Here is a 140822-nt window from a genome sequence, read left to right as displayed (position 1 = left end):
CTCAAGTACTGGTAAGTGGAGGGGGTGGGGAGTAGTTCTACCTCGTGGGCATCAGAATCACCTGGGAGGGGGGCAAAGATGAATACCCCTACCCCTGGCCGCCCTCTGCTTCAGCAGGTGTGGGGTGGGGTCTGGGAATCTGCGTCATTTGGAGCTACCAGCTTCCTTTCTCTCAGCCTAGGCTTCCCTCCCTCCAGCGCCCCCTCCCCACTGGCCCTCAGAAGAGGCTTTCCAGAGTGAGGTCCCTGACTGCAGTGTGGCGGCACCCGGGAACAAGTCAGAAAGGCCAGTTCTTGGGCCCCGGCCCAGACCTACCAAACCAGAAACTTTGGGGTGGGAAGCAGCCTTCTGCTTTAGCACATATCCCAAGGCAGGTCCCATTTGGTGGAGACCAAGACCTGGGATTTCCTGAAGACACATCCCCACTCATCCGCTGTGTGATCTTGGATAAGATGCTTACCATCTCTGACCCCATTTCTGCAAGAGAACATTGCGTTTTGATCTGTGTATAGCCCTTTAGAGTAGGATCACCTTCACCCACTTAGCCTAAGGTTTAAGAAGCTCCAATCCAGGGATGTGGCAGGGCGGGTTTTGTGGTCCCCACCAAGTTCAGATGAGGAAATTGGGAGACTCAAGATGCAGGAGCATGACTGGATAACGGCGGGGCCAGGTTCTAATCCTCTCCCACCCTGCAGGGTGAGCCTAGGTCATTCCCAAATCCACTGCAGGCTTTCCAGGACCTCCCAGGCTGCACGCCACACCCAAGGCCACAGGCAGTGGGTGGAGATGTTGGAGGTGCCCTAAGACCAGCACTGAGAACGCGCTCAGGGCCCCTGGCCTGCTCCTGGGGGTAGGGTGGTGGGATGGGTGGGGGGGCTTGCCTTCCGTGGTTTTCACTAAAATGTTCATGGCAGTGGGTCAGACAGGGGTCGCTTTGGGATGGGGCCAGGCTCTCCTGCAAGGGCTTTGTGCTCCCACCACACGCACCGTGGGCACGGGATTCCAAGCATAGTCGCCTTGTGGGGACCCTGACAGAGACGCCACCATCCTGTCCTGCTGGGGGATGGGGGTGGGAGCACACCATCCAAAACTACTCCCCTGGTCAGGGCTGCGGCCAGGTAAGGCGAGTGGGATGCTTGCCTCAGGCCCCAAATTTAAAGGGACACCCCAAAACTTGAAATAGTACCAAAAAACCCATGATGAACAAAACATCAAGTTTCTATAACAGCAGAATCTGATCCTGAACTTGCACAACCCTGCCTTACTTGCCACACCCTCATCTTGGCCCTGGTTCCAATAAAGCTTTATTTACAAAAGGGCCAGGTAGCAGGCAGTAGTACGCTAGTTTATTTTTGTTTTTAAATATTATATTAAAATATTAACTTCTCGATTGCCAAGATTTTTGGGGCATTCCCTTAAATTTTGCACCCAGTCCTGCCCCTGCCCCGCCCACTCTGACAACTCTGCCCTGGACTGAATCCTTCCACTGTCACGTGCTCCTGAGCCCGTGAACCAGAGTCCCGAGGTGCTGGGTGCCCCGGCAGCCCCAGGGCGTCCTGCTATCCCAGGCGGCTCCCCGTTCTCCCCTCACTCAGCAAGACGATGTACTTGCAGGGAACGTTCCCCAGCACATTGCTGTTGACGGGGCAGAGCCTTTGCCAGGGGTATTTGCATCAAAGTCTTTTCAACTTTAATGGTGTATGACATTTTTGAGACAAAATACAGTTCAGCTAATCATGTTTTAATAGCTCTACCTTTATAAGCAGCCTGACTTGGAGTGTATACAGTAATATTTTAATTTCTTAGCCCTGATGAGCATCACTTTAACCAGGTATTCAATTTCCCCATTTATACATTTTGCTCTCAGATGTTGGATGCCAAGGAACTTTACAGAACAACTATACAAATATAATATTTAATATTGGATGTCAGTTTGGGTGTTCCACTCAATTTCCTGGAAAGAGCTCGAAACTCCTCTTATTTTGGGCAGAATATCCAATCAGTTCCATACTCCAAGACCCGGCTCGGACTGCCATGTAATACCACGTAACTAAGTTCTCTAATTTCTGAAATGCAAATCTGGAGCAGATGTAGGAAAAGTGTGTCATTTATTTCCAAATGCAACAGTTATCAGGCCGAGCAACTAGGAGGGATAATTAGCAGGGGCCATGTTCATGAGCTGGGGACTTGGGGGTCAATGCACCCTGTCCCAGCAAAGGCACCCGAGGGCTGCAGGCTTGTGCTCGTGTCCGCCACTGATGGGGGAACCTAAATCGGACTGTGGCCTAGAGCAGGTCCTGCAATTGACTTTGAAGTAAAAAGTGAGTAACGGGATGCCACGGCGGGAAGGTGGGCAGCACGCAGCCTCACCCCTCATCTTAAACAGGAGTCCCTTGAAGCTCAGAGCATATCTGCAGTTGCCCACGAGGCCATCCTGGCGGGACCCCCGCCTCATTAACCCCATCAGTCCAGCTCGCTCAGCTTGGGGACCACTCGGTCCTTGGAGACTCAAGGGGTTTCCGTTTGGAGCGATGTCTTCTTAGTGACTCTGACGTATGCAGTCAGCTGAGAGAGCGCTCCCCAGGTGCAGAGGGCGTGCAGAAGCAATGCCACAGGCAGCCAGGGCCCCTGGGGACCCGATATAGCCTCGGTGGCAGCCAAGGGGGGGACATCTCTGGGTTGGAGAGCATCTTTTCTGGGATGTCACTCATTGACTCCTCCCTCCCTCGGTTCCCCCACCCAAAGAAGAAATGCACGATTCCCGCGAGGAGTTCCCTGCAATGATCTGAGTGGGGTGTAGGAAATAATGAAACAAGGTGCTTCGAGCCTCCCAGTGGGAAATTGGGGTAAATTCTTGACGTCTAAAATGCGTACTATTCCTGGTCCAGGCGTACCTGAGGCAAGATGACAGGCCCTTCTGAAGGACCTAGTAAGGACACCAGTGGCCTGGAAGGCAGGCAGCCTTGGGTCTAGTTCCAGCTATTCTGGGACCGTGGGTGACACGTGCCCCTCTCTGAGCCTCAGTTTCCCCTTCTGTCAGAGGAGGCCGTTGGACACTGTAGGTGCAAGGTCTTCCCAGCCCTCAGGAGTTCTCTCTTGGCTACCCGCACCAAGGATGGAGGATGCAGACAAGGCTGAGGGGGTGGGGGGGACCGGAGCATGGGTCCTTTGCGTGTTTGGGCCCCAAGTAGAGGTTAAGGAGCCACAGCTGTGATGCCACATGGGGAGTGTGTGGGTGGTTCCAGCCTTTCCTGCCTCTTCCATTCCTGGTCTGGCCAAGGGCAGGAGCATCCTCCCTCTCCCCCTGCGGGAGGGTCCGGTCCCCTCCCTCTGCTCTCCTCTGTCCTTCCTTCTTTTCAAACATCCAGCAACCTGACCTCCACTACAAGGAGCCTTGCTGTGGGAAGCAGACCGCCCCAAGTCTCCCTGCCATCTGGGGGGTCTCCTGCTAATTGGGTCATAAAAGATGATCCCACAGCACAGCTGTCTGCAAAGCTGGGCCCCAGTGACGTGGGATAAATGAAGTGCAGACAGTCAGGCAGGGTTACCTGCTAAATCTCTGCCAGCCCAGACCCAGGAGTGGGAGAGGGCATCGGGCACTTGGGTGGGGCAGAGCAGAAGAGAGGCAATTGGGGAACTCCCCCAGAGACCCTGCGGCGCGGGGGCTGCTGAGACGCTCCATCCCCCGCAGCCCTCCTCATGCCCTGGCCCTTGTGCGGCTCTGAAGTCAAAGCTGCCAGACCCTCTTTGCCCCTCCGATCAGAAGAACACTGCTCCCTGGGCAGCTCAGCAGCAAAGCCAGGGGAGCCCTGAGCCTGCAATCCTGTGAAGCCCCATCAGAGTTCTGCCTCACATCCAGGTCCCACTGCCGGCCATGCATCCATTCACTCACTCATTCAAACGTCTCCTACTTACTGAGAATCTCTGACAGTCCTGGCTCTAAACTGGGCATTAGGAAAGCACAGACCTCCTCTTGTCCCCCATGTCTGTCATCCCCTTCCATGGGAATAGAGCCCGTGTTCAGTTGGGCATGTGACCACCCAGAATTCAAACTCCACCCTCCACCTTGCAGCTAGAGGTGGCCAGGTGATTACAATCTGACCAATCAGATAAGCAGAATGTCGTGGACCCTTCCATAAACAATGGCACAGCTGACCCGAGCCCTCTGCTCTTTCCTCCCACAGGTCTTCTTTCCTGCTGGCTGGAATGCAGATGTGATGGCTGGTGCTGAAGTGGCCATCTTGAGCAAAGGTGGCTTTGGGCAAAGAGGCAACACCTGGTGGATTAATTAGACAGAAGAAGCCACGTCCTGAGGATGTTAGGGAGGAGAGGCACTGTGACAGCCCTGATCTGCCTTCCTCCAGACTTTGTTGTGAAAAACAAAACAAAAAACCCCTGGGATTCTATTGTTTCTAGCTGAAGATAATCAAAACCCATACAACAGGTAACGACGCTACGCAGGGGCATGCAGTACTGGCTGTGCAGAGGGGCCCATGCCTGGTCTTGGGGATCAGACGAGGCCTTCCCAAGGAGGCTGCTGATGGCTGTGACCCGCAGGGTGTGTTGGCCTGGGGGAGGCAGGTAGCAGCAGCATTTCAGGGAGAAGGCAGGCCAGAGGGAGCGCGGCATGTGTGGGGAAGCACTGGGTCTTGCAGGGAGGTGGGGGACCTCCTGTGCTGGCTCTGCGAAATCTGAGTGGGCATCCTTGATTCAGAGGGAGAGACACTCATCGCTCATGGCACAGCGCAAGGCCATGTGGCTTCCAGGCCTGCAGTGCTGCCTTCTGATTCTGAAGACTAGTCGACACCTGCTAACAGGTTCACGGAGAAAGTCACCATTGTGGATCTCAGCCTCCAGGAGCAGCTTGGCAGGTCAGGTCATGCTGCCTCCTTAGCCCTGGGGTCCACAAGTTCCAGGACCAGATGTTCAGTGCCCTTCTCTGAGGTTCAGACAATCCCCTTCTCTCTGAATGCCAGCAAGCCCCAGTGTGTAGCGAGCAGGAGGGGCCAGAACGAAGCCACCCCACTGCCCGGCTCCGTGACACCGCCGGGAGCCCTCCCCAGGCACGGGATAGGCTGTCTAACGGGAGGGGTCCATCCTGCAGGGCCAGCACGCCCACACTTCCCGGTCCTGTGGTCACCCTGTGTCTGGTGACCACGCTGCCAACTTTCTGAGCAGAGAGCACTCCGTAAGGTTACCTGTATTCTCAAAGAACAGCCGGTGTGATCCACCTGTGTGGAAAGGCTCACTCTCCTCCTAGGTCTGCGGTGCGTGATCAATACGGAAATCTAGGCTGGGGCGCGGCCACCCCTGGGGGCTGAAGTAGAAACAGTTATCCCCAATTTACAGAGAAGAAGCTGTCCACAGCTACCAAATGCCAGAGGGGGACGCTGACTCTCGAGCCCATGCTGACAAGGAGGTGCCGCGTGGGCCCTCCAACACTCGCTGGTCTGGGAAACGCCTCTGGAGCCCAAGACCCGGGAGCAAGCAGAGAGCACACACAGCATGCCCTCCCCAAAGAAGAATGATGTGTGATTTGCTACCCCTCACCGGGTTCGATCACATATAGAGGGCTGCTCCCGCAGGGGAGGTGGCACCGAGGGAGCGAGCAGCAGAAGCACATAGAGGGCTGCTCCCGCAGGGGAGGCGGCACTGAGGGAGCGAGCAGCAGAAGCACATAGAGGGCTGCTCCCGCAGGGGAGGCGGCACCGAGGGAGTGAGCAGCAGAAGTCGGGACACAGCTGGCTGGCTGACACTGCCCAGCAGCCAGAACACATCAGTCCGGAGACATCGCTGGGGGCCGGCGGGCACCGTCACTCAGAACAGGAGCTCCCCTGCACGGAGAACTGCCCAGGTACCGTCTGTTTGCCCATCCCGTGTTCTTGTTACTGCCAGGTAGCAAAGCTCAGCACTTGCAGGACCCTCATAGTCACTCACCGGCAGATGCCAAAAGCCCCCAGCAGTCAACATCAACACCCCAGCCTGCGGCCTCCCGAGGCTCACCTCGTCCAGCAGACGGTGGCCAAGTGCATCTAGGCTCCCGCACTGGGGATGCCAAGAGGACTCGAGATGACCACTGCCCCCGAAGCCCTCCCTGGCCAGAGGCCAGCCAGCCATCTGAAGACACACTCAGTGCCATGTGGTGCGAGCGGTCTGCAGGACGCTCCGCGGGCAGCCACCCTGAGACCCTCTTTAGTGAAGACGCGATTTGACACTTCAAGAAGCAAGAATGCATGGCTGAGCTCAGGCCACTTCAGATGCATTTTCCTTTTGTGGATTATTAAATTACATGCATGTTTAACCAAAAACGATGATCTCCTCTGCTGGTTTTGGAGGACATATTTCGGAGAGGTATTTCAATTCTGTTGACGTTTAAAACTAAAAATCAAAACATCAGTTTTGATGTTCAGGCTGTTTCTTCTGCAGAAGTACACATTGTGGTGTGTTACAATCATTTCTCCACCATTTCTGCTTTAGATGTACGTGTAGGTATGTTTATTTGGTTTTCGACTACGTTTTTTTGCTGAAAAATGAGGATCACATGTCTAATCTCAAAGGGTGGGATAATCCCAGCTGGGATGTAAATTTGGCAAACGTTCCAACTGGTTTAACATCAACAAATGGCATCTATGGGGGGAGCAAAGGCAGTTGCCAATTTTATATTTTGCAAAAGATAGCTTTTTGTTGCGTCCCCCATATTGTTAGGAACAAACTACTTTCTTATTTGAAAAAAAAAAAAAAAAGAAGAAGCCCTGCCCTTTTATGGGAAAACCAGTTCGGCTCTGTATATATTATTCCACATGAAAGCACTTTGGCCTTCATTTGTGGCTGCCTGATTACAAAGACAAGATCTTTAATTAAAATTGGTTTGGTTATGTGTATTTCTTTCAAAGAAAACCATCGAAATAGCATTTGTGACTCATTACCTTCTTAACAGGGATGTTAGCCTATCTGCCTCATTACTGAGCCTGTTCTGATCAGGATGCTGACCTTGAATGACAAGGCAATGTACCTACAAGGAGACATGTCTGCACCCTGCAGTTGGCTTTCTGGTCCTACGACTCTTGACCTGGGGAGTGGGTTTTGATCATACCTCGAGGGCACAGAAACCGCGGGGTCTTAAGTGAGTTCAGGAGCACAGGGCTGAGGCTGGTGGTGCAGGGCAGCCGGCATCTTTTGGGTGGGCCCTGGGCTGCAGCACTAGGGGATGCCCCCACTCGGCTTGGCTGGAAGGCGAGGGAAGGCAGGAGCTGATTTCCTCATTATCCCCACATGCCCACGGTGGGTTTGGGAACACATGGCTTTCGGGAACCATTTCCAGCCGAGGAACAAGATTGCCTAGATCCGAAAGGCTGTCTAACATGTTAGCGAAATTAGTGCTTAGCAATATTCTTGAGAATTCTGTGGTTTGGGCATTTTGTGTTTCTTCCTCTGCCAAAACAAGCTTGCTAACTTCTCTGCTTCTCTGTTTGCTGCAAAGAAAAGCAAAGGAACTCCAAGTCATCCGCACATCTCATTCTGACAGCGTCCTGTGTTAGCAGCGTCGGAAGCCAGGCTCTAGAGCTCGGCTCCTATTACCGGGATGACCTAGGCTCTCCCACTGACCCGGCCTTTCCCACCTCATTCCAGCAGCAACTGCTCCCCCACTCGCCTCTGCCACGGACCTAGCGCATTCAGAAATTGTACAGCGTGAATTGGAATCTCTGCTCTAAGTGTGCACGGTAGTTTCCACCTAGACAAGACCAGCCGTATTCCAATTCCTCAGGCAGGTGATGATGAAAAGAGCTAATCTTTAGCGAGCGCATAGTAGGTACCTGGTCCCTGTCTGAATACGTAGTGTTCACTGATGTGTTTAATCCTCACCATAACCTGGAGCCAGAATGATTGCTGGGACTGAATGCTGGCTCTGCTGAGCTGTGTGACCCTGTGCAAGTTACTTAACCTCTCTGTGCCTCAGAAAGATTTACCACGGGGTAGATAATGTGACTGCTCTCATAATGTTGTCAAGTAATTGGGATTAAACACGCAACGCTCTTGAGAGTCATGCTGCGTCCATAATAAGCAGCCCCTTGACGTGTTGGCATCCCTGTCCCCAGGCCCTAGAGCAGGGTCATTGCCACAGGCACATGGTGAATGAGCAGTGGAGCTGGGCTAGACTACAGAGCCGAAGACAGAAGCAGTAGCTGCAAAATACCACCGCCGTGTTCAGGGTATTTGCGAGAAAGGACTCCTTACACAAACGCTGTTCGCGCCGCGGGGGGCGGCCGCGGGCAAGCGCCGTGAATCCTGACCCTCCTGGAGGGCAGGACCCACATCTGAGCCTGTGACAGGAGGAGAACGTTCAATGGCGAGTGCTCACGGTCTCCGCCTGTGAAGAGAGTGGTGGCAGCACCGTGCAACAGCCCGTGGGGTCGCCAGCTGAATGTCCCCAGCGGGGCTTGCCAGCCTCAGTGCAGGGGGGCGCCCCGAGGCCGCCGCCACAACAGCACGGGACAGTGTTCTGGGGAAAAGTTACACGCAAAAGAGCACACATCACGTGCTAACTTCTGTGCAGGGGGCATAAGAACGCAGAGATTTGCATTTTCTCTTATGTGTATAAAGAAAGTCTGGAGGAATAAAAGTGGGTCTCTGGGGGCGGGCGGGGGGTAAGGTGATAAAAACTGGACGGACGGGGCACAGAGATGGGAGTGAGCCGTGTAGACACACACTGTGCCAGTATTTACATGTGTAACACACGTGCCATGTGTATGATCACATACACAGCGCCCGGGTATCTAGTGCACACAGACATATTACACTTTGCGTATATGGTAATCAATAAATATATATTTTAGTCTTTGTGGATAGGTAAATGTGTAAACACCTGTGCTTCAAAATATCATGAAGCAAAATTTTTAAAAAAGGAGTAACAAAAAACTCCACAGTCATAGTCGGAGATTCAAAAATCCCGCTCTCAGTAATTGACAGAATGAGGAGGCAAGAGAAATAAGCAAAAATATAAAAGACTGGAACAAACCTGTCAACCACCTTGACCTAACTGACTTTACAGACCACTCAAGAGCCATGCCACGTTCCCTCCGGCTAAGCCCACGTGAAATACCCACCAAGACAGACCACGTGCGGGGCCACGAGACAAGCCACAGTAGCATGCCGTGGGGGAGCTGAACCTGCAGCCTGTGCTCCCCAACGGCAGTGGAATTAAATTAGAGACAAACCACAGGAAGATCCCTGGAAACAGCACAACCCACTTGGAACTTAAGGAACACACTTCCAAATTATCCACAGGTCAGGGGAGTCACAGGGGAAATTACAAAATACTTTGTGAAGAAGGCCGATGAAAGCAAAGCGTCATGTAATCTGCGGCGTGCAGCTAAAGCAACCCTGAGAGAGAAATTTATAGCTAGGATGCTACGTCAGTAACATGAAAGCAAAGTCTGCGGTTAATGGCCTCAGCATCCACGTTAGAAAGCTAGAAAAGGAGTAAGTTAAACACAAAGTGGAAGAATGAAAATAAAGAACAGAAATCAAGGGGAAAAAAACCAAATAACAGAGAAAAATTAAAAGCCAGAGGTCGTTTCTTTGAAAAGATTTATTAATTGAGAAGCCTCCAGCTCAATGATCAAGCAAGACACAGAGATGACTTGATATCAACTATTAGTAATAAACAATGATTATTAATTCAGTGGGGGAAAGGACGGAACAATGGGACGTCGTTAGGGAGAAACAAGTGAACCTTGACACGGACGTGACCCCACGCACAGACTGTACTTGACGTGGACCCTGCGCCTGAGTGGAGGCAAGCCGCCAGACGGAGCGCGATGTGTTAGCGAGGACCCAGAGAGCAGGAAGGAGGGAATTAAAGACTGCTAAACCGGGGGCACCTGGGTGGCTCAGGAGATTAAACAGCCGACGACTCTTGATCTCAGCCCAGGTCTTGATCTCAGGGTCGTGAGTTCAAGTCCCGCGTTGGGCTCCATGCCGGGAATGGAGCCTACTTTAAAAAAAAAAGACTGCTAACCTGTACTCCACCAAAACTTAGGACTTTTGCTCATCAAGAGACACCACTAAGAAAATGAAAAGGAACGTTCCGGGTTGTGAGAAACATATATCTAAGGAAGGACTCGTACCCGGGCTACAGGAACTCTGACAACTTAATTAAAAAGGCGAACTACTCCAGTTTCAAGATGGGCAAAGGATTTGAACAGACCTTTCATAAAGGATGATACGCAAGCGGCCATTTTATCCATGAAAATTATGCTCCACATAATTGGCCACCAAGGAAATGCAGACTGATAGCATGAGGAGAGAGGAAGGCACACGCCGGAAGAGCTCCGTTCCACAGCCCCGGCACCAGCAAGCAGTACCGAGGACGTGGCGGCCGCGACACTCGCACGCCGCTGTGACGCTCTGAATGGCACGACCGCTTTGGAAACCAGCTTACCGTCTTACCAAGTAAAGCGCGTGCTTCTTACCCTTCAGCCCAGCTGTTCCACTCCAGGCATTTACTCAAAAGAACAGAAAACAGATGTCCCTAAAAAGACTAGCACCGGGACGTTCATAGCGGCTCATTCGTAACAGCCAAGTGTCCTCGACAGGTGAAAGGACACACACATTATGTGTAAATAATGGAACGAGAGGCAATTTTTTAAAAAAGAGTATTGATGTACACCATTTGATGGATGACGTTCAAGAGCATGTTGACCAAAACCAGCCAGACACACAGCGCCTGCCCTGGGACCCTGTTACACGGAGCTCAAGGACGGGTCAACAAGCATGGAGGAAGGAGTCAGAATACTGCTTTGTGGGGATCCAGGGGCCCTGACCGCAAAGAGGCATGGATGAGCTTTCTGGGTGCGCAGGGAACCGCATGGCTGTATGATTCATCAAACTCACTGAACTGTACATTTAAAATCTGTATATTCCATTTTATGTAAAGAAGATCTCAATAGAAAAAAACGTGAGTATCAAAAAGACTCCTGGCCAAAACCCTTTACCCCACATTTCCAGAGGTTAGGGACCAGGGATGAGGGTGGGATGGGGGATAGGGAGGGGGGTGGTTACAAAAGCAACACCAGAGACCCACCCCTACGCCGCTGGAGCGGTTCTGTATTGTGACCACGTATGGATCCCCAGACCTACACAGGCGAGGAAATTGCACATAACAAAATGCACCCGTGTGGAGTGCAAGCAAAGCTGCAGAGATGTGAATGAGATTGGTGCATTATGACAATCTCAGCATCCTGGTGGTGAGATTGTACTGTTGTTTTTCAAAGTGTTGCCACTGGGGGAAGACGGGGCAACAGGTATAGCGGACCTCTCAACTGCATGTGAATCTATAAAAAGTTTAAATTAAAAAAACAACTACTTTGCCCCTCTTCGTCCCTTGCTCTCCTACTAACTGGAATGTAGATGAGATGGCTGGAATTGATGGCAGCCATTTGGGGAATGGAGGCTGCTCACAGTAGAGCAACAGGATGGGAGGGACCAGGCCCCTGAGGACTTCACGAAGTAAAGCACACCAGAACCAGACCATCTCCCAGGGCTTTCGTGGAAGAGACATTTTTCATGCATTTAAGCCCTTGCTGCTCAAAATGTGGTCCACAGACCAGCAGCTTTGACGTCACCTGGGAGCTAGTTAGAAATGCAAAATCTCAGGGGCGCCTGGGTGGCTCAGTTGTTAAGCGTCTGCCTTCGGCTCAGGTCATGATCCCAGGGTCCTGGGATCGAGCCCCGCATTGGGCTCCCTGCTCAACAGGGAGCCTGCTTCTCTCTCTTCTACTCCCCCTGCTTGTGTTCCCTCTCTCGCTGTGTCTCTCTGTCAAATAAATAAATAAAAAAAAATCTTTAAAAAAAAAAAAAGAAATGCAAAATCTCAGGCCCAACCCCAGACACACTGAATCAGAATCTGCATTTTCAACAAGATCCCTGACTGAGCCATGCAGATTAAAATTTGAGAAGCACAGATTCTAGCAATTGCTATTGTGCATCTGTTCATTTTCAGCCGATGCTAACTATTGCAGGTAACTTACTGCTAATTTTCATAATAACTGTCCTCAGAGATTCAGCAGTACTTGTGTTCCCTGAGAGCTACTTCTCAGAGTGAGAGAAGATTTGCAAAGAACCAGCATCTCTTATGCATGAACATATGAATAGATGGGGAGGTGCATGTTGACCCCTGCCCAAATCCCCTTGGCCACCTGAGTTTACCTGCAGCTGCAGACATACCTCCCAGCTTGCTGACAGCATCCCACCCCAAGCACCTGTGCCTCATCCTCCCCACCTGGAGGCTGCAGGGAACCAGTGAAGGATGAGAGCCTTGGATAACTGCCCAGTGCTCCTGCCTCCAGTGGGCTGACCCCCTCACATCTCTCAGAGGGTCTCCAGTGGGATTGTGCTCATAATGCATCCATGGGACCTTGTTCTTTGCCCCTCCCTGTCTTGCTCTCTCCCCACTCTCTCATTCCTACTTGCTGGGATCTCCTCCAGGTAGACCCCAATCTGCTTCTTGGGGGCCCAAACTTAGACATCTGCAGATGAAGAGTCATGTACCCCAGCTTACAACACTCAGGGGGCTGGCTCATTTCACCCAGTGCACCCACAAGGAGGAGTGACCGTGCCTGTCCTAACAATGTGTGAGTGGCTTCAGTTTGGGGGAGATTAGGCTGCCCTTTGGGGGCTGTCGCCGGGAAATCACACAAATTCCCGAGAAACCCTGGAGCACTGGCATGCCTCAGAGGTCAGTGTCTCCGTGAGGGTGGCAGCTGACCCTGGGCCCATGCGCCCAGTCTTAAGGGAACAGCCACTGCACCCTTCCCTGCCGAGCACCTGGGACGACCTCTTTCCAAAGGGGCCAAGAGTCAAGCCAGATGTGGGGAATGCAAGCCCTAAATCGAGACCGCTGATTTCCTGACAACCGGTCCTGGGCACAAAACAGCCTGTGCCACGCATGCCAATCTCATAAAGATGCCAAACAGACTCCAAGAACAGAGAAGTTGGACAAAGCCTGAGAAATCAAAGCATTTTCTTTCTTCAAAAACTGTTTATTCATCTTGAAAATGACAACTGGCAGCAGAATATCAAGATGTGCAATGACCAGTCTCCCCTTCCTGCCAATTTCCACCCCACTCCTGCTCCCGGGTCACCTGCCTTGACCGTGTGCCCTGGTGCTTCTCTCCCTGTTGACACAACCTGGCAGGCACACACGGAGTTTTCTTGGGGTTTGTATTTACAGAACGGAGTGGGGTAGCACCACAGTGTCAGGGTTTAGCGCACGGGTTCTAGAGCCAGGCTGCTTCAAACCCCTGCAGGCCCACTTGCAGCTGTGCGTCCTTGGCAAGTTCCTTGGCCTCTCTGTGCCTCTGTTTGCTCGTGTGTGAAATGGGACGGATAGCACTGCCTGCCGCGCGGTGCTGTGTGCAGGTTGCACACACAGTCGAGCGCACGCCGGGCCCGTGTTTTCCTTTCTCATCTAAGAACATCTTACGGCCGCTCCTTCCAGGTCAACAGGTGTTACCTCATGACATATGTCCCTTTCCAAGCTGGTGACGACTCTCCATGGGAGGGGGTGGTTTTACCCCTACTTTACACTTAAAAAATAAACTGGCTCTGAGGAGTTCATTCATTTGCCTGAGGGAACAAAGCTAGAGGCCACTATGGGACAAAAAAGGGAAACAGAATAATCCTTTGAAGACATTCTGAAGTAGGTCTTAGCCTCTTGTTTTTTAGGCTATGAAGGCACACATCCTGGTTCTTGCCGCACCCCTCCCCCCACCCCGAGTCCCCTTTCAGAGCCTCTCCTGGAGAGGGCCGTCCCGTCCGTCCCCTCTGTGGTGTTCATGGGCACAAGGGACAAAGCTCTGTCACTTCGGGAAGTCTCCCTCTCACCCAGCACTCCTGTCCTTACACTTCGGGTCATTTTTGTTGTTATTACGGGGATTGGGGTGGATCAAAGAGCCGGGACCCCTGTGTCACCAGCGATAAAATACTGGCCTCAGTAAGTGTGTCCTCAGCTGACGACCAGCACACTGGCCCGTTGGCCCAGATGCACAAGAGCTCATGTCATCAGCCTGGTGGGGACGGTGGCAGACGCTCCAGGGGCCTCTTCTCCTGCTCGGCCTCCCCCCGCTGGAGGCACAGCCAGGCGGGCAGGGGCTGCTGCCCCCTTGTCCTGCTCCGGGAACCATTTTGTTCAGTGAAAAGAGAAGCAGCACTTTTGTCCAAAGAGAGCGGCACGGTACCCAGTGACAGAAGGCCACCTAAACCCAGGGCACCCGCAGCCCCCTTGGCTTCCTGCACCTGGGGGCCACATCTACGGAGAGAGGCAACATGTGCGCCCTCCCCCGCCCGAGGGTCCCTGGCAGCGGCCCACCCGCCCAGATGCCTTTTGCAGGGTGAAGCCACTTCTGAATTAGCTATGTGCTTAGGTGGTTCCACGGCCCCCCGTCCAGAAGGGCAGTGTCAGAAGTCTTTCCCTGCCACCCTTTCTCCAAGCCGCTGAGCTCCCCATGTGCAACCAGGGCTGTCTGTCTGTCTCTCATATCCTTCCAAACCTGCTGACACCATAAGTCCGCCCATCCACAGGTAGCCTTTCTTCCAGAAGGAAACAGCTTTTCCGAGTGAGGGATATGAGAGCTTTCTGTATCACCTCTGTTCGCTGCTGTCAGGTCAGCTCCCCGTGGCAGTCCCATAAAGGGTTTGTCTCCGGCGAGGGCTGGTTCCAGGTGCAGCCCGGCTGACCGTGGCCACTGCGCCCAGAGCTGCCTCCTGAGAGGCCACCGGTCCCCCCCTCCCAGAGCAGGAGCCGTGAAAGGCCCCCTTTGTGACAGGGGAGTCACAATGCTCTCTTGTCAGAGGGTCTCCTGGAGCGGCCGTGAGGCAGGCAGCTGGTGGAGCAGAGCAGAAGGAAGGGAGCAATTTTGTGCTGGTTTCCGTGGCCCAGTGGCCCCAGTGGAGGCTCTCACGTTTCCAGGCCTGAGCTGGAGCACAGGCTCCTTCCTCAAGCAGACCCGGCCTTGGCCGAGGGGAGGCCGGGAGTGCTGGGCACAGGGACGCCACTCTCCCTGGGACATGCCAGCCCGGAGGAGGCCGGGGACACTAGGAGGCCAGGGTGGCCAGAGAGAGCAAGGCTGCCCGGGAAGGCGTGATGGCCAAGACAACATTCAAATCTACAGTTTCAGGCAATTCCCTTCTTCCGGTTTTTCTAAAACTAAGTGCTTCACACATTTGGGAAGTATTACTAAATACGGGTCTGCAGGATGGTCTGTGGGTGGAGCTAATTTCTTCCAGTTTGCGGAGCGTCTAGTTGCCCTCAAGAGCCCCCAGAAGGACCTGTCGGAAGGCTCGGACCACAATGCCGCCCGTGAACTTCTGGCTGGCCCCCCTGCCGCGTGCCGGTGCCAGGGAAACCTGCGGGCGCGTTCCTCCCGGGGCCCCCGTGCTCTCCTGCTGGCATCTGAACGGGAACTCCAAAGCACTGGCATGATCACTGAGAACCTAGCACAGATATTCTTTTTGTTCACTCCACTGGGAGGAAAGTTTGGGATTTTAGGTTGTCTCAGATTTACCCCAAAGGCAAATCTATAACTGACGAACAACAACAACAACAAACAAAAAAACCTGACATTTAAAAAATTCTTTTCATGTTTCTCTAAAGTGCCTGATAGACACAAATTCTCAAAACATTCCAGAGAAGACAGAGGGGGATTATGCCCTGTTTGGGATAAGGAGATACGCACTTTTTCAAGAGTGGAATGAAGTTCGAATTTGTCGAAAGACAATGCGGGTCAGGGCTAACTCTCAGGTGTGTGTCCTGCCCCCAAGAGTGACCTCCTAGGATGGCATGTGTTGCAGGCTCCGGAGAATGGGTTCTGGAACCAGGGGAGTGGGTTCGGATCCTGACTCTTCCATGTGCCAGCCACATGACCCTGAGCAAACTACTGAGCCTTTGGGGGCCTCAGTGTCTTCATCTGTAAATGGGTGCAATAATTGCATCTAGCTGCACAATTAAAGGAATTAACGCCTACAATGTGGTTAAAGGCTCCTGGTGCATAATAAGTGCTCAGTGAACATTGCTATGGTTACATTCCCTTCCGCACGTGTATGAGGCCCTGCTATCAGCCCCGGGGAAGGGCCCTGCTCTATTGAGGAGGCGGTCCACATGTCCATTTGCCTCGCGGCAGAAAGGATAGCAAACGGGCACAGCTCTGGTTTTTTCCTGCAAGTTGACAAACTCAGACAAGGAGAATGATAGGCTAAAACCTCATCAGCAAGTTTCTTAAGATCATTCTCAGGGGCTGGGCTGAGCACACGGACCCAAGAGAAGACACTGGCAGAGTGGCTCGCAGCCCTGCCTAGTCCCCAGATCCCAGGCCTGCAGGGCAGTGACCCAGCCAGGTGCAGAGTTAGCAGCTTCCTCAGGTTTGTGTGTGGACTCAGCCAGCCTGTAGTCCCCAGTCATTCAATCAAACACTCATCTAAGTGTTGCTCTGAAGGCATCTGATGGATGTGGTCAGCATCCAGAGTCCATTCGCTTTAGGTTAAGGAGATGAGCCTCAATAACCTGGGTGGGCCTCGTCCAATCAGGTGAAGGCCTGACAAAGCAAAACTGGTTTCCCAGAGAAGAAGAAATTCTGCCCCAAGACTGCAGCCTCAGCCCCTGCCTGAGTTTCCTGCGGGCTGTGCAGATTTCAGGCCTGCCAGCCCCAGGGATGGTGTAAGCCTATTCCCTGAAGTCTCTTTGTGTATATTGTATCTGTAATACGTGGATGTTATTACATAGATGCATATATATGTGTATCTCCTACACATCTCGCTCTGACATGTGTCATGTCTATATCATATCTGCACATATAACCTCCTATGCACTCGGCTTCTCTGGAGACCCCTGACTGCTGGGGGGGGCAGGAGGGGACCCTCTCATTACTGTCGTAGCAGTAGGATGACTAGCACTGCTGTTCCGTCAGTGCTCATGGGCGCTGAGCACAGTGCTAAGGGACTCCTGCGTCCCCTCATTTAAGCCAACCAGTACCCCTTCCTTTGTTTCCGAAAACCTCCAAAGAAGATTCTGCTGCATCAAGGATGCACGCATGTAAAGCTTCTGCTTTGATAAATGTGACTGCTCCAGGGGCCTCATACAGGTAGGATCATACAGCGTTTGTCCTTTTGTGACTGGCTTCTTTCATGGAGCATGATGTCCTCCAGGTTCATCCAGGTCATAGCAGGTGACAGTTTCCTCCTTTTAAGGCTGAATAATAACCCGTTGTGTGTTTATTCCACATTTTGTTTATCCATTTATCTGTCAATGAACACCTGGGTTGCTTCCACTTCTTGGCTATTGTGAATCATGTCGTTATGAACGTGGACTGTGCAAATATCTGTCCAAACCCTGCTCTCATTCCCTTGGAAATCTACCGAGAAGTGGGGCACGCTGAATTTCTTATTGGCATTTCCCCAAGAGTCCTCCTGAGGCCGGACCCAACCGCACGTCCTTGTAGGCCCCTCCCCATTGTCTTCAACATCACAGCCCCACAGTTCACAGCGCTGTCTGTCTGTCTATCTGGCCACAGGGATGATGCCGGGCCACCTGTGGCACCCAGCCTGGCCCCTCGGAGGGACTCGATACACAGCACTTATTCATCATTTGCTAAGTGAATTGAAGGGTGATCTGGAGTGGGGAGACAAAGGAACACCCCGAGCCCCACAAAGGGCAATTTCATTTCCCATGGCCACTGAGCCTCAAAGAGAGCAGGATGGGGAAGTGTTTGGTGTTGGGGTCTCGTGGAAGGCTCTGGAACAAATGACGCCTAAGGGAGACACTGCCATGGAGCACACGTGGTCCTGACTTCCCAGGAACATAACCTCACCGAGCCCTGCTGGGCCACAGAACGTCCCAGAGCAGCCTGCAGGCCCCCAGAGGCCCTGGGCCAGCTACCCTGGGGGACCGTTTGCATCCTCTCCTGCAGAGGGCTGTGGGCCAGACCACTCCGGCAGCTTCTCAGCAAGCAATACTGCAGGCGGGCTCCTGGGAGTGCCTGGCATCTACGTGTGCAGTCAGGGTGGCCCCTCCCCATGGAGGGCTGAGAGTGGGTCAGTGTCTCCACAGACAGAGCCAGACCCTTGCCATACTGGGGGTGTCAGCTGGTGCACAAAAGAGCAAAACTGTGGTCAGTGATGGCCCATACCTGCTGTGCGCAAGGACCCAGGAAAACAGGAAAAGCCAGGGCTTCTCTAGGCAAAGACTCATCAGGTTTCCTCCAGCAATTCCCAGGCAGCTAAAGAGTTGGGAAAAGCTGAACCTACTCTCAGAATGCCAGTCCCCTCTTTGCAGAGAAGGTCATTGTCAACGGTGCCCATTGCCCTCCTTCTGTGGGTCTAGTGTTCCCCAGGGCAAGTGGCCACCTCCAATAAAGAATACACTTCCCGGCTCCCCTGCAGCCAGCTGTGGTCACATGATCAAGTGCTGGCCAATGAGGTGTGAGTGGAAGTGACATGTATTATGCCCTCCAGGGGAGGGGGCCTGGGGAGAAGCCGAAACACCCAGCAAACAGTACAGAATACACACTGACCGCAAGGAGCCCACCGGGCACCTGGGAGGTCTTCATCTCCTCTCTGCTGAGTCGAGTGTAGCTCTGTGTAAAAGCATGGGGTGAGTGGCCCCACGTGCTCAGGCCCTGTGTCTCTGAATGCAGCCACCCGCCCCCATGGAAGGCCACACCTCCGGCAACCTCCCTTCGCTCTCGAGCTTCCCTTCTCTGCGCCCAGGTCCTGGGTGTGGGCAGGGAGTCCCTGTGCCCAGGGCTCCCTGGCCTGCCCAGGGGTCTTGCCTCGTGATGTGAAAAGGCGGGGTGGTAGAATGTAGAAAACACTCTTGTGTCCTTAAAGCCTCTGGACCGTCGGGAGGCCACAGACTCAGAGAGCCTGTCTTGGAAGTCAGAAGCTTTCTCTCTGCATTCCTACCATAACATCCTAATCCCCCTGTGGTGGACTGCTGCTTCTCAAGGAAACGGGAAAGGTCAGACATGGATGCATGCAGAGCTGCTATAGTAGAGACCCAAGCAAAGTGGCTTGGACAGACAGCCTCAGTGTCTCAGGCTCGCACACTCGGAGAAGTCCCCACGAGGCGGTTCCAGGATGGCGTGGGAGCGGTCGGTCCTTGACTCCTCCGCTCCACTCCCCTTTGCACACCAGTCTTCATGTCACAAGATGGCTGATGACGCTGGGGAAAAGCAGTGACCGCTTGCCATGTGCCAGACCCTTCCTTTACCCCAGCCATCTAATCCCCGTGAGCCTTCAGAGCTGGCCCCATTGTACAGAGGAGAAAACTGACACGACACACAAATTCTGTCCTTTTGCACAGCAAGAAACCTACAGGCAGGGTGGCTCCATGGTTTACGATAATATCATGAGGGACTTGTTCCCTTCACCATTCTGCTCAGCCAGGAGCTCTCTCCTCAAGCTCACAAAATGATTGCAGCAGTTCCGACCATCACATCAGATACAAGCATGCCAGCCAGGACAAGCAAATGTGTGGACGAGCGTGCGTGCACGTGCACGTGTGCACACACACACACACACACACACACACACTCTCTCTTCCCAGAAGCCCTTCAGAAGACTTCCATTTAGGATCTATTGATGAAAATCAGGTCACGTGTCCATGCTCTAGCTGCAAGGGGATCTGGGAAATGAGCACCTCCTGACATGGAAAGCTCTCAGCACCGTGCCCACCACACGGTGACAGCCCGACAGAAAGTGCTGGTTATTTCAGAGTGTGTGCTTGGGGCCTGAAGCACCCCTTCTGTCCAGAGCTAGGCTGTCCACACTGGCCATTAGAGCTATTGAGAGGATGAAGATTCACAGCACAGGAATGAGGCGAAGTCCCGAGATAGGCAGTTGGCTGCCATCAAAAGATGACGGAAACTGCCTGGCGGTGTATGTCTTTCTAAGGACCTCAGCCTTTCCAGAGCACCTGCCACTGGCCACGGGCAAAGAGAAGACAGCAGTTGTTTTCATAACTACCTGATTACAATGCCTAATTTAAAAAAAACGTTTGCCAAAGCCCAACCAAAACACAGCTCTGATGGACTATATATCAACCCTTACCTTCCATATACACATATATTCATGTTAGAAGTGATGCCTTAATGTAAAAATAAATCTGATACCTTAACCTAGATGGAATGATCGCAAAGCAAATTCACCATGATATGAAACTAATTTTTACAACATGTGTCTTAACGCAGGGTCCATCAGATACAGAGAGGGGAAAAAGCCACTAAGCGGCAGGTGTGCGGAGTACCCTCCGCCCCAAGGAGTCAGCCTTTCTGTTCCTCCTTCTGTGTTTGCTGAGAAGCTAAATGCTCTTTCTCTTTTGACATTAAGGTATTGTTGTGGGTCTCAACCTTCCAGAACCTCTGTCCTCGGTCTCCACCTCTCCTCCCACCACCTGTGAGAACACGTGGCAGAGAGGAGTGCAGGAGTCAGTGAGGGGCCATGGAGAGGCCGTGTGCCTCCGCACCCTTGGTGGTCCCTCCCTGGGTAACAAACCACCAGGAAAAGCAGTGACTTGAGATGACAGGTGTTTGTTTCGTTCGCAAACCGCCAGTTTGGCAGGGCTCGCTAGGCAGGGAAGGTTATTGGGAGCTGGTGGACCTGCTCCCCAGGTGGTGCCCCCACGCGGCTGTGGGCTCTGGCCCTGGGCAAGATCTGGTGGGAGAGAATGGCACACCCCATCTGCCCCTGCGTCAAGAGGCCTGGGTTCACAGCCCAACTCCTTTGTGTCTGAGCTGAGTGACCTTAGGCAAGCTCCTTAACTCTTCTGAGCTTCTGTTTCCCCAAATACAAAGTGGGGTCACTCTGCCTGATGCTGGGGGAATCAGAGGAGGTGAATGCCTGGCAGGCTCTGGATTCCATATATGTCAGCGTCCTTGCCTGTTTTCCCACTGAGATTTTCACAGTTCCAGAGAAAAACCACTTCAGGAATGGGTGAGTTCCTGTATCATCATTCGTTTTTATTGCAAGTCCCACTTCCTGAGCCAAACAGGACTCAGCAGAGAGCAAGCAGAAATGTTCTTCCCTTTTTCCTCCTAACCCCATCAAGCTCTGTCAAATACCTAGTTCTCTGCTCCTGGATGGGCCCTTGGTGTGTCTGCCGTTTCCAGACCGGTCTGGCCCCATATGCAGAGTCCCTCTGCGTGGCTCAATAAGTCCTGCTTGTGGGGTGTCCTACTCGGGTGGCCTTACCTTGTGGGGTGACCTGGCACTTCTCGCCTGGTTTCTGGAGCCCCTGTCCAAAACTCAAGACACACTGTCAGAAGACACACCGTCAGTGTCCTGGGAGCACCGTTCTGGACCCCTGACAACAGGAGCAAGCCTTCTGAGGCATTCTCTTAACACCTCCCCACCCTCCAGGCCAGACTGGGGGCTCAGTATTCAATTCACCTCTTACTGTGTGACCTGCCTCTCCACGCCCAACTTCCTCATTTTAAAGCGGCGTGACTATCATCTTCTCACCGAGGGTGAGAGCCACATGAAACGCGGCTAGGATGGAGGGGTGCCATACAAACATGAGCCGCTGTGGGGGCCACTCTGCACCTGTTATCTCCGGACTCCCGAGGTCAGGACCCAACTTGCTCCTGCGCCTCCATCAGGACCCAGGGCGAGGGGTGTTCCTTCCTGAGGACGCAGGACATCCAAGCAGGACTCTGTGTGGGTGCCAGGAGTGTGGGGGGGGGGCGGGGGGCGGTGAGACAGAACACTCCCTGCCCTCAGGACACGGCTGTCCCAGAGGGCGTGTCAGATGGAAAACAAAGCACACACCTAGATCACGAACAGCAGTGAAGATAATAAAACAACGCTATGTGCGGGTGAAGGCTGGTGCGGCCCCTCTGTGCAGCTCACATTGGGCTGATTTGGCCAGAAAGGAGCTGGGCCTGAGAACAGGTGCAGGCAGGGCCAAGGCTCACTCCCCTGGGGCTGCTCCAAGTCCCTCTCCGCCCCACCTCCCCACTCCCCAGGCTTCTGGGCACCGTGGGCGCTCTGGAACCCTGGTCCTGCGTGTGCCACTGGGGGACAGTGACTCAGCCTGTCCGTGCCCCGGCCCCCCCAGCTGCAGAGTGGGGGACTGCTGAGCGGACGGCATGAATGGGCCCTGGTGCTCGGCAAATACTGAGTGTTTGAGGACCCCAGCAGCGCTGGGGAGCCCTCCGGGACGCGGGTACCACTTGCTTCACGCAGGTGGGTCAGCAGCAGGAGGCCCCCTCTGGTAAGTGACGAGACTCAGGGACAGATGGGGTCGCCAGGGGTGGAATCCCGTCCTGGAGGGCGGGGGCTGGGACAGGCAGAACAGCCCTGCAAACTCCGCACCCGAGCCAGCGGCCCCGTGAGTGTTTCTCGGAAAGGGTTCCCACTCCCCTCCCTGGAGCGGGCGAAACCCCAAACGGCACCGTCCGTCGCTGCCCCCACACACAGCGCTCTGCCTGGAGCCCCAGCCTGTTTCCACGCCGGCGGGATGGTTTACCCACTGAAATCACTGAACCCTTTCTGTTTGTTTCGTGAAAAAATGGTTCTGTTTGTTTTAGCCACATTGTTTGTTGTTTAAAGGAATGAAATAATTAAAACAAGAGGAACGCTCTGTGGGCTTGGATTTTTATCTTATGAGCATGTAAAAGTATAGATAGTGTTCTAGCTCTCTTTTCTCTACCGACACAACTCCATCAATTTTATTCATTGCCCTACTGATGTATAATGCACATCTTTTATTTAACAAATGCAAATATGAAAAATTAGATACCCAAGTCCGTAGTAGCTTCCCGGGGCTGCCATAACAAAGCACCACCAGCTGCGTGGCTGAAAACAACAGACTGCCTCTCAGCTCGGGTGGCTGGAAGTCCGAATCGGGGTGTGCGCAGGGTGGGCTCCTGTGGAGGCTCGGGGGAGAATCGCTCCAGGTTCCCTCTAGCATCTGGTGCTGGCAGCCATCCTTGGCATCCCTCGGCTTGTGGCTGCCTCTTTTGGTCCTCTCTGTATCGTCCTACCTTTTTAAGAACTTTCTTTGCCCATCCTTGTCCAAGTTGGATAAAAAACCCAGGACAACAGGCATGAACATGGTCTGCCCCCAGACACATGGACACCTTCGTTGTGCTGCTTCTGCTGGTCTAGCTAGTTGCCACTAAGCAGGGGCCCCCCACACTCAGGTGGCGCTCTGCACCCCGCCGCACCCCTCTCTCCCCAACCTGCTTCTGGGGCCGACGCGTGCGGAAGGTGAGTAGCAGGAATGCGTGCAGAGTCCACCCTCCTGTCTGCGTGATTTTGAGGATGCAAACACCCAGGGAGGATGAGTAGCTTGCCCAAGGTCACGGTCGGCGGGAGAGTGGGGACTCGGACCCTCACTCCTGGTGGGGCGCCGCCTCCACCCTGGTTCTGCGTGCCCTGTGTTCAGCACCTGATCTTGTTGCTGCGACAGATTTCACAGCCATGCAGCACCCCACCGCAGGCAAACACCGCACTGTCTATCCCGAGGGGAGCGCCAAAGCCACCCCCAGTTCCAGGCTCCCCAGGCCCCACGTGGATGAACATCCCCATGGCTCCTCGCTGGACACACGTGAGACTCAGTTCATGGCCACGTGGGTGTGTGTTTGAGGCTCACTGTGGACCCTCTGCCACCGTCAGTCAGGATGCAGGCCAGGGAAGGTGCTCACTCACCCGCTCAGGGCTCACTCCCGGGGGCCCTGAGCAGGCAGACCTTCAGTGCAGAGGTCGAGGTAAAGGTGGGAAGGGCCCTCAGGGGATTCTTGAGTCCTGGTGGACTCTGAGCACACAATCCGCTCCCCAGGGCAACTAGAGTGATCCCCACCGCTAGGCTCCAAAGACTGTCCCCAACGACATCATGCCTTCCCATCCAGACGGAGCCCTCCCCTGGAATCTGGGCTGACCCTCCTGCTGCTCTGGCCAATGGAACGGCATCTGCACATCTGAACCCAGGTGTTAAGGAAGGCAAGAGGCCTCTACTTCCTCCCTCCCAGAGTCCAGGCTCCCTGTCCTTAGGAGCCGGAGCCACATGGCAAGGCCACAGGGAGGAGGGCGAGGCACTCCCGTGCAGGCTCACCTGTGTTCCCAGCAACGGCCGGCACCAACTGCCAGCCGAGCCGGGCCGTCCACAGAAGCCTGAGAAAGAAGACACGGTCGCTGTTTTAAGCCACTAAATTTTAGGGTGCCGTCTTACGTGTTAAGAGGCACAGAGACAATGTCCAACAGAAATGCACACATATGTTTCCCCAAAAGACACGTACTAGAGCATCGATAAGAGCACCCCTGACGACTGTCTCAAACCAGAGCCAAGGTCACGTCCCTCAATAACAAGGAGCGAAGGGCTTGGGCCGGAGTGCGCGATGGGATGCTCCTCGGCAGTGCGATGGATGCCCTGTGGCTCCCGGCAGCGGCCTGCATGAGTCACATACGCGTGACACGGAGCGGAAGTCGTCACGTCACACTCTGTACGACAAGGCAGGACGCTCGGCTGCACCAAGTGAGGAGGATGGTCACCTCCTGTGCATCGTGGTTGGTTCGGGCAGCTGTGACAAAACACCACAGCCTGGGGGGCTTACACAACAGACGCTGCTGTCTCACAGCTCTGGAGGCCAGAAGTCCAAGACCAAGCAAGGTCCTGGCGACTCTGTCTGGTGAGGACCCACGTCCTGGATCAACGATGGTGCCTTCTGGCCATGTCCTCCGGTGGTGGCTCTCCGGGGCCTCTTACAAGGGCACTAATCCCATCCTGAGGCTCCATGCTCACACCCTCGTCACCCCTTGTAGGCTCAGCTCTGATACCATCACAGGGGGTTAGGATTTCACACACAAATGCTGGGGGACACAGACATCCAGTCACAGCAGGGGCACAGACGGAAGGGGGCACCTGGAGCTTCTGGGGGACGGGGATGACAGACCTTCATCTGCTGCTTATAGAGACCGTCGCCTTTGAGAAAACTCGTCAACCTAACTTGTGGCCTTATATGTTATATTTCTTATATATGCTTATATGTTATATTTCAATAAAGAGTGTACTTTTAAAACGTAAATCAGACATTTTCTCATCATCTATTGCTATGTAATAAATCATGGCCACGTGCAGTGACTTTATTATTTCTCACGGCTTCTACGGGTCAGGAATTGAAGAGGGGCTGGACTGGACGACTCTGATGCGGGGTCTCTCATGTGGTCCCACACACGGGGGCTGGGCTGGGCTCATCTGAAAGCCTTGTCACACACACTCCAGCCTCCTCCACCAGTGATCTCACTGCTGGGTTTACTTTCTTCAGGGCACTTCACTCTAGTGGATGAGCTTTCCTGCTGATCTGCCCTTCCTTGCTGCTAACCATCTGCCCCTCCCCACCAGGATGCACGCTCCTCAGGGCCGCGAGGGCAACGCCTGGTGCTTAGCAAGTATTCGTTGAATGAAGAGGTGGGGAGGTAGTGAATGCGGAATGAATGTGTCCTTCCAAGCACGTCCTTGGGGCTGTCTAGATGCTGGGGACCGGGACGGATGAGCTGCAGTGAGACCGCAAATCACAGGCAGCTGGACACGCGCTCACTAGCACCATGAACAGGGCCCTTCCTGTGTTGCGTGGTGCTGCATCGGATGGGCTCCCAGTATCCACTCCCCTCTTCCCATGTGTCTCCAGGTCTGAAAAGTAAAAGAACTACATTTCCCAGACTCCCAGCAGCCAGCGTGCAGGGGGAATGGGATCCTGCCAGCGAGGTGCAGCTGGCCAAGACCCGGAGGCAGAAGGGAGGCAGCCTGGAGCAGGTCCCAGCGCCTGGCCCACTCCGCAGGTGCATGGGCACGGAGACTCGGGGGTCTGTGCAGCAGCGGGCCAGCGTCCAGTCACGTGCCGTGGCGAGCCCAGAGGCAAGTGGGTGGTGACTTCCCGATCCTGGCTGGCAGGCACAGCTGTGGTGCTGACCTCGGCAGATCCGGGGCCACCTCCTGCCTCCTGCCCGAGGGAAACACGGAGCTGTCTGGGCAGGTCAATTCTGCATCGTGCGAGAGTCCGTTCCGGAGGCCCAGCTAGAACACACCCCTCCATCTGTCTGACCATTTGGGACGCCCCTGATCCCCTGTATAAAGTCCTATCCTATGGAATATACTTGGGGGGAGGGCATCATTGTGTCCCCTGCCACGGCTGGGAGGTCTGAAAAGAGGGTGTGAGTGTGCAGCGTCCAGGTATTTACAGATATTGTCCCAAGACGGCCTGAGAAGACAGGACTCCAGCCCGCCTCCTGGACACTCCGGCCACAGCGCACAAAGCTGCTCGGTATTTAGTACATCCAGGTGTCTCCCTGCCTCGCTCTCCTTTTTGTCCACATGTTTCGTGTAAGACTTGGCTGGCGGCTCGCTTGGGTGATTTTACAGAACAGCGAACACTGAATTCTTTTCTTCTGCTACATGACACAGTTAAAAACAAAAGTCTGCGTCTTCATGCGATCTAGTCCTGACGTTACCACTAACATCACTGTACCACACTGGATAAGCCCTTACCCCTCCTGGGCTTCACGTTTGTCACCACAGGAAGACAGAGGGGGCAAAACCACATCGAGCTTCCTTCCAGCTTTGAATGCCGAGAAGTCCTTTCTATTCTTCTGCGTGTGTTCTGCGTGTACGTGTCTATACGTGTGAGCGTGTGTCTGCGTGTGCATGTGTTTAATGCCTCCTTATGACCAGTGAACCCTGCACAGCTCCCTGTCCCGGTCCCCACCCTGCCGTCTTGGTCCCTATGAGCTCCAGAAATGTTATTTTAATCTTCTGAAGTATTTTCACTCTCGAAAGAAACGGACCACAGGAAAGTCAGGACAACACGAGGCCCCCGCCCAGTGCCCGGCTCCCCCAGCTTCTCAGCTCGCGCCTGCTCTCCTGCCATCTCTGCCCCTTCCGCAGGCCCCGTGCCCCCGGCTTCCTGTGCGGGAAAGCCCATCTCTACGTCTCTCACTGGGTATCTTTAAAAGGCAAGGACGGAGCTGGGTTTGCTGGCGACGCAGTTGTGGGTCAAATGAAGCATTCTGCATCCCAAAGTTGTCGAATCTGGGTCACCTCTTCCCAAATCCTGTTTGGAAAAGTGCCCTTATCAAGAACAGATGCTCCAGATGTCTCACAGATACTGGCACACAAGTAAGAATAAGCCCCCGACGCACACACACGTTTTTTTAGAAAGCAATTTTTAGAACATTAAGAGTGATTCCAGGGTGGTCTGAAGTCAGCTGTTCTCAGAGAACTATGAACTTGATATGGAAATTAGGCAATGTATTTTAACACCTACCCACACTGGGCCCCAAACTCCTGCGCTATCACCTACAGCCCCCCACCCCGCCCAGACGCACGGGCAGAATCCCGTGCCCCACGTCTCTGTTCAAGGTCTGGGGCGGCGATGAGAGCTCAGGCAGGTCCTCTAAGGCCTGAGACCCTGGAGTCGGATCTCGTGTCGGCCCCTGGCTCAACCACTCAGAAACGTGTGACTGTGGAACAGTCACGACTTCCCCTGGGCCTCCGTGACCTCATCAGCATGGGAATCAGACTCTCAAAGTCTCGCTCGTGCGCTGCTTTGGGGATTCACCAGGTAACAGAACGCTGTGCGTGGAGCCGGGCACAGAGGAGGGGTCCACAGCACTGCTGTCCTGCCTCCCAAACCGCAAGCAGGGCTCCCTCGGCACTGGGCTCGCCCCGGGTCGGCCGTAGGCGCGCGCGTGAAGCTGACACCACAGACCCAGATGTGATCCCAAAAGGGAAAAGCTGTGTTAGTTGCCTGATCCTTCTGGATCTTCTGCCATTTCCTCCACCGCTTGAGCAAGCCTGACACAAGAAAGGCATTCAATCTCATTTTCAAAGGAGAAGAAAGCACGGGAAAAAAAACATTTTTTAACAGAGAGAACTTAGTCTGTGCAAGAACCACGATTTTGAGGCCCCGAAGGACACAGTTGGAGCTTTGTTTTTGGGGCTCCTCGCTGGAACGGCCGGCTCGCCGGACAGTAAACACGCTTCTAATGAAATAAATGTTTTGGGCTGCGGATTCTCGCGCTCTGAGTAACAGGCAGTGTGCTTCCAAGAGCGTGTCAGGCTAAATGCATTTGTCATCTCAGATGGGAGACCCTCCCAGCAACGGAACAACCTGAACAGTGGCAAGGAAGCCAGCCCTGGGTGGGGAGTCCCTGCTTCTGAGCCCGTCCACGGTGTGTCCAAGCCGGTGCTTTGGATAAGCGGACTCATCCAGTGGCATGCTGATGCCCTGGCTGCTGGCGCCCTTTCCCCCTTCCACCTGGTGGAGTTCCTGCAAGCCAAAGAACCTCACGCCCTCGATGCCTGCTGGCTTCTAACAATAAACCACATGTACATTTATATTAATCAACCAACAAAAATCACATCTTGCAATACCACTTCATAGGAACTCCCTCTGATTAAATCTGTTGAATGTCTCCCTGTGCCCCCACCCCAGCCCTGAGCCATCACCCAGAGCCACATGGGGATTAAATGCCCATGAAGCACCTGGCATGTGCTTCTTGAAGGTGACGGGGCTGGCGATGCCCCAGAGAGACACAAGCCAGTCAAACCAAGCAGGGTCACACAATTGAAAGTCAGAGGTAGAAGGCCTGGCCTCTGCCATGCTAATGCAGAATGGCCATTTCCTGGAAGAAGAAATGGAGGCCTGGGGGTGGGACATGGCCCACCAGCACCAGCCCAGCATCAGCCAGCCATCCAGAGCTTCCCTCACAGCTGCAGACACCTCCCGAGACGCCCTGGTACACGGAGATAAAGAAAGGCTGTGGGCACCCTTCCCCCTTCCAGGACCTCAGTTCAGAGGGACCCCAGGACTCCCTGCTGTCTCTGGACAGTGTGGAATAAGGGGACGTGGGTTAGCTGAGAGGACAGCACCCCAGGGTGGTGGGGAGGCCCCCCTAAGAAGGCAGTGACAGGGATCTGATGTGTGTGTGTGTGTGTGTGTGTGTGTGAAGAGGGGATGTCCATGGGGAAGGATGGAGACTGGTGTCCTGCCCAGCCCAGAAGCCAGGGAAGTCGGGCCTTGGCCAATGGGGGTGGCGGCCATGGCCTCTTTCCTTTAGGACACACCTGCCCTGCCCCGACAGGGCTAAATAGCCCTGTGATTAGTTCACTCCTTCCCTCGGGGGCCTCCCTCTTCTCCTTTGCCCAAATATTTGTAGCTTGTGGGTCATATGGTCACTTTCTGAAAGCCTACATTTGGGGTGGTTCTGGCCCAAACAATTTCCATCCCCTCAGCACTGCCAGGACCAAGCTGAGCATCCCCAGCTTTTCTGGAAGCTCCTGGTGACATCCGGATGTTGGGGAGGAGAGGCAGAGAGTGAGACAGGCGTGAGCATCTCCTCTTAGTGGAGCTCTGCCCTGGGGACCCTGCTGCTGCTTCTCAGCTCCTCTGGGCCACCCTGGGGCAGTCAGCATTCAAAGATGACGACCCTGGGGCCTGAGCAAGGGAAATGTGACCCAAGCCAGTGGCAGAGCTGGTGACGGTCTGAGCCCCACCAACTGGGGTCTGTCTCCAACCTCCTCTTATAGGGCCTTCCTTCATCGTTCAGGTCAGCAGCTCAGAGAGTCATGTTCTATCAGCATCCTCATGAGGCTTCCTTTGGCCACCATTTACTGAACTCTTCCCCTGGTCAGGAGCTGGGCTACAGCCTTCACATTCCTATCTGATTTAATTCTCCTGAGTCTCCCAGGACAGGGTCTGACTGCTCCCCCATTGTACAGATGAGGCTACTGAGGCTGCACAGCAGAAGGAGAACAAAGCTGGAAGCCTAATGTGCTGAACCCGCCACCTTCCAGAAACTGTGTCTGTGCACCTCCCTATGAAGCTACCATGGGCTTTTGGGTGGCAAACCAGGCCACTGGGCTGGAGGGACTCCGAACATGGGCGCTGACACTGCACACGGTGGATGTTCAGCACCCCTCTTCGCTGAGAAGCAGTATTCCTCCCCAGTGGTGCCTTCTGGGCCTCGGGAAGTAGCACAGAGGCCGCGCGGTCCCAGGCCTGGGGTGGGGGGGGGCGCCGGCGAAGCCGGAAAGGGCCTGGAAGCGCGGCTCGTCCTGCCTGGGGTCGCCTGGAAGCCTGAGCCTGTACTTAGTTCTCCCTGCTAAATAACAGCTCTGGTTTCTGCTAAAAGGATTCATTCCCAGAGCACAGTAATTTTCATCTCCTCCTTGCTACAACCCATAGTTTATGGCTAAATATACGCCATAATGAGCCACTGGCCTGATAGCGTCGTTAAGGAGATATTTGACCTCGGGTTTAATTGCAGGACGGAATAAGTAGCTGGGGCCGCCAGCTCGCAGGCGAGTCCAGGGCTCCGCATCTGGCGTCCACTAGCCCCCGAGAAAAGCCCCAGAGAAAGTGATGCGGGCAGGGAAAGCAGCTCCGGAGGCTCCCAGGGCCGCTGCGGAGGGCCGAAGCTCAGGAGCCTCCTGGGCTGGGCTGCCCCTGGAGCCGACTGCTTGAGTGAACCAGGGCGACCGCTAATCCCTGAGAGCAGGCGGCAGGAGACTAGCCCCCTCTTTTCGCCTGATCCTCTACTTTCCAAAGCCTCCCCCCAGAAAAAAGCCGCCTCCACCTCCGCGGGCAGAACGCAAGGCCAGCTGGCTGGGCACTGGGCTCGAGATGCTGTGCCTTGCCACCAAGCTCAAAAGACTAAACACCGGTTTGAAGTGTCCCCAACATAAACCTCCCGCTTGCATCGGGGCTGGTGATGGGCGAGGGGAGCTGGGGATGAGGCCACCCGGGCACCTGCAGAAAACTCCCGGGACAGCGAGAGCGTGCTGGGGCAGCAAGGGCCGCAGAGCAGGGCCACAAGTAGGAGGGGCTCCGCACAGCAGCTGCGTCAGGTCTGCCGCCTCTGGGCCTGTAACCCCAGCCCTTCTGCGAGAAAAATGTGGCCCGGCTAGAGCCTGTGACCCCCACCCTCGGCCTGGAGGACAGGGGTGGACTGAGGCCTGCAGAAGCACGGCCCTCACCCTGGTCTCTCTTGGATTTTTCCCTCCGCTGCACAATATCAAGGCTACAGAACCCGTCAAGAGAATGTCAGCTGAGCGCACGGGTTTGACAAATGGCAACTCTTTGAAAGAGCAGGCGTACCAATAACTGTAAATGAGGTTCAGTTTGTTCGATCTGGCGGCTCTTACCTGGGACGGAGTGTGCTAGGGATTTTGGGCAGCGAGTGAGAGCTATGGGCTGCTACCTGCAAACGCACCCACAGTTCTGCGCCTCCCACCGCAAGGTCCTTTGATCCAGTTAAACCCACGCCTTGAGCGACTCCATTACCCAAGTCCCTGGAAACACACAGATCCAACCTCCCAGCCCCAGTTTCCAGGGGTCAGCATGGAGCCCTGAGGTGGCAGAGGAGAGAGGGGGGCACAGTGTCCTTAAACAGACGTTCCTTCCCCCGGAGTCAGTCACCCCCACGTGGGCACACTCTACCTAAAACTAGGAGGTAGAACGAACCATCCTAAGAGCAACTCTCCTGGAGAGGGGAGAGCTCATTCACAGAGCCTGAGCTCTGCCAGGTAATTACCCCTATTTTTCCTCTTCCTTCAGAAAGTTTTGTTTCTTTGGTTCCCTGGACTTCTTTACTGCTTGGGTGCTGGGTGGATAACCCAGTCTGGGTGAGCTGGGCCTTCAAAGCAAAATTCAACCCGGGGAACACGGTACTGGTAGATCCAGCTCGCCAGGATGGAAGCGCCAGGCCAGGGTGCTCCCTGGGCCGCCACCTTCCACCGGCAGCAGCCAGCACGGTGCGCACCGAGGGCCAATCCCGAGCTGCGCCAATGGAAGGGGCGGGGAGCAGCGTGCTCACAAGCACAGTGTGGTAAAAAGCCGAGGAAATGTGTGGGGAAAACCAAAATCTCCCCCCGTCCAATGTCCTCTAGGAAAGGATTAGACAAGGCCTGAAATTTTCCACTGTTTCACTTTACCTGTGGAGACACTGCCCGGTAGCGTTTGGAAGAGCCGGGTGCATTTCCACGAGGAAGTGTGGGGCATGGTGCCCGCCTCAGCCCCGCTGCCCTGGCCACATCCACCCGACCACAGCCACAGCCAGTCTCCCCTCAAGGTCAGATCGGCCGGGACCTGCCCAGCTGGGGCTCTCTCCTGCTGGGTCCTGCTCTTCCTACTCTCAGTTCTCACTGAGCTAAAGAAAAGGAGGCACCGAGGTTTTCCCAAACTGTAGAGGAACAGGCTGGGGGGGGTGGGGGGTGGGGGGTGGGAGGAAGTTCCCTTGGGATGGGGAACCTGGAGGTCTTCTGCAAAGCACGACTCCCCCTCCCCACAAGGACATCCTGGGCCAGGAAACAAACTGAAAAAGTCCCGGCTGGTTATATCATTTTTATAAAATAAAGCAGAAGCAAGGGAAAGCCAGGTGCTGAAGACAGAAGGAAGACTGAATTTATCCCCACCGCAGTGTCCCAAAAGAGTTATCTGGGTGCCCTTTAAAAAAGGCACCGAGGGACTCAAATTAGGGTTTTCCTTAACCCAAAAACCTGATTGTGCTAGTGCGGGTTTTTGGGGGCGCGATTGCAAACGGAGAGTTCCAGATCATGGGCGGGCGGCAGGGGAGGAGGCACGACAATTTCACCCCTGGGGAGGTGGTCCGCGGCTCTGGGGAAGGGGGCCCGCGCACGCCCTTTGATTGGGCCTGGGACTCCAGCACCGCAAGTGCCCCGCGGGCCGCAGCGTGATTGGCGGGCTGTTTGTAATTCCATCCTTTTTTCATTAACATAAACACCACTTGAACAAAAATATACACGGCCACCTACTTCGCCAGGAGAGACGGCCCAGCGCCCACCGGCCCGCGCTCGCCCACCCGCAGGGTACCCGCCGGAGCGGCGCGCGCGGGGCCACGCAGTCCACGCTGTGCGGGCTGGCTCAGGCCGCCTTTGGACGGCTTTGACGCCTCAGGCCTCCGGGCTCTCGAGCCGCCCCCCACAGTTCAGCTCTTCACCGGCCGGCCGCCGCCGGTGCCCCACAGAGGTGCTGAGTTGTCAACCTAAATTCCTAGTTAAGCCTCTTGTTGATAAAGCCTGGGGGCAAATTGGTTCCTCTTTACCTGCTCCCCCCTCCCCCCGCCCCCCCCCAGCCTCGCCCTCACCGGCGCGGCCCTAATTGCAGTAGGAGCTGGTCGCCGGCGACCCAGGCAGCAAGCTAATTGGGTGGGAAGCAGCGCGGTCTCCGCTCAGCTAGACCCCAGGCGAGGTGGGGGAAGGAACTGGGGGGCCGGGGGACACGCCGCCCGGGACCTCCGTCCTGGGGTTGAAGGCCCACTCTGGCTGGGGTGGGCTTCTGGTGGAGGAAGAACAGTAACGGGGGTGGGGTCTCCGCCGTCCACTTAAGTGGTTCCGGCGACCACCTGGCAGTTCTCGCTGGTACTCAGGCGTCTCTGCTCACACAGTCCGGATCCGGGGTTCGCAACCTCCTGAGCACGCACGTGAGCATGTGCGCGTGTTCCTTGGGCCCCCGCGGGAATCTCCTCCAAAATCAGAGCGTACCAGAGTCAGTCTGAGTCCTGGGTCTTTACTTCGCCTTCTTCCACTGCCCCCCACCCCCGCACCAGTTTGACCCCGCTCCCGCCCGAATTAAAAATCGGGAGGGTTTTGGAGACCGCAATCAGCCTGGCTCCCCAGTGATCGGCTCTAGGCTCGGTCCATACGGGCAGAGGCAGATGGAGCACAGAGCTCGTTTCTCGGGTAATTCTGCCTCCAAACGAGGTAGCCAGAATGGTCCACGTAGTAGACCTTTGATGTGCTTTTTCTCCTTACGTTACTGCATAATCTTTGGTATCCTGCTATTTTCCATCACCCTATAGACGTGTCCCAAGCAATCTTGCAATTTAACTGCATTTCCCGGTTTTTGCAGGGGGAAAAAAAGCCCCATTTGAGACACCCCATTGCACGGACCTTAGTTCCGGTCTAGGCGTCCCCCTCTAGCGGCGACCTATGTTGCATCCAGAGTCCAGCGCTGAGACCCTTCCCCTCCGCCCCTCTCCCTTCGTATGCCCGGGCCGTCGCAGGATCCGGGACTGGGCAGTCCCGCCACGGCCAAAGCGGTGTGCCGGGCCCGGAGACGAGAGATGAATTGGTTTCCAGACGGCGCCGCTCCACGAGTGCGAGTCCCTGGGGCTCCCCGGTGCCCCGAGACCCCCAGCTGCTCCCCTCAGACGCGCTGGCAGGGGAAGGCTGAATCGGGCCAAGCATGTGAGAAAGAGGTCCTCACTGCCTCTACCCATACCCACCCCAACCCTTACCCGGCTGGAGAGTATTCAATTTGCCACTCCAGCGTCCCTCGCCTGCGCCCAGGAGCGCACCCCCTCCCCCGGGATGGTCGAGGTAAAATAAACACCGCATTCACGCAAGCAGAACCCATCATTTGCCCAAACCAAGGTTAAAATAATTGCTTCCTCGCAGAACAAGAACAGCAGTAACCAGCCGGGGCTGCCCAGGACCCTGCCGCCGCCGCCGCCGGGGCCTCGGTGGACGCGGAGCCGCCTCTCAGCCAGGCCAGCCCGGACTCGGAGCGGGGGCGTACACCCGGGGCCCCGCGGGGCCTGGGTCCGCTGGAGAGAAACCCGTGCACGGTGCTTGCTGCGAGTCGGGCGCACCGCCTCGGCCGAACGCCAGCCCTCGGCGATTCCTTTCTGGGAGGCGAGGTAAAGAATGCTCCAGTCAGACTCGCCAAACCAGAGTGAGTCTGGGCAGCTTCAAAGGAGAGAGACAGAGAGACAGAGACAGAGACAGAGGTTAGGGGCATGTAGGCGGTGGTGAAGGGCAGTTACCCTGAAGCGAAGTCCTTCAGAAAATGCTACTTTGCAAAAACGCAGAGAAAAACGTGGGGGCGGTGGCCGGCAGGGCGGGAGGGGGGCGGTTAGGACACCTATAACTGGTCTCTTTAAAAAGAGCAAATTTGATTCCTAATTGAGTTACTTTTCATGGCGAATTAAATGGGTCTTAGCCCAATGCGGGGGGGTGGGGGTGACCCCAGGCCACGTGGACCTAACCTATTCTCAAACTTCCACAGAGAAAAGGCAGGTGGGAGGAGGAGGGAGATGAAAGCATCGACTTTGACCCTGGGAATATAACAAAATGTTTAAAATACTTTCAGGTTGATGCTTTTAAACACAGCATGTCTTATACATCTTCCCATGTCAGGGATAGAATTTTCGTAGGTAATTGCTAATTACTAAGAAAAAAAAAAATACCCGGGATAAGGATTAATTGGTGAGCAGGCAGAGACTGAGGTGCATGATGAAAGCCTCCTGCCCCAAGGCAAGGACCAGCCAGGGGCTAGGATCCCTGTGGGACCGACGGAGTTCTTCAAAGACTTGGAGTATTTCAAACATTGAGAAAATATGTTTCAGAATAAAAGGACTAGAAAGTTTGAGTGGCTACTTTGTTTTTTTTGTCCTCTGTTGGATTTTTTAATTCTGTAGCAGGGTAAAAGCTGCCCCTTGGGAACAAGTTGAGCATTGAGAGGCAGAAGGAATAGTAGTAGAAAAGGGACACAGCGCATTTCAAATGAAGGAACTCTGCTGTCGTGAGGCACGAGGAGCAGCGGCTGGAGGAGAGAAAGAGCTACGCAATCTCCCCAGGGAGAGACCTGGTGCCTGGGCTGCTCAGGACCCCCTCCCAGGAATCCCCAGGAGGTCCGCTTCTGGGGAGCTGGGACCCCTTGGCCCCCAAAGAGCTGAGCCAGGGCTGCTCCGATGTCTTCCTTGCTCCAAGTCCTCTGCCCCGATTTTGTGCCTCAGCACCCTGGGAGGGAGCAGTCTAGGGGCTAAAGGAGCCCCCACCCCCAGCAACACGGACACCCTGGCAGAGTGCTCAGACCAGACGAGCAGTGCCGGGAAGTGGGATGGGAGTTGGCGGGGCCTCCGCGGGAGGCCTTGGACTTGCCCCTCCTTGCCTGGGGGGAGGCAGTTACAGAGCTGTTATTCTGCTGTTATGGGTGGTGGAAAGTGGGGGCAGAGATAGTCTCCCCTCTTCTTCCGGACTGGTCAGTGGAGCCCAGAACTGGGGCCCCATATTGCCCTCAGGGGAGGGAAGGAGGTGTCTCTTAACTGACCCCACATTTATCGAGCTCTCACTGCCTGTGCTGTGCCTTGCTTTCCCGCGGCAGCAACCCCTTACCTGGCACGGTGCTGGTCCCCAGGAGGCGCTCGGTGCTTCTCTAACCACAGTGCTGGCTTCTCATGGAGTCTCCCCTGGGGAGATACCTTTATTTTCACCATCGTGCAAGTGTGAAAGGGGGCCCAGAGAATTTACGAAGCTGCCCAGAGGTCACACAGCTGGCCTGGCAGGGAGGTAGGACTCTAACCCAGGTCTTTGGCCCACCAGGCAACCTGCTCCAGGCGGCCACCACCGCGTGAGGGCAGTGACTGCAGAGGGTGACCAGGGACCAGGCGTGGCCGGGGGCGGGAGGGGGGGTGTAAGGGGGGGCACAACTGAGACCTCATCATCATTCTGCTTCAGAAAGTCAGCTCCGGGCCAGAGGCAGGTCCCCTCCAACCCGACACTCTTCTCCCTCAGGTTGGTGCCATGATTCTGCGCCACGTTCACATCCGTCCTGCCCAGGGTAGCCCATTTCATTGATGGCAAAACGGAGCCCACAGAAGAAGGGACTTGTCCAAAGTCACGTGGGCTGATTCCCCAATTTGTGTTCACTGCACCAAATCTCTGGTCCTGTCAAACCAAGTCCCTAGGCTGGGGCTCCATAGGCTTTTGGGACCTCCAGGAGAAAGGGACAAGGACTCTCAACCCCCTAGATCCCCAAACACCATGGATGAGGGAGCACGCCCAATAATAGCAACCACGGTTCACAATTACTCATGTATCCAATCTTCTCAGTACCCGGAAGGAGGCACTGTCACTGTTCTTGTTCTGCAGGTGAGAACACCAAGACACGGAGAGGTGAGGCCACCAGCCCCAGTCACCAGGCAATGGGGCCAAGTCTCAAGCAGGCAGGACTGGCACTCCCAAAAGCTCCCTCTGCCTTGGTTCACATTCAGGGGCCCCCCTCACCTCACTACCCCTCCCAGACCCGGCTTGGGGCACTTCCAGCATTTCTCATCTGGTCCTCAGGCCAGCTCTGTGGATGGGTACTGACCTTATCCCCATTTCAAAACGAAGAAACTGAGGCACCCAGAGATTAAATAATTTGCGGAGGCTCTCTTTGTTTTGTTCTGCCCATGGCCTCCTCCTAAGGCCCGGGGACACCAGAAGGGCCCCCCAAACACCCTTCCCCACTCTCCTGGGAAAGCCCCACTCCAGGGCTAAAGGGAATGAGGTCCATGAACTACTCCCAGGAATACTGTCTGCAGGGAGACGTCCTTGTCAGAGTGGCCACTGACTAAGTGCCAGGAGCCCCAGAGAGAAATGTGTCCTGTGTGTGCCTAGCTGAGAATGTACCTCCAGACCCCTCTCTCCCTCTCTCTCCCTCCGTCCCTCCCTGTCTCTGTCTCTCTCCCTCCCCCTTCTCACCCTCCCTCCTTCTCTCCCTCCCCCATTCTCACTGTCTCCCTCTCTGTCTCCCTCCCACCCACGCCCCCCCACGCTCCCTCTCTCCTTACACACATTCCTCACTCCAGTCCGGAGCTCCCTGCCTGCCTGACCCCCTTGAAGGCCGCTAGTGTGTAGATGCTCTCCTTCCCAAGCAGAATCCATCCGTCCGTGAGTTCTGTTTCTCTAGCTCCACCTTTGCTCTCTTCTGTTCCTGTCCCTCTCTTCCTGGGGTGTGAACTGATTCTCCCACAATCTGAATGTGCTTCTTGAGGTCTTGCTCTCTGTGTCTCTGACTCTAGGTGTCTCTGGGTTCTAATGACCAAATATCCCTGGGTCCTTCTCTGAGGAGGGGAGAGGGTCCACATCTCCTGGGCATCTGTGCCATACTGCCCAGCACCCCACCCGGCTCTGACTTCCCAGGAGCTGTGCCACCTTCCCCATGCCATGCACACACTAGAGCTGCCCCTCCAATCAAACGTGCAGGAAACAGGCCCAGCAGAGCTATGCAAGTCCTCATGCGCCCACACGCAGATCTTACCAGGGTCCCTGCGGCAGCCGAGTTACAGCCCGGCTGGGACAAAAGGGCCCAGCCAGACCACGGGGAATGCGTGGGAAGAGGCTGTCACCTCCATTTTCTCAGCAAACCCTGGCCTATGGGCCCGAACCCTCAGGCAGGTAAAGCCCCTTCCTCTGTCCATCCCTTCCTTCCCAAGCTGTGCCACAGCTGGGCAGATTTTGTTTTCTCCCTAAAAATAACACTTATTTTCATCATTTTCAACGCCCCCTGAGTGGGAATAGACAGAGCACCACCAGCTATAAGTGGAGACCGACGCGCACATTCCGACTGCGCACAGGCAGCTTTCTGGGGACAAACTGCTGCTTTTGATTAAGGAACAAATCTGAGCCCCCCCTTTCATCTCCCCACCTTGCCTGGCCCCCAATTCCCTGACCTCACTCTGTTGCAACGCCCTCTTCCCCATGGTCTGTGTGTGTGTGTGTGTGCGCGTGTGCGTGTGTGTTTTACTCTCCCTCAACTCTGAGAAACACAAAATACCTAGCCCTTGAAATTTAATCTATATTTTCCTTTTGGTTTGTTTCTTTTTGGAACTTCACACAGAATGCATTTGCATCTTCCCTGGGCACTGCCCCTCCCACCTCAGGATTTATTTCTACTGGGAGCCCCACCCTCTGAGTAAGCCCGGGGCCAGAGCCCCTTCGCCCGGCTGCACCTTCTGGGCATCAGTTCTCTCTCCTTCCTGGGCATTTGTTGGAAAGGTAAATCTGGGAGACACCCCTCTCCCCCACGCACAACACATCCTCACAGACGCACACACGCCCGTGCGAGAAGGGACATCTCTGCCCCATCTTTCTGAGCACAGCTGTCCAAGCAGCGAGGGTAAAAATATACTGGGATGCCTCTGTGGGAAGAAGGAGAGCCGCAGACGGCCCAGGCCTCCGCGACGGGAGCCCCAGGACGCTCAGTGTCCCGGGAGCAGTCTCAGGCACTGCTAATGCCAGAAAACTCCCAAAAATCTCACAGGGAAGAGAGCTGTGGATTCCTAGGCTGCAGTGCTGTCAAATATTTCATTGAAGAACGTCATGGAAAATGTGTGCTTTTGGGTAAAGTGCCTGAATAGAGGGGTGAGCTCAGGGCTGCAAGAGCCCAAGCACGCGACTTTTTTTTTTTCCTTGACCGACATGTGAAAGTGTCTCTAATGTGCCGCTGACCGGGGAAGACTATCTGCCAGGGTTGGGGTGTGGCTGACTCTCCCCCCAGCTGCTCCCCTGACGTGGCCGGTGGGGGGGTCCCCAGAGGTGGGGTTTCCAAGCCCCATCTGTGCAGAAGGGCACTGGCACTCTGTCCACACCTTGGGGTCACCCGTGAAGAGCCTCGGAGGCGGGGGCCAGAGTCTGGCTGCTGACAAGAGGGCAGAACAGGGCCACTGGGGTTTGGAGTTTGGTTGGGCAGCAGTGAGCACAGGTAGGGGCAGCCCCCCAAAATGAGGAGTGCACTGCAGATCAGCTTTCCCGATGGCCGCAGCACACCCAGGCACTGGGGCTCTCCACAAGTCAGGGCCCCCTTCCAGGGCTCATTCCACAGGGTCCTGAGCTCACGGCCTCTCTGTGACGGACACAGAAGCACCGTGTCCCCACATCTCCAGTCCACTCCGACAATCACCCACCCTTGCCAGCATGACGAGTGCCTAAAAGTCACTCCGTTGCCAGAAAAGTAAAGTAGGAGAGTCACTTCCCTTCTCTGGGGCCTGAGACGAAGAGAGAAACACCTTCCAGAGTTACGGTTTTGTGAACTAGCGACCAGCCAGGGCACACAGGCCCACAGTGTTCGTGGTGTGGTCCCTGCAGGACCATCCCGTGTGTCCGATCACACTCGAATCCCCTGCCATCTGTCCGCTCAGCTATTCGCGCTCTGCGTGAACACTGGCGGCTGGGTGTCCTTGTGTTATCCTGCACCCAGGATGCGTGGTGCCCCAGTGCCTCTCCCACGGTGATCTGCGCCCACAGGCATCAAAGGGTACGCTTTTTACAATGTTCGCGGACATAACCCACGAGAGCACACGCACCTACAGCAGCCTATGTAATTCTATATCACATGGTCCAAAGAGCCTATAATGTTCCGGGTCAGGAGCCCATTACGGCGTATCCGCCCTGAGGCTGTTCTGTGTGTGTGATGTGCTCTGCTACCCACATTTTATAATCGTCTGTGTATGGAACACCTCAGGGTGGACTCGCATATTCTACCCACATAACGAGTTCTACTGACTGAATCTGACAACATTAGTTCCAAGGGAAGCTACTGCACCGCACTCCCCTCCTGGGAGCCTCAGCACGGAAACGAGTGAGATGTGCACACCTCACGCTGTTCTGTGCACAGGGACCTCGTGTCGCACACCTGCCCGACGCCGTGGTGCCCACAACGTGCCGGCATGGACCTCATCTTACCCTACTCCGGGCCTCTCTATTTCTTGCAGCTTTCTCTCTCTCTCTCATTTTTTTAAAGTAAACTGCCCAATGTGGGGCTCGAACTCACAACCGCGAGATCAAAAGGCAGCCAGGCGCCCCCACGTCCTGCATGTCTGCCTCCCCGGGCCGATTTCCTACACGTGTGCATGCATCATATGTGTGCACATCTGGCGCCCGCAGAGAAACGTTCCACGTACTTTGTGCACAAATCATCCTATAACCCAGGGAAGGGGGGCTGCCCTGTCTCCTGACCCTGACTTCTCCCCACAGTCCCCTGTCCCCAGGGCCACATTTTCACCCACAGATACACCACCACCACCCCACCACCCCGGGCCTCCCTACTGACTCTGCCAGGCCAGGCGGCTTCCCTAACTGCCCAGCGCCCACCTCAGGTCTGGGGCCCCGCCTGCCCTACCTTGTGCCGCCTTGGGACATCGCCGGCAAGGGGTTGGAAGGAGCAGGGACAAGGGACGCTCAGGCCCCGCGCTAATGCAGAGCAGGGATAGTGGGGGACAGGGCGGCTGCCCTCTCGGTGGGTGGTCGGCTGCTGCCTTCACCCCCGCCCCCTCCTGCTGGGCCAGCCGGCCGGGCACAATCCGAGCTGGATCTGGTTCCCTGCTCGGGTTACGGCGCACTCTCCGCCGGGGCGGCTTCACTTAAGCAATTAGCCAGTAAAAATACCTTGGGCTCGGGGAGTAGGAGACATGGCAGGCGTGTCTGTTTTTACACCCCCCCCACCCCAATTTAGGATTCCTGGGGCTAAAGCTGGGGCGCAGATTTGATTTGGGATGGGAGGGTTGTTTTCATGGATCTCTTTAAGCTAAGAAGAAAAAGCTGCCCGCATCTCTGTCTGTATTTTCTCCGCCTGCTCCATGAGCTGGGCCCCGGGGGTTTTGTTTGTTTCTGTCTCTAGGATCGCCTAAGTCTTTCTCTGCACATGCTTGCTCAATGCTCACAACAGCCCTGAGAATAAGTGCCATTATTTGTCCCCCTTTTAGATGAAAAACCTAAGGTACACAGCATGATGATTACAGCTTGAATATTAATTAATGCTTGAATATTGCTAAGAAAGTAGATCTTAAATGCTGTCACACACAAAAGAAATGGTAACTACGCGTCGTCGGGATAGAGGTGGCATGGAGGAATGAGGAATGCGTGGTGGCGATCATTTTGCAACACATAAATGTATTCAATCAACACACTGTACATTTTAAATTTACACAATGTTATGTGTCCATTCTATCACAATAAAGCTGTTAAAAAATCAACCAACAACCATCTCTCCTCACCAAAATAAACTAAGGCACTAATAGCTTATGTAACATCCCTACATGGTGAATGCTGGATTCAAATCTGGACCATGACAATTCCCAGCGTGCAGGCAGAGGGTCTCTGCCTTTTCCACTGCAGACCCTCGCTCCCCTGTGGCTTAACTCCTGGTTCTGTGGTGAGATCTGGATTTGCATCCTGGCTCTGCAGGATGACCCAGGGCATGGGATAACCAGGGCTGGGGACCATCTGTAAAGGGAGGAATAATATTGACTTCCTCGAGGCTTCTGTGAAGATTAAACAAGTATCTTTGGGGCATTTAACCTGGGTCCTGGGTTCATAGATGGGAGGTATGGGTTCATGGACAGGCTCCAGGTGTTTGGTGAGACCCTGAAAACCACTCTATGAATGTCGCACGTATGCGCCTTCTGGGGGTGGGAGGGCGGAGAGGATCTAGTTTTCAGTGGTCTGTCAAAGGGATTCACACCCCATGGAAAGGTTAAGAACATCCAAGGGGTGTTGATAAGGCTGCGGTCAGCACCTGGCGCAGCCAGCGGTTGAGCTTGAGAAGTCCTATTACTGGCACTGTGTCTGTGACAGCTATTACTATTTTATCACCTGCTCTCCAAAGGGTATCTCTGCGCCTGTGCACCCGGGAAGCCAGGGGCTTGCAGGGGGGCCACAGAAGCTTCTCTAAACTCACTCTCTCCACCCTCCACCTGCATTGAAGCTTCTGGGGGAGGGTCTGTCCTTGGGGGTAGAGAGAAAAGATGGAGAGGTGTTTGCTGGGCGGCGCTGGCTGACCCAGGCCAGGTCCTTGGTGGGCCTCAGTTTCCCCACCTCAAAATGTAAGATCAAGTGAGACTTCTCTGGGCAACTTAAGAGCTGAGAGCCTCCTTTCTGGGCATACAGAAAAGCCCTCCTTGCTATGGATGTGGTTTTTCCTAGAATTGAGGGGGGGTCCCCTCCAAATTACAGAGCTGGGAGCTCATTTCCCTTCCCCGTCTTCTCACACTCCCACCTTTACCTCCCTCCTGGGTGGAGATAGGGATTGGAAAGAGCTTCCATTTGCTGCACTGCTGAGGATCCAGGCCACTCGGCCCCCTGTCCCTGGGCAAGGTAACTGCTGCCCCTTCCCTGCAAAGTCTGGTTTGCTGTCAGAGCCCGAGGGGTAAGTGGAGGCCAGGTGGGGCCCCAACTCCACACTTCCTCCCCAGGAGGGCAGAAGCTCCCCTACCCCAAAACACAGAGGAGCCCCCAGGGGAGCCAGTGAAAGACCACCACGTGCTGGAGGGAGGAAATGATCTGGGGGTTTAGCCAAAGATGGCATCTGCAGCCCCCTCCCAAATGGAGAGGACCCAAGAGGGAAGGGGCTACTGGAAAAAAACGCTCCCCCAATTGCACGTCCTATAGAGCTCCCTCACTTTGAAGGTACCCTGTCAGAGAAATCCTCCCGATTTCTGGGAGCTGCAGGGTAGGGCTGCACCCCTAGCAGGCTGGGGAGTGGGGCAGCCTCCCCCGCTGGCCTCTCTACTAAACACCAGATGTGCTCCCAGCAGTTGGCAGTAGCGACCCCTTCTCGGGAACTTCCCTCCCGGCACCGCCAGGGCCTCCTAGCCTGCAGCTGCCGTTTGGCCAAAAAAAAAAAAAAAAAAAAAAGCGATGGAGAGAATGTAAGAATGCGTGCGAGCATGGACATGTGTACGAGCGAATGGAGGGGCTGTGCGTGGGCGACCGCACAGGGCAGGCGTGTGTGCACTTCACCGAAAGCGTGTCCTCTGCGGTGGGCAGGCCTGTGCCGTGGAGCGAGGCTCCTAAGCTGTGTGAGGGGTATTCACCGAGAAGATGCACTGGAGGCTGCGCGCGCGGGGCTCAGGGTCTCAGCGGGGGGCGGATGCTGGCTGGGCTGTGTGAAATGGGGATGGGTCTGCGGGTGCGCGCCCGCCCGCGCCAACACACAGCCACGCACAACTTGGTCACGTTCCACGCAGCCTTCCCCTAGACGGGGGAGCCAGTGGAAGCGCAGCGCGGAGAAGGAGACTCTCGGCCCCGCGAGCGCCGCTCGGCCTGGGAAGGCAGCGACCGCTGGGCACGTTACGCCTTCGAGCCCCCCAGCTCCTAGCACAGACGTGCCAGGCGCCCCGAAGGCGACGAGGCGTCTACCGCCGTGCCTGAAGGCGTCTGAGCGAGGAGGGGGGACAGCAGGGGACAAGGAAGCCAGAGGAACCCGAGAGGACGGTGGGCTTTGAAAGGCGCCGCGGGGCGGGCGCACTCCCAACCTCCCTGCACTCCTGGCATCTGTCTGTCGCCCAGGCTCCCGCCAGGGCAAGGCATCTAGGCTCCTCGCGACGGCCCTTGAAAAATTCCCTCTCCTCCCTACACTCGACCCAGGGCCCGGGCCAGAGAGGCTGGGCTCGGTGTCCTGCAGTCAGCGCGCGAACAGCACTCACCTGGGTCCCTGCTTGCCGTGTCGCGCCCAGCTCCTGCGCGGTCCCGCGCTCGGCGCCGCTGTCCTCCCACCCAGCCCTAGCCCGCACCCCGGTACTGCGAGGGAAGGCGTGCGTGCGAGCCCCCTGCTGCGGACAGCCTGGCGCTAGAGGGCCGCCGGGGCCTGTGCTCCCCGCCCGCGCAGACTGCTTTCCGGAACCTGGCCTGGCGCGTAGTGTCAGGCCCCGCGGCAGCGGCAGGCCGAGCCCACAGGGGCATTAGGCCAACTCCCCCCGCGCACGCGGAATTCTCTATTATTATTATTAAAGAATCCCCCAGAACGTGTTTACGTTGAGCCGTATAAACTTCCTGCCAGGGCCTTTACCATCTATGAGAAATCGGAACCTGTTCTTGGAAAGTGGGGACACCGGAGCTTCGGGGCCAAATGGGCGGATTTTCATTGTGTGCGTGTGTGTTGGGGGGGGCCCTGGGCAGCATGTGGGTTCAGATCCGAACGTGGCTAGTGTACACGTGAATGAGAGTAGGTGAGGATGGAAGCTCCTGTGGGCCTATTGTGTGCAAGTGAGTGAGCGCATTACTTGGGGCATACGCGCCTGAGCGAGGTGTGTGCGTGAGTGGGAAGGCTCGCATGAGTGTGAGTTTGCACTTCGGACTCTTCGTAATTTACCGGGTTTGCACGTGCACCAATGCATGCATGTGTGTGCGTGAATGAGCGAATGAGCGAGGCCGCTTGTTCCGGGAGGCTTGTATGATTTCGGGCCCCACAGGGCCGCTGGTTCTCACTTGCTCCCGCTCGGCCCGCGGAGCCCGAGACAAAGCGGCAGCGACCCGCCCTGAGCTTTCGTTTTCCGCCCGCGCTCGGCTCCCGCGGCTACCCGCCTGCTCGCGCGCTTCTGGGCGAGTCCAAAAAGTCCCGGGCGCAGCGCAGTCCTTCCCGGGGCGGGGAGAGTGGGTAGGCGGTCCCTCACGGGAACGTACGCCCGCTGGCCGCGGGGGCCCGGGGCCGAACCGGCTGTGCCCGCGGTGGCCACAGCCCGGTGTTCGCTGCCGCCGCCGCAGTTGCGATCTGCCACCGGGCTGTGCGCGTCGGGAAAGGCCCCGGGTGCCCGCGCCTCCGGGCGGGGAAGGCGGGGGGCCTGCGCAGAGCGGGGCTGAACCGCGGGCGGAGGGCGCATTAACACTTGCCGGCCAGGTTGGTGGAGGCGGGGCGGTTTTGCAGGCGGCCGCCGGGCGGCGACGGTGGGGGCCCTTTAAAGCGCCCACCAACGCGGGGCCGGAGGGGGGCAGGGAGGGGAGGGAACTCCTGGAGGGTCTTAGGCCGGCCCGCGAGACGCCGCAGAGAGAAGATGCAGTGAGGACGGCCTGGCTGGAGTCGTGGAGCCGAGCGACACGGGTGGCGGGGGCCAAGTGCTGCTCCCCGCGGGGGCGCACGGCCGCAGGCCCCAGAGGTGCTGCCTTCCCCAAAAAACCGGCGGGGGGGGGGGCTTCCTCGCGGCCTCTGCCGGGGCTGCAAAGAGGTTGCCCTCAGCCTCCGCTCGGCTCCTTCCCTAGTGGGAGGGCGAGAGGGAAAGAGGGAGGAGAGAGAGGTGGGGGAGGAGGGAGCTGGGGAGAGGGGGGCTCCGCGCCAACCGCCGGCGGATCCAGCAGCTCCTCGGGGAGGACGGGCGGGCGGGGGAGGGCGCGCCGAGGCCCGCTCCGGAGAAGTGGCCGCGGATGACGGCAGAGGTGCAGCCAGCCCCGCGCGCGCAGCCCCCTCCCCCTCGCCCTCCTGCCCCCCCTCCTCTTCCTCCTCCTCCTCCTCCTCCCGGCTCGTCGGCGGCGCAGAGCAGCGGCGGCAGCGGCGGCGGCAGCAGCCACCCGATGTCTTCGGCGCCCGAGAAGCAGCAGCCACCGCACGGCGGCGGCGGCGGCGGCGGCGGGGGAGGCGGCGCGGCCATGGACCCCGCGTCGTCCGGCCCGTCCAAGGCCAAGAAGACCAACGCCGGCATCCGGCGCCCCGAGAAGCCGCCCTACTCGTACATCGCGCTCATCGTCATGGCCATCCAGAGCTCGCCCACCAAGCGCCTGACGCTCAGCGAGATCTACCAGTTCCTGCAGAGCCGCTTCCCCTTCTTCCGCGGCTCCTACCAGGGCTGGAAGAACTCCGTGCGCCACAACCTCTCACTCAACGAGTGCTTCATCAAGCTGCCCAAGGGCCTCGGGCGGCCTGGCAAGGGCCACTACTGGACCATCGACCCGGCAAGCGAGTTCATGTTCGAGGAGGGCTCCTTTCGGCGGCGGCCGCGCGGCTTCCGAAGGAAATGCCAGGCGCTCAAGCCCATGTACAGCATGATGAACGGGCTCGGCTTCAACCACCTCCCGGACACCTACGGCTTCCAGAGCTCCGCCGGCGGCCTCTCGTGCCCGCCCAACAGCCTGGCGCTGGAGGGTGGCCTGGGCATGATGAACGGCCACTTGCCGGGCAACGTGGACGGCATGGCTTTGCCCAGCCACTCGGTGCCACACCTGCCCACCAACGGCGGCCACTCGTACATGGGCAGCTGTGGCGGTGCAGCGGCCGGTGAGTACCCGCACCACGACAGCTCGGTGCCTGCCTCCCCGCTGCTGCCTGCGGCCGCCAGTGGGGTCATGGAGCCGCACGCAGTCTACTCGGGCTCGACGGCCGCCTGGCCGCCCTCGGCCTCCGCAGCCCTCAACAGCGGCGCCTCCTACATCAAGCAGCAGCCCCTGTCCCCCTGCAACCCCGCGGCCAACCCCCTGTCTGGCAGTCTCTCCACACACTCCCTGGACCAGCCGTATCTACACCAGAACAGTCACAACGCCCCAGCTGAGTTGCAAGGTGAGTGGGGAGACCAGGGCTGTCCTAGTCCTGGGGGACTCCGATATCTGTCAGTGCGCTGAACCCAGCCCCCAAACCGCTGACCGCCCTGGGCGAGAGCTCGATGCCACTTCCGTGGGGTACCAACCCCACTGCTTGGGGAGGCATCAGCTCTCCAGAGTATCTCTCAGCCTTGTATGCCGCCCTTTGAAGGGTGACTGCAGCTGGGGGGGGGTGCAATTTAGGCCAAGATAATTGTTTCTCCTTTTCGGTTCCAACTCCTAGCTGCTGGTAGTCCCTAGCCTGGCCAAGTAGGCCCCTTCCTCACCAAAAAGAACCCAATATTCTACATTTCTTTGAGTCCTCAGCTCCCTCACACCTCACAGCAAGTTCCTAGGATGGAGCCCAAGCCCAGTCTTGGCCAGCTGGCTGGGCCTCCCCTGTAATCGGCACCGGAAAGCTGCCGGGGCAGAAAGGGAGAGTTAGGCCCAAAGCTGCCTGGGCTGGGTGCTCAGAGGCCCAGCACCCACACCTCCCAGGGAACCAGGCCTGGCTGTGGGAAGGTCGAGTTGAGGGACATTTTGTGATGACAGAGGCAGAGAGGGGCTGTGGCCAGGCCCAAAGCAAGAGTTAGAGGTGCAGGCCCCACAGACTCTTTGTTTCTGAGGATCCAGGCTTTCGGTTCCCCAGGTACACTCCTCCCTACCCCTCTGAGAAGGAGATGCAGAAGAGGCTCCCCTCCGGCACTCTCCTCTCCGCACCCACCAGCCTCTCTGGGCCTGGTTCTGGAAAGGGCACGGAGGAGCTAAGCAGGGCCTGTCAGGGCTCAGCTGTCAGCCACCCGAGGGAGGCAGGAGCTGGCCTGGAGTTTGGAGGGCCGGCTCTCCACGGGGATCTCCCTGCTTGGGCTGCTTCAAACTCCCTGGCTCTGCTGCCTCTCCACCCCTTGGGGGAGGGGGCTGTTCTCCAAGGGGCCCTTCCCCTGGAGAAGACTCCAGCCACACCAGGGCCTCTGCAGGCTTTGGGGTTGGGAAGTGGGTACCCCAGCACCAGGCACAGGCCTTGGGCTGGCCGTGGACGTGGAGGCCAGACTCCCCTTGAGGTCTGCTGGTCCATGGCAGCCCCCTCACCCCTTCCCCTTCAGCCTCAGGAAGCCCCAGCCCAGAGCGAGAGAGGCCCACACAGCGGGCACCCAGGGAGCAGGGGTCATTGCTGGGGTCCTGGGATCTTCTGCTGGAGCACAGAGCCCAGGGCCTGAAACCCGGGGCTGCCTGAACCCGCCCGAGGCTGGAACTCTGGGAGTCTGGCACCTCGGTGGGGCGTAGGGAGGCAGCAGGGCCGTGCGCTGGAGCCGGGTGGCGGGGCTTCTCCGCCTGGAGCCCGGGGCCCCGACCCTAACTCTGCTCCCTGCCCTCCTGTTGCCTCCTTTGCAGGCATCCCGAGGTATCACTCCCAGTCCCCCGGCATGTGTGACCGCAAGGAGTTCGTCTTCTCCTTCAACACCATGGCATCCTCGTCCATGCACTCGGCCGGCAGTGGCTCCTACTACCACCAGCAGGTCACCTACCAAGATATCAAGCCCTGCGTGATGTGAGGCCGCCGCTGGCGGGACCCTCCAGGCACGGGCGGCCTGGCACAGGGACCCGGAACCCATCGCAAGAAACTGCTTTATTCTTGAGGTATAACCGTAGGCAGAAGACGAGGGTTTGACCCCTACCCACCCGGATTATTTGGAAGGAATCCCCAAGGCAAAGACCCAGCATGGTGGTCAGAACCTCCTCCCCCACTCCTTCAAAAAATTAACAAATGGTGGCTGTGGGGCCTGGTCTGACTGCAGCTGTTGGTAAATAAAGTATCTATTTTTGATCCAGTTGAAGCCCGCTGAGAAGGTGCTGTATTGGCGGAAACCTCAACATCTAAACAAGAATTCTGCTGAGGCCTCTCCCCACCTTCCCTCCAATGGCAAAAGTGGGGGAAGGTTTTCAGAAGAAAGGCAAACATGTGAGACCATCATTATCAAATACTTTTATTTTTTGGTTGAGTATTTATCTTTTTATTTTTAATTTTTTTTTTTTTGGGGGGGGGAAGAATGTCTTGGAATGCGCAAGTCTCCTCTTAGAGCCGTGTTTTGCAGGGAAGGGGGGGCAAGAAATCACGTCTCCCTCCCCATCTCAGAAGCCCTCCAGCAACCACAGGTGGATCTCTGTGCGGACTTGCGTTTCTGAAGCCACTGTTCGTCTTACAAAAGGAAACCAGAAGGAGCCCAGAAGCAGGGGCTCCCCGGGCCTCTGCCCTCCCCTCAGCCCTTCTCTACAGTCCTTTTGGTTTTGTTTCCAGTTGCATTTTGACTTTTTTGGCGGGTGTTTTTCTCACAAGACCCGACTGTCTCCCGATCTCTACTGTAAAAAACGTGCTGGCGTGAGAGCAAGGGGGTCACAGCGCGGCGCGGGGACAGGGAAGGCCGGCGAGCGCACGAATTCAGGATTGCGGCGACGCAGAAAGGTTAAGGCACTTTTTTAAACTATAGCAAGGCTCATCCTGTTATTTATTCTACTTTCTTTCTCTAATAATCGAAACACCGCATAGGCTCCTCCGTTTATCAGTATTAATGGTGTAACTTTGTTGGCAATATTTGCCGCGTAGAATTTTTTTTTTTTTTTTAGAGATCCATTGTAAATTTGAAACAAAGTCCGATCTGTGTAAAAACAAATTTCCATATGTTTATATAAATATATATATAAAATGAAGGACTACCCCCTTTTTTTAGTATTTGGCTGCTGGGGTGCAGCATTTGTGACACGTATTTTAAATTTCTTTCTGCACTGTATAAAATGACAATTTGAGGATGTTTTGCCTTTTGTGTATTTTTTCCTAAAAAAAAGAACAAAAATAAAAATGTATAACATTTGTACATTGCCTTTAACATTGTATCAACTAGAAATAAAATCACATGAGTATTTTATTGGGATTGGGATTGCAGAATATCTTCCAAACCCCAAAATATACACGGAAGCCAGCTTGGGATCTCTAGACTTGTTTGTTGTATACGTAAAATATGGGTGATTCTGAATACTTTTTTCTTTTTCTTTTCTCTCCCCCGCTTCTTCTTCTTCTTTTTTTTTTTTTGCTAATCCTCCTCTTTCCATCCTTCACTTCCCACTGAAGTGAAATCTGGACACGAGTAACTATTTTTCTTGGCTTCTGTTTTTTAAGAAGAGCCCTCTGCCCCCCTAAGTGTCATTTCTTGTTTTAAAGATATAATCAGATGTTGAAAGAAAAACTGTGCTCCTCCTTTCCCCAGGGAAAACCATATAGATATAAGTATATATGTGATTTTTTTTTTTTAACTTTTAACTTTTTTTTTTTTGCCACCAATGAGAGTTTTACTTGGAGTTTCAGGCTTTACTGTTACCATATCCTAGCTGTTATAAATTATGAAACAACTTTAATTTTTTTGTACAGTTTTTGTCTTTTGTTTTTGTTTTTTGAGGGTTTTTTGTTTGTTTTTGGTGCTCTACACTTGGTTTTCCCCAACTGAGAAGTGAGTAAAATTTAAGCAAGAAAAGGACCATTGGTGGGAGAGCAAGGTGACAAAAACATTTCCATTCAGTAACATCTTCCCCAAAGTCATTGTGGGGGGAAAACACTGTTTAAAACCTGTGTCTCCAGCCGACCACCCTCTTTCTATTCCAATTCCTGCCTACCTAAGAAAACAAACAGTAAGATCACATTGTCCGTGCGGCCATTCAGGACCCACCGCAGTTTCTCTGCGACGTGGGGTCGCGAGCCTCTGAACCTGGTTCTTCTCAAATTTGACATTTTGGACTTGAGGGTAATTTCTCCAGTGCTCTGTTACATCAAAATTATCAAACTCGCCCGAGCAATTAATGTCCCAAACTAACGGCTGTCTATAAAACCGAGATAAAGGGTACAGGAAAAGGCCGGTGACTCCATCCCTGGGGTCTCTGGTGGGCTGAAGCGGCGGGGCCGTGGTCTCCCGGCGCAGCCCGCTGTCGCCCGCACGCGCCTGGCCCTGCACTCCGGGAGCATGTTTGCGACGAGCAGAGAAGGTACTGTCCTCCTAGGGTGGAGGCCACCACAGCATCCCACTGGTGCCCAGGAAAACAAGGCCAGAGAAAATCTCCCGGGGCCTCCAGTGCAGAAACTTAGCGCTGCGCTCGCATCCAGGCAAGGACCACAGGCAAGAGTGGGCCTCGTCCTCCCTCCTGCGCCACGGAGACTGAGCCCCAATTAGGACCTAGGCTCCGGGAAGCGGGGTTGATTAGGAGAAACCCAATGCCAGCCCAACCGGCAAGCTCCCCAGTCTCCAGCAACGTCTCCAGCCTCTGCGCCCATTCTTTTGTCCCCCCCCCCCCCCGCCCCGTACGCCAGAGATCTAGTGCGTGCTGACTGTGCTTGGCTTTGGTGCCACTGGACCAGAGTCTGGGGCGGAGGTGAGCCCCGGCTTCCTGCTCATCTCCCCGGCGACACCCTGCGTCTCAGCGGGCTCTCCCACCGCTCCCACATCCAGGCCAGGCTGCGTGGGAGGCACGCAGAGGGGCCTGTGTAGGAAAACTGGCCGGGGAGCTCCAGGCTGGGCCTGGCCTCTGTCTCCCGGTCTGACCCAGGGCCTGGGGATGAGAGAAAAGCCTTCCCCTCGAGGAAAGCTTGGCTCGGACAGGGCCTGAATCCGGACCCATGTTTGAGATCGCAGGACGCTGCTGCAGCTGCTGCTGGCGCCTCTCGGAAACCCGCTCGCTTGGGCTGTATCTTCCCCGGGGCCCGTTTCATCCCTGATGTGCACAGGGGCCACGGGCAAGCTCCAACCGCCAGCGCGCTCCGACCGCCGGCGCACCCCCACAAAAGCATGCTGTGCATATACAAGTTGCAATCTTTGAAATGTAAAGGCATTTCTGAGTTTGGTGCAAAACCATGCGCGCTGTGTGCATAAATGGGTATCATTCTAGCATAGGGGCGTCCTAGGTAGAATTAATTCAAAAACCTCTGAGCATACCTCCGTGGGGGGCTGTCTTGGAACAATGCAGTCAAGCTGCCCTAAGTGTATGAATCCCTCCAGTAATAAAACGCCTGGAAGCGGGAAGTGGCAAGGGTTATGCCATAGAATTCCTGTTTGTGGATTACACATTCCAGGGACTCCAGGGTTCTACTTGGGGGAGGGGGCTGACGTCCTGGGCGCACCCTAGCCTCTGACCCATCGCAGACCCAGCCGCAGAAGTGCCTTGGCATTCTCCTGGCTGCCCAGTCCCAGGCGGGAAGGAACTGAAGGCCCAGCCAGCCCTCACACAATGGAGCTCCCTCCCTCCCTCGTGCCCACCTCTGGTCCACATCTGGCTGGAAGGCACTCAGGATATGTGTTTCTGATGGGAAGGTGCCCGGCCCATCAAAGCCCATCTGTCCCAGTTTTCTTCTCCCTTTGGGGCTGGAGAGCTGGGGACAAGGAGGGGAGTAGGAGTGCATAAAGGCCTGGCTCCCTGCCTTCCAAGCCCCCACTAGCCGGCAGCTATTCCAGAGGAAGTGGAGAGATGAAGCTACAGTCCCTGCTCTGTCACCACCGAACCTGGGCAAGCCCTATCACCTCTGAGCCTCAGTTTCCTTATCTCTAACAATACCATCCTCACCACCTATGAAGGCCAGTGGCTAATGTCCTTAGGAGCTCTGTGGTACCCAGACAGGAGTGGCCACAAGACCCACGCATGTCTCGCCCTGCTTCCCTAGAGATCTGCCAGTCTGTCCGAGGGTGTGTGTGTGGGGGGGGGGGAGGGAGGGTGCCATACAAGATGCAAGATTCTGTACTTTATAAGGTCCTAGACTCAGGGGTTTCCAATGAGCACTCAGTTTGGGAGCCACTGAGCTCCCCATCTTCTGGCATGCTGCACCTGAACAGACTCTGCTCCCTTCCCAGGGAGGACCTCCTAACCTCCAGGCCAGAAGACCCCTGAGCCCAACGACTTCATTTCTGATGGTGATTCTCAGTGTTGAACTGCCCTCATCTGAAACACGTGGGGTGTCTGTTGACACTGCAGATTGGGGGAGGGTGGCCCTGAGAGCTACTTGATTCAACTCTCTGGAGGTGGGACCCAGGACTCCAGTCTTCACAGATTTCCAGGGGTCCTGATGACTGCTTGGTTTGAAGTCTCTCCCCGCAGTGTTCTCTGGGCTCCTAGGAAAAGCCCTGGTGAAGGAGGATCAGCCTCTGCTGCCCCCTCCCGCCCGGCTGCCGCAACGGCTCCGAGTCCAGGCAAGCAGACACGCCGCAGATGTTCATGTTCACAAGGCATGCTGCGTGCTGGCCATGGCAAGCCCTCTTCCCACACACCCCTCGGCCCTTCTTGGGATTCCCTTAGGGAGGTCCTAGGACTACTCCTGCCTTCCAGAGGCAGAAACCGAGCATGGACAGGTCAGGGGGCTTGCTCCAGACACTGCTAAGAGCTGGAATTTGGACTCAGACCTAAAGCACTGTGCTCCACGGCTCCTGGTCACCCACTTTCCTCCAGCCACCAGGCCTAGTGAAAAGGGGCAACTGAAGTGGGGCCCACGAGACCACTTCTGCTGGGGTCTGCCTCTGAGCACCTCTGCCTAGGAACTGGCGGTGTGGTCATGCAGATGGGGTGGGGAGACTGGCCCGGCAGCCCGAGCTCACACCCCTCACATCCACCTCCTCTGGCACAACGGACTTAGATTTCATGGGCTTCCACCCTGGCCCCCCATGAAAGCCCCCTTCGCTTCCTTTGGCCCCCTAAGTCCAGAGGAGGGAAGCTCAAATGAAAGTTGAAACTCAAGGCAACAGAGGCCAACTACCGTAGCACATGGGGCTGTGCTTCCCTGTTCTGCTTCTGGAATCTTCTGGGCATCAACACGTCAGAACTCTGGGCTGTTTCGAGAGACCTTTGCTGGGCATCTCCAGCAGACAAGCCATATCCACTCATGAGGGTACACAGATGGATTTTAGGACTGAGACAAATCACAGGCCTTTCTCAGTGTTGACGCATGTGCTCTGGGGATGGGCAGGGGACGTCTCCGAGTGTGAGAGAGAAGAATGGCCATGGACACTGAGCACCTCCCTGTGTCTGCCACTGCAAGGGGCTGGATTCAGTGGCACATACAGCCCGGTGATCACAGGCTGACAGACCAGGGTACTGTTTCCAGCACCAGGACCCCTCGGGTTGTGTTGACATGCTGAAGAGACATCACCAAGGCCAGAGCAACTCCGGGCCCCGAGCAGAGGCAGAAAGCCCCCAGCATGAGCATGGTCAGCGAGAGGCTCCCTCCAACTCTTACAGGGTAGGCTTTCTGGGGGGCGGGAGATGCAGAAAAGGTACAGGCCATACCCTGTGGCTTCGGAAGAGTGGTCTGGGGAGAAGCAATGGTGACAAGCCTCTCCAAGCATCTTTTTTTTTTTTTTTTTTTTTTTTATTTTTTAAAGATTTTATTTATTTATTTGACAGAGAGAGACACAGCGAGAGAGGGAACCCAAGCAGGGGGAGTGAGAGAGGGAGAAGCAGACTCCCTGCTGAGCAGGGAGCCCGATGCGGGGCTCGATCCCAGGACCCTGGGATCATGACCTGAGCCGAAGGCAGACGCTTAAGGACTGAGCCACCCAGGCGCCCCTGCTCTCCAAGCATCTTATTAAAACTCCCACACCATGGAGGGAGCAAGGGCCACGGGTCCCACTGTGTCTAGGGCTCATGGCCCAAGGGAAGCGTGCCAGGTCCTCAGATGTCCCCTGAAAAAGGGTAAACTGTTTCTGTGTTTGGAAATGCCCCCAGAGCCAGCCACAGATCGGCACACGTGTTTCTGGGTTCTGCAACACCTTGGCGTGGCCACAGCTCGTGTGACACAGGGAGCACTGCGCTGTCTGTGCAAACGGTCCGAGGCCTGGGCGTGGTCAGCAGGCATGGGCAGTGGGTGCTAGTTAACTCTCCAGGGGTCTTCACCAAGATGCCTTCCCTGGGGAGAGGGGACTCCCTCTGGCCCACATCTGGCTGGAAGGCACTCAGGGTATGTGAGTGGAGAGAGGAGAGGCAGCCCACGCATCTGACCCACCCCAGAAAGCGCACCCCTGTGGCTTCTCCATGAGGAGGCAGCGCCACCTGCTGTCCACCACGCAGTTTCTGTTGGGAGTAAACCCAAGGAAAACAGGTTTCACCAGAATGTGGACAGATGTGCACGGATGAACCTAATTTTGATGATCCAGGCCCTCTGATCTTTGTTAAGGGGCACCTGACTTTGGGGGGCAGGGTAACGACTAAATCAATTTAGTCTTTCCCTAATTACACAAGCGATACTGCTTATTTAAAATAAACCTTGGAAAAGTGAAGAGTGAAGCAAACATCACTTCAAACCCTGTCTCGAGACAGCTGTGTTGGTCCCAAAAGATGTCCCTGTACACACAGACCCCAGGGCTCCTGAGAAGCAGATAACAAAGGTTCTAGTTGACAGAGCAGGAGTCAGAGGGCCTAAGTTAACTTCCTGACTTTGTGAGCTCAAGCAGGTGCTTCTCCTCCCTGTGCCTCAGCTTCCCCATCTGTGAAGTGGAGGTGATGGTAGGAGTACATCTCTCAAAGCACTCTTGTGCAGCTTAAGTGAACTTGAAGCCTACAGACGGCTTACTGGTGAAGAAACCAAGGCACAGAGAGGGAAAGCATTTTACTTGAGAACACACAGCGAGGACATGCCAGAGCTGGATTCACTGCAAATCCTGGTGAGCACAGCTTCACCACCACATTCCTCAACCATTAAATCATCTCTTTGGTGTCCCCCACAAGCCACTGTGGCTTCCAGTTACCCGAGGCCTTGCCAGTTGCCAACAGATGGTCCACCAGCATTTCTCCAGTGGACAGGCTTCTCCCGTCCCATCTTCCTCACCTGGGAAGTAGGAGTGTAATAGTACATTCTTCTGAGGGGTGAATGAGTTAATCCGCCCTCTGAGGTGGGGAGGGATGTTTAGTTTGCTCATAACTCAGCACTTCAGGGCCCGAGTTTATTGCTTCCAAACCATCCAAAGTGCAAAACGTCCACTTTACATGGTCACATGTCAGCTCCCATTTTCATCTTCGTGATTTATGGATGTTGAAAATAAAGGGTTCCATTCACAGGAAGGAATCCTGCCCTGTCAGAGGAACAGGAGTGTGAGCCTGTTTGAAAGATCGCCCAGGCAGTCTCTGGTGGGAAACCGGGACGATGACAAGGCCTGGCAAAGCGGTCGGGGCCCACTGGGGATGGAGGCGAGTGTCCAGAGGGCTGCGCCGCACACCAGGAGTAAGCCACCACACCTCGCTGCCTCTGGTTCCTCACCTACAAATGCCGTGGGACACGGGCTACATCCAGCAAGAGAGGCCACGCTGGCTCAGCACCCATCACACCACAGGCAGCTGCTTAGTGACGCACACATCAGAAGCGAGGGCAGCAGGAAGACACGGCACAGAGTGGACAGCACCCAGGGGCCCGCGGCCAAGGACCCCCGCAGGCTTCTGAGCGAGCAGGCCTGAGCCCAAGTGCCACTGTGCTCTGGTGTGCCGTGGGCCTTGGGAAAACCACACCTCCCCCACTCCTCTTCTAGAAAACGCCTCTGGTGTTGTCTGCCTCTCTCCACTTCAGGGGACAAGGTGAAGACAATCCACAGGCACAGAAGGCACACTGACAGCTCTGGCCTAGTCTGTGACCCGCGACAACCTGACTCAGCCTCAGTACTGGCCAGCTGGGGGCTGAGAGCAGTGGATTCCTCTCTCTGTACCTTGCTATCACTTCTGTGAATACGGATGTCCCCCAAAAGGGACTGAGGATTAGGTGAAATTACGCATTTGCTTATCTATGTATATAATTTGTGTGTCTAGATTTTATCTTCATTAATATATATAAATACATATAGTTTATATATATCACAATATAAACACAATTATGCGTCTGATTAATGAAAAACAACCCTCCAAATTTACAGCAGCAAAAATCATCCATTTCACTCCTGACTACAGTCTGGGCAGGGCTCTGTGGAAAGAGCCCCTCTCTGCCCCAGGGGACCTCCTCTGAGACGGCCCGAGTGGGGCTGGAAGACCCACTTCCAAGGCGGTACACCCACAAGGCTGGTGAGGCGGTGACGTCAGTCCCTCTCCGCCTGGGCCTGGCCCTGGGCAGCATGGGCTTCCTCACGCTGTGGTGGCTGGGCTCCTCAAACCAGTGTCCTAAGAAGAGGCCGCAGTGGCCAGTGTCTTAGCTTCTTCCTACAAGCCACCAGTGCCACTTAACCTTAACCAGGCTGTCCCAGAGCCCAGAGTCAAGGGGGCGGGCACAGACCCCTCCTCTCCACAGAAGGTGTGTCAAACTTTGAGGCCACATTTTACAACTTCCACAGCATTTAAAACAGCTCAATAGGGGGCACTGGACTCTCGATCTCAGGGTTGTGAATTCACACCCCAATTTGGGTGCAGAGATGACTTTTTAAAAATAAAAATAAAACAACTCAATAAATCTAAGCTGTTAAAAATAAAACAACTCAATAAATCAGGAGGAAAGTGTCAGCAGACAACACAAGCCATTGTAGCTGAGGATGCTATTGCCCCCCTCAGCAGCTGGGGAGGGGTGGTCAGGTGGGCTGCACCCAGTAAAGAACAACGCTGGGAAGTGATTATGAGTTCACCTACACAACAGCCTCTTCCTCCTGCTTTTATGCATTAGGTTCTGCGTAAGATTTATTTTGAAGGCTTCCCTGGGACACCCCCCGCCCCACTTCAAAATTTGTTTTTGAAAATGACTAGAGTCCATGGTCCTTAAGTTTCAGGAGTATCTGTCCTATTTGGAACACTGGTTGGATTCAACCTGGATAAAGGGGAAGTTTAGCAACCCCCATTTATTTCTGCAGGCGGCGGGATAGGGGATGTAGACCCAGAACAGCCATTTTGGAAACACAGACCTCTGCAAGCCAGGTGCTTCCTGGGGGCTATGGGGTAGGGCAGAGAATATGGGGCAATGCTCCCCAGGAAGATGAGAGGTGGCGAAGGGAAGGAATCCTCATTATTTGCCCCTTCAGCAAAAAGGCAGAAAGTTCCATCATCTCACGCACAGTAAGACCACCTGACCTTGGTTCCTAAAGTGCAGCGGGAAGGCCTCCTGATGGCCGAGGTCCACTGTGGGGCAGGAGCAGAAGGGGTGGCACGCAGGCCTCAGGTTTACAACCCTGAGACCTGGTTGCTGCTTCGCTCTGCTGTTCTCCCCTGACGTCTCACCCTCTCCAGCATCCTGTCGCCAACGCCAGTCTCACCCTCTCCAGCATCCTGTCGCCCAACGCCAGCCTTTTGTGGCTTCAGCTGCACTGGCTCCTCTCGGGCACATGTGTTCTCAGCATTCTTACCTGCAGCCCTGTGCTGGCACAAGTTCCCTTCCCCTTATGTGGTGTCTGGGGTGACGCACAGGGCCACTGGAAGAGAACTACTGAGGCTCAAGCGGGAGGGCCGACCCATGGTCCCGGGAGCAGCTGGGCTGGTGGGCCAGATTTTCATAGAAGCTAATGTTTAAGAGGCTACTTGTTGCATTTGGCAGCATTAAAAAAAAAATACTAACTACATAACTGCATAAAACGCACTGGTTACTCTTGCTAATTGGAGTATTCTTCAGAGAGCTCACTGTGGAGGTTCCTCGGGATTCCGTCCCAACCCAAATCTGATATTCCAAGGGGGAGCAAAGGAATAAATTCCTCCTTAAATTCAGAGTTGGTTTTTTTGTTTTGTTTTTTATGATGCTCTTCCCTATCCCAACACTATAGATGGGATAATACATTCTCTGGTATTATCCCCAAATTCTTTCATATTTCATGTTTACATATCTGACTAGCCTGAAATTTACTTTTATATGCAATAGGATTTAGAAATCTGAGCTGCTGTAGGCACCTTTTGAAAGAGCAGCCGGTAGGTCTCATTCCATCTTCCACGAATCCTTCCTTCCTCTGCAATTCCTCTTTTGTTCCAGATTCCCACGCTTCACAACTTTCCGTTCTCCCTCACTGCTGCAAGGACTCATGGATACCAGGTTGCTTTAGGTTCTGGCATCCAAGGACACAGCCCCTTCCCCTCGCTCCTGACCATTCATCACTGCCCACCCACACGAGCTCCATGAAAGTACCTCTGTCAGGGGTACAATGTCTAACTACAGGGAGAACTACTAGAATATTGAACTCCTCCAGCTAGAACACAGCATGTCCTTTTATTCAGATCTTTCCTTTTTTTTCAGCAAAGTTTTATAATTTTATCCATTCGTGTCCCGGACAGCTCATTAGGTGTATTCCCAAATACTTAATAGTTCTTGTTGCTACTGCATTAAAAAGTTTTCATTAAGTCACTACACTGTTGGGGAATGCCACGGATTTATATGCTTCCGTTGGTTTGGACTTTGAAGACTTTTTCAACACAAAGTCAAATTTTTCTTTAGCTAAACAAAGTTTTAATTTGATTATCTCCTCTACGGTTTCATACTTCTCTGTTCCCTTTGCACTTATGTCAGGAAGAATCATGTACCTTCATCTTCCAGCTCATTGTATGTGCATCTGTTTTGTCTTCAGCTGGACTAAGTTTATGATGTGTTTCATTTCTAAAAACTGAGTGTTTGCCTTACCAGTTTATTCTCTTTTTAACAGATAAGATGGCCTTTGAATCACCTTCTGATTCCCGTACTGGTATTTCTACAAGAGTTGGATACTGTTTCGAGATGCTGCCTGTCCTCAGATGACTGGGGACTCTGGCACGTGCTCCTGTCTGCAGAGGCGCCCCTCCTCGAGAGGGCACAAGCGGCTTACCGCAGACTGGGCTCCGAGCTGCCTCAAGCGGCTGGCCAGGGCCTCGCTTCTCGTTCTCTAGTCTTCTTGCTGGAGGACTTCCTTCTCTCTTCTCTACGTCACATCTTCTAGTACGAATTTCAATGTTATACCATGTATTTGTACATTTAAAAAATACCTTTACCTATCCCATTTGAGATCCGGGCAGAAAAGGACAAAAATTTACTCAACCTTTTCATAGAAACATGGAAACTTGTTTCTGAAAATTTTCAGGAGTACAGAGCAGATGCGGCCTGGAACTTGCTTGTTTCACGAAATCTTTTTCATACATGCTTTTCCTTCACATCTCACGTATCAGGTCCCTCTATACTGAGACAGTCTTTCACAGGCCCTGTGTTGTTCTGCTTTCTATTTACTCACCAGTATGTGGATTGTTTGTTTTCCAGAAACTGGCTGAATGGTTTCTCCTCAGGTTCTGCTTTCTCACTGTGTGGTCATAGACTTTCCGATCTCAAACAGGACAGACTGCTCCCAGCTCAACGATCTAGTCATCTGGGGACTGGGGAGGGGCCCGACCATGGGTTCTCAGGCCGGGGAACATAGGTTGTGCGTGCCTTCCTCTGTCCCAGGAGAAGCCCATCTGCCAGGGCCAGACCACACCACACCCGGGCTCCCCCGAGGCAGAAATGGCTCTTCTCCCGGGCCTTTCTAGATGGTGTGCCCAACAGAAACCCCTCACAAACATGCTCTTCAGCAGGCTCAGTGCTGCTGCCTCCCCTGCCCACTTCCACTGATCTCAGCATCCATGATGCTCCATCACCTGGGAAGTGGCTCCAGGGCCATCGCCACCATCACTGATACCCAAGTCTTGGGAACAAAAAGCCAGGTCACTGAGCACCTGCCTTATACTGTGAGCACTTGTCCTGTGAGGCCTGGAGAGACTGTCACTCCCAGGCTGTCCGCTACAGAAGAAGGAGAAAAGGCGTGCAGGCTGGTACGCTTGGGATACTTACATTTCAGGCACTTGGATCTTGGGTTTTGCTTATACTAAACTATTTCCCACAAATATAAAAATGATGAATTCATTCAGATGATCTGTTTATCAACATATCTGGAGGATTCCGGCTGTAATGGACAGCAAAGCCAAGCAAGCTGGCCCAACTGGGAGGGATGACTCAACGGCCCCAGGCAGGCTGGCGTCGGGCACAGGACACGCTCCCAGTGCTGTGATCAGGCGCGCTCCTCCCTCTCTTGGCTCTGATGCATCCATCCACGTCTCCCGTTTCTCCTGGGCTGCTGTGTATCTGCCAGGTGCCCTCGCAGCTGGGGCGCAGGGCAGGGTGAACAAGACAGCCACAAACTCATTTCCTGATCTCCTGGAGTACTACTCTAATGATAAAAGATCAATGATAAAAAAGTCAACAACGACTAAACAAGAATATGTCAAATACAGGAAAAAATTATGAAAAAAAAAGAGAACAACAAAAACAACAAGGCACCGCTCCCCCCCCCCAAAAAAACCCCAAAATGTAAGGAGTTAGATGACCAGATTCGGCCTCTGACGTCTCAGCTGAGCGCCGGGTGACAAAATGGAACCAGCCATGTGGATGGGGTAGATGGTTCAGGCGGAGAAGAGTGGGCCCAGAAGCCCAAAGGAGAGGAGCTGGACCCTTTTTCAGATATTTCTGCCCTTCGTTTTATTCATGACGCCGGGGGAAAGGAGCCTGCACTTAATGAGCAATCTGAGGGCAGACTGACTTTCTGACATCTCCACAGTATTTTCATTATAAAACCAAGGATAAAATGCTTTTGCAAAGGGAGATAGTGCCTCAAGGTTTTATTCAAAGTACATGCAAGGCATACCCTCTTGAAGTACGATCGTGTGCTTAAAACATGCTCAGTAAGACCCTGTGGTGAAAAAATTAGAATTTTGAACACATATACATTAAAAAAAAAATAGAATCTCCACTTAAGTGCTTACTTTGACTTTTTGCCCAGGATCAATTGCAAAAGCACTTCTGTTTAGAAAGCATAGTTCAGCCAAAATCCAGTTTTGTTTTTTAGGTACAGAGAAATGGAGGAAAAACCCAAGAAACATCAGGCATTGGGCAAATCCGTGTGAGCACCTCTGTCACTGTCTGTGATGTAGGCTGGGACCGCCTTCTCCACGACCAATACCTCCTACAAGACAGCAAGGAGTGCAGGGTGTTCACCCAGAGACAGGGGGAGGCTGGAAAGGCAAGGAAGGCACAGAAGTGAGATGCGTGCCACCCGCACATCAGATTGGCCCTCCATCGCGGACACTAGCACTGAGCTGTGACAAGCAGTCTGCAGCCAGGGGACTTGGCTTCTGTGATGTGAATATAGCTCTCCCTCTGCAGTCGGACCAGACCAAGGATCCAAGGGCAGCAGGGTGTGCCTGGCATCTGATTCCTGCTAGGGCCTCTCCCCACTAACCCCCCCACCTCCCAATTCCAGAGCACAGGTGCTCCCAACCGCTGTCACCATTTACTGCCACTTGTTCATCGCCCACTCGGTCCCCCACAGCCTTTGAACTACCACAGAGAAGCCAGCACGGCCATGATGCCCAGCAGGCAGGCTGAAGGACCCAGATAGAGCAGGGCCTGGACGTGCCGACAGTGCACTAATGGCTAGCTCCCTACTCATCAGGAGGTCCCAGGCAGTGACAGAAGGCTGGGACATCCTGGAAAGGACTGGGCGCAAAGCAGCTCATGCAGCAACACTCTGCCGAGTCCCGAGTACAGGCCCCTTAAGTTCCACAGGGACCAGAGCAGCATACATCATCACAGGTCTGAGACAGCCGAGTGACAGGGTACAGCTCGTCTGCACAGCCGCCTGTCTCGTCGCCGGCCTTCTGCTGCCTGGCCAGTGCCACCTTCAAGGTGGTAGCACCCAGGCGCAAGCCCTGCAAGCAGGAGACAGCCTGCTGGGCTGAGGTGGGGGCCTCGTAGTGGAGGAAGGCCCTGCGCTGTGGCCCCTGCCACGTGAGCCTCTGAGGGACTGCACCCAGTTCTCGGAGGGCTCTCTTCAGCTCACTCACTTGGGCGTCCCGGGGAAGGTTCCCAATGTAAACAGTGTTAGAAGGCCCATCGTCCCCCTGCCCCGAACAGCATTCGGGCTGGTGTGGGTCCCGGGGTCTTCTGACAGTGCTCAGGGGAGGTAGCTGCTGGCTGCCAGTTCCCAGAAGGTGCCGGGGCTCATCCTGAAGGGAGACATCTTTCCCAGCCTGCCTCTCTCGGTAACGAAGGCTTCTGAGTATTGGGATTTTCCCCATCACCTCTCGGCTGATCTGAAAAAGCAAAGCAGTTCCAGCTACTCTCCAGGTGTCCAAACTTGGTCAGAAGGGAAGAGAAATCAGAGTCGCACGGGGGCCTCTGCCTCTACTCGGTTAAGGAGTCTCTCTGCCGAGCTGCACCAGTGGTCCCACCTGGCCCTGTGAGAAGCAGGACCCCTCTGTCTTAATCAGTTACTGTGACCCAGCCCCCATGCTGCCCCAGCTCAAGTGAGTATGGGGTCCCCAGAGCCAATCTGGGTTGTCGCCTCTGGACTGTGCCTGACGTGCCATGGCAGCTGGCAGGAAGGGAATGGTTTCTCTACGCTCCCAGAGGCCCAGGAAGCAGAAAACCAAAGGCCTCCTATGCAGAAGGGACAGCAGTAAGTAAGGTTACTGGAAGGAGGGTTACACGGTCACAAGTGGCAATGCCCCTGGTGACCTCCAGAATAACTGGGGTTTCTGCCTCTATGCCTGCCCCCGTCTCCCGACTTATGCCTTTGGGTGGGATGGGATCTTTAACAGGGCCACCTGGCCCCCTCCTTCTCCCCATCTTCCCTGGAGGAGCATTTCTCAGGGACCAAACCTTTCAAGGTGTCACTGAAAATGCAGAAACAAGGCAAATCTGAAATAGAGCACTACTTTTGAAAACAATTTCTAGCAACACGTCATCAAGCTACAAGGTAACACTATATAAAACATTAAGTCTCAATGAACAGGATTCCTATACAAAGGACATGTTTGGCTTTTTGGGAACCTGCACAACAAAGGAGGCAGTAGAAGAACCCCAGTACGTGAGGTGGTTTCCGGTCCTCGAGAACTGGCATTGACAAGTGGGGCCTGTGTGCACAGGGGCTGCCTCGATCCAGCTTGCAGTGTGGAGGCTGATGGTCCCAGCCCGGTGTGGCCGCCGCACACAGTGCGGCCCTGTGGGTTAGGCTGAACCTGGACAATGCAGCCCAGGGCAGAACCGGTCTTCTGTCACTTGAGGAATCACACGGCAGAAAAGATACAGAAACACACTGTTTTAGTCCTTCTTAGCGATCCTCATTCTTTAGAGATGCTATCTGTCCTTCTTTAGGGCACAAAGCCTGAAAATGGCCAATTACCAAAAGGTAGGCAATGGTCCAAACGTGGGACTTCCCACAAACATGGGTAAATCAGAATAAAGATCAGCATATGAGTTAGACAGGTAAAACTTTCCTCTAAAAATAAATAGCTCAACTAGTAACAATGTTGGATCAGTGATTCAGAGGAAGATTCAAAGAAACTCAAACACCTAAGAACAGTCGATTCGAGTACCTTCTCACAAACTTTAAGGCTCCTGATCCTCATTAATTTAAAGATTTTTTTTTTTTTTTTATTTGACAGAGAGAGACACAGCGAGAGAGGGAACACAAGCAGGGGGAGTGGGAGAGGGAGAAGCAGGCTTCCCGCCGAGCAGAGAACCCGATGCGGGGCTCGATCCCAGGACCCTGGGACCATGACCTGAGCTGAAGGCAGACGCTTAACGACTGAGCCACCCAGGCGCCCCCCTCATTAACTTAATACCTGGTTCTCTCTCCTAGCACTAAGTGGACAATACTCTCCACCTTGGCACAGCCTTTCCACTGGGTCAGAGCCCTCTCCAAATGGACAGTGCCCTTGCTCCCAGGCACGGCCACGTCAGAAGCCTCTGCAGGTGGCACTCGTCTACTGGGGTCTTCAGAGTAGCACACAGATGCTTGGCTGACATAGACTTCTTAAAGAAAGACCTGCTCCTTCTAATGTTTCCCATTATTGAGACGCAGAGAAACAAACAAAAACCATGTCCGTGCCCTGGAGATATGTAGGCGATGTAGCTACTCTTTTCTAATCAAAAGGAAGTTTTCTTCCACTTGACCCTCTGCAATTCTTCTGAACTGATTCATCCAAAGATGACTAAGCTCATGGGCCAGTACCCTAAGAGGCTCTGGTACCAAAGAATCCTGAAGATGATCTAAGTCCAGCCAACCAACTCCTTCCCACACCCCCATTCCACCTTCTTAAAGAGTTCAGATTCTTGCGTCCTTCCAGAGTACTTCAAAACAGATTTAAACTGGTCATAATTAGATTATTTTTTTTTTTAAGTAGGCTCCATGCCCAGCATGGAGCCCAACTCGGGGCTCAAACTCACAACCCTGAGATCACAACCTAAACTGAGACCAAGAGTGGGATGCTTAACTGACTAAGCCACCCAGGTGCCCCTAAAATGGTCATAATTAGACTCTTAAGGATATCTTAAGTTACTACATCTAGTATTTAGAAAGGACGATCAGATTTAAAATTGTAATTACAATCAGAGGAGCCATGTGACTACATTCTTCTATGGAAGAACTGAATGTCATTCCCCTGTGACACCACTAGACAAGAGCAGTGAGGACAAACACCCTGGTAAACAGCACACTTCCTCCGGCACCCGCTTGGAGCTGTCTTGGCTGGGTGACCGCCCCAAGTACTAAAACTCCCGTGTGCTTCTGCCTGGTGGAACCACAGGGTGCCCTCAGGCCAAAGCAAGTGTTCTCAGGAAACCCAGTCCACAGGGCAAGGCTCCACACTTTAAAATCCATTTAAAACATGTCATGTGAAGCAAAAATACATCCTTCTCTGCACATCACAGGGAGCTCCTTTATCCTGAGCTGGCACATGGACAAACTATAATCAGCTGAATAACAAGAATGTTTTAACCATGCACAGATTATGAACCAAGCCTACAGCACCATCACACTGACTGACACACACACACACACACACACACACACACACACACACACACACACACACGGATCTTTAGAAATGGAAATGGCCAAATGCGTCACTTTTACGTAAAATTGCACATCTCAAGAGCAGGATGTTTTTTGGGTAAGGAATGACAAGGCTTAATGTCAACTCATGCTTCTGCACCCTCAAGTTCTAAATGGAAAAATCTCCCTGTCTACAAGGTGGCTTTTGCCACTTTCTCAGCTGCCTGCCATTTCTGTGCTCTTTGCGGAGTGGCTTGGGCTGATGGCGGTCCCACAGCCACACAGAGGCCTCTGTGCACCAACTGGACGGGCTGGCTTCACACTCAGGACAGTTCGCGGCAGGGCTATGCTGTTTTTCCTGGCTAGCAATTAGGAACATTTGTTATGTTCTGTAAGTGTGCCATGTGAAATGAAAGATTTTGCCCGTTAATCAAACATAAAAAAATATTTCTGCTTTTCTCTAACCATTCCATTAAATAGTATAGAGCAAATTTGATTTTCTTTTATGCGCTACAACCACTCTTCTCTGATGTTTACAGATGTCATTTATAAATATACATTCTCTGTAAAGATTAAATGAAAAATCCTATCCCCTTGAAATACATGCTAAACCCAATACAGATCAGAAATCTCACTCTTCAAGGCACCTGTGGCCAACCCAGGAAGAGACCCCAGTTCTAATCCTGCCTCCACTACCCACTGGCTTCGCTGCTTTTCCTGGCTCTCACTTTACTTGACCAGAAGAAACAGAGACTGGGAGGGATGGTCTTTAGAATCCCTCTCATTCTACAATGCCAGGACATGTTTGGGCAGCTGCTGGCAAACAAACAGGAACACCGTCAGTATTTCTGTGAAACACAACTTCTACAGAAATTATTAGTTGTCTTGCATGAGGCTAATGCGTATCATTCATTGATCGAAAATACTTTTAGATACGGCACTTCCCAATGACCAAAGCGAAATCATTTGATAGAGTAAGCATGCAGGGATACACCGAGAGTCAGTGAATGCACGGTCTTCCAGATGTCATTCATGTCTTGCAGGATTCGTTTGCTTTCCAATTACAGTGTCTCTTAATGATAACAGGGCTCATTTAAGACATCTTTTTGCACATAGCTAATCAAAAGTGTCACTTACTAATAAAATAGCCCCCATAGCGTTAGTCCTTTATAATTATGCTTTTACTGTGGGTGCTGAAGGACCAGCAGGGCAACGACCACACACCATCACTGCTTCAGACGATGCCAACAATCAAGCAGACGGTGCTATTTGGGAGTGGCCACAGAAGTCACTAAGAAAAACTATTTATTTTCTGGTATACACGATCGCCTCAAAACCTTTGCCACAACAAGATGCCAGCTTCCATCTGCAAACCACAGCTCCTGCCTATCCTATGCTCTCCAGGGGGAGGGGCAGCGTAACAGACAGGCCCACAAGAGCAGTGAGGTCCCCTCCGGCTGGGCCAGTTCAGAGCTGAGTGTGGGCCGAGTTCATGCCTGGCAGCTCCAGGCTCAGTTCCACACCCAAGTGTCTGCCACATGGGGACGAGCGGCCCACGCGGCCCGCCTCACACACAGGCATGTGCTTTGCACAAGCAGCTTGGACGGTCCAGTGTCACCGCCATGCACAAGCACATGACTTCTAGGAACTGGCACACTTTTAACCATCATGCATCTTGGATTCTCGTTTTTACGCACTTAGGAGTGTGCAGAGAATGGAGACTCCTTGTGGAACTGGAGGCAAACACACCTGGGCAGAAGGCTGCCCTCGGAAAATGGTTTCAAATGTCCTGTTTTCTCTACTGAATGGTGTTGACTATAAAAGTGTATATTTTCTGTGGGAAATTTAGAAAACAATGAAAAGAAATCTGAATTCCCAGCTTGCAGAGATAACTACTGTTAATATTCGGATACACTTCCACCTTTTTTTTCTTTTTTGGGGGGGAGGGGGTAGAGGGACAGGGAGACAGAGAATCCCAAGCAGGCTCCACCACAGAGCCCAAAGGGAGGGGTCGATCCCACAACCCTGCGGTCATGACCTGAGCCCAAAGAAAGAGGCGATGCTTAACCAACTGAGCCACCCAGGCGCCCCTCCATCTTTTTTCTATGCACGTTTTAGCATAATGAATACAAAATGATATACCAAACGTGTATAAATTTATACTCTGTTTTTTCCACTTAAGATCTATTACACCATAAACATTTTCTCATGCCATTAAATACTCTTTAAAAAGGCTGTACGCACTTAAATTACAGGGTTGCAACACTTTAAGGCACTACATTATACTGGATACACATGCATCTCTATCTAAATTTTTAAGTATTTCTCTAGAACAGATTCCTAGAAGTTCAAGTATTGGGTCAAACATAGTGAATCTTTATAGAAGTTATCAGCCTTTCTAACTTGCTGGCCCAGTTGTGGGGAGGTGTCAGATCACATTGGGCTGTCATTTCCAGACAACGCTAATATATGGGATCGGAAAGCGAGTGTCAACGTCCCAGAACGGCTGTTCCTCACAGAAGTCCTTTTCCCAAATCCTTTTTCTCAAGGCATCTGTCATTCTCAGCAAGTAAATCAAAAGGGCATGGTGACCATCTGGGAACAACCCTCCCAAACAGCTGTGGATGCTACAAAGTTGTTTCTTTGAGTCTATATACAAAAGAATAACCCTGGCAGGATCCCATTTCCTTAGCAAGGAGAAAATAATTCAGAAAGGCAGACATCCAGGTTTTGGTCAATGGTGTCACACTGCTCTCCTTTGTAATCAGTGATGGTACCTTTTCCACAGTTACCGTGGGGAGCAAGGGGGCTGGGAAGCAGACCTTTGATCTGTGGCTCTGGCAGCAAGGAGCAGTCTCGTGGGTGCCCTGGGTCTCTCTGGGGCTGCAGCCACACCCCACTGCCTGACCATGTCTCCAGGGCATTCTTAAAATAAGTATTTCACCTTCCCTCTGCCTCATTCTAGCTCAGCAGAAAGTAATTAGAAGAGGTATGGGTCTCGGCCGTCCAGAGGCTCAGCCCAGTGGGGCTGTGTGTGTCCAGGAAAGCCCGGGGCCTTCGCCTTCCCTGAGCAGAGGGCTCCATTCTGCTGCTGCTTTCCAGGCGCTCACGTGGGTCTAGCAGGCAGCCAGGCTCCCGACAGGATGCTTCGCTGCTCTGTCGTGACTCACCCAACACCTTGCAGCCCTGGGAACTGACTGCGCTGTGGGGGAGCTGCCGGAAGCTAGCTGCTGGGGACTTCGGCCACCATCAATGTACTCCTGCCAGAGCTAAGGGATGCAGGCAAATGGCTCCTGAGCCACTGCAGATCACCTTACACACGGCTGTCCACAGGCAGGGACATCTGGATTACTGTCCCAGAGACTAAACGACCACCTGAGCTGGAAGCGCGGCCCAGAGGTTTAGGACATGCCTCAGTGGCCAGGTCTCTTACACCACGCACCAGCCAGGCGGAGATCCTGGGGAAAGCACGTCCTTTCACCAGGGTAGACCTGCTGGATCGGGGGGCTCTGGGAGTTCTAGGTTCTCAGGGGAGGCAGCTTGTGGATGAAGTGGGGCAGTCATGGCACCTTGTAGCTCAGACATGGCCAAGTCCCCCAGAGTTCTACAGGTCATCAGGTGCACACCAGGTGAGAGGCCGCCCTGAGGGAAAGGAGGACCCCACATGAACACAGCAGACGCACCTTCTGGAAGGAATGTCTCTTTCTCCTTCACTGAGAGGCAGTCAAGGGCACACGGTGATAACACAATGCCATGGAGAGACACAGGCAAGGCCCCGTCGGCTCAGTAAACCACTCAGAGGATAACTGTAAGGATTCTGCCCGCAGCGACGGTGTCCAGGTACATTTCTCACAATTACTGACTTGCGCTTCACACCTGTGACAGCCACAACGGTGACAACGGCCAAGTTCAGCAGGCACGTCGCGTGTACTGCCCGTGAGGTCAGCACTGACAGCACCCCACTTTACAGATAAACAAATGGGGGGCTTGCAGAGGGTGCACCAAGGTCACAGAGAGAGCGACTGAGACGTGCTGCTGCGGCTTCTAAGCTCATTCTAAATCACTGCCCCGGGGCGCCTGGGTGGCTCAGTCGTTGAGCGTCCGCCTTTGGCTCAGGTCACGGTCCCAGGGTCCTGGGATCGAGCCCCACATCGGGCTCCCTGCTCGGCGGGAAGCCTGCTTCTCCCTCTCCCACTCCCCCTGCTTGTGTTCCCTCTCTCGCTGTGTCTCTGTCAAATGAATAATTAAAATCTTTAAAAATAAATAAACCACTGCCCCATCTGGTCTCCTGTCTTTAAAACCACAAGGCACAGGCAGAGAAAAGCAGGAGGCGGGCTGAGGAAGCCCACTGTCCGAAGTAGCTACAGGTGGGCAGCTGAGTCCGTAGCAGCCTGCTCCCCTGGCGGGGACACCACGCACATCTCTGAGAAGGTGGGACAAAGGCCAGAGAGTCAAATGCTGCACAATCTTTGTGCAGTAAGAACGAATTAATACATTTTGTATGTATTTCATAACCTTCATCTGAGAGGTCTACACTGTTTAGAAGGAACTGTGAATCCATATATTCCAACAAAATACACAAGAGGCAAATTCTGGGATTCTAATACCTACACGATAATAAGTCTATGGGTAGAAAATCACAGAAGGATATGCCAATGTGTATCAAGGAGTCCATGTGAAATAATACCATACCCTAGCATTGAACTTCCCCCACCCCTCCCCAAATCTTCAGTGGAATTCAGGGATGGTTTTCCTGATGTCGATGAAAATTCACTCTGGTTGCATAAGTAGCGAGGCCAGAACAAAAGCCCCAGGGGCTGGAGAAAGTCGCTGCTTTCAAATGATTCATGCAAAGGGAGGCCCAGGTGTGGAAGAACAAAAAACACAGGACCCCAAGATAAGAAATGGCATTTTCAAAGTTTGTGATTCTGGCCCAGGCCTCACTAGCGATGAGATGTTCCAGGAAGAGGGCGAGACAGTTGGGATGTCAACGAACAGTGCTGGCCCTGACGGGCTGCACACAGTGTGGCCAGCCGTGTCGCTGGCACCTCTGGTTGGTGTGGTTTCCTTTCACATAGAGGGAGTCTCTTCACCTAACATGACCAATAACATCATCTGTTGCTATTTTTGTATTTTTGTTAAAATTAGCAGGAGGTAACTGGCTATTCCCCAAAGCAAAACACTCCTCTCTCTCTTCCTGGAGAGACCACCTGGAATCTTCCTAAGGTGGGCTGCAGTCGGCCCTCGTCTATGAAGTGCTGGCCTCCGGGGGACCTGCAGCCTCACCGTGACTAGCCCCTTGTGCAGCCTCCCCAGGTCCATCCCCTCAGCTGTGAGCAAATGCCACCTCGCTCCTGTGACCCACGTAGCAGCATTCACTTAAGGAGAAGCTGTGGACCCGACTTCCAAGGTAAACCCAAGTGCTTACGAAAGACACCAAGGGGTATCTGAATATCCAAACAGGATGCCAATGCCTTCCCCGTGGCACTGGGCCTGGACCCGGAGAGACCCATCCGCTCGCTTCTGGGTCATGCGTGTTCCTCCTCTCCGTTTTTATCGGGGCTAACCTAGGAGGAGCACAGGCCCCAGGGGGCCCAAACCGCCTGGCTGTGGTGTTTGTGGGAAAGGCCCACTGGGCCGCAGTGTTCCATTTTGGTGTCAACCTTGGAGTTGGATGTTATTGGTTTTCCATGCCCAAGGGAAGGCTGCTATCCAACTCTGATGATTCAGGTTTAAGGAACGGAAGACACGGAACAACAGCTTCAATCCAAACGAAGCACAACTCTCCCTGTTTCCTCAGTAACTCTGGCTGCTTGCCAGCGGGCGGGATCATAACCTACAGGCTGGCCTCTGGGATCGAACTCCTTCTGCAGACTAATGTAATGTGTACTGCTGACTGTTCTGCAGATAAGGGTCACAAAGGCATCAGCTAATGAAGGCTGTGGGTACTGCTTGGAGACCCAGGTCACAGCAAGACAAGTTACACTTAGAACAGAAAAGCTGATGAGACAGTACGTTGTCATGGCCAGGATGGTGGGACACAGCTCTCAGAGATGAAACCCGCTGGCAAACAGGGTGTCAAGGCATTGGCCCTCTGAGTGTACTGTTCCTTCTGCCATCTAGAACTGGTGTCTTGCAGCAGAAGATCTTGAACCTGGCTGCTTATCAGAATCCCACAGGTTTGCAAAGGAGATTCTTGGGCCCGTGCCTGGAGACTGATGCAGGAGCTGAATTTTCAAAAGCTTATGGATGATTCTAATGCACAGACATGCTGGGCCTAGGGATAGCTGCCATGCCAAAGAATACCACACAAGAGGAGATGCCTCTGAGCTATAGGCCATTGCTGGCCACAGGACCCACCTTGGACCACAAGATTCCCGTTGGTTTTGGGCGCTCGCACCCCGTGGCAATGACTTTCGTCGGAGTGAGAATGTAGTCCACTGTTAGGTCGTGGTCCTCAAGCAGCGCTTCAGGTATGTCGATGACCTGGTCAAACAGAAGTGGGTGAGGGGGCTGACAGGGAATGCGGCTCCTGTGCTCAAAGCACCGCACAGTAGAAGCAAAGGGCTCACCAGACCCATGGGGATAAGGCCTCACTGCCACACAGATCCAGCTCTGGCTGATCACCACTCACAGCAGACGTGGAATGAAGGCAGAGACCAGTTTGTCTCCTTCCCTCCCCGCCCACTCGCTCAGGGGGGTGTGGCAGTAGCCTCTGCTTGGCCCGTTCATGGGCAGCACCTGGCAGTCATGGACGATGGTGACCACGGGCGTCCCCTGGCTGACTGCTCCCATTGACACCATCATGGCATATTCCAGATCAGCGTAACCTTCTCCCTTCCCAATTCTCCAGCCTAAGAGACATGCAGAGCATCAGTATCTCAGGAGGAAATGTTTCATTAGGTCACAGCAGAAGCAGAAACTTGGACTCAATATCCCTGGCACCTCCTTAGAAACTTCCACAGTGAGCCCACAGGCAGCCCTCAACAGTGGGGCTCGGGGCATGCCGACGCCGCATACATACAGGGGTCAGCACACGCTGATGTGAAGCTTGAGCCTCTTAGATGTGTTACAAAAAGAAATGGAACCTGTGTTTATGTGAGCAGAACTCACATTTAAAAGCAATGAAAGAGTAGTTTTTAAAAAGACTAACAAAAAATTCCTACTAAAAACAAAATCTTTTTAATCAATTTCTCTTGGAGGAGAAATAAAAATTAAAATCAGGAATACGTGATTTAAGATGACATCACCGTGTCTTCTAAAAAGTCCAGCAGTCCCTGGAAGAGGGCTGGGTCTGGCAGAGCTAGTCCCATACTGTGGACTCCTAGGTGGGGCCCACGGAAGTCTTAGCTGAAGCTGCGTGGGAAGCTCCAGAGCAGGTAAGAACGCAGCAAGACAGGAAACACGACAACGCCTCTGGCTCCCACAAGAACCAATGTATCCTGCCATCAGGAAGCCCATGGCGCCGCAGAAATTCTAACTTCTGCTTAACATCAGCATCAGCATCCTCACCAAAGGCATCACTGCCCATGCATCTTTCTGAGATTCTCATCTGTCATGCTCCTTTTACAATTACCAGCCTCCAATCATGCGAGCAAATAAACGTGAGAAAGACAGTGCAGAGGAGAAACGGCAAAGGACAGAACAGTCCGCAGACAGAGGCAGGCAGGTGAGCGGCAAACGTTGAGCAATGACCACCTTCCCTCACCATTAAAGGCCAATCAGATGGCACATGAACTACCACTGTTCATTACTGGATTGGTAAACATGGAAGTTTGATGATTCTAGTTATTCACGAGGGAGTAGGGAGAGACGTGAGGTGTATGGTGCTGGGGATGTGAGGGAGGCGACCTTTCTAGTGGGTTATTTGGCAACAGCCACCAGGATTTCAAGTCCACCCTTCGGTTCAACAATTCCTCTGCTGGAGTTATCCCACGGATGGCCCTCGAAGGCACACAGAAACTCTACCACAAGACTACACCTCACTTTAGTGTGATCTGTAAGGGAAAAGCCAAAACCAAACCCTGGTGACATCTTAAGTGCCCATCAGTCTGCAGGGATGGGCAAAGACCCTGGCCAGACATCATCTAGCAGGGCACAAAGTGCTGTATGCGCTGCTGCCCCTCCTGGGAAAACAGAACCAGGACAAACATAACCCGCACAGAGAATGCAAGACATGTGTGGACTCACAGGCATTTCTGCGTGTCAACACAAGGAACCGCCGACGGTGGGCATCTGGGAAGAGCACAGGTGGTGTTTTCTGTGCTATTCCAATTTTCTACACGTGCGCGTGGTGACTTTTGTTGTGTTAATTGGGGGTTATCTGAATGATGACATTTATAGAATACTGTTTTCTTCTTCATATACCCTCAGCTAAGAAAGAAAACTCCTGATCCTTAAAAAGACCTCTTTGTTAACTTCCCACTGCCAAAAGAGTATAATAACCCCAATCCTGTCCTTTGGCCTCCTGGTCTCTGAAAAGCCAACCCCAACCTACTGAAGGACCATCCTATGTAAACACATTGCCGCTTCTGTCCCAAAGTCCTCTCCTGCTCCACCTCTCTCCAAAACACCCAACCCTGAGGTCACTTCTGAGACGCTGCCCTGCTCAGGGCCCGAGGGCGGCTCTTATGACCCCCACCAATGTCAGTTCTGACTTCTGTGTGTAGCACCGAGCACATCATAGCAGAGCACAGCTGCTGTGTCTGCTCTTCCGGCTCACTGTGGGCCCAAGGCAGAGACCACCCAGGGCTGGCCTGACACCTGGCCCACAGTAGGCACCCAGGGAACATGTGCTCATGGGAACCCATCCCTGATAACACAGATAAAGCGTTGTAACTGGGAATACAGAGAAAGCAAAGAACGAAGCACTACAATGTCTCACGTACTAGTGCAAAGAGCTGGCAAACACCGTATACTCCAGGTGAAGATATGAAAGGCCAACATTTAAAAACACGACACTCAGGGTTTGGAATGAATGACTTAAGAGCATCTCTCATCAACTATTTGCTGGAAACCAGAAACCTCTTTTGAAGGAAGATCTTGGCTTTGGCTGGTTAATTTCCAAAGGGACAGTTTTAAGGACAGGCATCTTAGAACAGTCTTTTTCCTCTTGGAGGGGAAGGAGAGAGAATGCCTTCCCAGCAGGGGGCCCAAACCACACTGTGCAGGCGCAAGTCTGTGACAGGCTGACCTCTCGTGGAACCCACTGAGCCTGTGGCAGTGTAAGCAGCAGTATAACCAGATCGTCTCTGAAGAGAGTCGAGCCAGGCCTGGAGTAGAGCAGCGGAGGCGGAAGAGATCCCAGGGGAACCACAGGGGCCCAAGTCCTGCAGGCGGTTGGGCAGAGGGCAGGGGGCAGGCAGCAGCGTGGGACACCCTCCCCCCTCACCTGCCTGACCGGCACAGCACCAGGCCTCCCCGGGCAGGCTCAGGACACCCTGTGTTGCCCAGAGGCTGCTGCTCCCTACCAGAAACAAGGTTTAGAACCTAACGTTTTTCCATTCCCTGGAGATTCTCCAAAACCAACTATTTACTGACATACTACAAATAAATCCAGCTCCAGTTCCAGGTAGTTTAAGAATAGAGGAAATAGCTTTCACCACCTGAAGAGAGATGATCTCACTTTATTTTTCCTAAGAAAAATGAAAATACTGTGAAGGTATTGAGTGTGAGGGACTGCGTTCATTCTTCAAAATGAATGAGAGAGAGAGTGGTCTCAGAGGACAGACGTGTGTCCGGAAAACTGAGATTACTTACCTTCAGTGTTTAAAAGATGAACAGCAGAACGTCAAGCTGCAGGTCACATCCAGGAATTTCTGATTTTAATCTTACCTTTTTCAGAAACAGCAACGGACCCCACCACAACTAAGTCCACAAGAACCCTGGAATCCAAGCCCACAGGAGTGCTGTAGTTCCTCACGCCCTGTGAACACAGACGTGGGCCTGAATGCTTCCTGGGCAGCGAGCGGCGGCCGCACCTCACAGTTCAGGGTCTGAGTCAACCTCCTGCATGAGGCAAACCCATGCCCTACAATGAACACGCAGCATTGTGGAAATGGCATTTTAGGAAAACCATGGCTCAGAAACCATCTTAGGATAATTTCCCACAATTTCTTCCCCAGGAAAGATGCCACTTGGAACTAATAGCACAAATGAGTAAGATGTTAAGTTCACAATACTGAGCAAATCATTTCTTCCCACGACGCAGAAGAGCACAGTGGTTAAACCACAGGCTCAGGAGTCACACAGAACCGGGTCCAGATCCCTCTTAGCCCCGTGACCTCAAGAGGAGGAAGCTGACCTTCAGTCTCTTCACCTCTAAGACAGAGGTGCCACCGCCCTGCCGGACGGGTGCTGGAAGGGAAGGAGATCACGGGGGGCGTGCGTTTAGCACATTACGACGTGCTCAGTAAAAGCGTGGGACAGACAATGTATAAAACATTGGGGCTGTTACCTGCACGTGTGGCATCCTCACTTCTGAAAAATTACTTGTTCAACCAAAATGCACTGAAAGTACACACGTTTACACTAACTGAGGCTTGTATTTACAGAGTACGGAGGCTGATACGGTCACGGGTCTCAGATAACAAGGGCTACAAGTCAATCTAGGAGCCAAATTCGGACACTGTACAGACCAGTGCCCGGCACTGGAGGGTCACGGCATGTGGTATTATGCCTCGTCTACAAGCACATGACAAGTCACTTACGGGACCAGTACAGGGGGTTGGTTTGGGGGCTCTCAGCAGTCAGAGCACAGTCACAGGCCCACTGTGCCCCATGGTGGGAAGGCCTGCTTTGCTTAATCTCACAATGGCCATGCAGCTGGCATCTCACACCCACGGCCCACATCCTCAGCCCTGTTTTAATGGGCTTGGTGCCTGGCAGCCTTGGTGAGCAGACACCTGTGTTGAAACTCGATCCATCAGACTTCCTCCTCCCTCCCTCGGTCAGCTTCACCTGCTCTGTTGGCCAGACAGAGTGTGAGCAACCAGGAGTCTCCCCGATTCTCCAAAGTCCTGTTTGATTCAACAAAACCTCAGCTGACAAACATTTGTGTGTGCCCAGAGAGGTGGTTACTGGAAGACTCCTGAGTTAGAGAATACAAAGACACCGAGATCACACAGGTGGCTGGGACGTACTGGTGGCAGAGGTGTTCAGGGACAAATTCAGAGACTTCTCTGCCAAAAAGCAAGGCCACCTCTGAGTCTCCTAGAGTTGACCCACACGGGGGCAGTATCTCTGCCGCTAAGCTCTGGCAGAGTAGATGACGACTGCACCACGACTGGCAGCTGCACACAGAGGCCCTAAAAGCCTCTCTCCCCTGTGCCATCGAGAAAACAGAAACGTCCTTTTCAGGTTCCAGTGTCTCATGTGCTGACAGAGCCCGAACTCTGTGGCTCAATCCCTAGTGAAGTTCAGTCGCGAGAGCTGGTCCGGCTCTACCCCGGGCCCAGCCACACTTTCAGGGGCACGTGTAAGGGACCAGCCGGTGCCGGCGCATCACAGGGAACTTTTGCCAACACACAACGTGGCAGTCACCTTTCAGAGGGGCGGGGATGCCGTGAAGGGCGACACAGACCACTAGAACCACCACAGGCCCCTGTGATGGACCCTCAGATACATGTGACCTGGACCTCAACCCCAGAAAGGGAACCGCTGGTACCGTCCCAAACCCACGACTCCGGAACCGCTGATCACACTCCCTGCCGGCTCTGGGAAATGTGAGCTCCTGTCTGCGGCCCGCGTCTGCCAACTGCAGACGGTCACACAGTTTGCGTTTTTGAACACCGACCAGAACCATGACTGTCTCTTATTTTTCTAATTTTCCCTTTGCAGTTTTTTCTACATATATTTTATTGTTTTACTTTATTACATGTACTTTTGAAAGCTATATCAAATTCTATTTTTGGAAGAAGGTTATCAATAAGTAACAATAAAAATTCAATTTTTAAATATCAGACTTAAGTGGAAAATCTTTTTTAAAAAGATTAATGCCCTATCTTGATGCCCTATTTTTTATTCCCAATAGATGAGGAATCAAATGACCTATGATCTATTCTAGGACTCTGAAAAAAATCACCAAATTCTACTTCTTTATCTGCAAAATACAAGACAAATGCCACCACAGGGCACCATGAGGTATTTATAAACTTCAGTTTTACTACATTGTAAACACTCAAGAAAACCACATCACCGAATTACTAAAACCATCATTCAGAACTGGTGAGGCAATTTCCAATCCAAGTATTTTGGAAATTCCTGAGTTCCCAGTTGCTCTGGTGGCACTTAAAAAATGCTATGGGCCACCAGACTACGGCACACGTTAAAATCAGGAGGTGCCAGACCACCCGATAACTCATTTTTTCTTCATTTTGAATAGGGAAATTACAATCTGCCAAGTTGGTGCAAAAGAGAAACTGGGTGACTCAAATGGAATACATGCATTCATGGTTTTTCTACTTGGCTCCTTTGCTGATAGGACTGCTGAATACTTTACCATCTCCACTCATTTGGCTTTGTGAAAAATGAATTTCAATTTTGTGGTGTATTTTACACATTCTAACTCACCAGAAGTCTCGGCTGAGAACAGCGCTCTCCTTGTGGGTGATGCGGCCTCCTGCACTTACCTGAGAGGTAGCACATTTCCTCAAGATGTCTTTAGTTGCCCCGGGAGGTGGTGTGATCTTATTAAATAACCCCGTTCTCAGTCGTGGTGTTGGGACCAACAATGTTTTTTTGCTCTTTTAAAAAAAGACAATCAATAAATTACAAAATTAAACATAGAAAACTTGTGTATATTAGCATTTCAGGGGCAGAAGCAAGTGACTATTATTGGCATCTTTTGGTGTGTGCCAAGGAAATGACTTCTTTGCAAACCCAATTAAATAACGTATGGTGGTCAATCTTACTCAGGGCCACTACTCCACCCCACTTAGGATGAAGAGGCAGTGAGTTGTCAAACTCCTGAATTCTACTTTACTTGCCACTCAAAATCACTACAGATACAAAGTGACAATGTAAATCCAAATGAAGGTCCGTTCTCATTAGAATTCCAACCAGAACTTTCCTGTGTCCTCCCCTCCCAGCATCACATACTACAGTTACAATGCTTCCTTTTTTTAAAAAGATTTTATTTATTTACTTGAGGGAGAGCAGGAACGGGGGGAGGGGCTGAGGGAGAGGGAGGAGGAGACTCCCTGCTGGGCAAGAAGCCCGATGTGGGACTTGATCCCCGGACCCCGGGATCATGACTTGAGCCGAAGGCAGCAGCTAAACCGACTGAGCCACCCAGGCGCCCACAATGCTTTTGTTTGAAACCCGCACTGCATGATCTCAAGCCTTCATGACCAGTTTGCTGTTCAGTAAGTTCCAGTCTCAGAGATTAATACTCATTATAATCAATATTCTGCATTGACCTGAGTCCACAGGCCCCTTTTCCTCTATTTAGTTCCCAAACACCTTGTTGTGAGTCCCAGAGCATGGATTTGCAAAGTGCACGCCCCTGGCCAGCAGGTGCGCCCCTGGACACCTGTGAGAAATGACCAGAAGCTCGGGGGCAGGCATAGCAATCTGCTTTCACAAGCCTGCCAGGTGATTCTGATGCCCAGGAAAGTTCCAGAACCACTGCTACAGGCATCTCTGCAGACTATGCTGGGGCAGGCCCTGAGGCAATTATAAAATTTTAAAATTTTCGGTGTAAAAAGAGTATATTTTAGTTTTTGTGCAGGAGATGACAGCCTGAGACCAATATAAGACAGGTTGGCTTACTTAAAGCCATGAGAGAAATATTTCCACACAAGTCATGACCATGTGCTCTTTTCCTTTGGAGTGTGAAAGGTTTGGGTTCATTCACAGTCTGAAGATTCTGGTGTACTGCCCATTATGATGGTTGCTCCCTTTTCTGGAAGCTGCTTGTACTTTAGATCACCTGAGCAGTGGGTATGCAGACCCACTCAGAGCATCTGATTCAGAACCTGACATCAGCAAGAGATAATTTTCAAAGTTCCCTGGGTGGTGCTAACATGCAGCCAGGGTTGGCAAATGCTGGCCTGGCCAGTGGTTCTTAAAGGAACCATCAGGGGTGTTTATTACAAAGACTCTAGGGGCGCCTGGGTGGCTCAGTTGATTAAGCATCTGCCTTAGGATCAGGTCATGATGCCGGGATCAAGCCCTGCATCAAGATTCCTGCTCAGCAGGGAATCTGCTTCCCCCTCTTCCTCCTGCCCCCAACCCACAACTTGTGTGTGCTCTCAAAAAAAAAAAGCAAAAAACAAAACAAAACAAAACAAAAAACCCCAATAAAATCTTTAAAAAAAAAAAAACCAGACTCTAGAAACCTACTGAAGGTCTGGGGTTGAGCCTGGGAAACTGTGTATCCCCAAGCACAGGCCGCTGTGTCCCCAGGCATGGACTGTGGCCATGTGCCTTGGGATCCCTGCCTACACTTAGGCGCGCTGTGGAGCACGCAGGTTTACCTGCTTCCCAAGTGATTCTTAAACCACTAAAGTTTCCATTTCCAGAAACAGAGAGGATTCTGTAGCCCTACAGCACAAGGACCAAACATGTCTTTATGTCTTTTTCACCACTATTATCCCTGTGCCTAGCAGAGAGCCTGGAATACAACAGATTCTCAAAGCTTGGCTTTCTTTCCCCTGAATAAACAGACAGTGAGGACCCTATTCCATCCTGCTACCTGGCTGCACTCCTCCTACAGGATGTCTTGACTAATCTCCAACACACTCAAGGCTTTGATTTGTGCTCTGATGGGCTGACAGGTAAGAACCTCATACATGCAGAGAACTGGCTCTGGAGTCACAGTGTGGGTCGGAATCCCAGCTCCACCATTACGAAATGGGGGACTTGGGCAAGTCATTTAACCTCTCCGTGTCTAGCTTATTCCATGTCATATGGCAACAGAGATCGCTCCTACAGGGTTGTTGGCTGAATTAAATGAGGTAATATAGTGCAGTGTTCTGACAGAGCTTTGTCCTCACACAAGGCAACCACTCACTTCGGGCTCTTCTCTGCTGCTATTATTTCCTCTAGTTCATTAAAGTGAATTACTGATTGGGAAAATATGGCTGGCAAGAAAGAATGCTTCCAGAAGGGCCTGACTGGGAGGCTTCTATTGGGGCTGAACAGCAATCAGCAAACAATCAGCAAACAAAATCCCCTACACGCAATCCTTGAAAGAACCAGAGGAGGATCCCTACACCCTCCTCGTTCCCTGTAAAATCATTTTCTGGCATTCCCTTCTCCACACAGGCTGCAAGGTGCACTGCGGGACCAAGGCCTCCCAGGAGCTGTGGGAGAGCTGAGCGGCCACACAAGGCGTGGTCGGTCGACTAAGGAGGAACTCTGAAGATCTGGATTCATATCATCAACAGTAAGTTGTCTCAACAAAGCAGCAGCAGCTTTGTTAATAAATCAGTGCTGATATATGGATGTTCCTGCTTGTACAGTTTTGTTTGTATTTAACTTACAGGTTTATTGTGGTTTTACAGCTGCGTAAGAACTATGAACATTTAAATTTATACCAAGTTTTCTGTTTATACTTACTAAATTTAGTTAGTGAATTTAAAGCAACCCTCGGGGAGTTTTTTTTTTTTTTTTTTCCTTGAACAGGGGCCTAAGTATGTAAGTTAAGAAACACTGTTCTGATTTATAAATTTTGGGGACTCCATCAGATTTCTTACTCATGGGTTATCAAGTATCAAAGAATTATAATATAAAAGTAGCAGAAGGAAATAACCATAACCTTTCCCTTCTGATGAAGCACATCAGATTAAAGAGTGCCTCAAGGTCATCGTTGTGAATGTCCTTTATCTTTGAATTTAGGAACATTCATGACTTCTGACAAATTAAAGACTTCTGGACTCTTCCTGGAAAAAAAAAACTCCAAGGGTATATTCTGTGTGGGAGGGAGTCAGAAGCACCATCCTTCTGAATACATGAGTCGCACACATTTGCCAGCCACCTGGGGAATGCATTTTATCAGTGGCCAGGGCTCTGGCTCAGGAAAACGGGATTACCTGCAGCGCCAGCAGGCGAACACCTTCCAGCGGTTTATCGGGGTCCACTTTAACTTCCTGCGTTCTGGCAAAAACTTCTAGGTCTCTGATGTTTTGGCAAGCCAGATAAGAGCCCTAGTTAGGCAAACAGACAGAGGTGCACTTACGTCGAGGACGAAGAAGCGAGCATTTGTCTGGGGAGCATCAGGATTGACTTTAATGGTTCTGGCCATTTTGAACACCTGCAAACGTGGGAAATGCTCAGCAGCACGGGAAGCACCCTGTTTCCAAATGCAATTGCACATTACTGACCGGACAGCATGATCCTGGGCCTACTGCACGCAGGAGCAGATTGGTCTAGCATCTCATTCAGACAGGTGGGGTGCACTAAGTCTGAGACAAGATCTAGGAGTCACCCAAAGAAGTCTGGGAAAGTAGTCAGGGTAGAAAGGGGCTGAGAAAGCGAGCCCCAATTTAATTTTAACCAAAATAAAACATACATTCCAAAAAGGTGTAGAAAGTGTATAGTTTGATGAATTTTCACAAAACGAACACAGCTGTGTAATAACCGCCCAAAACAGGAGTATATTACCACTAACCCGGAATTCCCACCCCTCTCCAAGTTGGTTCCTTTTTAAACATTTTTTACTGATCCTGTGCATCTTTCTCTTTTTCCTGTACTTCATGTATATTTCTCTCCCTGGGATAACAAGCACTAAAGCAAAACAAAGTAGCAACAAAAACATACAAAAACAACAGTTTTTCAAAGGCCCAGGATGGCCTCAGAACCAGCTCAGCTGAGGACCAGAGAAGGGTGGGAGCTTGTTTCCAAGAAGCCATGAATGGGAAGATAAAGTCCAGCCAAAATGGGGGGTGATGGCAAGTAAATGAGCCATACCCCCTTTGGGCTGGATAGAGCAACCAGTGTATTTTCAAAAAGCACTTCGTTTTCCTTGTGGGAAACATGCATGCCGAAATTATGAGCTGTGTATGTTCACTCGTTCAAGCAAACTTGTTTCCTGAACAGTGTCATAAACAGACATCTTTGATTATCTTCTATTCTGAACAGTGGAGAAACTGAGGCCTGGAATCATCAATCAGGGACCGGCAAGGCCTTCCTCTGTCCAAAGATGCTGGTCCAGGCCTCCTCTCAGAGGGCATCATTCCTTGCTGTTCTTAAGGGAGCCAATTTTGAGAAAAGGGACCACAACAATAACATGCTTCCAGCCAGGACAAATATCTTACTCCACGTCAAGTGGCAAAACCTGACCACCAACCCACCAACCCTGCACAGAAAGGCAAGAGGCTGTAGTGAAGGTTAAGGAACACAGACGAGGGACATCTCAAAACACAAAGGACATGCGGGCCAGTGGTGTGGATTTTGCACTACTACTCACTGTTCACCCAACTCGGATCCACCATGAAGCAGGACAGTTAAGTGCATTACTAACTCTCTCAATCAGGAATAGCCTGTTTTCCTTTTGAATGCTCCAGGAATGCTTCAGTACCTTGAAGTTGGGAATCCTGTGATGAACAGGCCGGGGAAAATCAGCTAAATTTTGTGATTCCATGTAGTCCCAAATCTGTTCACGAATGTCCTGTTTAGAAACACCTATGGCAACAAAGAGTGGGACTAGTTAACATGGCAGAAAGGAGTCCTGCCACATATGCAGGCCGGGCGCTGCTGGGTGCCTGCTCCAGCTGCACCCTCAGCACTCCGTCACGCCAGACCAATCCAGGGCTTCTCAGCTCTACGGCGAAAAATCAGGGTTAGTGATAAACTCACAACAAATTGCTAAAGTCCAAAAACAGAGTTAATTCAAGACAACCCAGGTGTTTAACCTAGCTCTACTGAGCTATAGGAGCAGCAGAACAAAATGCAAAGCGAGCCAGGTACCCAAGCTTTCCTCGGGTCCTTGCTGGGAAACGCACGTTCTCATCAGTCAACGCACTGCAATCCTTGGTCTAACTAGTTTTGACATAGTTATGATTAGTGCATGCAGACTGTAAACCCAGAAAGCTTGCCTTAAACGTAAGCGCTTTGTAAACCACCTATTATTTTGGATTACCAATTACAATCCCTTTTATTAGTATAGCAACTTCTTATTCTATACCAAACTTCAGAAGCGCATTTTTTGTCAACAAATATCTTTAATTTGATTGGAGCAGTTTTAATAAAATCTGCATTAACCATGTGTTCCTCTTGGAGTGGAGAACAATAAAAAGCAGTTTCCAGTTAGGTGGAAAAACATAAAACCAGCACCTTCACAAAGACACATTTTTAAAATATTCACTGAATTTTCATTTCTGTTGGTCCTAAAGGATATCCTCGTACTTGTACAGAAGTCTGTTTCAAATCACTTTATCTACTTGATCTGTTTTCGTAACAATTTGTCATGCGGCCAGCACTGAGAATCATGAGGCAAGGAACTCATCATGAGGTCATGTCAGTGACTGGTAAATTCTCAACACCAACCTGCCCTAACCGCTGGTGAAGAGGAGTGCTGACTACCCTGCACCATCTGAAAGTCCCCGTAGGGACACACGCACAGGGCTTAGGGAATGTGCATCTCCGAAGCTGGCAGTGAAAGACAACCTCTTCAGAGAACCCAATGTGCACCACAGCTCGATGTGAGGTTCTACATGTACTCTGTGTGGCTGGGGCACCTCTCATCACCTGAGTAGGAAGGAGGGGCAGATACAACCCCACAGGTCCTCAGTCTCCCTTCAATGAGTGCAGGATATTGAAAAGTGACCCACGGGAGCAGCCCAGGGCCAGGGACTGCTGGGAATCACCTGGATGGGTGGTGCGGTTGGGCTGGCAGCTGGCTTCTCACCATACATTTCTGAATTGTGTGGCTCTGAATCATGTGAATCAATTATATTCTAAAATTTTATTTTTCATAAATGGACTTTGAAAACATGCAGAGGGGACTATATTGACAAGCCTCTCTCCTCGGTGCCTGCTGGGGACCAGCTCTCTTCCCCCAGGGCAATCAGCGCACCCTTTTTTCCTCATGAATTTTCCCCCAGGTACCTCTGGCCCACACAGAAGACACTCCCTGTCGTGTCCTTTCCCTAGTGTGGCACACTACACAGCACACAATGCCCTGCACACTGGTGTTCTTGCCAAATATCTTGCAGACCAGCCCACGTGGTATACAAGAGCACCTCCGTTCTTTTGTGAAGTTGCACGGTATTCCATTGTAGGGACAGGCCAAAATTTACTCAGGAAGTCCCCTTCTGAAGGGCAACAGGTGGTTTCCAACCTTGTTACCGAGGTACACTTTGCCGCCAGCCCATTTTACCTCAATTTGTTAACTCTCCACGTGTAGTCTAAGGCATAAGGGCCCAGAGCTAAAGGCTTCCACTGCCTACGCCCTCTGGCTAGGCCTAGATCTCCTCAGCACCGCATGCAGCCCAGTCCCAGAGCCTCTTGGAGCCACTACAAACACTGCTCGGGCCTCCTGCCCCTAGCTGTGCTTTAAAGCCATTCCAGACACCAAAACTGCAGATTTGGGTGTGCTTAGGGAACGCACATCTGTGAGACGCAGCCTGAGTCGGCCGACACAGGCAGTTTCCAGCACTGGGCTTGTTCTTTCCTCCTGGGAGCTCTGCACTGAAGGGGTCTGCTGCCAAATCTGCTCATCTCTCTGTCCCTTCGATAAACCCTCACCACTCTTCAAGGCTCGGCTTCAGCACCACCTCCAGGAAGCAGCCCCCTTCTGCTCCACTGCCTGGGGATCCCTCTGTCACAGGGTCACAGGGAGCTCTAGGCTACCACGCCCTGCTGCCCACTTCAGCCTCACCTCCATCACTCCTCGCGGTGGAGTCAGAATGTGGCTCAAGCATTACTGGTCCCTGCTTCCACACACCTGCCCATCTCTTTGTGCCTTTCACACCCTGGTACCTCCTCTCCCTTCAGGTCTGCCTGACACACCACATCCCCCGGAGGTACTCAGAGTGCCCAGTTACAGGCAGCTGCCCTCCTTTAGGAACCCAGAGCACCCTGTTTTTTTCAAACACAATTATGTTGATACAACTATAAGGTTAATATACTTATCACTTTCACCAACAACCCACAGGTGCTACAATACTCCCAACACCTTGCAGGATACTGTGTGCGACACAAGAAACATAAGAAATTGTGGCCCTTGCTCTGGAGAATCAATTAATCACAAACATCTGAGTGACTCCCACTGACAAAGCAATAACGGCGATCGGGAGCAGCGGCGAGAGTGAAAGGGCAGGTCCTTGCCCTTGGGAAAGTTACAAAAACACGGGAAATGATTAGGAATAAAAGGCAACATACATTCGTGTGAGGTGCCTGAACCCCGCTGTGTAACTGCCTGTTACTCCCCCCACGGGCTGTGGCTCTGTCGGGTCACGAGGGTCTCACTCCACTTGCAGCTCTAGCTCTGCGCTCCGGCGGGCGCTCGGCAGGCATCCGGACGGGCAGGATCTCGGGCCAAGCTGTTCCCAGGCTGCGCCCTGGCTAAGGGCAGAAGCGCACTGACTCCCGGCTGTGGAACCTGGCTTTGCCAGGCTCGGGCTCACCGTGGGCTCCGGTCCTGGGTACTGTCTGCCAAGCAGCCCCGCAACAATCACCAAAGCTCTTCTCCACAGAGGGCGAGCCCCTGGAGCCCAGGGGCAATGAAGCAAGTGTCCCAGCGCCTGGGCAGGGCCGGGCACAGCGAGGCCTCCGAAAGCATTTCAGGGGACAGTGATTAAGCGGCCCGGCGGCGAAGCTAAGCTGGTTTCCGGTCCTGCCCTGCCACCGGCGTGAGCCTGGGTCTGCTCGCGGCACCGTGGGTATGCTAGTGCGGGCCTCCCAGGTGCTGGCTACGATCGGTGGGCACGGCTCCAGTCCTCTCTCTCTTCTCCCCACTATCTTCACTCCACCGACAGGGTCGGGCATCAGGGTCCGAGACCGGCGCCGGCTGGACCCCCGAGCCCCGCTCAGTCCCCTCCGCGTCCCCGCCCGCCTGTCCGGTGGTCCCGCCCGTCGGATAGGTCCCCGGCGGCCCCTCACCCGCCGACCCCCGCCTGCCCTCAGGTGGGTCCCCGGCCGCCCCTCACGCGCCCGCCCCCCGCCTACCCCGGGTGGGTCCCTCGCGGCCCCTCACTCGCCCGCCCCCCCCTTGCCCCTCGGGTGGGTCTCTGCCGGCCCCTCACTCGCCCGCCCCCCCCTTGCCCCTCGGGTGGGTCTCTGGCGGCCCCTCACGCGCCCGCCCCCCGCCTACCCCGGGTGGGTCCCTCGCGGCCCCTCACCCGCCTAGCCCTCAGGTGGGTCCCCGTTGCCTGCCGGCCCCTCACTCGCCCGCCCCCCCTTGCCCCTCGGGTGGGTCTCTGCCGGCCCCTCACTCGCCCGCCCCCCCCTTGCCCCTCGGGTGGGTCTCTGCCGGCCCCTCACTCGCCCGCCCCCCTCTTGCCCCTCGGGTGGGTCTCTGACGGCCCCTCACCCGCCCGCCCCCTGCCTGCCTGCCCCTCAGGTAGGTCCCCTCCCGCCTCTCCCGCGGCTCCTTACCCGTCTTCAGCTCCATGACGACGCAGTCAGTGAGCGACGCCTCCAGAAGCCGAATCCGGCGCGGAGTGACGTCACCCGCTCGCGCGCTCTCCCCGCGCCTGCGCGCTGACAGCGAGGGGGCGGTTGCGTCGCCGTGGAGGCCTGGAGGGAACAGCCCGGGGCGGGCATGCGCGTGCGTCTCCGCGGGCAGGGTGGAGGGACGTGCGGGGGAGGCCGGCGTGTTTCCTAGGCTGTCATTTGTTGGTGGAGCAACTCGGGGTTGAGCGCCTGTTCCCAGGGGCGTTTGTGCGGCGCTGGGGCTACCGAGGTGAAGAAGCCCCGGGCCTTTCCGAGCCCACCGCCGATTCCAACATACCCCATCTCCTTTTCTGTTTCCCCAGAGGCCCCCTCCTCCTGGAAGCCAGCCTTGATTGCTCCTCCAGGATGTGATTCCTCTTCTCTGAGAAACACACCCAAGTGCTCACACCTGGGTGTGCGTCTGCCTCAGCTGTGGACACTTTAAAATGTCAGGTTGTAGGGGCGCCTGGGTGGCTTAGTCCGTTCAGCCTCGGACTCTTGGTTTCAGCTCAGGTCATGAGCTGATGGTCGTCGGATGGAGCCCCACGTCGGGCTCTGCACTCAGCATGGAGTCTGCTTCAGAGTCTCCCTCTCCCTCCTGCCCTCTCTCAAATAAATAAATAAAATCTTTAAAAAAAAAAAGAAAAAAGTAAAATGTCCGGTTGCTAGAGTGGGGTTCACTGCAGGTGGGATGGTGACCAGCCTGGGTGCTGTGTGAGTTGAGAAACACCCCTTGATTTCACTGTGGCCTCTGGATCTCCTAGGGACTGGAAGAACGTGGCAGCCCGCGTTTGTTGGCTTCTATCATTCCTTCAACGCGTAGGGTGTGTCAATCTAAGGTCCAGGAGGTGGCTCGGGAGATGGGGCTGAACAGACCAGCCCAGCTGGAGTCCTCTCTGGGCTCCACTCCAGCAGGAGAGAGAAGGAGGTGCATTCACACTTTAGGAAGATGACCCCTCCTCCCAAATGAGGCCGTGGCAAACCCAAGTCACCAGTAACCACCTCCTAATGAGTAACTGCACACCCTTAGTGTGCCTCGTGCATGGTAAGCATGCAAGAAGTGGCAGCTACTTTTCAAAATGATATATTCAATACTTGATAAGGTCCCCACAACAAACTTGTGAAACAGACAAAGCACTTTAGTACCAGCTTCAAGACAAAGATAGGGGAAACGAGGTTCTGGGTGTTGCAGCGACTTATTGAAGCTCCCTTCAGAGCTAATCCTATACCCTTTGTCTTTATCAGATAGAACATTATCAGTGCAGTAAGAAATACTGCTACAACCATGCCAGGCACCAGGCTAAGGGCCTTAGAAATCATACCTAAATACGTCCTCACAACAACCGTGAGCAGCAGATGTGACTGGCGTTCTACAGGGGAGGAAACAGAGGCTCGGGATATTAGTGAGCCTTGCCCAGAGCGGCCCGACTGGGAAAGGGCAGCACCTGTGCTTAATTATAAATCTCGCGGCTCCCGGTCCCAGCTCTACATCCCTGGGTGGTATTCGTGGCGCTAATACGTAAAGACATTAACGGGCCTTCATTCCACAAGAGGGGGGCCATGTCTCTTACAGGCTGGCAAAAAGGAGTGCAAAGCTTTGCTTTGGGCAATAGAAGGTTATCAAATAAAATCTCTCAGGGAGGTTGGTGTCCTTGCCCACTTTTGGGAAAACACAGTGGATGTGTGGAGAATATTTTATGCAAACGGACCTGGCCGCAGGAGTGGAAATGTGTGCAGCACTCACTGTTACCCAGCTGTGCTCAGAGCAGCGCCCAGGGCGCTCACCAACCCAAGTCCCTCAGGCAGACAGGCTGGTGCATCCCCCAGAGTAACAAGCCACCCACCGGGGACAAACTCCCTCACTGGCAAACGTCAGAAAGCAGAGAGCACTCCCCAGGACATTCCCTTGGGCCCCTTCATTCCCTGTTGCCAAATTAGAAGTGCTCCCAAAGCCCAGGCACTTAAAAGAATAAGTAATTATGAAAGAGAGACCCCTTAAGAAGAAATGAGTTGGCTCTCCTGCAAAAAGATGTTCTAGAACTTTGACCCAAATGCTTCAAACTCAATCCTATATGTAAATTTGCCCTTGGGTCACTTGAGAGTTTTTTAAGAGTTTCAATAGAGCCATTTTAGGTTCACAGCACAATTGAGCCAAAGGTACAGAGAGTTCCCATACACCGCCACTAGCCCCCCCACCTGGCGCAGCTTCCCCCAGGATCAACATCCCACACCACAGCAGTACCTTTGTCACATCACCTCTGACACATTATCACCATGGACTGAATGTTGGTGTCCCCCACCCCCTTCATATGTTGAAGCCTAATGCCCAGTGTGGTGGCTTTAGTAGGTGGAGTCTTTGGGAGGTGACAGGTCACGAGGGCAGAGCCTCCTTAGTGCGATTCTTGCCCTTATAAAGGGGACTCCAGAGAGCTCCCTCACCCTGCCCCTTCCACCATGGGAGGACATAAAAAGGAGACAGGCATCCGTGAACCAGGATGCGGGCTCTCACCAGACACAAAATCTCCTGCCACCCTTGACCTTGGACTTGCCAGCCTCCAGAACTGTGAGAAAGAAATGTTTGTTTAAGTTGCCCGGTATACAGTATTTTGTCATAGCAGCCTGACCTGACTAAGGACACTAAAGGGGACACCCCAAGTCCAGAGTTTACCGTAGGGGTCGCTCTTGGTGGTGGACATTCTATGGGTTTGGACAGAATGGTCTCACTGCCCTAAACATCCTCTGCTTCGCCTATTCACCCCCCCCCCCTCGAGTCCCTGGCAACCACTGATATTTTACTATCTCCATATTTCTGTCTTTTCCAGGACGTCATAGAGTTGGAGTTGCACAGGATGGAGCCTTTCAGATCGCCTTATTTCACTTAGTGATATGCCCCTTCCATATCTTTTCAGGGCTTGGTAGCTCTTTTCTTTTTAGAGCTGAATAACAGTCCATTGTCTGGATGGACCACAGTTTATCCATCACCTATGGAAGGACACCTTGGTGGCCCCCAGGGTCTGGCGATGATGAACAAGCTGCTGGGACACCATGTTTAGGTTCACTTGAGGGTTTCACAGCTTGTCACAACATTGCCTTGTGAGTTCTCACAACCCCTTCGAGCCTGGCCAGAAGGAACACATAGTGAAAAAGGCAAGAGCATGAAGAGCTGGGTCATGGATCTCCAAGCTGTGTGACATTGGGTAATTAACCCCACCTCTCTGGGCTTCTGTTCCCTTTTCTGTGCAACGTGGGGAAGTGATTCCTCCATTAGCATCGGTGAGAGGACAGAGCGGGCTAGTCCACGGGGAGTCTGAGCACACCCAGCCCGCAGCAAGCACGCTGTCATCGTCCCATAACCATCCTGTTAGACAGACAAGAGAAGGTGTTGAGAGATGAGGTCCAGTGATTCACCCGAGGTGCTGGGGTGCTGACAGCCAGGCCTCGCCCCGCGTGTGCTTCTGAAACGCCGACGCTTCCAGCCCTTAAGCTGTGCAGGTACGGACTTAACATATTAAACGCCACCTTCTGCTTTCTGCTCCCCGACTCCCCCGGCATCATATGCACACACACGCACACACACACACACAACTCCTAAAGTGCTAAAAAGAAAAAAACACACACCAATAATTTTAATAACAACCAAGACTGATTCCTGAGGAGCTAGAAGATTCCCTCCTCCCTTCAGGCTTTCCTCTGTCATCTGGCTTTGCTCTTGAGTTATGTGCCTTCACCCATCCTGGGATCAGGTGAGGCCATCCGTCAGCACCTGGCACTTCACTGGAGATTCTACTCTAGCAATATGAGGATGCCCCAAGTGTCACAGTGTCGGCTCGCTCTTCCTGCTGCCACCACCCAGGCCAAGGGTGTGTCACCATGCTTTGGACCGCAACCGTCTCCTGTCTCCCAATTCTTTCTTTCTTTCTTTCTTTTTTTTTTTTAAAAGATTTTATTTATTTACTTGACAGAGAGTGAGTGAGCACAAGCAGGGGGAGCGGTAGAGGGAGAGGGAGAAGCAGGCTCTCTGCTGAGTAGGGAGCCAGATGTGGGGCTCGATCCCAGGACCCTGAGATCATGACCTGAGCCAAAGGCAGATGCTTAACTGACTGAGCCACCCAGGTGTCCCATCCTGTCTCCCAATTCTGTCCGCTCCCAGGAACTGCCTCCTACCACCCTCCTCCTCTTCCCTCTTCCTCCTCCTCCCCCCCAACTCTCCTCCTCCTCCCTCTTCTTCCTCCTCCTCCCTCCTCCTCTACCTTCTCCTCCTCCCTTCTTCCTCCTTCCTCCCCCTCCTCCTCTGCTTGCCCTCTGTCTTGCCCTCTGCCCACCTGCATATCTTCCAGCTGTGACCTCCCGGCTCCCCATGGCCTCCCACCTTGCAGAGCACACACTTCTCAGCTGGCTGTCCAGGCCTTTCGGGGCCACCAGCTTGCACACTCAGTCCCCTCTCTCAGCCAAACCTTGTCTCTATCAATTCGACTTTGCCCTTCTCCTCTCTCCTGCTTTTGTTGGTGTTTTTCCCATCCCAGAAAGGCCCTCCTGCACCCCAAATTGGCCTGGTGGCAAGCAGAAGGGAAGGGTGGGGGGCCAAGAAACTCCTCTAACAAAGAGGGGATGGACTTGAAGAGGCGTTACTTCGAGGCACAAAGAGGACCTGCGCTGGTTCTAAACAGACCTCCTCTGGGAGGGGGAGAGGCGGAGGGAGGGCGGAGTAGTGCCCGCACAGAGCTCTGGCATCCTCGGGTGAACCCAAATGCTAATTTAAAATATACACAGTGTGCTGCAATTACGCAACAGGGACAGCCGGGCGCCATTTGGGTCATGTTTCAAAACATCCCCTTGCACACGGGAACCAGCCAGTTTCTTCTAAGGAAAGGTATGACCATCTTTAAACACAGAGCAGGCAGGCAGAGGATCACAGTCATCCTCACCAAGGAGAAATAGCAGCAAAGCCTGTTTTTTCGAGATATGTTGGGTAGCGGCCGAAGAAGCATTGGGAGGGGTTCGTGGTCTCTGTGAGTGGGGAGGAGGGTGTCGAGAAGATGCTCTTTTGGTTTTCAAGTCTTATGTGCTATTGGGATTTTTAACCATGTAGTGTATGGCGCTCATTCTTTTAGAAAAAAATCAGTATAATTTCTTTCATATTTTGAGCCGCCAGCAATCCGTTGACACCTCTCCTATCTGTCACAGAGCCAAGTAAAGACCTTCTCCTGTTATGCTCCCTGGAACTGTGAACTTTAAAGATACCTGGTCATTTGGAGGCGCATCTAATACTTAATAAAATGTGGAATTGTTTAATAAGCTAATAAAGAAAAAGGTCTGTATGTGTGTTGCCAGAATAAAAGTTTCAGCCTGTGAGCCCTTCCAGGACAGCCTCGGAGCATCTGACAATGCTTCCCCCTTCCCTGGGCAGCCTCTGCCTAAAATAAGTACCAGTAAACGTCTGAACTGAATCCTGCGTTTCAACCACTGAGTGGGGGATGAGGCCTGTGGCTATGGCAGGAGGGACAGGGTGTTTCTGAAGCCCCAGGTGACATCCATTCTTTGAGTTTGGAGCATGGAGTCTGTGCCGAGCAGAGCAGTGGGGTGCTGTGTGCAGTGGCTAAACAAGGCAGACCGGGTCCTGCCTGCTTTCCTGCTGCTTCTATCCTGGGGGGCGAGGCAGACCACAGACTAACAGGATCATCTCAGAGAGAGTGATAATGAATGAGGATGGGGGTGGGGTGAAGGACAGGAGGAAGCAGATGGGAGGCGAGGTCTCGGAGGAGGTGGCAAGGCAGCAAGGAATTGAGGACCAGGGACCTAGGCAAAAGGAACAGCACATGCAAAGGCCCTGTGGAGGGTCCAGGCTGGTCCAGCGTTAGAAGCCCCCAGTGTGCACACTCATGTGCAAAGGCTGGGGTCCAGCAGGGGAACGGTCTTTGCTTTCAGGGGATTCCGAAAGGGTGAAGAGCATCCAGTGCCCACCATGGTCCGACTCCTTTGGGGGAACTGCTCTGCACTCCTAACTCCCTTCAGCCCTTTAGAGGTCCCCCTGGGGCCTCCCTAGATTACTGCCACCGTGAGACCCTGCCATCACTTAGAGGCACGGCTCAAACCTGCCCCTGGACTGTGATTCCAAGTCTGGCTTATTCCCTGGGGCTCAGAACAGCCATCCCACACCTCCTCCCCTCTTTCTCTCCCTGCCCTTGTCACAATCAGAGCCCTGTCTGCACCTCCCAGGGAATAGTCTGCTTTTCACTGGCTCTGATAATGAGTCTATTTACCCCACAGGGTTAATTACAGGGTTTCCAGTTGGTGATAGAAAGCTAAAATTTCAGAGACATTGAGTCATGTGTGTTCAGAAGTCATGCCTGTGTGCATACACTATTCACTGTGTATATATAGTTATAAAATTACATATCTATATGTTTCCATTTAGACTATTTTTATACATATATAGAAGTTTCTATTTTAACTTTTTAAGTCTCCTCTAATTTCCAAGGTCCTGACCCTAATTCCAAAGTGACAGGTTAAGAGACCCAGTTCGATCATGTGGCAGCTGCAAGACGTGGGTCAGTTATTTAAGGCCTCCAGATGGGGCTTAAACCCCACCTGTATAGTGGTGATATTAACAGTATCTACCCCAAAAGAGGATGAAAGGAGCTGTCATGGGCAGATCATCTAGCACAGCGCTTGGCACGTAGTACGCACACATTACACTTTCTCTTATACATCAGGGAGAAAAGTCTTGCAAAAGTCATACATTCATTCAACAAACATTGTTGTGCACCTATTACGTGCCAAGGTATCATGCAAGCACTGGGACTGCAGAGAGAAATAAGGCAGTCACTAGGTGCTTAGAAAGGTAGGAAGTGGGTGAGTGAGTGGTTGCTGCTAACAAATGTTGGCTCACCCATCTGCCTGGGCACAGGGCGGACAGAGTGTCCTGTTCCCTGGGCGTGTTGGGGCCATGTGACTGGCTCTGGCCAATAAGTGTTGAATGAGAGTGAAACATGGCACTAGAAGGCGGGACCACTTACTTCCCGGGCAGGATCTCCTTCTCTTGCCCCTGCCAACATGGCAGGAGAGATAGCCCTTGAAAACTTGGGCTCCTGAGTGACTTGGAGCAGGACCCCTGCCGAGCTGGGACTGGCTCAGCAGGAAGCCATGGAGACTTGGGGTGTTTCTCACTTCGGGGTACACCAGCCTCAATGGCCCGATACACTGAGTAGACAAACCACTTCCACAGCCATCTGGCTGAGGGCAACTCATGTAACCAACTCTCTTTAAGAAGAGACATATGAAGATGAACCATGAGAGATGATGGACTCTGAGAAACAAACTGTTGGTTCTAGAGGGGAGGGGGGAGGGGGAATGGGTTAGCCTGGTGATGGGTATTAAAGAGGGCACGTTCTGCATGGAGCACTGGGTGTTATACTCAAACAATGAATCATGGAACACTACATCAAAAACTAATGATGTAATGTATGGTGATTAACATAACATAATAAAAAAAAGTGAGAAAAAAAGAAGAAAGGTATGCATATCTTTAACATTCTGTTTGGAAAACATCTACACCACTCTACTGGATTTCTTGTGTCTTTGTATTAATTATGGCAATGCTTGAGTTACAAGACAGAAAAGCTCCTTAGAGAATCAGCTTTTTTTTTTTTTTTTTACTTTAACAACCACAAGTTAATAGGATAAAGCGCCTAGCTGTTGATGATTATTTTTCAGAAACGTCCAGAACACAAGCAGAAGGGACGCCAGGGCCAAGTTGGCCCTTGCATTAGGTCTTGCAACTCCTTCCATGGAAGGATGTTTGCTTTGTGTCACATCCCTTTTTAAAATTTCAGAGTAACAGAGGTATTGTTCTCCCATCTTTTTTTTAATGTTGAAAAATTTCAAGGGGCGCCTGGGGGGCTCAGCCGGTTAAGTGTCTGCCTTCAGCTCAGGTCATGATCCCAGGGTCCTGGGATCAAGCCCCGCATCGGGCTCCCTGCTCAGCGGGGAACCTGCTTCTCCTTCTGCCTGCTGCTCCCCCTGCTTATGCTCTCTCTCTCTTTCTGACAAATAAATAAATAACATCTTTAAAATAAATAAAGTCTTTTAAAAAAATTTCAAGCTTACGGGAAAGTTGCAAGAACAGTGCACAGCGAATGCCCACACACCTCAGGCTCAGAGACTGTGTTCATTTGACATTTCAGACATGTCACTCCTTCTCCCTTTTCCCCCACCCCCACCTGCAGTGGAATCTTTTTAGAAGTTGCAGGGCTAATGATACCAACCCTAAACATGGTGACGTGTACCTTCCCGAAACAAGGACGTGTTCTTGCTTGACCACATAGAGTGATTACACTCAGGAATTTTAACCCCGATACAAGATTATTATCTAATATGCACTCCAGATTCAAATGTTCCCAGGTACTCTCAAAACTGTCCTTTATTTGCCTTTTAAATTTTCCCCACTCAGGATCAAGTATTGCATTTAGTTATCACGTTCCTTTCGTGTCTCGAGCAAGGACAGTCCTCTCCCCTGTTATTAGGTCATTTCTGGTGCTGCCATCTGTGAACAGCGCTGAATCAGCTTTAACTCCTGGGGAAGGCCATGCTCGGTACGGGGGGGCTCGGACAAATTTCATCAGGGACACGCTTGTTGTCCTGGATAAAGATCATTGCTAGGAGCCAGGTTGCAATGGATTTTTGCACAGCAGCATTGATTCTGTTCATCCCAAGGGTTCATCAGATCCCCAGTAGATTTTGGAAGCCTGGGACTGCTCTTCTCCCTGGTCCCTTTCCCTAAAACCCAAGGCATCTTGTGAGCCCAGAGGGAGATGCTGAAAGGACCCTGGGACAAATGTCTTGGAAACAGTGAGAGAAGACACAGTCTCCTTTTGCCTGTGGCCTCTTTGAATTCTCTGTCGTGCCTCAAAAGCAGAAGGAACTGCAGACATGTTTAAAACTCAGTCTCGTTCAAGCTGATGCCATACACACACATCCGGTGCAACGTTTTTCTGATGAATCCCCCGAAACCCACGCCACACCTTGGGCAGAAGGACGGCAGGCATGGGAAGACACAGAGGGATAAGCAATCTGTTCACCCCCGGGGTGAAGTTGGGGGGGCGGGGATGCCTAGACTTCTAGCCACCTAAGGGGCACAGATTTTATTTGCTCAGAACCTCAGCGAATCTCCCTAGAGAGGATTCCTTGCTCCTGAGAAGTTTCAAAGACATTTCTGTTGTCCAGCAGATCATGGTCTTGACATACTGCATAGCTATGGAAAATGTTTTGCTTTTTCTTAATCGACGCGCCGCACTCGGTTTATTTAGCTTCTCTCTGGCTTAGAGATTTTCCAAGGCGGTATTCCCGCCGTGCAATGCCGAAGGGCCTCCATGCGGTGTCAGCACCTTCCTTGCGACAAGAACGGCCGGGTCCTTTTTTTTTTTTTTTTTTTCCCCTCTTTTGGAGCAGTTCCCCGGTTGGCCTTCAGATGGCGCCAACACCACAGGCCCGCCCGAGCCGCGTCCAGGTGCAGGAGCCCGCGGCGCCAGGGCCAGGAGGCTGCGCGGTGGGGCTGTGGAGGGACGGCGGCGGGGGTAGTGACTTGAATTTCTCCTGCCTTCATCATCGCTCATGATTCCAGTAACACACAGGACCCTCTGGGGCCCGATTCCGCTCTCGGCTCCGTAACCACAAGATCAGGAGGGGAAGAAATCATTAATGAATTAGAAGCCCCCAATCCAAAATACCCTGGCAGGTTAAAGAAAAGATCGGAAATACGGTTTTTGCAAAGTCCAGGTGTGCGGAAGGTGTTGTTATAATAACCTGTGCAAACATCTCTCCCGGAGTCCTACTGAGTGGAGAAGAAACCTAATTCCAGGGGCAAAGGAAAATGTCTCTCTCACCTTTTCTATCTAGATTATAAGGATTTCTTTCCTCCCAACCCCGCTTTTTTTGGGGGGTGGGGTAATAATTTTGGCCACTCAACCTAGTGCTTTTCAGATGACATTATTTTAAACCTGGACACCTTTGTAAATACAAACTCAGACGGAAACTGCCATTTTGGAATGTATTTTCCATGGTCCTCAGTATTTTTGGGTTTTGCCCTGTGCTGTGATGAAACTTTTTTTTTTAAAGCACCTCATAAAAGCAGAGTGAATAATATTTCCCCAGGAAGCCTACAGACCGAGGAGTGTTTCTTGATCAATAGTTTGCATTTCCAGTAAAATCGTAAGAACTCAAGGTGCCTGTCACGCAGTCCAGCAGGAAGGCATTAAAAAAAAAAAAAAAGATGGATCTGAACATATTAAAAAATAATAAAGTCGTAGTGGGGTGGAGGAACACTCAGACCGTTCATCTGTGAGCTGAGGACTGGGAAGCTTGATTTTATTTCGTTGCAAAAAAAAAAAAAAAAAAAAAAATCAAGTTAGAGAAAGACTCAGAGCACCCATAAAAAAATAGTGTTTCAAAAGCAGAATATTCAAGGCACTAGGAACCGGGTTTGCATGTGCACTCTGATTTAGAATTTACCAGGAGATAATACCGTTCATAGATAACGCACATGCATATTTTTTTCTTTTGTTCCTTTATTGAAAATGAATGAGATGTCTCCAATGCCTTCTCTTCACCTCCCAAAGCTGAGTGCCGGTGGATTGTCTCACACCCTTTTCCTGGGAATCAAGTGAGCAACTGATGGAAGAGGGGCGGGATGGGGGTAGATAAATACAAAACTTTTATCTTTGGCCTTCCCTACCCAACCGAGGGACAACTTCCAGAAGAATTCTGACCAATCTTTAGCCCTTCTTATGAGTGTCCTTCCCCCTTCAAGGGGAAGCGGGGAAGGGTGAGCCGAGCGTTCCAGGTGTTGGAGGAATAAATACTTAGTCCACAAATAAACTAACTTTCCGGGGTACCCGGAGGAGAGGGGAGAGCTTTGAAGGGCGAAGACCTCGAGTCACTCCAGGTCAATATCCCGACTGCATAACCTCTGGAGGTGTCTTAACCGTTTGCGATCACTTACCCCGTCCTCGCACGGAGCCCTGGTGCCCAAATCACCTTATCAAACACCAACCAAACAAAAAGGACGACGGACAGAAAGTCAACTTGGAGAGTCCCTAAGGGGCTTTGCCGGGAGCGGGAGGTGGGGACTGCGCCCCGAGGTTGGCGATCCAGCGGACGCGGCTGGGGGCAGCTTCCTCGCCCGGAGCCCGCCCTGTGCCGCGCTACAGATGCGCGTCTTGGGGCGCAGCCCCCGCGGAAAGCAGGCTTGGGTTTCTCCTCGCGGCAGAGGAGCCCCGGCTCTGCCTGGGCCGGGTGGCTGGCTGCATTGTTCCCGTCTTTGGGGAGCGCGGGAGCCAGCTTGTCAAAGGGGATTTATCTCTGGGAAAAGGGACAGGCCCTGCAAAGCTGGAGAAGGTGGGCTGCAAGCATCTACGCGGGAGGGGAATGGGAGAAATTAGCGGAACTATTCCACTCTCTTTCCCCAAACCCTACAAAACTGCTCACGGTGACGCGGACGATTTACCGAATCTACGGCGCACTTGAGAATTACATTCTCAAGATACTGCTACTTTCCTCACTCCGCCTTTCACCTATAGATGCCACGGCCTGCCTCCCCCCGTGGAGGTGAGGGACATTCATTCAGTTTTTATAATTTGCCTCTAAAAGCTTTTAGGTTATTCTTGACGGCCCTGAACCTGGAAACTCTCTGTTGAAAATTAATAAATTTTTTTGCTTAAATGATGACAACATCCAGGGGAGGCCCCTTCTATACCAATCCAGAACGCTTGCTTTGAATCCATTACACCTTGGCCCCGATAATTAGGAAATCTAATTATTCGCCTCATCACTCATTAATAAGAAAAATAGTCCCCGGGTCTTTGCTACTCACAAGGTCTTTGGGGAGATATCGACTACATTAATCAATTCGATTCTATATTTCAAACTAACTTTATCTGCAAAGGAGCATGGAGTTTTGGTTTTGGTTTTGGTTTTTGTTCTTTGCTCTGGGCATGTGGGTCCATGAACCAAAATGTGATAATAGAATAAATCTTAATAAGATACCACTCTTTTTAAAAAATCTTTTCAAGTTAAGACAAACTGCAGAAAAGTCTGGTTCTGAGCAGCGGGGTCTTAGAGCCGACGGATTCCGGCGCTCCTCGCGCTGATTGGTGCCAACTCCCCACAGCTGCCGGGTTATTGGTCCGAAGTTCCCGGAGGGGGCGTGGCCGGAGGAAAGTAAAAACTTGCTTTCAGCAAGAAGACTTTTGGAAACTTTTCCCAATCCCTAAAAGGGACTTTGCCTCTTTTTCCGGGCTCGGCAGGGCAGCCACTCTGGACCCCGGCTCGCTGACCCTCAGGGCTGCCTCTTTGCTGGGGGGCTAGGAGAACCGCCTTCCCCCTCCCGGCGCGGACAGAGCGGCCCGCCTCGGTCCACTGCGCGCGTGGCGTCTCCACTGCGTCCCCGGCCGCCAGCTCCGGCTGCCACCAGCCGGTCCCGAGAGCAAGCGAGCGAGCGAGCGGGGGCCGGCGCTGCGCTCGCCGGGGCGCGCCCTCCAGGATGCCGATCCGCCCGGTCCGCTGACGACGAGCGTCCCTTCTCCGCGCTCCGGCGGGCGCCGAGTGCCGGAGCCTCCCCCACCTGGCCCCCAAGGCTTCCCGGCGCCTGGGGCTCCCCCCGCCGGCTCCCTTCCTCTCGCTCTCTCGCTCCCTCGCTCCCTCGCGCTCTCGCAGGGCCTTCCTCACGGTGCGTGCGCGCAGGCGGCGAGCCGTCTCGGACGCAGCATGCAGGCGCGCTACTCGGTGTCCGACCCCAACGCCTTGGGAGTGGTGCCCTACTTGAGCGAGCAGAATTACTACCGGGCGGCGGGCAGCTACGGCGGCATGGCCGGCCCCATGGGCGTCTACTCCGGCCACCCGGAGCAGTACGGCGCGAGCATGGGCCGCTCCTACGCGCCCTACCACCACCACCAGCCCGCGGCGCCCAAGGACCTCGTAAAGCCGCCCTACAGCTACATCGCGCTCATAACCATGGCCATCCAGAACGCGCCCGAGAAGAAGATCACCCTGAACGGCATCTACCAGTTCATCATGGACCGCTTCCCCTTCTACCGGGAGAACAAGCAGGGCTGGCAGAACAGCATCCGCCACAACCTCTCGCTCAATGAATGCTTCGTCAAGGTGCCCCGCGACGACAAGAAACCTGGCAAGGGCAGCTACTGGACGCTGGACCCGGACTCCTACAACATGTTCGAGAACGGCAGCTTCCTGCGGCGGCGGCGGCGCTTCAAGAAAAAGGACGTGCCCAAGGAGAAGGAGGAGCGGGCCCACCTCAAGGAGCCGCCCCCGGCGGCGGCCAAGGGCGCCCCGGCCGGGCCCCCTCTAGCGGACGCCCCCAAGGAGGTCGAGAAGAAGGTGGTGATCAAGAGCGAGGCGGCGTCGCCGGCGCTGCCGGTCATCACCAAGGTGGAGACGCTGAGCCCCGAAAGCGCGCTGCAGGGCAGCCCGCGCAGCACGGCCTCCACGCCCGCCGGCTCCCCCGACGGCTCGCTGCCCGAGCACCACGCTGGCGCGCCCAACGGGCTGCCCGGCTTCAGCGTGGAGAACATCATGACGCTGCGAACGTCGCCGCCGGGAGGCGAGCTGAGCCCCGCGTCGGGGCGCGCGGGCCTGGTGGGGCCGCCACTGGCGCTGTCCTACGCCCCCGCGCCGCCCGCCGCCTACGGCCAGCCGTGCACGCAGGGCCTGGAGGCCGGGGGCGCCGGGGGCTACCAGTGCAGCGTGCGCGCCCTGAGCCTCTACACCGGCGCCGAGCGGCCCGCGCACATGTGCGTCCCGCCCGCGCTGGACGAGGCCCTCTCGGACCACCCGAGCGGCCCCACGTCGCCCCTGAGCGCCCTCAACCTCGCCGCCGGCCAGGAGGGCGCGCTCGCCGCCGCGGGCCACCACCACCCGCATCACGGCCACCACCACCCGCAGGCGCCGCCGCCCCCGCCGGCTCCCCAGCCCCAGCCGGCGCCACAGCCCGGGGCCGCCGCGGCTCAGGCGGCCTCCTGGTATCTCAGCCACAGCGGGGACCTGAACCACCTCCCGGGCCACACGTTCGCGGCCCAGCAGCAGACTTTCCCCAACGTCCGGGAGATGTTCAATTCCCACCGGCTGGGGATGGAGAACTCGACCCTCGGGGAACCGCAGGTGAGCGCCAACGCGAGCTGTCAGCTGCCCTACAGATCCACGCCGTCTCTCTACCGCCACGCCGCCCCCTATTCCTATGACTGCACGAAATACTGACCTGCCTGGCCCGCTCCGGCTTCGCCTCCCCCACCCGGACCTCTCAGACAGTTGAGGCTGCAGAGACGCAAAAAGAACCAAAACATGCCCACCAGCTTTTTCTCAGACCCAGGAGCAGAGAGAGCGCGCGCCCGCCTCAGCCCTCTGTGAAGCCGCAGGTAACTTTAATTCGCTGCCCCGTTTCCGAGATCCTAAGAAGCCCCGGTAAAGGGACGCAGCCCAGCGAAGTGAATATTGATTTTAAACCCCCCTCCCCTACCAGGATGGTTGTGCTCACTGCTCCAGCTGGGGTTTCAAAAATTAAGTAACGGACCAAATCCCATAGAGACCCAGTAATGACTCTCTGTAGAGACCCCCATAGGTCTATGGGGGCCCCTATAGATTCCGTTTGTGCTGTGTGTAATTTTAAATTTCTCTAACCGTGCTGTACAAATGTGTGGATTTGTAATCAGGCTATTTTGTTGTTGTTCAGAGCCATTAATATAATATTTAAAGTTGAGTTCACTGGATAATTTTTTCATCTTGCCCAACCATTTCTAACTGCCAAAATGAAAATCCAAGAAACCTATGTGGGGTTTTTACCCCCTGTACACTTACGAGATATAATTTTTTTCCCCGGTGGTAGGTCTTTTACAAAACAAGGAAATAATTTATTTTTTTGTTGTTGGCGGATAAAGGAGTCAAGTATCTGATACTTTTTATTTACAAAGTGTGATGGTTTTTGTATAGTAGATTCCTCCCTGAGCATTCCTAAAAGAAAAAAAAACTTTAAAAATTTAACTTCACCTGTGTTTGTCTTATGTGGTCTTAATTGTTGTACTTACCTTAAAATAAACCCATGTTGTTTCTCTGCCCAAAGTCCGGACAGTGTGTTTGTGTTCTCGCCTTTTTGAAAAACAAGGTGCGTTTGCAAATCCACCTGTTTTGATTATTTTTGTTACACAGGTGGGTAAACTCATAGAGGTATACAGAGGATCACAGAGGAATGGGGGCACTCCCCTATTGTCTTGTTAGTGATGGAAAAGACTTTCGATTAATTTAGATCCCACCCTGGCCTAGGCAGTGGAGAAACAGCCCTGGTTGGATGTGGCTGCCTGAAGGACTGCGTGCAGTCGTGTCATTTGCTGTAACTGCTTTTTGCTAAATGCAACAAAACATGCCGATTGTCAAAACAAAGAGTACCATTACACCTCAGTGTCCAGCCATCCCCAACTGAGGAGGCAAAGGAGGAGAAAGATAAGTGTGTTCCGTTAGCTAACTACTACGAGCCAGGGGGAGTCCTGCTTTCCCTCCATTTCCTAAAATGCGGACTTCCTTCCCCACTGTAATGGTTTTCCAGAAAAGAATCTGAAGTGGGCAGGAGAAGGTCCAAAGAAGATTGATTCTGGAGCATTTAACGACCATTCCTGGCAGTGGCTAGATCAGAGTTGGATTTCAGAACCTCTTTACTTCTTGATTTGATTTCTTAATCCTTACCCTATTGCAGTGAAAAATTGTAAAGGCTCATTGGCCTTCAAGAATAATTGGCAGTGCTTTTAGAGTTCTAAATTTATCAACTCTCAGGACTTTAAGTAATAGGGAGATTATTTGCCTTTTCAATTTTGAGATCTTGTCTTTAGAAAATTTTTAATAGCGATGAAACCATTGTGAGGTATGCCTGGGGCAGGGGGATGGTTTTATTATCTGTTTCACTGGCCCAAACGCACAACTCCCCTGCTGGTCTCTGCGTGTGAATTTTGAGGCCAGAGCTCCAAATTGGGAATGAGTTTCCCACCCAAGTAGGTGAGCTGTACTTTGCTAAGAGTGAAGCTCCTTGTGAACTTAACATTTCAGGTGACGATGAGTTTTCCAAAAAGTGATTTTCCTTAATGCAGTGGTGCTGAACATAACCTGGGTTTGGGCTGTTGTTTTAACCATGGCAAGTCTGTCTGTAAGTCACGCTGAAATGGAACTGGGGGACGTGTGAGCATAGTACATTTCCCCATATGTGCAACATGGATTCTTTCGATCTGTAGCCCCAGAGGTGCTGGCGGGTAAGACAGAAATGCGGCATTTTAATCCTTTTTCTAGTGCTCAGGATCGGGGAGCCCCAGTGCTTGCTGCTTGACCTCTAGCAGGCCCCCAGGCCCCCTTGCTTTGGTTGAGTGAGCTGGACCAGCCAGCTAGGAAAGAGAGGGAGACAGAGAGTCCCGTCTCCCGCGGCAGAAGAGGTCAACCCTCCTTGCGCAGCTCAGTACTCTGGTTCTGTTTTGCTCCTGTTCTTAAGATGATGTTTGCCGCGGGATTAGGGCAGAGTAGTCTGGCTGGCTTTCTCCTTCCCCAGATTTTTCCTAAGAGTCCACCCTGAAAGCTTGCCTTCATCTCAAGATTCGGAATTCAGACGAGGTCTGAGAGACACACGGGAAATAAAGGAGAGAAGTGGGAAAGAATCGGGTTAGAGATCCAGGCTGCCGCTGAAGCCACACTGGGATCTTCTACCTTTGGGGTGGCCTCTGAAAGAAATCCCTGTACGGGGGCCAGTCACCCAAGTGAGTAGCTCAAGAAGGGTTCCCCCCACCCACCCACCCATAGAGGCCATGGCCAGGGGTCCTTCCATTTCCTTAGGAACGTGGGCAGCTCGAGGGATTGCGTTTGGGGCTTTATCCAGGCCTCTGGAGGCGGCAGAGGGGAGGGGTGTGTAAGGCCTGGGCGCGCTGGGACGCCCCCGCCCCAAAGCTTCCTGAGTCTGAGGTCCCAGGGGCCAGGGTAGGTGCCGGTAAGCTCCGCCAGAAGGCCGGCCCTGTGTGCTCGCCCCTGTGCTCAGAGCTCCCTGGGCTCAGCACCCCCACAGTCATTCGGACTTCAGGCTTAGGGACTGAGCGGCCTCGGGGCGTCGGTTGCTCCCCCGCGGGGTTGGGGGATCCAGCAGCGCGAAGCTGAGCATCGCGGGGCGGAGGCGATCCGGGCCGCCTTGCGGGTCGCCGCCGCCCCTGCTTGTGGGTTGCCCCGCGCGCAAAGACCGCGCTCAGGGCACAGGCTGTCCTCGCTCCACGTATCCGCTCGCCTCCCCTCGCTTGGGCTGCTCGGTCCTCGGGAGGCCCAGGGCCGATCACGAAAAGGGGAAAGGAGGTCGGGGATGGAAGGGCCGGAGTGTTGGTCGCAGGCGGCCAGGACTCCTGGCCGAGCTGCTCTGCGGTCCGGTCTGCCAGGCGCAATTCGAACGAAGGCGCGGCAGATAATCGCGTTCCTTCCTGATCCAGTAACACGGAGCTAGCTAGGCAGGTCTCAAAGATACTGCAAATAAAACGAAGCAACCCCAACACCGCGGGAGAGACCACTGCCCATAGAGTTAACCCTGCCTGCCCTAATGGCCTTAGCTGCGACTGTTTCTAACCAGGGTCCCGTTTGGACAGATATGGGCTGCTGGGAAAGACTCCGCGGCCTCTGAGAATCCCGCACATTCCCAGCCCCAAGGAGGCTGCTTCTTGTAAGACTCCAAGACATGCCCCAAGCTCACAGCTTTCCTGGAGAGGGACTGTTGTATGTGGCCCAGCCCAGGCCTCTCTTCCCAGGCCGGACTTGAGTCTGCGGCCAGGTGGTCTTCATCCCCTGGTTCAATAGCCTGTCCCCACCCACACCAAAATCAGTGGTGACCTGTGTCCTCTAATTGCTGGAGCACCCGGCTAGGAATTGGAAGACCAGGTGACACTGTGAGAACAAACAACTTCCCTCCCTGGTCTCAGTCTTCTCATCTGTAAAATGACCAGGTGCGTGTAAGGGCATTTGGGGCAGCCCGGCACTTTCCTTTTCAGCAGAGCCACGCTCTCATGATGGGCCCTCACTTATCCCCACTCCCCACCTGGCTGGCAAGAAATGAAGATCAGAAGTGGGAGGGAGGAGCAAATGTGGGGTCCTGGGAACTTTGGTGCTTGGCTCATAAATCTTTCGGGGTCCATCTCCTCTCCTTTACCCCAAGACTGCGTGGGGTCGCCTTTGGGCCTGGGAGAGGCTTGTGAGCTACATTCAAAGCAGAGAGAGCGGAGTTCCCAGATCCCCCGTGAAAACTAGCCCTGGTACCCGAGCGCTTGCCTCGTCACTCCTCACCCCCACCCCAAATCTGAAACACCGAACAGGGTGTTGGCCAAGGTTGGTGTGATTGGAATTCATTGATAACCATAAACCTGAGGTGGGTGGAGACAGCCGAACCGAGAAGAGACCCATTAATTAACAAGTTTCTCAAGAATGTGCTGGGGTCTTGGAACCTGTGCCTGGTGCCTCAGGGTGGCACGGTGCCTGTGTCATCCCCGTGGGGACACGCCTGGTCTCAGGGTGTGGTGGACATGGAGAGAGACCTTAGGTCTCACCTTGGGTGCAGCTAGGCCAGGGATGGCTGGGGGGTTCGACTCTAGGTGAGCGGGACCCACAGGGCCAGGGCCACCAGAGAGGGCCTTTTGGCACCACATACTCGAAATGCTTTCCCCAACTCTGAGAAGCATTCCCTGCTGCCTCGTTTTTGCATGGCCTCGGCTCGCCAAGGCATTTGAAATGTTTGCTTTTGGACAGAGGGATGTTTCGGGGAGTTTGCAGTGAGGACAGCCACTGGGCCCGAGTGGACGGCCCTGCCTTGATTTGTGCCAGCCTGTTCCGGGCTTTGGTGACATTCCTGCTTCACGGCGAACACAGAAGGACACAGCCCGTGTAGAGTGTGATTCTTGAATGTGAGGCTCTGGGGCTGACGTGGTCGTGCCAGCAGCAGGCTGGTGTGTGTGTGCGAGTGTGTGCGTGTGCGTGCGTGCATGCGTGTGCGTGTGCGAGTGTGTGCATGTGTGTGCGAGTGTGTCCGTGTGCGTGCATGCGTGTGCGTGCGTGCGTGTGCGTGTGCGTGCGTGTGCGTGCGTGTGAAAAGCCGGCGTGAAGCGACGGGGGTGGGCTGGCAGATGGACTAGCTCCCTGGCCACACAGGTCCCTTTAAGGAGATGGGGTTGGGGAGCTTGGGGAGGGCTGCCCCAGCCTGGGGGACAGCTTTGTGCTCAGTCTGTCTGCCCACCCAGGCTGGAGGTCACAGAGGCCAGAGAGGCCCCTCTGACCCCTGGCTTAGTGGCCCTGGGCCCTGGGTCTTACCTTTCCCAATGGCCCCATGGGGGCTCTCTCTCTGCCTGCCTGTTGTTTTTACAGGCCGCCCCTTCAACCAAGCTTCTAAGCCGAATCCACATGCACCAACTCAGGGCCTCCTCACAGGCCAACGGAGGGTTTGCGTGACCTCGGCCGTGCTCCCTCAAGCTCCCTGGGCCCATTTCTCAACTGAGAAGTGATGGGATCATCAAATAGGGTTATTGTTGAGGATGTATGAACCCAACACACGTCAGGGAAGTCCTTTGCTAGTGCCCTGGCCGCAGGGAGGACTCCCCGTGAGCTGTCGGGATTCACCCCGACACCAGGAGAACCCTGATTCTTTGGTCTCAGGTGACTGTGTGTGTCAGGCTGCTTGCTGATACGCCCTAACCAGCCCTGTTTTAGACCTTTTAAATCACTGCTGGAACAAGATGAGCTCTAAAGAAATCTGTAATTTGGAAAATCCTGCCCTGCTCTCTGGGCTTCAGCCGACCGGCTGAGCATTACATTCGTGGCTCACTTCCCCCAAGAGAAGCAGCAGTAGACCCTGCTCCAGACACACCTCTCGGAGCCTCTGCGGACACCTGAGGATGTCAGACCTCAGAGAATCCACCTTTGCAGGAAACCGTGTGTGTTCCAACACCCTGTTCGGCTACTTACGGCCTCCACTGTCTGGGATGTTCACTGCCCATTCCAAATCTCATTTGTAAAATGGGCGAATCCATCACCACTGTCTTCCATAGATGTTGTGAGGGTTCTTGAGAGAGAGCTTCCACGGGGCCCTTTGCATCCACACACAGTAGTCCTATTATAATGGGATGGTTCTCTTGTTTTGCAACACTTCCTCGTGTTAACTTCCTGGCCTCGGTGTCCTGGTCCACAGAACGGGAATGATGAAGACTCCGGTTTCTTAGAGCCGAGAGAAGTGACTTAATCCAAGGGACATCTCAGGAGGGTACCAGCACATAGTAGCGTTCAAGACATCTTAGTTATTGCTATCGTCCTGGTCATCACCATCTCCAGCGTGTTTACGGTGTCAGTAAGGTGAACTGGCTGAGTAGGTCCTGTATCTTCCCACCCTCCCCTCACACCCACTGCAAGCATGGGAGATCGTTCATTCGTGTATATATACCTTGTCAACTGTCTTTGCTCGGAGAAAAGTGATGCCAATATTTGGGAGGTGACACAGATCATCCTTAACTTGAGTATTTGCTTTTCAGTTGACTTGAGGAGCAGAGGAAGGGTAGATGCCTCCGGGCGGGTGGGGTAGGAAGACCTCCTGTCTCTCCCCTCCCCTCAGCCTTTTTCTCTGAGGCCTCTTGGTCCTGCCTGGTGCCTGGCCTCTGCCCAGCCTGCCCACGGAGCAGGCTTTCTCCCCGGGGGCTGGGAACTGTACTCTCTGCCCTCGTCCCACGCTGACCCCGGAGTAGGAACCCCTCGCAGTCCTTGCAGGAGCAACTGGGCAGGCTGGAAATCTCAGGGCTTTGCTGTGGGCTGGGAGATGTGCGGGCGCTGACTGCAGAGGAGAATGCATGTTTGGGGCTATCTGAAGACTACGAGCCTAGGGAGAACTTTTAGTGTCCCCATCTGGCTCTCTGGGATACCCAGTTGTCCTGGCTGTCTCCCAGGCTCTTCGCCCCCCCCCCCCCCGCCGACCCCCAGCAGGCCTCAGATAGGGCCTCAACACACCGAGCTTCCGCACGAGGGCGCATCCGCACTCGGACGCCAGAGGCTTGTGCCATCCACTCCCCGGAAATATGCCCCTGCGCCGGGCTCCTTCCTACAGCGGGCTCCTCCTAGGCTCAAGTTACAAACTCCTAGCCTGGGAGCCCAGGATTCGACCCTGCGCGGGAGCCAGGTTGGGGCGCCACGCAGTTCTACTGCTGGAAGGAACCTCCCGGGGATGCTGCAAATCTGCAAACGTGAGGGGCTGGACTTGCCTCTCCAGACCGCGACTAGAAGCTGTTTTTTTTTTTCTCTTTCTTTCTTTACTATCAGTGCCCCGCCCACCAGCCTCCCGGTCTCCGCCTGCGTCCGGCCCATGCCCAAATTGGGCGGTGTTTATTATTGTACGAATTCAAGCTCGGATTTGCCTTGGAGTTTAGAAGTAGCGCGGCGGAGGCGCGCCTTTCGGGAGAGGCAGGGATGCGCCTGCTGGACTTCGGGTGCCGGGCAAGCTCCAGGGAGGGCTCTGGCTGCGGAGGGGTTGGTGCGTAGTGACACCCATCTGTCTCCTCCTCTGGGTCTGTTAGAGCGGGAGCTGAGGCTGGACATCGAGCTAGATTCAAGCTTGAACTTGCTGGGGGCGCGCTGGTCTGGAGAGGTTGGGTGACCCCGGGGACTATGGAACTGCGGGTTGCATCCGCCCGGGCATTGAGGTGTCCCCCCCTCCCCCAGGGTTGAAAGGGGTGCTGCGGTGAGATCTAGAGATCCAGAGAGATGACAGCGCCCCGCCCCCTCCTGGCTAGAGCGCCATCCTCAACACCTAGGCCAGAGCCAGGCTGGGCTGGATGGTTGGCCTAAGTTAGAAAAGCAGCGCCTGGGAGGGAGGCCCGGAGGTGCCCCAGCACTGGCCTGGCGCTCCCTCAAGCTTCGCCTGCACCCAAACCGGTTTTTCCACCCTGATTTTGACTTCCTATGGCGTGTGTCAAACTTTCCCACTTCCTTGCTATCTGGAACCCCCGAACATAGGGGTTACTCTGTGGATTCCCCATTTTGGAGTGGGATTCTCCCGGCTTTCCCTTGTTCAGGGGTGACCTGGCCTTTAGCAAGCAGATGTCCCCTCGCTGCTGACATGCCCCGCCCCATGCACCATAGTGCCTCTCTTTCCCTTCCCTGCGGAGCAGGGCCCTGGGCCATTCCTACGCCCACCTGCTGCCCTCACCCCTCCCTCTCTTCTTTGGCATCCCCACACGGTTTACTCAATGAAACGCTAATTCAATTAACCCAAGTGTTTTTTTTTCTTTCAAAAAATATTCAGCAGAGATCATAAACAGGAACTAGTGGTGCATTAGCCCCCCGCCCCCACCCCCACTGCCGCGGTGGGACAGAAGGCCGCTCCTTCTCAATCGGCATCATTCAGGGTTTTTGATTCAAAGCATGACGTGGCTGAATGTAAAATGAGACAGGGTGGGGGTGCTTACACCCCAGGGTGAGTGGGTGGGGGTGGGTGGGTGGAGAGCAAGCAGGCTTCCCAAATGCTTAATGTAATCACGGGCCAGCTGCGTGCACTTGTAAAGTTGTTATAACCCCCCTCCTTGTTATAAACAGGAAAGCACAGAATATAAAGCAAGAGACCCGCATTCACAAATACCAGCTCTCCTGCGACAGCTGCCAAATTCCCCTTTTATGGTGTTCCTCGCTTGCAACCTCAGTCCCATCAGAAAGACCTTAGCTTCTCCCCCCTGACCTCTCCAAACGGGTTTATTTTGGAACTACCCTCAACCAAGCCGTGGCCCAGGTACCCCCGCCCTCTCTAGCTCCCCAGTACCCTGTGCCTTGGCTTCCGGAGAAGCTGGGCTCCTGGAGGCCTCTTCTGGGTCCCCAGGGAGCCCCTGGAGGTAGAGGCTGGCCCACTCCGGGATACCAGGCCCCCCGGGTGAGCGCCTCCAGTTCCTGCAGGGCCTCCCGATAGTTTCTCCAAGGAGGGCTGCGTCCTCTTCTCCCGAGACTCCCAGACCTCTTAGATAGGCACGCCGCTCCCCCCGCACCCAAATATCTAAACGCTTTCAAAGACCTCAGGAGGCATTTTATGAGATGGTTCCATCTCCACATCTATGAAGGCTGAGAGAAGAAAAGACCTTTTGTGGGAGGCTCGGGATAACTGGGCTCCCCCAGGCCAGCAGTAAAACTCACCCCTGCGCCCCCACCCCATCCCCACCTCTCCTTCCTGGCCCGGCAGACCCCGCTCCCAGCCACTGGGGTCCACATCCTGCCTCACTGACTGTGTGTGCTTACAGCGTCAAGGGGTGGACGTGATATTTCAAACATCAGATCAGTGCGTTTATATATTGGGTGCCCGGAAATTTTTCCAAATAAACACAGCTTGATTCAACTTGGGTGGGCGGACTTATCAACAGACTAATTCTATAAACAAATGAAGGAATAGCCCTGAAACCGATTGGCTGGTATCAAAAAGACACGTGGAGGGAAAAGCTTGGAGTTTTTCAGCAATGAAATTTTAATTAATGTGGGTGGGCTGAGCACACAACGACTGTTTATCATAGACAATTTATTTTCCAGCGCTAAGTCAACATATAATAGCAAACTTACAACAATTATTTAACATTTTTAAAGCCATGAAGGGACAGAGCACGGAGCGGCCAGGGAGAGCGGCAGAGCGGGAGGCAGACGCACCGCGGGCTCCCCCGGAGGGCCCTCGCGGCGCGGGGCGCAGTCCCTAAGCCGCTGGGTCGCCTGCGTTGCGGGGGAGCGCAGCGCCGGCTCCGGCTCGCCATGAGCCACCTCTTCGGTCCCCGGCTGCCGGCTCTGGCCGCCTCACCCATGCTCTATCTGTACGGCCCCGAGAGACCCGGGCTGCCGCTGGCCTTCGCCCCCGCGGCCGCTCTGGCCGCCTCGGGCCGGGCGGAGCCCCCCCAGAAGCCGCCCTACAGCTACATCGCGCTCATCGCCATGGCCATCCAGGACGCCCCCGAGCAGAGGGTCACGCTGAACGGCATCTACCAGTTCATCATGGACCGCTTCCCCTTCTACCACGACAACCGGCAGGGCTGGCAGAACAGCATCCGCCACAACCTCTCGCTCAACGACTGCTTCGTCAAGGTGCCCCGCGAGAAAGGGCGGCCTGGCAAGGGCAGCTACTGGACGCTGGACCCTCGCTGCCTGGATATGTTCGAGAATGGCAACTACCGGCGCCGGAAGAGGAAGCCCAAGCCAGGCCCAGGGGCCCCGGAGGCCAAGCGGGCCCGCGCCGAGACGCAGGAGCGCGGCTCGGAGGCGCAGCCCCCCGCAGGGCGCCGCGGCCCCGCGACCCCCCGCCAGGAGGGAGCGCCCGCGCGCCCCTCGCCCCTGCGGGACGGCTCCTCTCCGCCCGCGCCCCTCCACTGGCCTGGGCCCGCGTCCCCGGAGGAGGACGCGGGCGACGCTGTCCAGGGCGCAGCGGCCTTGGCCCTAGGCCAGCCAGCGCGCACAGTGGATGGCCCGGGGTCTCCTCCACGTCCTGCTTCCCACGGCTCTCCGAAGAGCTCCGACAAATCCAAGAGCTTCAGCATAGACAGCATCCTGGCGGGCCGGCAGGGTCAGAAGCCCGCCGGAGGGGTCGAGCTCCTGGGGGGCGCCAAGCCGGGGCCCGGCAGCTGTGTGGGTGCCTCGCTTCTGGCCACCTCCTCAAGCCTCCGTCCGCCTTTCAACGCGTCCCTGATGCTCGACCCGCACGTCCAGGGCCGCTTTTACCAGCTCGGGATCCCTTTCCTCTCCTATTTCCCTCTGCAGCTTCCCGACACGGTGCTTCACTTCCAGTAAAGCAAAGAGTGACAGGGTCCTTCCCCTACCCTGGGCTGAGCTTGTGAGAGACCAGGGGTCTAATCGCTGGGGGAAGGAGCCACGTTTTTGTTTTTGTGTTTTTTTTTTTTTTTAAATGATCTTTTCTTCTGCAACGTGTGGATCCTGGGAAGTGTTACCAACTTTTGCACGCAGGTGGGCAGGGTCGCCTGCCTCCTCCGAGGTGAGGCGGACTTTCCCAGAACCCTGAACACCTCTGGAGATTTAAAAGACCTTGCCTGGCTAGGACTTGGGCATCTCAGACCTCCTACCGCCAGAGCAGGAGAATTCCTTGACCTTAGGTCAGTCTAAGGTTGTGGTCTCCCACTGCCCAGCACAGGTCCTTCATGTCCAGAGCAGCAAGGGCCCAGACAACCAGGGAGCAGGACTGAAGGACATGGTGGGGTGCTTTCAAACAGCCACAGTCTGACTGTGGCCAGCTCGGTTGTGGGTTGTCACTGTGGCTCAGGCCGTGGCTTTGGGTCCATAGGGTGGTGGGTGTTCACAGCTGGGTTTGTCCTTGAAGTCCAGTTGTGGGGACACTGGCAGTGACCCGTGTTTCAGGTTCTTTGGGAGATCTAGGGCCTGGTGAGGATTTACAACCAATGTCCAGGTGGAAGCTAAGAAACCACACTTTTATTTTAAATAGAGAATTTCTCTCTTTTTTCTTTCTAGACAGTAAAAGGAATATGCTATGTTCTTTGGCTAGATGCTTGACTCTTTTTTACTACAACGATTGCCCTGTGAAAATGTCTATAGTAACAACCTCTATTAAGAAAGTGCACTCTATATAATAGAATTTTGTTGCATTATGATAGCCCGATAGTCAGTACCCATGATCTCCAAGACGTGTTACCAACATTAGCAGGCATCCTGTCTTGTTGCTTTTGTTTTTAAGGGATCAAAAGATAGCAGAGGACACCAGAAGTGTGTGAGGGGGAGGGAAGGTGTCTTAGACACAGAAGATTTTCCATTTGCATGTTTTTTCAAGCTCTAGGTTTGATTTTTGCTACATTTTCCAGAATTGTGTAGTGAAGGACCACCTTTAATCCAAAAAGTTGGATGAAACAAACACAAAAGGCAGATACTGGGAGAGATGGGTCATGCTGGGCAGAGAAAGGGAATCTTCTGATATCTGCTGGAGGGTGTGTCTCTGGACCCCAAAGAACAGGAAGCTCAGCCAGAGGATTCTTTCAGACATTCCCAGCTGATGGCATCCCAGCCCGCACCCAGCTCTTCCTTCCAAGCCCCTTCCCCGGGGCGGGCGGTCCTAGAGCCAGCAGCTAAATAAACACCTTATGGAGGTGACTGGAAATCTGGGGGGTGGGGAGCAGGAAGTTGGGGGGGGCAGGAGGAGGGTTCTGCAACAAAGATCTGGTTAAGACAATGGAGATTTTTACAGCCCAGTTCAGTTTGGAACTTTTGGGAAGTGCATCTAACCCCTTACAGTATCTCTCTTTGGGTTGCCTTGGGTGGGAAACTGAATTTCCTGAACCTCTAGGTTATTTTAATTTTATCTGATGTGGGAAAGACTCAGTAAGTCATGAGAGTTCTGGAGGTAGGCTGCAATAGATCTTCCAAATAACTTTTAAAATAATTTCCAGGACTTAGATAAAGATGAACACAAACTTTACAGCAAGAGAGCCTCTTGGTTAATATATCCAAAAGGACATTCCAGACAAGCATAATAATTTAATAATTAGTAAGCACAGAATTGACTTTCTGAGAATTTATTCTTAAAGCCATGTGCTACTGACCCATAAGTTTCCTTGAGCATATTCTGCCCAGGTTGGTGGGAATGTTTTGGTGAGCTGCACAGTGTCCTTGATTTTAAGAACTTTGATGAGATCCCATTGTTGAGATCCAGGCTCACTGTGATTAACCTACAATGTGGTGGAAGGGCTGTCATGGATATTTTGTTATCCCAAAGTCTCAGCCTCTGTGAATAAAGTTGTTTTTTCATTAACCTCTCAGTGACTGGTTCAGTGGATTACTGGGGGGAATAAGCAAACAGTGTAATAGGAGAGAGGAGTCAGGGATTATATGTGGGAGCCCTGTCAGCATCTCAGGAGCAGAGAAGCCTGGGGCCAGTGGGTGCTCCCGGAACATCATGGAAACTCCACGGTGTAGGTTATGTTTTTAATTTTTCCTTTTGTGTTTGATTTGCTATCTCATGTGTTTTGTTAATTTACGATGGCTGTCTTCTGGAGAAACCAATAATCTAATACTGCCATTTAAAAAAGATGCATTTTAGAGTTACAATTCCAAGAAGTATAATATAAACATTGTTTTTGTGTCTCAGAAAAAAAAAAGGCAGGAGTGTGTATCTGCTTTGTAAGAGTGTTTATACATACATAAGGAGGCATTCTGTTAACTAATCCCCGCATTCATCTGGTTTGGGAGGGCTGAGGGGGAATGGACGGTACGGTGATGGAATCTATCGAATCGGTACAGTCCTGTGAAGATTCCTTCCTACTGAAGAAAAAGAGGACCTGTCGGTCTTAGCAATCCACATGGCCGTGCCGGTGCTCCGGATTTAATCACAGGCTCCAAGTTGTAGGTCAGTAAGACAAAACAAACAAACAAACAAAAAAAACCCCCAAAAAACTCTTACTTAAAGCAAACTCTCCTCTGTATTTAGGGCAAACCAGAAGCAACCTTATCTTTCTACTCTTAGGCAATCTGAAGGTACACCTCTGTGTTCCCTTCTAAACAAAGAGAACAGATTCTGTTTTTCTGAAAAGGGTCTGTGGTTTAAGCTCAGTGTATGCACACACACACACACACACACGTACACACACTGATGAATACACTGATCATAATGGGGATATAGTGGGAGTACCGTGTACAACGATAAAGACAGAAGTGTGTATATATATACGCATGGGTATGTATGTGCATACATGCATTTGTATATGTGCGTGTGTGTATATGTGTGTGTTCTGTACACATGAATGTGCAGAAGTTCATCTTTTTTTACATATAAGTGGGACAGATGGGCTCAGATCAAGTGCTGAATCCTTTCAAATTAATCCAAGTATTGATACTTTCAGAAAGATTTTCTTTTTCGATATAGTTCAAGCCAGGGTTGAGAATTTGGATTTTGCACTATTCTGATGAAACTAATGAAGATTTCATTAAAGAATCTTGGAAGACACACCAACGTTGAGATCTTTACTTCTTCGACTTGTGCAAGGATAAGAGAACTTTGTAAAGGCCTTTTGCTTTGGTTTTGGATGTTCATTGGCTCTTGTAGCAGCTAATGACCCTGCTGGGTCTCAAATGCCTCCGAAGGTTTTCCGGAACCTGAACAGGATGTGATTTGCCATTTCGGATCTAATCGCATCTCTCTGTGAAGGAGGCCACATGTGGTCTCTACCATTTCATGAAGAGTGGTTCAGCCGTGTATCCACGTGTGGGTTAAAGAACTGGCCACACATGATGTTACTGTTGCAGCTGAAAGCTACTGTTAACATCAGAGACGTGGGTGATGTTTCCAGTAGCGGGAAGCTCTCGATGAGAGCCTCAGCTTTGTGCACTTCCCATCTTCGTGGTAGCTGGAAACATCTTGTTTGCAGGAAGCAGAGTTTGTTCCATAGAGTAAAAAATGCACATGATAAGAAACAAAGTTCATTGTTTAAAAATAAAGAGCATGAGTTTGTTGGAAAGATAAAATTCTTTGGATCCACATTTCAAGCGGTTTTTAAAAATATGTCTGAATAGCTAAATGGCAAGTTCTCTACTACACTTGTCCTCACGGGTTCTCTCGGGCCGGGCAGACACCATATCTGTGTGCAGCATCCTAGTGGTGAGCACTAGGAGGTGGTGGAGCCTGGGCAGAGCTGAGGGCTTTGCCTCATCCAATGATATCTGAATGCCAATTTTACTGGGCAGACCATGTGAAGGGCACATAGGTCCGATGTGTATTGAAGCCCAGGGTCTACAGCAGGGTGGGCAGATGAGAGTGAGTACAAGATGCAGTTCTGGCCCTGGAAGGTGGCTGTAAGGAAAGGGGGTAACCAGAGCACAGGTCCTAGGTCCTGAGGGGTGTCTACATAGTCAACACCGTTGTCTTTATTTACCTTGGCAGTGAGGGGGACAATGGAAGGGAGGTGGTGGGGCAAAGATTTGGTCTTAACCTTTTCCCATTAGGCATGAGAATCAGGGTTCCAGAAACAGAAGCCCACTTACATGGGCCGATGGAAAAGACCAGGGTAGAGGGATTGCTTATATGGGGGGAGGGCCGGGGGAAGGGCAGCTCCATGGGGAGTAAGAGTGAGTGTGGTTGCAGCTTCTGCAGGCAGGAGCCGAGGAGAAATACCCCAACCTCTCTCCTCTCCTGCCTTCCAGCCTCATGTGGATACCTCTCATTGGCTGACCCTCCTAGAAGTCCAGGCTGCAAGGGAGCCCAGGTAATGCAATACATAAGGGGCAACCTGCAAGGCCAAGGGGGCTGAGAATGCACGGGGGTAGGGGCGGGGCAGATAGACTGTGCCCAGCACAGTCGGGGTGGGGGGTCCTTCCTTCAGGGTCAGTCGGTGGCACCTGTCCTGACCACACTGTTGGTCCAAGAGCCGGGACTAGGATGTCTTGGACAATACTGGCAGCTACCTCTGGCCTTCCAGGAGATCTGACTCTCCTACTTGCCAAGCTTCCAAGAGAGGTGACTCTAGAGCCATCTGAGACCCGCTTAGGGAGGCACGGCCTGGGTCTGGACTTCGCTCCCGGGGGCCCTATCCCCGGCCATGCAGTCTCTGCCTTCATAGCTTTGAGCCTGAGTTGCTGGGGGCTGTGAATGATGCTACACGGGTATCTTTCAGTTCATTGAGAATCTAAAACAAAATCACCTTTCACTGAAAGTGTCCTGAATACGGCTGGTGTAATCTCCTCGCAGGCTGTGTGGGCCTCACGCTGGGAGGGCACTTCTGGCCCAAGGGCAGAGGAAGTGGGACACATATGAAGTGTTTGGGCCCCAGGACAGCATGTAGGTCAAGCCCTCTGGGAAGGGTGGAAGGATGTTCTGGTGTCCACAGGACTGCGTCACCTTGGACAACACTAAGTTGAAAGCATGACTCCGGTCCTCACAATGTGCAATGTAAAATATTAGAAATGCCACACCTTTCTGGCCTCCTGGCATCACTACTTTCCCAGGTAGCTGGTCACCATGTACTACTTCGTATTTTTCCAGGTGTTTCTAGACACATCTACCAGCAGGGAAGAATTCCTCTCATTACTGTCTTAATGACTTGTTACTGTTTGGTAGGTTGAGTTGAGGTGGGGTTAGGGAGGGGTATGTTAACCTAGTGAAGAGTGTGTCCTTGGTGCCCACCAGGCAGAAGCTAATTACCCAGCTCTGCCCTTTTGTGTTGTGTGACATCAGCAAGGTGACCTAACACTTCTGTGCCTTAACTTGCTCATCTGTACAAATGGGCATAGCATCAGCAAAGGCCTCACAGATCCATCCTGAGGAGTAAAGTAAAATGATGGCTGTAAGTCCATAAAACAATGCCTGCCCTGGTCCCCAGCTCAAAAGGGCCATCACCATGATGCCTCCTGCAGAAAGTGCTCAGTAAATGGGAGGTCAGTACACAGACAGGCCGCTCATCTAAACACTCTGGTTTTATGGGCCCGTTTGTGCCTTCCTAGTTATGCAATGAAATCATGACCCCATAGCTTTGTTCATGTTATGTAATTCTGGAGGTAGCAGAAGGCTTCTGGGGGTTGACTTCCCTGGGTAGGCTGGGATGCGTTTTCATCTCTTTATTGCCCTGTTACGTCTCTTGAGATGATCCAACCCTTTGAACATGAAACCAAAAGCAAAATAAGCAGCGATGCATGGCGGGGGATCCTAGGAAAACCACAGGAGAGCCAATCCCGCAGGCCAAAGAGAGTGAGGTCCCTTTGGCGTTTCCTTGCTTCACACCAGAGCCTAGAGGGGCTTCCCAGGGCTGCTGTCTAGCCGTTGTGAACCCAAGGGCCCTGGGAATGAATGCAAGTCTTTATTTCTGCCCTCAGCACCAGGGCTGCTCCTGCAGGCCAAGGAGAGGCCCCAGCCCTCTCCTGGGGAGAACGGGACCGGCCCAAGGAGCAGTGTTCCTTAAACTCTTGTGTTTCATAGCCCGCCTTATAAAGTGTAAGGGACATTTCTTTAAATGCTGTGGCTAAATATAGCAAGGGCTTGGTCAGCTAGAACATTTTTAGAAAGCACATTACAAATCAGGAATGTTTTGAAGAAATAAATAAACTTTCCCACATTTTTGGACTTTGAGTCGGCACTGTGGGCTCCATCTTGGGAGCCTGATGGTGGTGGTGGTGGGGGGTGGTGATGAATAATTCACGGTGGGGCTCCGGCTGGTGCCTGAGTCCCCTGGCAGTGACATTTCCTTCCCTCCACTGGGCGTGGGTGGGAGACACTGTCAGGTTAAGGGCACCCCGGCGTCTGAGGAAGGGCCACCCAGTGACCTAAGAAGTGAGGATTAAAGAGGAATAAATCTATTTCTAGCACATTTCACGGCTCGTCTTGTCTTGTTCTGGATGTTTGCTGGACTTCCATGCGAGAGGAGAAGGGTCCTGGGGCCAGTGACACCGCTCTCTCTGTTGCAGGATGGCCAGCCGCTCTGGCCCCTTCCAGGGCCAGTGTCCCGTCCCCAAGGACCCCCATCGGGTCAGCCTGTGGTGGGACTGGATGGTGCGTCTCTAAAGGCTGCTCAGGGGTGTCTGCTCGGCAGCCAGAAGTAAGAGCCACGCCGGTGAGGGGCATGGCCGTCTGTGGGGCTCAAAGGACCACCCCATCCTTTCTTCTCACCTGTCGTACTGTACTCGGTTTCTAGGTGATGGGAGTAGATTCTTGGCTCCTCTCCATGACCCCCACTGTCCTTCTGTACTCTGGGTTGTGGTGCCCTGCATTCAAGCAGACGTTGCGGCTTATGTGTTCACGGGAGAAGTGTGGACTATGCAGGAAAGTATTGAGAAAGGAAAAAATCTGTAATACCCTGATCAGCTGTAACAATCCCACTCCAGGAGATTCTAGAAGGCTGGCATTTCAAGGCTATTCTGGTAGGTCCCTCCGGATGGACAGAGGTGAGGTCCATGCACACGCACGCACATGCATACATGTGTATACATTGCCTTTTACTTCATCACTGCCACCACCCTCATTGTCATCTCCCGGTCACCGAGGAGCTGCTCTATATTCTCTGTGCGGGGCCATGCGCAGTGCTGTGGACAGAGACCTCTGACAGCCCAGCAACAGAGGGAGATGAGGAGAAATGAGATTTGCTTACTTACTTACTAAAACCTTTCGTTTCAAAATAATTACAGATTCACAGGAAGGAACAAAGAAATGTCCAGGGAGGTGAGAGACACTTATTTTGTACAAGAATTCTTAAGTCATTCTGCAATCTAATTTTCATTTCTGGCACTAGGGATTGGGGACAGAGACCCCCCACCAAGTGATGGCTGGTTGACAGATCTGCTCAGTGACCCCACTGTCTCCTCCCTCCTGGCCACGCTGGCATCTGTGTCCGAGCCACGCCAGACCCCAAGTTCTGCTTTCATGAGCTTTCCTATTCTCCCAGCTGTTACGGAAGTACCTGCTGGTGAACAATGCGACCTCTGTTATCCACTGTGCTCAGTGGGTCTCTACCTGGACTGAGCCCTAGAATCACCAGGGGGCTTTACAAAATACTGATGGTGGGGTCACAGCCCTCATGGTATGTCAGAAACCTCTCCAGATGGTCCTAGTGTGCAGCTGGGTTCAGGAACCAGTGGTTTCGATATCAGTAAGGGATGGTCTGAAGTCAAGTGCCCAGATTATTCAGAAAAACCACTTGGCACGAAGAAACGAAAAAGTAGGTTTGGGGCTGAATGAAGCGGACCAGCTGTTGATGTTACTCAAGGCTCCATCACTCCTTGCACGCCCTCCAGGGAGAAGGTATTGGGCACATCATCTTTGCCACACATCATCCCATTGGATCATTTCAACAACCCTGTGAGCTTGCCTAGAGTCTTCCCACTTGATGGACGAGAGAAATCAAGGTTGGTGGGAAGGGAAGCTGACCAAGCGCACCTAGTCAGGGAGAACCTGCGTCCGAAACAGAGGCCGGCTGTTCCTGAAGCTCCCGCCCTCCTTCACACCTTCTCGATGCGGCCACACATAGTAGCATGCCAGCTTGGGGTGGAGGAAGCACATGCATTTAGGGATGTGCAGAGAGCAGCGGGACAGTTTATATTTCCCGCCATCGGGAATGTGGCTTGTACCAAGCGGCTTCTGTAATCAGAATCGCTAGTCGTTCTTCAGCTAACCAACAGCGAGTGCCCACTAACAGCCGGGCCTCGGACACTCCTTAGGGGCTTAAAAGCGGACTGGGCCCACATCTTGTCCTCGAGGGTTTTGTGTGCAGGGGGGGAAACCTGGGGAAGCAAATGGACACACCAAGAGCAGCCCCGAGCAGCAGGGTTATCTGACTCAACACGTTGATAGCCCCAGGGCTCGCCAAAACCCCGCACAGTGCGTCTCTGTGAGATCCCCACAACCAAGAATGAGCTGATGGTATAAGTCACATTTCTCTCACCCTCTCATCTCTCTTGGATTTTCAAGCTAACAGGCCTCTTAACCTCCCAGACTGGTGAGCCAAGAAAGAGCCAATTTCACGATGCTTAGTAGCCACATTTAAAAAAAAAAAAAAAAACTGAAAAAGAAAACAGGTGCAGTGAATTTTAGCAATATATTTTATTTAAACCCACGCATCTGAAATATGACCATTTCAGCAAGTCACTGAATACCAGAATGTATTGAGGTACTTAGCATTTCTTTATGTGGTACTAAGTCTTGGAAACCCGGCGTGTGTTGGGCGCTTGGGGCACCTCTCAGCGGAGCCGGCCACGCTGCAGGCGCCCCGGGGCGGTGTGTACCCGGCGGTCGCCCACGGGCAGGGGTGGCTCCAGATTCTCTTTGCTCGCCCCTCCACACGCCCCTCTGGAAGCCTGTGGTTCCTTAGGGTCCTTGTCCCCACGCGGTCAGGTCATGAGAGCTGCACAGGTCTCTCCCCACGCTGCGTAAGCTCTACCCTGGCGAAGGTGGTATCGTTTTTGTCGTGTTCCTTTTCTTCCGTAAGCGCTAGCCTAGTGCCCGCCACACAGTAGGCGTCCAAAAACGTCACAGGCTTGCGTTTTCCTTGGTGCCTGACTCTCCTGCCGGAGCGAATGTCCCTCAGCTTATGATAAGCAAGTGCTTGGCGCATGAGAGCCAGTAGTTGTCAGCCGGATGGTCTTACAAAGGCCCAGGCCCCCATTCGGATGTCTTCTTCCAGGAGCCGGCAGTAGGGCTTAGCTGACAGGTGAACGTGGATAGAATTAACTGGGTGCTGGGGGCCCAGTCTGGCTTTTTCCCTTGGGAGTGAGCTACCCTCGGGAGGCACTCATTCTGTTTACTCTCGAGGGTCTGGGAGTGGGGGCAGAGGTGGTCCACAGCTGCCCAGACTGGTGGGCAAGTCTATTGCTCACCATGCCTATAAGCCACATTCTCCGACCAAGCCCTTAAAGTAAATGTGTTGACGTCTTTCGGCCCAATCCCATCATTTCCCAAATGGTTCAGAATTCAGGCAAATCCCCAGTTTTCCTAATGAGAACCCCACCAAGGGGCAAGGAGGAGGTGTGAACTCCCCGAGGCACAAAATTATATAGTGCAGGGTCGCAGGGGGCTCCCAGCTCCCAGTCTGCAGGGCGGGGGTCAGGCTGCAGCGCATGAGAAAAATGCTAGCCGGAATCGCTCTTCTCACTCTGGACGCGCCCCTGCGGGCGAGGACCTCCCCGAAGAATCAAAGGGAGTGCAGTCTTCGGAGCACCGTGGAAGAGACTCAGGGTTCCGTGTTTAATCTCCACAGCTTCCAGAGGGGCAGGGAGACCGTTCAAACTGCAGACGCGACCTTTGGATTTATAGGTTTTCGAGTGAGTTGTGTCCCGTCCCCTCTGGTGAGAAGGATGCTCCCGGGAAGCTAGAGTTGTGGGGATGGGGGTGGGATAGGAACAAGAAGGCGGGGCGGCAGCTGGGGACTGTGAGAAACAGGAAAAGTCCTTGGAGCTCCATTAAGAGCAGGCGGTTGTCTTTCCCAGCAACAGAAATTCTCCATGGGCCCCATAATTCATGCTGCAGAGCCGAGCTTGAAATCAGCTCAGAGAAGCTGCTCTTGGTATGACCACCGACTACGAGGCGTGTGTGTGTGCATGTGCATGTGTGTGCATGTGCGTGTGCATGCGTGTGTGTGCGTGTGTGTGTGTATGCATGTGTACGTGGCAGAAAGAGGCTTTGGGGGGACAAGATTGTCCACCGGTGCCCCTTCCTCTATCCCTAGATTTTGGGGGGGGACCCTGCCGGCGCCCAGCACTTCCTCCCCTCTGAGTCCCACAGCCATCCTTCAGTCTTCAGAGAGCTTCCTGAGCCTTTGTTTTCATTAGCAAAGCAATATGTAATAATAGTTGTTAAAATAATTGTATTTCTGTTTTTACATCTGTAAAGATTAAGTTAAACAGTATGAAGCCCATTAAACTATTTCATGACACGCTGCCGTAAATTGCCCTTCGTTCCCACTGCTACTATTATTCCAGAGTAAACTTCAGAGATCGGGCGGCTGCCACGAAGGGTTATTTATAGCGGCTCATTCATCAATGAAAAACTTCAAAAGGAATCTGTTACTCTTCTATTGGGAAGCCAAAGAAAACTCACATAAAGACAGCCCTGTTAAGAAACAAAGCAGAGGCGACCGCAGGACATTTGGTTAAGTGAAATCCTGATTTCTAACAAATACCATGTCGCAAAAAGAGATTGCTCGCAACGTGAATCCATTTAAGCAACTCCGATCCCGTTGGATAGTTCAAATAAGCTGTTAAACAGTTGTATTTACGTTGGCTTCAAAGGGCCTGGGCTTCCTTTGGGGTTTTAAAAGTGTAATAGGTTTGTGATCCTGATGTAGCGGAGCAAATCTTTTCATCTTAAGCGAGCTCGGGGGACGGACTCATCCCTTTGCCTATTGCTTATGGTTTGAACCTACAGTTTTCTTGGCTTTTAGTATGAAAGCGAGTTGGGGATTGGAGTCTGCAATGGCGGGAATACCATGCACTGAGCACGTACTATGTCCTTGGTACCACCCTTCAGAAGCAGGTAATGTTGGCTCCGTCTTGCAGATAAAAAACTGGAGTTGAGGAAATCTCAGTCCTTGTCCATCATGTGGGCCCAAAACGTGACCCCTAGATGACCCCGCCTTTTGTGACATCTTAGAACCACAGGGATTTGTTTCGTGTCGGGTCCCGAAACAGGACCAGATGCAGCCAGTTGCATGTTCGTGGGCAGAACAGCCACCATACAGCTGGCTCGCTCAGGAAGGCAAAGCCCAAGATGTCATGATGGGAGCCCTGGCGCTGGGCGTTCCCGCACCTCGACCCTGGACAGGACTCTGGTGAGCAGGGTGCCCGGTACCCAGGAGATGAGCCGTGGCAAGGAAACCGTGTCTGACGACTCTGTGTTGTGGAGACGGTTGGTATTTCTGGAGGCGGATGCTGGGACACCGGCCGAGACAACATGGGTTCAAGCATTCACAATCATCAAGCAATTAGCCTGCGCTGGGAACCCCGCCAAGTGAGAGCATCACGGGTTTTCTGTCACTTATTTTTCCCAGGCCTGTGATGTAAGTAGTAATGTTGTGCCCATTTCACAGATGAGCAGATTGAAGCTCGGTGAATTAATTTGCACAAAGTTGCTCAGCTGGGATTGGAGAGGGCTCAACTTGGGGGCTGGCGCGGGGGAGGCTCATGTCCTTCTCTCTCCGCTCGTACCTGAATGGATGGCTCTGGATTCAGACAGGACAGGGTCATGGTGATGGTTGTGCAGCTTGTTTATCACATGGACCTGGACGGGAGGCTGAGTCAAGGCGGAAAAGCAGGATGCCCTCTGCTTGCTGAGCTGTGTGCCTCAGAGAAGGTGGCTCAGGAGACAGCCCTATCTGGATTGGAAATCTGGCTTTGCTACTCGTTAGCAAGTTATGCAGCCTCTTGGAGACTCAGATTTCTCACCCCTCAAATGGGGTAATAACATCAAGGCGGTAGAGAGGATTGAATGGGATGAGGTCATTTATCTGCGGAGACTGGCGTGCACGATAATCCCCTTGGCGGGCATCGCCTGAGTGCCGACTCCCAGCCAAAGCAGAGGCTGACCTGTAGAGATGTGAGACGGGGGCATTCCCTCCAGCTGCACTCCCAGATGGGGCTCTTCTGCCCTCATTCTGCGGAGAGGTTCGGTAGCTTGCCCAGCACGGCACAGCTCCCAGTGGGAGAGCAGGGAGGCAAAGCCAGGCGGTCGGGCTCTGGAGTCTCTTCTCATCTCTCTCTTTAGCAGACCCTCAGTGAGTATGGAGAGCACGGGTGCCACCCTTTAGAGCGCACTGACGGGACGAGGATGAGAGTCAGTGCTCATTCTGGACGTCTGCTGACCGCGACGCATTTCTTGTGCCGCTCCAGGGACACCACCCCCCTGAGGACTCGCAGAGTTAGGTTCTAGAATGTTGTCCTCCAGGTGGGCAACACCTGATCTAGACAGGCCGCCTCTGTGTGCTTGGGAATCAGGCCTTGGACCCCATCCCCGGCATCACTGCCATGGATCTCAGCGGGTGACCCCCAGTAGGGCCCTGTGCTCTCTGGACTCGGTTTCCTGTATGACAAGGCAGTGGGTTCCCGGGAGGGCTGAGGACAGCTGTGTTGTAACGCACTCTGGGTCTCTGCCATCGGAGTTGGGAGGGGCCCCCATCACACGTGCCTGACCACAGACGCTCCTTCTAGGGTCCAGACTGACTCTCAAAGGACCCGCACTTTGTTTTTGTTCAGAGCCTGAGGCAGGTGCCCTGTCTCAGGCATACAGAGCAATGACCAAATTACTTCCTTTTGTGGGAACTGTGTTCATTTCCCATAGACGGCTGTAGGGGGGAGTTCGGAGAGCATCTCTGATTAGGGCTGGGGACCTGAACAAAGCGGAAATGCTGACTTTTGCAATTTCCTTGAATTTCCTTGAAAGCAGCTACCAGGAAGAACAGGTGACTGCAAAGACCAGAATCACTCTCTGGCCATGTTAGCGGGAGCTTCCAGCGCACGGCCTCCTGGCTTGAGGAAGGGAACGGGGCTTGTTGGATGCAGGATGGAGGGAGCGAAGCTAGCGCCCACCCTGGCCTGGCGCTCCCCCTGCATTCAGGGGGTCTTTTCCTTGGACCTGCTCTTGGAACTGAATGGATTCGGAGGCATTTTGGATTTGCTGACCATCTCACCCGGTTTTAAAAACGCTTGGGGTTTCATAAAACCGAGAAGATATTTGCCACACCCCTTCCCCTCCATTTTTAAACCCATGTGGATTTTAAGGGGAATTTAATCCATGTGTTTCTGATTCATTTGCTCTTAACTCATCAAAACCTTGTTTCAAAAAAGCTATTTGATGTCCAAGGAGCTTTTGGAGCTGGGCTTTAGATCTTCTCAAAGTCTCCCCTTCCCGGCTTTGAAATGAGATGTTGCCTTTTGCCAAGCATAAATGAGCTCACCAGCTGAAAAAAAGGTTCCTGTTTGGTTCACAGTTGGAGACTGTGAATTCTCAGTGGGCTGTGAAGTGGGCAAAACTTCCCTCCTCTGAAGACCCGGCAGGTCCCCACTCCTCGAGTCAGGACCCGTATCTTGCAGCCTTGGTGTCCATCTGGGAGCCTGCTCGGTGGCCACGGGCCGGGGAGCGGTGGGAGTGACGGAGCCCACTGAGCCTACCACCTTGACTCTGCCCAGAGAAGGGGGAATGCTTGGAAGATACTTTGAGGAACAGTTTCCCCACATTTAGGGGAATGTAACTTAGGAGTGACTGCTAACCTCTTTATAAAGTCTGAATTATTTTTTTAATTGCAGTAGAGCTGACAGAGTCTGAATTATTTTAAACTTTTTTATGCAGAGAAGGGCTAAGACGTGTAGGAGAGTAGAGAATGCACACCTCCCCCACCCCCACCGGACTTTACCAATTATCCGCGCGGTGCCAGTCTCGATTTTGAAATGAATCCTGGACTTCACATCATTTCAATCTTAAATATTTTGGCCTATATCTCCAAAATATAAGGAAGGGCTCTTAAAAAATCCACAATACTGTGATCACAAATTGACAGTAAATTCCTGAATTTCATGCAATATCACATCAGTGACTAATTTCCCCCGTTTTCCCATAATGTGTTCTTTGAAGATTTTTGACCAACCTCACCGCTTCGCTCAACTTGCTAAGTGTTTTCATATTTATCATTTCTTCCTCAGAGCATCCCTTTGGTGTGGCCGAGAAGGACTGAATAATTAATTTGACCAAGCATCGTTTGCTGAGCGCCTGCCTTGAGTGGGGCCTCTTGGGGGACCGCACAGATGTTAGCGAGCTGGAGTTTCTGTACCCAAGTAGGTGACACTCCGTAACCACCAGCCATGTGATAAGTAAACTGAGGCCTGGAGGCTAAGTGGCTATCCCGAGGGGTCAGGGCTTTCAGATGGAGCCAGGAGTCAGGACACATCTTTTAACTTCCCAGACCGGATCCTTCCACTGAAGCCTGATGCCCCTTTGCGGTGTTGGACAAAAGCTCACCCTTGGCTACTTCTCTGGGCCTGCTGTCCATCACTTGGCTGTGCCAGCGTGGGCGGGTCCCTTTGTGTTGCCCGAGCGTGAGACCCACACGGAGGGCGCCGACTTGCAGCCCGCTTCCCAGGCTGGGCAAGTGTGGGCTGTTTTCTTTGGTTCACCAATATTTCAAAGCACGCTGTATCTTGGAGATCTTATTCTTGGTAGCAATCCGAGCAGCCTAGTGTCTATACCTTACAGCTGGCCCCCTGACGAATTTGCCACCGCTGGATTGCAGGGTGGCCTCCTAGACACTCTGCAGGCTCAACAGGGCAACGATTCTATCTTACCCTTTAAAGTGTATGTGTAGGGACAGCATATGCACACTTTCACACAGGTGTACATCTTCCTATCACCGCTCAGGCTATTCTAGACTCTTCCCATCACCCCAGAAGTTCCCTGGAGCCCTTCCCCAGTCAGGCCCCCACCCTGCAGGTAAGCGCTATTGTGGCTTCTGCCGTCATTAGTTTTATTTACTCTTGACTGTCATTTCCTCGCTCTGGAATCACACAGTGTGGACTCCTCTGTGTCCAGCTTCCCTTTCGCAGGTTGTGATGTGCCTCCCGCAGAGTGCTGTGCGCCCTGGTTTGTTCCTTTCCCCTGCAGTGTGCTGTTCCTGCATGTGAGTGTACGAGTGTACCGCAGTCTCTCCCCCTGCACGAATGCGCCGCGGTCTCCACCCCTGCACGAGTGTACTGCAGTCCCTCCCCCTGCACGAGTGTACAGCAGTCCCTCCCCCTGCATGAGTGTACAGCAGTCCCTCCCCCTGCATGAGTGTACAGCAGTCCCTACCCCTGTATGAGTGTACCGCAGTCCCTCCCCCTGCACAAGTGTACCGCAGTCTCTCCTCCTGCAGGAGCACACCGCAGTCTCCCCTCCCTGGCACGAGTGTACCGCAGTCTCTCCCTCTGCATGAGTGTACTGCAGTCTCTCCCCCTGAATGAGCGTACCGCAGTCCCTCCCCCTGCACGAGTGTACCGTAGTTTCTCCCCCTGCACGAGTATACCACAGTCTCTCCCCCTGCACGAGTGTACCGCAGTCCCTCCCCCTGAACGAGTGTACCGCAGTCTCTCCCCCTGCACGAGTGTACTGCAGTCTCTCCCCCTGCACGAGTGTACCGCAGTCTCTCCCCCTGCACGGGTGTACCGCAGTCCCTCCCCCTGCACGAGTGTACCACAGCCCCTCCCCCTGCATGAGTGTACCACAGTCTCTCCCCCTATATGAGCACACCACAGTCTCCCCTCCCTGGCACGAGTGTACCGCAGTCCCTCCCCCTGCACAAGTGTACCACAGTCCCTCCCCCTGCACGAGTGTACCACAGTCCCTCCCCCTGCACGAGTGTACCACAGTCCCTCCCCCTGCACGAGTGTACCACAGTCTCTCCCCCTGCACGAGTGTACCACAGCCCCTCCCCCTGCACGAGTGTACCACAGTCTCTCCCCCTATATGAGCACACCACAGTCTCCCCTCCCTGGCACGAGTGTACCGCAGTCCCTCCCCCTGCACAAGTGTACCACAGTCCCTCCCCCTGCACGAGTGTACCACAGTCCCTCCCCCTGCACGAGTGTACCACAGTCTCTCCCCCTGCACGAGTGTACCACAGTCCCTCCCCCTGCACGAGTGTACCACAGTCTCTCCCCCTGCACGAGTGTACCACAGCCCCTCCCCCTGCACGAGTGTACCACAGCCCCTCCCCCTGCATGAGTATACCACAGTCTCTCCCCCTATATGAGCACACCACAGTCTCCCCTCCCTGGCACGAGTGTACCGCAGTCCCTCCCCCTGCACGAGTGTACCGCAGTCCCTCCCCCTGCACGAGTGTACCGCAGTTTCTCCCCCTGCACGAGTATACCACAGTCTCTCCCTCTGCATGAGTGTACCGCAGTCTCTCCCCCTGCACGAGTATACTGCAGTCCCTCCCCCTGCACGAGTGTACCACAGTTTCTCCCCCTGCACGTGCGACCGCAGTCCCTCCCCCTGCACGAGTGTACCGCAGTTTCTCCCCCTGCACGTGCGACCGCAGTCTCCCCTCCCTGGCATGAGTGTACCACAGCCCCCCCACCCCGCACGAGCGTACCGCAGTCCCTCCCCCTGCATGAGCGGACCATGGCCCCTCCCCTGCACAGATACCCCACAATCTATTTATCTATGGCATTGTAATAGGCGCTTGGGTTGTTTGCAGTTCTAGCACGAGTACGGCTGCTATGCGCATTCTCACACACGTCTTTTTGAAGGACCTAAGCCTAAGCCCTCGTTTCTGTCGGGGATGTGCTCCAAAGGACCACAGGGTGGTCGTGGGGGCCTGCCGTTCGCTTTGCTAAGTCTGCCAGACAGCGTCCCGGTGAGGCAGGGCTCCTGACCTCCATTTCTCGCTCCTTCAGAGGGGCCGCCTCCTCCTCTTCGCTCACCACCCTGTAAGCACCTGGCACACACAGCGTGTTCAGCTAACGCGGCTCATGCCTGGGGAGGAGTCCTGCCCAGACCCCCTGCCCGCCACACCCTCCTCCCGGCCGCTGCCGGCACCCGCACCACCCGCACACATGACATCTGCACACTGCTCCATTTTTTCTTTTTCTTTCTTTCTTTCTTTCTTTCTTTTTTTCTTTTGGAGAGAGAGAGAGCGCGCGTGAGCGTGAGTGGGGGTGGAGGGTAGGTGAGGGGGAGGAGCAGAGGGAGAAGAAGAGAGAATCTCAAGCAGGCTCCAGGCTGAGCACAGAGCCCAAGGCGGAGCTCGATCTCAGGACCTGAGCTGAAATTGAGAGTCAGACACTTAACCGACGGAGCCACCCAGGAGCCCCTGCACACTGCTCATTCTGTCCTGGGCCTCCTCCTGTCCTCCAGAGCTTGGTGAGGCTGGCATCACCATGCCCACTTTGCAGAGGGCAAAGCTGAGGCTCAGTGGAGCAATGGCTTGGTCCCCATGGTGCTGAAGGGGTGGAGCTGGGACGCAGACCTTCCTGAGGCCCAAGCGCTCGGTCATTAGCCCACCCACCCCTAAGCACCCCTCAGCCTTTGGCACCCCCAGTAAGCCCACTGCCAGACGGCCCCCCCAGCCCTTCTGTTCCCGGGGATTGGTTTTCAGCGACAAGCTCATTTCTAGACAGTTTGGCTTCCCCTGGGATGTCTCCAGGGGCTATAGTCTGTTTATAAATGGCCCCCGGGCCTTTTCCTTTACTGGCCTCTATTGACAAATAAATGGCTGACTCACAAGAGTAAAAATATACTCTGGTTTAGAGTTGCGTGGAGTTATTAAAAGTTTGTTGTGTCTACTCAGATGGTACAGCCGTGCCCTAGGACGAGGCAGCTGACTGACTGAAGGACAGACGCCAGCTTCCTCAGTTGCTACCATGTGTTGTAGGCCGTGGGGACCAGGTTCACGAGGCCACGGGGTCACTCCCCTCTGGGGTTCTGGCTGAGCAGAGCCCTGGATTTGGGGCCAGCAGACCCGGGTGAGTGCCACAGATCTGTCATTTCTCAGCTGTGTGACCCCGGGCCGGTCATCAACCTTGCCCCCAGGGTTGTCCCAAGGAGTGTGCAACACATGATTTCAAACAAGTTGTCAGAGTGAATGTTTTGAGATAGGAAGAGGGGGCCCGATAGGAGCTCTGAGAAGGAGGCTGGGCCAGATCACAAGAGCCTGTGGAGGATTCGGGACGTCTCGGCTTGGCGATGCCAAGCGCCCAGCGCAGGTTCTCGCCTCCCCATCCTATGCCCTTGGCCGACATTGCTAATTGATCACAGCGTTTCCCTGCTGGGGCTGGAAATGGAATCTCCCAGGGCACATTCTTGTGGGATCCTCAGGATGTGGCCCAGGAAGCCACCAGCAGTGGACTGGAGTTGGCGTGGAAGTTAGGGCCTGTGTGCACTTCTTGCCGAAGATCAGCACCTTCCAAGATGTGAGGCACATTCTCTGGGGAGTTCTGAAGGTGGCTGAGCTGCGACACCAGGCCTCATGCTAAGTGCATGTGATGAGCAACACAGAGAGGTATTTCCTGCCCCTCCTCATTGCTGGCCCGTCTCTGTGATAGGACGCCTCTCGAGTGACCCTGCCCTGTCTGTACCCCTCTCTCAACGCTCCTGACCCCCATGTGTAACAAAGACAGATGAGCTTCAGCTCAGAGGCCTGGGCGGCTGGAGCGTCCGGTGAGGGCTGGGAACCAGTGTTTGGTTTCCGTGGTATTTATTTCCACGATCATGCCTTCTTCTGATGGTCCCACTATGGGTTTTCCATTTATACTAGGGACGTGAGGATTCTTATAAAGGAGTCTTGTCCGATGAAGGTGAGTCCATTTAGAGGAGATTCAGTGCATAAGGGCGCAGGGTGGGTGTGACCATCAGAGCGCGTAGACAGCCTGCAGGGGTGCTGGCTGGGGGGGGCTGCTGGAGGCCACACAGGAACCCCCGCGATGCGGGGCCTCGGCCCAGAGCTCTCGGGAGCCGTGGGAAAGTGTGGGCGGGACGGGCAGGCCTGGTGGGCCCCTGCAGCCCCTGCCGCAGCAGCGGTCTCTAAGGGGGCTCCAGAGCAGGGCGGATGCAGGTGGGGGGGGACAAGTGGGGCTTTGTGGCGGGTGCCTTGGGCGAGGAAGACGAGGGAGCCATAGATGTCACCCATGGCTGGTGCCTTGATCACAAGTTACCGGGACGTGCCCCTCGCCACCACATTCTTCGTGCTGATGTGATGTGTCCACTGTGGTTTGCCTATTTCCAGACCTCAGTCTTAGTTTCTTAGACTTTAAAAAATTTTGGTAAGATACACAGAGCATAAAATGTACCATCTTGGCCATTTTTAAGCATACGGTTAAGTGTACTAAGTTCATTCACGTTGTTGGGCAGCTGTCCCCACCATCCATCCTCAGAGCTTTTCCGTTGTCCCAAATGGAAGCTCTGTCCCCATTAAACCCTAATTCTCCATCCTCCCCACCCCAGCCCCTGGCCCCCAGCCACCGTTCCACTTTCTGTCTGTAGGGACTCGACAACTCTGGGAACCTCATATGAGTGAAACCATAGAGTCTTTGTGCTTCTGTGGCTGGCTTATTGCACCCAGCATAGTGTCCTCAAGGTCCATCCATGTGGTAGCAGGTGTCAGAATTCCCGTCCTCTGTAAGGCTAAATAGTATTCCATCGTCGGGAGAGACCACATTCTGTTTATCCATCCGTCAGTGGACACCTGGGTTGCTTCCACTTTTTGGCTATTGTGAATAACGTTCCTATGAACACGGACGTGAAAATATCTCTTTGAGACCCTGCTTTCAATTCTTTTGGGTACACCCAGAAGTGGAATTGCTGGATGAGATGACCAGACATCAGTGTTTAAACCCCATAGGCATGACTCCCTTGTGACAGAATTCAGTACTAAGTGATGGGCCTGTGACAGCAGATACTGTAGGGAAGAAGGAACCTGCCCAACACTCCTTCAATCATAAGATATATGCCTGAACTTAGGTTCCCCAGAAGCAGAGCCTGAGACAAGGATTGGGTGCAGGGAGTTTACCTGGGAGGTGGTCCCGGGAAGCACAGGCAGGGGAGTGGGGAAGTGAGGTAGGGAAGGGATGGGCGCAGCAGATGTGCATTAATGAGGAGGTGACTTCGGAGGGCACTGGGCTCAGCAACACTGGGGGACTCGGGAGATCCTAGAACATGCCTCAGGATCATCAAAGCATGAGGACACTGGGGTATTCACCCCCTGATTCTGGTTCACCATTGGCTGTGGGCTGCTCTGGGGTGAGTGGGGATTGTGCTTCCTGGACATGGTGAGGGCCCACGGGTGGGACACTGGCAACCTTGGCTATGGCACAGGTGGTCCCCAAGCCCTGCCAGGAAGCCAGCCACTCCAGAGGCTGGAGAAAGAGTGTGCTTGGTTCCAAACTCCCCCCAGGTCAGGGCCCTTCTGCCACCAAGCTTCTGCCCCCTCTGGATGGGCAGGCGTGTGGTCCTACTGATGACTATGAGGGATGGGCAGGATTTACTGCACAAGTAATAGACCAAATCCTAAAATACCGGAAAGACTGCAGAGGGTGTCAAAACCAGGGCCGGCAACTGGGGGCCCATGAGCCCCTCTGCTCTCGAATCCCCCAGCCAGTACACTTCCCCTGAAACTCCGAGAGCCTGCCTGGTTGGAGTCGGTGCGTGTGAGCAGACCCCCAACCCGCACCCCCCAGCGCTCCTTGAACACCTTGCTTCCCAGTCGGGGAGTTTGGGTACCAGAGCTGGTGGGTCTCTGGAAGCAAAGCCTTCTCTATGAGGCCACAGGCAGCACCAGGGCAGACCTTTCGGCCTTGGGAGGCACTTAGCCTGTTGGGCGTTCTCGTCTCTCAGTCTCCGGTGTCTGGAAACCAAAGCACTAAGAGCTGCCTCACCAGGCTGTGTTCGAGGGACGGACTTCTGCAACTGTGGTGAGATGGTATTTAACATTTCAGAGACAGGAATGGCCACCCGAAAAAGCTAAAATGATATGTTTTGGCCCCGTCTCTAACCTTTGGAACGATGCCCGGCTTCCGACAGTCTGATGCTGTTTTGGGGGAGGAAATCTTGTGTTGAAGAAAAGCACATTGCTTTTGTCCAGCGTGCTCTCTCGTTTGGCATCCTTCATTTCAGACACCGCAGACACAGTGTCTCTTGATTCTCTTTGCCGCCTCCAAGTGGGGCGCGCCCTGGACACCCAGGTGGTCAGAGCCTGTGCATTCTGGCCAGGGAGACAGAAAGAAGAAAACGTGTTCTAAGAAGTAACTTCTCTTGCCTCTAAAATACTCGTGGTTCTTTGCAAGAAAACACGTTCCCACAGAGATTTGAGAAAAATCCTCCCAGTGAAGTCCTTTTTATCAGAAAGGGATATTATCCCCTGAGTGGCCAACTTGTAGAAGACAGATGTGTTCTGTGATTCCTGGGATGAACGCTGGTTGTGATCACTTGCCTCTTAGAGAACAAGTCAACACCGATCACTTTAACGTTGTATTTAGCACACAACGTGGTCTAATTTGTGGATTAAACCAAAACCAACCCAGCACCGTATTATCTAAAAAGCAGTTGCTTGATTACATCACAAAATCAATGTTAATGGGTTATTTGTAAGAATAACTACCTGCTTGCTTTCCTTTCCTCTTATGACTCCTTTAAAGATTAGTGTTGCATTTGACATGAATGTATACCTTTTTGAGCTGGACTACTAGGTGACTCAAATCAGAGCAGGGAAGTTGGATCTGGGCTCGCTGGGCCCCCTGGAGACCTTGAGTCCCCATCTGAACCTGGCCTCTACTTCTCCATTTGTAACACAAATGGTCTGAACTAAGTCATCCTTCTAGAGCTACTCTTGAACGAGAAGACGATTAACGTCGATGGGGCAGAGAGGGACGCTATGATTACCCAGAGCAGCGCTGTCCGGTAGGACTTTGCATGACTGGAGGCCGTCTAGAACGTGTTCTATAACACGCCGCGTGCGCGCTCCCCTGCTGGGCAGCTACCAGCCGCAGGTGGCTCCAGGCGCCAGAGCAAGTGAGGAACTGAGCTTTAAAAATGATACACTGTAATTCACTGAAATGGAAGTTGGCTCCACAGGGCTAGCGGCCACGGTCCTGGCCAACTTGGGGAGAGTCCGCAGACTGGCAGACGCAGCAGGCCGTTTTCCCCCGTGGGTCTCGCTTTTCTCATCAGAAAAAGAGAACTTTGGATAGATAGGGCTTCTTAAGAGTTTCCACCAAGGTGCAATGTTACAGTCAGAATCCGGTTAGGAAAACAAGCCACACTAGGTATTTCAAAGAGAGACTGGGTCCAGGGAACGGGGTGTTTTTGAAGCCTTCAGAAAGTCCCAGGTCATGAAATCGGGAGAGGCTGTACCCCACATTCAGGTTCATTGAGCAATTCAAAGACTCGACACGTTGGTACTGTTGCCCAGAGGTCAGAGACCTATAGAAAGCAGGGCTCGTCGGGCTGCCCCGAGTTGGGGGGCTGGCAGGGGAACACAGAGGCGGTCACGAAAACTTACATTTGCCACAGCCCACAAATCCCCGGAGGCCGCCAGAGAAGCCGGAGTGGCTTTTGCCTTCCAAAGGTCATGCACGTATACTGCATGGAGAACTCCGGGGGCCAGGGTAGCTCTGTCCTCTGGCCCTGGGGTCCAGGAGGTGGAGATGGTGTTGACTGTCCCCAAGCAACGTCTCGCAAACATGTCCAACACCGCTGGAGGGTGACCGCGTGCCCAGAGATCGGAGGTGGTGCAGCGTGGTGGGGCCCTTCCTAAAGGACAAGACTGACGTCTGTGGTTTTGCCTGCTCAATATCTGTATTCCTATCTCCTTGGCAACAGCGCTGGGATTTTCCATGGGCGCCACCGCTCCCCCACAGCCCATCCCTTCAGTTTGGGTTGGGTACTTTACCCTTGCATCCAGAAGTGGCCTAGGGATTCAGGCTGGACAACTAGGTGATTATCTCACATGCCCCGAGCCAGAGTGTTGGGGCCAGGGATGATAGGAACCCATTTAAATCAAAGAGACCCAGTGGTCATGGACCATTGGGAAGGGAATTTGTTTAGATGGGGAGCTCAGGAAGATAGGATGCAAGGCAGGAGCCTAGGCAGCCATCCTGCCTCCACGAGGGCAGTTTCTGGGACTTTACTTGCCTCGTAATGACAATAGCAGCAAAGGTCATTGGACATAGCCAAGAGTTTTGTTCTAAAAAAAAAAAAAAAAAAAAGAGCCAATGGACAGGAAAGCAGAGGTAAAAGACGGGGTTATGGTGTGAAGGATGTGTTGTCCCAAATTCACAATGTTGAAATCCCCATTCTCAAAGGTGATGGGTTTTAGGAGGTGGGGCCTATGGGGGGTGATTGGGTGGTGAGGATGGAGCCCTCAGGAATGGGATTAGTGCTTTTAGGAAACAGACCCCACAGGGCTCCCAGCCCCTTCTGCCCTATGAGGACACAGCAAGAAAGTGTCCAGCTGCAACCCACATTAGGCTCCTGCCACAGCTGCTTAATCATTTTTCATAAAAATCATTAGAAATCAAAGTAGCACATAGGTTATCAACTCTGATAATATTTGGTGCACTTCTTTACTTAAATTGGATTCAAAGCACTTATAGAGAGCATCTGGAATGTTCTTTCTGCTCTCTGCAAAGTGGAGAGAATGCAAATATTTACTATACCTTATTGTTAGCAGAGAGGGAAACTGCATCCAGGAGAATAATAGTAAAATAAACGTTTAATAATAACAAAATAAACTCTCCAAAGGTTTACATAGAGCTAGGAGCTGAGTTTCAAAAAAGTTTCTTGGTAGTTTACTTTATTTAAAATACTTCCCTCCACCCCAACAGCAAAGTTAATACGTATTTGTGAAAAGTTCGAGCATTACAGATGTACAGCGGATTTTACTTTTTAAAACGTTCATTCAAGTCACTTTTAAACTGCTAATTATTTTCATCTACTTCTCTTTTATTTAAACATGTTCTTAAATAAATAAGTGACATAATTATTACTTTTTAAAAAAAATAATATTAAATTTATAATGTAGGGAGTGCCAGTTCCTGCTTTCAGGATAACCATATTAAGAGACTTTGGAGCCTATTTGTGCGCATGCCCGGGACACATTATTTTTATTTCTTTTTAATAAAAAATGGGAATGGACCTTACTGTTTTATTACCTCTTTTTCACGTAATGAGCGACTTTGGGCATTCTCCATGCTTATACACGTGGATCTTTCACTCTTTAATGGCTGTAGGGTTTTCTTTGGGGTTGTAGTTTATTTAACCAATCCCCTACTGGTGAACATTTGGGTTGTTTCCAGTGATTTGCTCTGACAAATGGCACTACAGTGAAAATTCTTGTGCTGTTATTTTGGCACATTTATGAGAGTGGAATAAATTTCTTGAAGAAGAATTTTAAGTCACAGGATAGGTGCCTCCTCAAAAAATCTGTACTGGATATGACGGTGCGCCCCGCACAAAGTGTGTGTCAGTCAGCTGGCGCTGCCAAACGGGTCCCCCCCCACCACCACGTTCACTTCTACAGGTACCTACATTCACAGCTGGTTTTGTTTTTTTTTTTTTAGAACAAAACTCTTGGCTGTGTCCAACGACCTTTCACTGCTATTGTCATTACGGGGCAAGTCAAGTCCCAGCCCCTTTACTAGGAGACGCCACTTCAGAGCTAGCACACGCCGCGTTCACCGCCGCCTCCGGCAGCTCCCGGTCCCACTGGTGATCCCGAACGCACAACCCGAGCACGTGCGGCGGACGTGCTCAGCCTTGCCGAGCGCCCACGTGCTGGCAGGACAGCCAGAAGGCTCCCGCCTCTCCTGCTGGTCCAGCTGGAACTTGGTGGTCCCCCTTCCTGTTCAATGCTTGGGACACACACGGTTTCGTTCTAACATCGTGGGATGATAAGACCCCGGAGAAGCACTTTCTTTTCCTGGATGGTGAGAAGTCCCCCATGAGAAGGCTCTGCAAACTAGTTTTGGAGTTGCTGTATTGCTTTCTCAAAAACCAGGAGAAAGGACTATATTGACCTTCCATGGCTTGGGTTCGAGGAGGCTTCCCACAACCCTGCCTCGATGCCTTTGCTCATGCCGTGTGGGGTCTCTCTCTCTCCGCCCAAGCCCTGGGCCTCCCTTCGCCTGTGTGTCCACACTCTGCCTGGCCTCACTGCCGTGGCCCCGGCTTCCCACAGGCGCCATGACGCCCCATCCCCGGGGCACAAGGGCAGAAGTTCCCGTGGGCGTTTTCCCAGCTGAGCTCTCTCGGGGTACTGCTTCTTCAGCTGGAGTCTCAGGGCAAAAGTCTGGACGGGTCCCTGGAGATGCCCTCCTGAGCCATGCAGGAATCTGCTTCAGTTCCTCTCCCCATTTCCATCTCCTGCTATAAAGGCTGCAGATCAAGTAGGTGCTCTTGCAGCCCCCTGCAGTCACAAGAGGCTGGGTGAGCCCATCTTGGCTCATGATGTGAAAGCGGAAGTCTTCTGGAGGGATTTATGGGACGCTTTTCTGTTCTTCACAGAGTTTCCCCCTTCACCCTTCTTTTTATCTTGAATGTGGATATGATGTCTGGAACTGTAGCAGTCATCTTGTGCCATGAGGCATGGCAGAGAAAACCACAGAGACAGGGAATCTGTGCACATACAGTGCTGGGCCACTGACCACGCTGTCTTCTCTAGACTTCTGGTCATGTGAGAAAATACACCTGATTTTTTAAAGCCACTGTGGTGAGTTTTCTGTTGTCTGCAGCCAAACACGCTCTTAATGTATACAACTCTTTAATAAAGGATGATGATATATTCATATAATGGAACATGGCTGAGCCACTAAAGGAATGATATTACTGTATATCTTTACTAACACAAAAAAGTTATGATATATTAGGTAGGGGGGAAAAGTTCCCAAAGAACATTTTTATAATTATGTAGATAAAAGGACACATAAACATATATGCCCGCACTTATGTTCATGAATTTCTATTAGTAAGAGAGAAAATCTGGAAGTATAAACATAACATGTGACGTGTCGGGGGATTTGAGGGTACGTGTCACGTTCTTCTCTGGTGCTCTGGCCTCTGAGAGTGACAAGATGTGGGGATGACCTGAGACCCCGAGATGTGGGCGTGGAGTCCCCACTGGGCAAGAAAGCTCCCTCCCTCAGAGAGGCACCATCCTCTGCACTAGACAAGTGGCTTCAGGGCCAGTGACACTGTGGGTCTTTCGGAAAGGGCCAGCCTTGGTTTGCTCCTGTCTCCAGCAGATACAGAAGCGTCGGAATGATTCAGTTTAGCTCCGAGCGTTTGGGAACTGGACGCGGCAACCAGCAGGCGGTTGGGGTGTCGGGCTCTGGTCTTGAGCTGACGGTGCCGAGCTGTAGGGGCTGTAGGCTCAGGCTATTTACGGGTGCCACCCACCCGGGGGAGACCGGGGGCATTGTGGCTTTGTGTGCTGGGTACCGCTAGATGGGTATCGGAGAATGGAACTCCAGGGATGTCCCCTGGGACCCGCGTAGGAGCCAGTACTGAGGGGGAGGTGCCAGGCGCAGACCCAGAGCCGCCCATGACGTATGAGGGACTAACCCTGGAGGTTAGTGAACAGTGACACGCTGGTGGGCTGGTTAACAGGAATAGGACGGGTTAGCCGATGAATGCGACTCTCCACACTAGACGTGGGTTCCAGGAGCACAGGGACAGTTCCCGAGCTCCCAGAGGGGAATGGAGGCAGGGCAGCTCCCCCCAGCCCAGCCCGGGCCTCCTCCCCTCCACCCTGCTGCATGCGCAGGGCCATCAGCCTCCCTCGTGCCTTGCGACACCGCGGGTCACGGCCCTGATAAGAGCTGCATCTCTTCTCAGATCTTCACTCCCTGCAACAGTGCCGTCCAGGAGAAAGGTCTGCAATCATGGAATGTTCTAGAACCACACCGCCCAGTGTGGTCACCACATGTGACTATAGGAACACTCGAAATGTGGCTGGTGTGATTGAGGAACGGAGTTTTTATTGTCACTCAGTTTTCAGGATTTTGATTTAAATAGCTGCACGTGACTGGTGGGTTCTCTCTTGGGCAGTGGGTCCCGAGGCTGGAAGCCCCTGCCTTGCTTGTCTTTGCCCCCCCACGCCCAGCTGAGTGCATGGCAGACAGCAAAGCTACACTAAATGATGATCTTATCTAACCTGCTTCTTTCCTGCTAATGCGGTCAGATCCTGGGTTTGCAAGAGTTAAGTGGGAGTCTCTCTCCTCAGCCTGTACACATTAACTCCCTGAAGGATGGTGACTGGCCAGGCCTGGTCCATGTCTACTCTCCATATACCTAAATATAAACAGTAACTCTTCAAAATAATCAAATATCCAGTTACTGCTCAAAATTTTCCAGCTGCCATATCTCTATCTATCTACATCATCCCCAACCATATCTACACCATCTATCATGTATGTTGATGGCATTCACTATCTTTGTCTATGCACTATCTACCTATCTGTTCTATCCATCCATCCATCCATACATACAGTATATCGATATTATCTATCCACCCATTCATCACTACCTATCATCTGTTTATATCTATCAATCCATCCATCCACCCATCCATCCATCCATCCATCCATCCATCCAATATACCGATATCAATCTATCCACCAATTCATTTCTCTCTGCCTATCATCCATCTATCCATCCATCCATCCATCAATCCGATATATTGATATTATCTATCTGCCCATTCATCTCTCGCTCTTTCTCTCTATTATCTATCTATCTATCTCTCTATCATCTATCATCTCCAGCTGGCCATCTATTTTTTCAAGTCAGGATGCAGATGAGGTCCCCACACATTACACGTGACATCAGCACCCAACTCTTCATTCCTAGGCTGTTGGTCTCACCCCCTGAGCAGTGACATGAACATAATTGGGGACCCTCCCATTTCCCACCTGGCTCACTCGGGGAGGGATAACTCCCTTGGCCCTGGTGTCCTGTCCACCCCTCATCTCCTCATCGGTTGCTGAGGATGTGCTTGTGGAGCTCGGAGCCCAGAGCTGGCAGCCCAACCATCTGATATGGTGCCCTCAGGGAGATTTCAGCACTTCGTCATCCTTGCCGTCCCAGCGCCAACCACTCGGCCCAGCCCACTGCCAAACGGAGCTGTCGGACGCCATGGCTGCGTTTCGCATGCTCGGACACAGCCAGGCCACGTCTAGACAATCCTGCGCACCCAGGAAAACACCCCAGGTCTGGTCAGACTGGATTGAGCTCTCTTCCCCAGAGGCTGCAAGCCCATTTTGGCACTGACCGCCCTGAGTGCAGGTTTTAGGACTCACTGCTCGAGAAGGCAGCCCTCCCCACGGAG

General features: G+C 53.3%; 4 protein-coding genes across 15 annotated transcripts; 3 read left to right on the top strand and 1 right to left on the bottom strand.

Moving 5' to 3' along the window:
• Positions 1-45940: 45940 nt before the first annotated feature.
• Positions 45941-49292, top strand: FOXF1 (forkhead box F1). 3 transcript variants are annotated; one of them, XR_013444158.1, is made up of 3 exons: positions 45941-47090; positions 48503-49070; positions 49158-49292. XR_013444158.1 is itself a non-coding variant. In XM_036113038.2 (2 exons), exons 1-2 carry the CDS (start codon positions 45965-45967, stop codon positions 48661-48663), a joined length of 1287 nt encoding a protein of 428 aa, XP_035968931.1. In that variant the 5' UTR covers positions 45941-45964; the 3' UTR covers positions 48664-49114. The 3 variants fall into 3 exon arrangements, 1 of the variants encoding a protein (XP_035968931.1); XR_004923790.2 differs by lacking the exon at positions 49158-49292 and having other exon boundaries at positions 48503-48748; positions 48941-49114; XM_036113038.2 differs by lacking the exon at positions 49158-49292 and having other exon boundaries at positions 48503-49114.
• Positions 49293-50170: 878 nt separating this feature from the next.
• Positions 50171-87545, bottom strand: MTHFSD (methenyltetrahydrofolate synthetase domain containing). Of its 10 annotated transcripts, XR_013444160.1 has the most exons (10): positions 87445-87545; positions 83426-83529; positions 81939-82052; positions 78534-78647; positions 75739-75829; positions 72646-72758; positions 72265-72390; positions 62912-63160; positions 60864-61239; positions 50171-56199 (listed from the first exon to the last, which is right to left on the bottom strand). XR_013444160.1 is itself a non-coding variant. In XM_078062752.1 (9 exons), the coding sequence occupies exons 1-9, from the start codon at positions 87458-87460 to the stop codon at positions 61081-61083; spliced, it is 1086 nt and encodes a 361-aa protein (XP_077918878.1). In that variant the 5' UTR covers positions 87461-87545; the 3' UTR covers positions 57904-61080. The 10 variants fall into 10 exon arrangements, 8 of the variants coding, with proteins under 8 accessions (XP_077918878.1, XP_077918882.1, XP_077918876.1 ...); XM_078062752.1 differs by lacking the exon at positions 50171-56199 and having other exon boundaries at positions 57904-61239; XR_013444159.1 differs by lacking the exon at positions 50171-56199 and having other exon boundaries at positions 61114-61239; positions 61832-63160.
• A 12211-nt stretch (positions 87546-99756) lies between these two features.
• Positions 99757-102618, top strand: FOXC2 (forkhead box C2). The gene has a single exon (XM_036113045.2). It carries the CDS (start codon positions 100261-100263, stop codon positions 101764-101766), a length of 1506 nt encoding a protein of 501 aa, XP_035968938.1. The 5' UTR covers positions 99757-100260; the 3' UTR covers positions 101767-102618.
• Positions 102619-111266: 8648 nt separating this feature from the next.
• On the top strand, positions 111267-112551 carry FOXL1 (forkhead box L1). The gene has a single exon (XM_036113046.2). It carries the CDS (start codon positions 111313-111315, stop codon positions 112336-112338), a length of 1026 nt encoding a protein of 341 aa, XP_035968939.2. The 5' UTR covers positions 111267-111312; the 3' UTR covers positions 112339-112551.
• Positions 112552-140822: the final 28271 nt, after the last annotated feature.

This window comes from Halichoerus grypus, chromosome 15 (genome assembly GCF_964656455.1).
Source record: "Halichoerus grypus chromosome 15, mHalGry1.hap1.1, whole genome shotgun sequence".
NCBI classification, from domain to species: domain Eukaryota; kingdom Metazoa; phylum Chordata; class Mammalia; order Carnivora; family Phocidae; genus Halichoerus; species Halichoerus grypus.
The sequence above is the reverse complement of the archived record's forward strand: the minus strand, read 5'-3'. Positions and strand labels throughout refer to the sequence as shown.

What these genes read in the sequence shown, in the direction of transcription:
- FOXL1 (XM_036113046.2), top strand. Translation starts at nt 111,313, where the DNA reads ATGAGCCACCTCTTCGGTCCCCGGCTGCCGGCTCTGGCCGCCTCACCC.
- FOXC2 (XM_036113045.2), top strand. Translation starts at nt 100,261, where the DNA reads ATGCAGGCGCGCTACTCGGTGTCCGACCCCAACGCCTTGGGAGTGGTG.
- MTHFSD (XM_036113042.2), bottom strand. An exon ending in ACAGGATTCCCAACTTCAAG is followed by an intron (nt 82,199 to 83,425) that starts GTACTGAAGCAT and finishes ATTTGGAAACAG; the next exon opens with GGTGCTTCCCGTGCTGCTGA. An exon ending in CCATCGTCCATGACTGCCAG is followed by an intron (nt 72,391 to 72,645) that starts GTGCTGCCCATG and finishes CTGTTTGACCAG; the next exon opens with GTCATCGACATACCTGAAGC.
- FOXF1 (XM_036113038.2), top strand. Translation starts at nt 45,965, where the DNA reads ATGACGGCAGAGGTGCAGCCAGCCCCGCGCGCGCAGCCCCCTCCCCCT. An exon ending in CGCCCCAGCTGAGTTGCAAG is followed by an intron (nt 47,091 to 48,502) that starts GTGAGTGGGGAG and finishes CCTCCTTTGCAG; the next exon opens with GCATCCCGAGGTATCACTCC.